The sequence below is a fragment of the Epinephelus fuscoguttatus genome, linkage group LG10 (genome assembly GCF_011397635.1).
Source record: "Epinephelus fuscoguttatus linkage group LG10, E.fuscoguttatus.final_Chr_v1".
Taxonomy (NCBI): Eukaryota; Metazoa; Chordata; class Actinopteri; order Perciformes; family Serranidae; genus Epinephelus; species Epinephelus fuscoguttatus.
Genome location: NC_064761.1, coordinates 10,569,235 through 10,693,068, shown reverse-complemented (window position 1 = coordinate 10,693,068; position 123,834 = coordinate 10,569,235). Strand labels below are relative to the sequence as shown.

Genomic DNA, 123,834 nt, shown 5'->3' with positions numbered 1-123,834 from the left:
AAATAAAGTGCCAGAGTGCATTAAAAAAGCAGCAAATCCCGAGGGAGGATCCCCCTGGACCTCCCTACCAGGCTAAGCTCCCAGTGTTTATGTCATGTTACTTGTATTGCTCTGCTGGTTCAAAATCACGTCCACATCTTGGCAGAACTCCAGAAAAATAGCTGTGTTCAATTTCCAAGGCTGCAGCCCACAAACCTGCTAAATATATTAACTGTCAATGACTTCAGTGTTGTTTTCATATCAGTGAAAATTCAGCCTACCTGGGCTGTTGCCCAGGAGAAGAAACACAGCCTGTGACTTTGGATGGCATGCATAAGCTACGTATAGATAGGAGAGGATGTGCTTGTAATTGTATGACCAGCCTAATGAATACACTCACATAATGTGTTGCCTATAATGTTTACACTGGGCTTGCTTCTGAAAAAATAAAAGCCTTGCCAATGGATTTATGTCTGCTGCTGGGTCTGTCTTGCATTATAAAAAAAGTTTTTGTGCACAGCTTTGACAGTGAAAGAAACAAAAATGAGTGATTTGAGCAGCCAGGAATTCAAACTCTTAACACATGCTTATTTTTTTTCATTCCCCACCCTCATTTCGATCTGTGCCACAAATTCATGACCAAAAATCAACGTCCACGTTCCATAGTCTTTACTTGCATGCCCCATGACACACTGTTGTACATACAATAAAGATTATTAAATATCAAAACTACAACCAGAGCCATTATAAAGTGGAAGTTGGAAATAAATTGACAAAAATAACAAATCTAATGTGGTCTGAAATTATAGCCATTTAGCATTGGCTAGAAACAGTTTAAAGTAAAATCTCTTTGTGTCAACTAATGGAGAACATGAAAATTAATCTACCACACAACATTGGTAAAAAGTTATCTGAGCGAATCAAATGTCAGTTCAGATCATTTGTCTTTGTGTCCTAACTATATCATCCGCATAATAAAAAACAGAAAAAACGTGACATGTTTGAAATCTTGCAAGATAAAGTTGCCACAGATGGTTGTAGTGTGCCACACTCTAATTTCCACACCTACATGATTCCCAGTCGCTGTCATTGTGAGCAAACAAGGTGACAGAGGAGAAGACGACTTGCTGTGAAGCACCGTGGGCAAGAATTCAGCTCAGTGAGGAAGCTGAACATAATATGATGAGTTGATATTCAGAGAGTGACGATGTAAAGGAAACGTCAACCCACTCTGCCACCACCACCCCCTCAGGCCCTTTCAGACTCCAGCTGACTCCTGCTTGATAGCAGTGTCAGCCAATGATTGACATTTGCTAATTTCCTACTTTTGCATGGGCAGTTTAAGGACAGTTAAAGGCTCGAGGCTCCGAGCTGGAGTCCATGTTAATGATAGCTCCTGCTGGGGCAAAGCCAGCCTTAGAACAGTCCGTGTGAGCTCCATCTTCATAATCACGGATCCATGGCTCCACTGAGTGTAATTGAGGGAGCTGATTGGACTGGCAATGACTGAAAACACCTTTTTAGATGTAATTTCGCTTTTTGCAACTTTGCCACTGAAAATACAGCGGGAGGAAAAATATTCTATATTGCACGGAACATAAAAACTTACAACAGTCTAAGAGGAGTAATATGCCTTGTGATTTGCCTCCAATTTCACTGTTTGTGGTGGTTCCCTTTAATTGCTGTAATCAATTTTGCAACTGTATGCTGGTTAATTGGGATTAATTTGTTTTGATAGCACAAACCTCTTTCAGGCTTTGGAGATCTTAATTGTTATTACCACAACAAACCTGACCCATCAATAATGACACAGCAAAAAATTTAGACAGCCATTTAATAACTTTATCTATGAAATATGAAACAAAAAGTCCTGTGGAATTATAGCAAAAACCTTTCTATGATTTCATACTATGTTTACAGGTCCAGTGTGTAAGATTTAGGCGGTTTAGTGGAATCTAGCAGTGCGGATTGCAGATTGCAGCCAACTGAAACTTCTCCTGGTTAGAATTCCTTCAGTGTTCAGGAAGTTTTTACTGGGAGCCAAACTGGTAAAACCACTAAATAAAGCAGTTTCACATTATAAATCAGTATTTTCTCCTACCATGTTTGGCATGTCGTAATCGGCCTGCTTGCCTGGCATCTGCAAACTTAATGTGTGCTCACCATATGTCTGATCCAGACGTTCAGGAGGTTTCTACCATGAGGTGTATTGTCTGCAGAGGTCTCCTCTTCATCAAAACGAATGCACCAAGTGACTGAAACAGGTCAAAGCACGGAATAAAGCAGTTTCAGGTTACAAATCCATGTTTCTTGGGCGTAGTTTGGCGTGACAGCCACGGGCCACTAACCTAGCACCTGCCACCTGCCTCTAATTGCTTGAGGTTTTTACCAGGAGCCACATTATCTGCAGACGTGTTCTCTTCTCCAAAACAAATAGACCCAGTGTTTAAACAGGTGAAACACTGCATAAAGCAGTTTCATGTTTTTTCGATGCTGCTTGTCATGGAGGGCTGCTAACTGGTCCCCAGTAAGAACGGGAGTGGCCCTATCTAGATCCAGTGTTTGGTTTGTCTGTTCTGTGCTACTATGCAAGCATGGCTGTGCAAAATGGCAATATGTAGATGAGGACCTGCTCCCTACATAGACAGCTCATGTGATTATACACTAAAGAAAACATACTAAGGGCCCGCCCCAAACCCCCCCCTTTGCCCTACCCCACGGCCCTACTCCTAGATTTGCACGTTCCCGCAAGGGGTAGGGGTGTCCCAATTCCTTTTTGTGTGTAGGGGTAGGGGGCATAAGGAGGGGTAGTGGGTATGAAACTAGCCCTTCGGAGCGAGGGATTTCAGATGCTGACTTGCCAGCGAGGGGTAGATGTCACCATGGCTACCACCGAGTAAGAGACGGGGAAAAAAGTTCATACATGTATGTATAATTTCACAAATAAACATGGAACTTTTGTAAAAATGTTTTTGAATAACTGTGTATTTGTGTAGAGAACGGTATAACAATTTTTTATTGCTATTCACGATATCTAGATTGGAGTTGCCAGAAAGCTACCCAGAAAGCTAGCCAGCTAGCTAATGTTACCGTCGTCAGGTTGCTTGTTAGCTTGTGTCCAGCGTCTGTCATCTGTCCTGTTCTGCAAAATTGTCGAATTTTTCACATTATGATAACATGCCAGCTAGTATAACTATGCTGCCTCGTAATGTTAGCTGGTAAGCTAGTTAGCTAGCTAGCAGAAGTCCCCTGTCGTACATATCATTACGTCATCTGTCGTTCATCAAATGAAGCATGATGAATACAGCAAACACGATCGGTAGGATGAACTCAACTGGAGACTTCATTGTAGATGCTGGTTGGAAATGTAGATGGCTCACGGCTTCCTGTTTAAAATAGTGACGTAGTGAGTGGTGTCCCAATTCCTAGGGATAGATTTCAACTCCTACCCCTCGTTGCATCATTTCGAGGGCCAAGGGGTAGTGGGCAAGGGCTAGGGGTTGGGCCAAGGGCTAAGGGGTAGTGGACAAGGGGGGGTATTGAGATTGGGCCTTATTATACAGCCTGGTATCATTCCAAAGTTGTTGAATATTTCAGTTTGGGCAGTGTCTTCCACGTCAGACAATGACGTAAGTGGTCCTTTCATGATACACGGTTGGGTACCATCATTGTGTAACAGCGCCTTATGGCATCAGGGAGAATGCTGCTGGACAACAACTTCAATTAAGCAGTCGTCAAGTAGGGTGGGTGGGAGGAATGGTGGATCAACAACCACTGACTGTTCACTTCCTGTATGAACGTGAACCCATCCCTGTTTTATTTCTAAACCTAGCCACTTGTGTGTATTGGCAAAACGTAATCACGTGCGTTTGTTGTTGAAGGAAAAAATGTCAATTTACCATGTTGTAATAATGTAGTACATTTATTTTGAAAGAGACTATATGCAAACTGCACATTTCCTGTGTAAATGGAAGTGTATCTTGAAAAGACACAAAGTGTGTAACAGGCTAAAGATGAATATATAGCGGAATCTGATGAAATTGAAGTGAGAATGTGTTATATTCCATTTATGCCAGTATATCCTCCTAAATCCTACATACTGGACCTCTAAGGTTCACTTAAGTACATAAGACATTGTGGCAGTTTTTTTTTTTTTTTTGTTTTTCCTTTATACATAATGCAGTCTGTCTCAAACACTAATCAAAACATTAAAATCAAAAACCAATGGCTTCCTCAAACACACAAGCTATTTGAAAAGCTTTGGAAAATGTTCAGGTATTAAATTATATGTTGTAAAATAAAGAGCTAAACCTTAACAACCACTGCTGAGGTCCTTTTAATGAAAATCCCTCAAAACCAGTAATAAACCATCGAGTTTAGAACAGACTGTTTCCACATTTCCAGTTCCAATTTGGAGATCCAACCATGCTCTGTTTTTCTATTTTCCTGCCATTACATTCAGACATTGCAAGCTATTTGGTTTCCAATCTTATTCATAGCGAGTAACAGTGGAGGACATCTATCGTAAAGTTGACAGCTGTGGTTGTAACAAGTTGATAATTCACTAGCACCTGTGCTGTTTGCCATACACCCCGCTGCTTCCTGTTGAAAAGAGGATGTTGCAACCACTCTGCTTCCCTGCTGTTTGTTTTCGAGTGCAAAATGAGAGACAGTTACAGGCAATATGCATTCAGTCCAGGAAAGCTAATGTGAAGCAGAAACTTTGCATCCACAATAGTACAAACTGAAAGAACAACAACAAAAACTTATCTGCAAAGTAAAAATTGCTTCTATTTTGTGATGATTGTCCATCCCATTCAGTCAATTGTGTCACAGTTAATGGCCACTACCCAGTCTTATGAATGATGGGCTTGTTTGCAATGGTCTTGGTAATACTTCAAAATAAGTGCGGTTAAAATGTATTCATCAAAATATTTAGCAAGGCTTTGCACTTGTACAACACATGTGATGGAGTCCTTTAACAACTTTTGGGAACCTCTTTTAAAAATATACTGGTAATCACAGAGTAGTGATTTGCCATCAAAAAACTGCATAAAAATAAAACAAACATCCTCACCACATTAGGCTTCAATGAATAGGATCTGACCCACAGGATAAGCTCCAGAAATAAAACTGAGTACATATAACTGATGCAGTTAAAAATCAGGTCTGTTCAGCCTTGAGTGATTGAAGTTGATCTGGTGCTTGAATGAAAATGGGTGGCAAGTCTTAAAAGAGAAGCTGGTAAAAAGTGACTCATTGACATGACAACGACACCAATACTTAGTGCCCTTGAGAAATAAAACTGCTCAGCTGATATGTAATTTAAGGCCTAGAGTGTTTTTTATTTTCTTCTTTTTTTATTAATAAAAAGTTAATGTTTTCTTTTACAATTAAACCAACGACAAACACAGTATCCTGTTTTTTTTAAATAATTTTGTTCATTGAAGATCACATTTTAAAGGATGAAAGAAAGGTTAGCATGTGTCAGTATCACAGAAATAATTTAAAAAATTTTTATATACTTTATTAATCCTAGAGGGGAAATTCAATTTTTTCACACTGTTGTCGATTACACATAGGTCCGAACACACACATGCACAAACAAGACCTATACATGCACTAAGTGGAGAGATGTCAAATCAAATCAAATCAAATCAAATCAACTTTATTTATATGGCACTTTTCATACAACAGTAACACAAAGTGCCTCACAGGTTAAAAACAGCAAAGAACCAAAACAGAAAACAAAAAAGAAAGAGTCAGAGTGGGCTGCCCATGACAGGTGCTCCGAGCGGTTGGGGGGTTCGGTGCCTTGCTTAAGGGCACCTTGGCAGTGCCCAGGAGGTGAACTGGCAGCTCTCCAGCTACCAGTCCACGCTCCATATTTTGGTCTGGACGGTCTTGAACAGACTGCCCTCCGGTTCCCAACCCAAGTCCCTATGGACTGAGCTACTGCTAATACATGGAACTGACACAATCTTTTAACAACACTTTATGTAGTGGTGGGCACAAAATGTGTTGAAATCATGTGCCGGCAACACAAAAAAATGGCAAAGCAAAATCTATTATGAGTGGTCACAATTTCAAACATGGTGCTAAAATGTGTCACTAGCGTGGTTGGTTGAAATGGTTTCATTTAGGGAAAGGGAAAAAACACTTTGTTAGGTTTAGAGAACAAAAAAGAGAAGATTGTCGTTTCATTTAAAATAACTATCCATGGGATGTAAGTGACATAAACCTATGTATTTTTATGTAGTAAGGTAAAGTCTGTCAAGTCTCGTAACTATGTTGACTTTTGGTTTGACTTGGGACACAAACAGTGGTCTTCTTTGACCCCACCACGTCTCCCACCCACCCTATGCAGACTTCTTCGCCTTTTTATACTTAATTCATGTGTCCACCATGGCAGAAGACCCTCACTGACTTTGCAGTGACATGGTTTTCTTGTTGTCAGCACCTAATTTTAACGCATTTCATGCCCACCACCACGTCAATATCTGTTTGAAGACAGTTCTCACTCACAACCTGTCAAATAAGGCTGTTTTGTTAATGATTTCGGCATTAAATACCACCATATGGAGGCACTCTTCATGACATGCACCGGGTGGCCAACACATTCTCACTCCGACCTCGTCACATATTGACATTTGGTCATGGACTTTCTACGTCCACATACGACATGCAATGTACCCTGGGTTTGTTGGTGACGTTCTGAGACACCGTGTCAAGTTCTGCCTGTTACATGCATTGTCCTCTTTCAAAATACACTTCCGTAGTAGATGTTTGTTGGACCCATCCGCCACCGCTCCCAGCAGCCCCAGTCAGACTTTTGCCACCTTAACTTTCGTCCTTGTCCCACCGTGTTTTCCCCTGACGCCGCTGTGCGCCCTTAAACTATAAAGGCAACCAGAAGAACACCTTTTTTCGTGGTTTTCTGATGCCGCAAATCACTGCCCAAGCACCAGATTTCAACAACTTCAGAGTAGGAACGGGCTCGGGTGGCAGCTATTTCTGACAACATCGGCCACAACTCAACTTGTCAAATACTTCCACTTTGACAGCAGATGTTGACATCAGACACTGACGCCCCAAGACATTCTTCGCTGGGGTATGATATACACAGGGCAGCTGCTATTTCTGATGCTACTTGCAACTACTCTGGTATAAAGAGTGAGACAGTGAGCATGAGATAGATGGGAGGGGAGGTGGATGGGTCAAACAATCACTGGATTGTTTTGTAACAACATAGCAACAATATAGTGTGCTAGTATGTGTAGCATACACCACTAGTAACATATGTTACGTGACATGACATTACATTAGTAACTACTGTACTTATTTAAAGCCAAACCATGATGTTTTTTCTCAGCCTAACCATGTGCCTTTATTGCCTAAAGTTACGGAAATACACTCAAAAATTTCATGTCCAAGACCAAAGCAGGGGGCATCATATTTTGATGTTTTGGTCCACTGTCAAAGCAGTGGTATACTTGGGAGGGGAACAGGTTGCCAAGTCTTTACACTCCCGTGACACACCCATACAGGTTTTATATTTACTTGTTTTGGCTGATTAGAGCTCATAGCTTTGTAGGAAGAGCACAAACTGTGCCTGACTGACATCTACCTCCCAGTTATGTTGCTTTCTGTTGTACCCTTTACAGCAGGACAACATCAGTTATATATATTGTTTTCTTTTTGAGCTTTTTAATTTTTTGTTTTGTTTGTTTTTTTTTTAAACCAACCAAGAACAGTTCACCAGTTTACCCCACACCTATATGCCCACAGCATACAAAAATATAACTGACCATACTAACAAAAAACAGAAAGCTCAGGTATGAATGAAAAAAAAAATACAGTTGAAATCAAAAAGTAATTCAGGTGCAAACATGCAATCCATTTAAACCAAAACTTTAACAGGTCCTGTATTTCTCCTAACAATGCAAGAGATGAAGTTTCTTGGAAACAAATGTATTATGATGCATGGATTATAGAGAAAAATAGAGACGACAGGTTTGTTTGTTATGAGCCAGACCTACACAGAATCAGTTATCTGCGATCACAGCACAATGCATGCTGGTAACATCTCTGTCCGACCTGATGTCATGTTGACATTAGCGATGGTATTCTCAGATCAAGGCAGCTGCAGGTTTCAGAGCAATAGTTGCTCTCAACTGACTACAAGACTTCAATACATGATGAAAAATGCCCGGCTTACCCTAAATCTCATTGTCTCACACATTTGCTTTAAAAGGAAATCTTCCTCTTTTTTTTTGTTTAATTGCAATTATTTCAATTTTATTACTTGCGTTTTTGTATTATGAATATTTATTCTACAAATAACTAAAACTTCAGTGATTTACAGCAGTTTAAGCATCCCAGAAAAGCTGAATAAACCCAGTGCAAATACAATAAGAGCTTTACCAGAATTTATTTCTTGTAGATGTTATGAAAAACTTGTGTACCAAGTGTGATGTGAAGACTTTTCTAACATAACCTCTATACAGTTGACTAAACCCAAATGGCCTAATTGTGCCCGACAGATAAATCAAAGAAACTGTGTCCCTAGCTTTTCCTCACCTTTGGTTAATTGTGTTGTTAGCCCAACCAAGAAGCAGTTGTTTTCTTAAAGGTCCATTTAAACCAAAGTAAACATTCCTGTATCACTGGAAAGTTTATTCTGCATAATTGTATAATTATAATCTCCCTACAGACTCTCTAAGTCAGTACCTATAATTTTAATACCAAATATGATTCATTTTTGGAGAAACCTTTCCAAGAAGTAGTTGCAGATCAGTTCCTTTTCTTGAAAAAATAAAATAAAAAAAAAATCCAATCCAAACAAGCACTGTTATTAAAAAATCTCTATCCAAGTGAAATTGCAAAACAGAACTAAAGCGGTGTCAAGGGCATGCAAATAAAGCAGGCAACGGCATAATCGTGACCGTTAAACCAGGCAAAGAAGAAGTGCGTCATAAGTATACCCAGTGGCCCTTTGGTGATTTCCTGGGCAGACTCCCTTGGTGCACCCGTGGCATACTTGGGCACAGGCTGGGATCAGAAAGAAGGCATTATTATCACAACTTCCGCCCCCTTAAATCAAAGCGCTCTCCCTGTCGTGACGCACTGGCAGTTTGAGGAAACTTGTTGTCTTTTGTTTAGAACTCAAACTATGTCCACCACATCGTGTTGCTCAATACAGCCCCACATCCACCCATTATTCTTATTAAAAATGTGGAAGACAACATTTTGGCCAGCTTGATTTGACAAAGATGATACATTTATCCAAGTTTTGTGTGAATACATTTGTATTATTTTGATAACATCCAACTAACTACTTTCTAAATGTTATCTCCAATGTCACTGCATCGTTGCGTCCCACTTTATCTGGTTTTATGTTTTATTCATACCCAACATGAACCTGAGCAAAGGTCTAATCAGCCTGAACCGAAACACCTGTGAGGGCTTCTAACATGACATGCAGTGAGGTTAAACATGCTGCTGTTGTTCTCCACATTAAAAGATCTGATAGAGACTTGATGCAGTGCAACACCTCTGCAACTCATTCACTGCTATGACTTTACATGCATTTCAAAACATGTCTTATGAATATTGTATGCCGGTCCCAAGAGAAAGCTTTTGACATCAGCAAAGCAATCAGGCAATGGCCACTTGTTTACTCACAGCTGCCTGTAAGAAAAAAGAAAAGAAAAGAACAGGCCGCTTTGTATACCCATCAAAATCATTTTTAAATAAATATTTTACCCTGCTGCCTTTCGGGCTCTCTTTGCTCAAACGTGCAGCGTGTGTGAGTGACATTTGCACAGTAAGGCTCGGGTCAAAGACTACTTGCAAATCAATCACTGTGTTTTAATCTGCGTGCAGTACATGATGGCAGGGATTTACCGCACCAGCACAATTAAGACTGTGTCGGCAAAGTCGACAGGTTGTCAATCACACAGAAATATACTAAATTGACTTTCAAATACTTTCCTGTTACTGTCAGGAAACTAATTGCATTGATCTATGGCAAAGCCAAACATCATGGCACTTAAAAACAAACAGAAGGTACTTGGGCTGTGGATGACTGATACAGTGGATATTGATGTGGATATTTTAGGACTGAGGCTTTTCATTTGCCAGTATTTTCTGCTGATGTTCAATATGTCTGAGTATCAGCACTGAAAAAAATAAGTATCCATTGCTTTTGTAGAATTGTGTTCTGGTGAAGGTGGATATCAGTATCTGTGGAACAACATTCAAATTATTAAAGGACAGGAAAGCTCTCCTCTGGAGCTAAGGTTTATGAAACTCAGTAATTCTGTACGGCAGGCTGACTCTATCATTTCAGAGTGGAAACACTTGAAGGAGAAACACTCATGATGACATGAATACATTGTGAAAATTGCAAGTAAAATAACATGTTGAATGTATGTTTTCTCTGAGTTCTTTGTCTCACAAGGCAGAAATCATTTTTGGCATCAATGCATGCAGTACTCTGGAATTAACATCAGGCGGAATATTTTGAAACCTGTTTGCATATTTCACAGTTTTTGGCCACTTCTGTGCAGAACAACTCAGCCCGACAGATTATGGCCTTATTATGGTAAACGTGTGAGCAGAGAGTTTCCTATTTACACATCTAACAGACTCGGACTAAAATTAGCATTCATTTGGAGTTGCATTTTGTCGACTTGATGAGAGTAAGCCAGATTTACCCAACTTTCAGCTCTGGTTTGGTTTTGAATAATGCCTGAGAAAAACTGTCTCTGTCTGGCAACACGTTTCACTTTCCTCACCAGATAGTCTCTAGGTCTAGTCTTTGGTGTTGGGCAGGTAGTGTATGCTGGATTTAACCAAAGTTCTTATCGCCAGGTTGTCAAATACTCATACTTTGTCACACTCTGTCAGCATCTGATCGCCCTTTTGAGTCTGTATGAGCTGTGTCCTTGGTGAAACACATAACATGTACTGTGAAATGGTCACCATTAGGTTCAGACAACAAAACTTCTTGATTAGGTTTCAGGGGGGAAAAAAAACATGGTTTGAGTTAAAATAGGTGCATTTGTTAAAATAAGACAATTATATAATAATTTAATGTAAATACATCATATAGCAGCTAAGTCTAAACTTAAAGCCACTGAGGGGCTGCATAGACATATTACTTACTAATCGACGTGCTCGCCTTAACAAACTGACCGCTGCTCTTGGGTGAAAACAACCTCTTCTTCTTTAATGCATAATTTATTTATCACCATTGTTGTCTTGAATGAAACATGCATCATTCATGAATCTGTGTCCTTAAAGCATTCAAATAGACAAATTTTCACCAATACATAGAGCACCATACACCTCACTCGATGTGACCCGGCAACACCTGTCTCTCAATGAATGGTTCCTACCTATATTGGCAGACACCCATGACAATACAGTGACCCCTACAGGACAAATTAGCAACTCACACACATTTTACACCGTGGATGGCTCTTATATGACAAAAATATGCAATGTGACTAAAATACGTGACATATGTATGTAACTTAAGTAGCATTACTTAAAAATAAGTCAACCTTGACTTATGGTTTCACACAGGACATGGACAGCAGTCCACTAGTGAATTTATACATAACTCACCCATTTATATTTTATCAAGGCTAACACACACACAGCTCTCCCCTGAATAAACATGTAACATATATTCAACATTGTGAAATGGTTCTCATTAGGTTTAGTCAACAAAACGACGTGGTTGACGATTTAATGTAAATATGTGATGTGTGTAAGTACATGACGTATGTATGTAACTAAAGTAGCATTACTTTAAAATAAACCAACACTGACTTTTGGTTTCACACAGGACACAAACAGCAGGCTTATGGCAACCCGGTCTCACTCTGAAGTCGTCAAAAGGACCAGGACAAGAACGAAAGTTAGGGTGGCAAAAGTGCGGGTAGGGCAGGTGGGAGAGGTGGTGGTTGGGTCCAACAAACACCAACTTTCACCCACGAGAGCGGTGTTTGCATTTTGCAAGATTATAAAGCCAAACCCTGTTCTTTTTTTTTTCTAAACTTAACAAATGAAGTTAACTAGTTAACTTAGGTTCGGGAGCAGGGTCACGCCTCAACCACACCTCTAATCACCTGACAAGCCTACATATACCTGACCAACCCATCCAGCCCTGTTTGTCTCAGATGTCTCAACCCGCCCACCCTTTCCCTTTCTCTTCATCATCTCCACTGCTCCTCTCATCCCTTCCAATTCCATCTAGTGCATATCTCTCCCATGTCTCATTCTAGGTACAGTCCGGGGGTCCACAGTCAGCTTGGGTGGAAAACGCTGAGATGGAACCCCCACACTGAGTCTCCTTCTGCCCAGCATCCAGCGTACCCTCCGGACCAGCCTGGCTGACGACATCCTCCATCCATCTTTGCCCCTCCCCTCTATATTCACTCACCATCAACATCATCTCATAACTCAGAACATTGATTAAAACATTTAACCTCATATTGTTGTGGTGTGATCCTTGCTAGTGAACGTGTTTTTGTTGCCTAAACTTAACCGTGTGCATTACATGTTGCAGGAAAGAAAAAAAAAGTCAATTTGTGGTGTTGTACCAATGTAGTGTCTGTTTGAAAGAGACTGTATGTAAACAGTAAATATTTTGTGAAAACGGAAGTGTATTTTGAAAGAAAACAATGCATGTAATAGGCAGAACTTGACACAGCGCCCCAGAACGTCAACAACCAACGCACCCAGGGTACCTTGCATGTCGTACCTGGATGTGGAAAGTCATGACCACATGTCGATATGTGACGAGGTCAGAGTGAGAATGTGTTGCTTCTAGGTGAAAGTCCTGTGTTTTTGTGCCATCCATTCACCCGGAAATCCACAGCGGTCGCACACTTTATACCCCAGTTGCTCTGAGTGTCAAATATTACCCAGAAGGGTTTACACTGGAGTTAGAAAAAAGCCTGGTGCATCTCATACAGACACTAAAGGGAGCCTTGTGCATTGGTATCAGGTGCTGAGGGACGTGACAAAGCATCAAAGTTTGATGTCCTGGGGGTGAGATCAGGCTGGTTTTTCTCCCTGCTGCAGCTGGAGTTGGGGCTTGATGAGAGTGCAGACAGAGTTAAGCATTTATACATATGTGAGATTTACTGTGCTTAAACAATTACTTCATTGATCACTTAAGCTGAAAATAAACCTTCAATTTTGATAAATAATGAAATAACTCAAGTCAAATAAAAATGATATTTACTAATACTGACTTCAGATGCTGTGTGCTGCTATTTCTTTTTATTTATTTACCACTTTCAAACATTTTATATACTTAAATGATATGAATTGAATGTTTAATGAATCAAATAGGCTATTAAAGTACAAATAGGAAATATAGCTAAAAGATTAATTGATGATGAAAATAACTGTTATAAGAATCAGAGTAATGCCATGTGAGCAACACTTTTTGTATTACAAATGATTATTTAATTCATTTCAAAATTATTTTTTATAATTATGTTAATGAGGCTCCAAATTAGCTCAGCCACAGCTGCTGTATTTTTCGCTTAAACAACGTTAACCTGTATGGTTGCTCTTAAATAAGCATAGCAGGTATGAGCATAAAGAGCAATATAGAAAATATTGATTGGTAGAGTTTTGAGCAAATGGAAAGGATGTAATTTGTCAAGTAGTGTGCCAGTAGCATAGAGTTCCCTCTTTCCAAAGCACGAATAGAACACATACAGTGTTGCACATAATCCATATGCACCCCAAAGACCTGGGAGGCTATGATAAAACAAAATTGATTAGGTAAGAGGTGATAAACAGGAGACACAATTAGAGGGAAAGTGAAGTATATCAGCTGATTCATTTGCTCAAATCACATCATACACTGACAACAACACACATGCAGGGATAAAACAAACTGGAAAGATAAAGGGCCTATAGATTTCTGTCCCTTCCTGTGCTGTCCTCCCTCAGCCTCAGGCCTGAGCGATGGCTCTCAGTAACTTATGTGACGCTGAAGTTATCGCCATGATTGATGGAGCCCCAAAGGAATCAATAGCATGCTTGCCTCCGACGGGGAGAAAATGCCTACATATTTCAGAGCCATTAACTGACCACAGTTACCATACTCAGGGCAATGTTTCTCAATTTGACCTGCCTCTTCATATCAGGAGGGAGGTTAGATATAAAAAAATATCAAAAGAATCAGATACAGAATGCAAAGGTGTACGCTTACCACTCCCGCTCTCTGCTAAAAGCGTCGGGGGGCGAGCAGGAGGGCCATCGGCCTGTTCCTCAGGTCAAAGGAGATTTGTTAACAGCGTCTGCTAGATCTCTACAATCTCTTTTTAAGTGAAAGTGTTTACAGGCAGGCTCGATGATTTATGACCTTGCCTCACACAATCCTATACATCGCTCTCCATTTCTGAGATACCACATGTAAAGCAAAGTCAATTAAATGACTTGGTGCCACTGTGTTTTATCAGAAGGGGCAACATTGCAAATTGAGGCACTACCTTGATCAGTCATTTGACCTTTAATTATCTTCCTTCAAAACTGGATTAGATAAAGCTTCGTACCCAATGGAAACATGTTGTTATCTATCCTTTCAATTACCCCGGCCCCTTGATGAAGGGGAGGAGGGATTACATTTGAAAGGTGGGAAAAAAAGGTTTCGAACTTCTTTGTGAGTGAAGGATAAAGTGTGTTATTTTAAGGAGTGACTTTCTCAAAGACGTCATTCATGTTTTGTCTGTAACTGAATTTATTCTGTTTTGTTTTCTAATGTGTCCATGCATGTGTGTTTTAGGCATTTACTCTCAGTCTCTGGATGTTGATACGTAAAATTGTGTATGAAGTTGTAGATATGTGTTTTGTGGGAGTTTTTTTTTTGTTCTTTTTGTTCTTTAATTCGTTATTTTTTAAGAATGAATTTTATTTGTCTTTTATTTTTTGTGTCACATTTAGTTGTTTTGTCAGTTGGATCATCTCTTCTTGTACCACCTGTAATTGGTTTCCTGTGATTGTTGATTGTATGATGTGTTCTGTTAATAAGGCAGAGAGTCCATTGTCCTCTGTGAGGCTGTTTCTATGCTGTGTCTCAGATTGGATACTTCTGCATTTATACTATATTTGAGTGCATAGGTGCCTTTAGACTGAGATTTATGACAAAATGCAGTGTACAATGAGTACTCATAATAGTGCACTCATAGCTGTAAAAAAAAAAACCCTTACCCTAAATGGTCACTATGTTGCGTACATCGCACCACAGTGGATACTGACTTCCATGTCCACATATGACATGCAAGGTACCCTGGGTGCGTTGGTTGTTGATATTCCAGGACGCCATATCAACTTCTGCCTGTTACATGCATTATCTGTTTTCAAAGTAAATGTACAGTTTCCATGCAGTCTCTTTCAAAATAAATGCACTACGTCAATACAGCACTGCAAATTGATGTGTTTTTTTCTTTCAACAACACTCATACGTGGTTGGGTTTAGGAAAAAAGAATAGGGTTTGGCTTTATAATCTTACGGGATGTGAACACCGGCCTCCCAGGTGTAAGATGGTGGTTATTGGACCCATCCACCCCTCCTCCTGCCGGCCCTACTCGGACTTCCACTGCCTTAACTTTCGTTGTTGTCCCGCCACATTTCCTCCTGACGCCATTAGGTGCTGTTAAACAATATCGGTGACTGGCCGCACATCATGCCAATGTGACAGAACAGCTTTTTTTGTTGATGTCTGGCACTGGGAGTCACTGACCAAGCAGCAGTTTACAATGACGTTGGACTTCACTAAGACTGTACTGGTATTGGATATAAGCTATCAGTTTGCTCATTAGGCTAGTATAATAATGATTTCATACCACCAACAATGACGCAAAGGCTAACGTTAGCTTGCAAGCCAGCTAACAGTGGCACAATTTATCATCAGGCGCTGATGTTACATGTGTCGCGGCCAAAGCCATTTCATGCTGATGCATGTTAAATTGTTGTCTTAAAATATTTTAAATATTAGATTTGTGGTCAGATGCTTGACAAGATGTAAAGATTCACAAAATGTGGCAGCTATCATTAAGTTGGTTGATCAGCTGGTGACAGTCACTCATTATCGGCTATAGATATTCACAGATATAGAAACATGCTATAAAAGCATGTTCATTTTTTCATACAATACATAATTACAGAAAAAGTCAAACAAGCAGATGTGGGAAGCATATATTTTGGTGAGGGGTAATCTCTTCATCAGATGCTGGTGCCCGGTTGCAATTCACTGAGCAAAAGAAGAAAAACTGTCAAATCTGGCATCATGATTTCTGGAAAGTGTGCAAGGGCATTGTTTGATTTATCACTACCATGGCAAAATTTGCACACTATATAAGTAAGTACATAGTATACACAGTGTACTACACTTAAGTATACTTACTGAAGTATGTGATTTGAGTCACAGCTGTGCTTTGAGATAAACTCTAAAGTCAGCATACTAACATACTTGCAATGGCATATGAGAACTCTATGCTGCAACATATCCTCACATGGGTTTTGTATGATATCTTTCAAAATAACACGCCTGATGGTTAGATTTGACAGACTTTCGGTTTCACACGGGACAAGAACAGTGGTCTCCTGGGTCAAAATCCTGTGCTGGTTTGACCTTTTCATCATGCCGCCCTTCCTCCCTATGTGGACCATGTCACTTTTTGTGACCTGATTTCCTCTTTTGCTCCTGTCATATGACGGGACAGCCTGCGGCGCATAGGTCATGTCATAACATCCTCCTAGCTCATGATTATGTGGTTTATATATGTGCATTACTCTCCACACGTCTAAGAACAGCCTGTCCAATAAGAACTTTAAATGGTAAATGGACATACATTTGTTTTCCACCTCTGTATTGCTTGGACCAGTCAAAGTGCTTTCACACTACTTGTCTCATTCACCTATTGACACGCCGGTGTGCCAAGGCTACCATACAAGGTGCTACATGCTACTCAGTTTTGGTTTTGTTCTGTTATTTTTGTACATTCAAATGCACTAACAAACTGATGGCATAGCCTTCAGGAGCAAATTACGGTTCAGTATCTTGCCCAAGGATACTTCGACATACAGGCTGGAGGAGCAGGGAATGGAAACACTGATCTTCCAATTAGTGGACAACCTCCTGTACCTCCTGAGCCACAGCTGTCCCCTTTATAACCCACAGAAACACATCAGCACATATGTAAGATTGCATTGTAAATAAAATGATCCAGATTTTTTTTTTTTTTTTAAAGCAATACGGGTACCATTGTAAAATGTAATGTTAAATTACTGAAGCTTACAAATAGTTTCAATGTTATTAAATGCAGTTGTAAATAAACAATAGCCTTAGAAATTATTACAGATAAGATCAGACCATTAGATTACGATTTGAATATGAATATATGAGAAACACCAGAGATTAAGTACAAAAACTGAAATTTCCTGTCAAAAGAATAACTAATTGGATTTCATCAGATAAAATTCAATCAGAGTGTTGAGTGAAAACTATCCACTTGTGTGGAAGCACTAACTTCTTTTCAGATCTGACAGCACATGAAAGCCCCAAGTGCCTTGATACCGAAATTAATCACAACATTTTTGGAAAGCAATGGCTCCGTAAACAAAATTAACAAAGCAGATGAGAGGGGCCAATAAGGGCATGTCCCAGTGACACCAAAGCATTATTGTCACAATAGACATGTACACAGCAGAATATTTCCTCCTTGGCATTGTATGTCATTATGAGGCCCAAGCAGCTGGGGCTCTATTAATTAACTTGGCAGTGGCAGCGTTTGGTTTTTGTTCAGCACCGAGTGCACAAGGGTGTTTTAGGGCTGTTAAATTAGGGTTTGGGAAACAGGGGAATGCTTGCACCAGATTCGGGGAAAATTACAGCCAGTCAAACCACGAGGGAAGAAGCCTCTTCTGGAAGCTCTCTGTAATTTAACATGGCTGTCAATCACTGTTTCTAAAGGGCCCCTCAATCCCTTGTCTGTAGTGGGGATAAAGCAACAACGCCAGGGATTGGCGACAGCTCTGTCTCTCAGTAAATATTCTCCAGAAACCCCAAAAACAGATGTCCAACATTCAAGTTAAATGAATGTTGATGGCCGATAGTTTGTCTTGAAAAGATGCCAGATAGCCATGTTCAGTGTCCCAATGAAAGCACATATCTGCTGTAAGTGGGGAATAGAAATATCCCTAATAAGTTCCAGAAGCAGGCGGATATATTATGAAACTGACTTTGAGTTTGGACTTAACAGTTCACTGGTGCAAAAAAATGCTTCTAGCAATGACCTTTCCTTGTTTTCAGGTTGATGACCATGTATTTTTTGGAATATTCTATTTTAGGTTCTTTGCACTCTGAGGATTTAACTGATAGTCAGTTCATTAAACTGTATGCATGTGAAGGTTACCGAACCTCTCAGCAGCAGTATTAGTGTTTCTATCCAGTACAAGAACTGAGTACTACTGTAATTTTTTAGTGACTTTGACTACAGATTTTGCTTCCTGAAAATCAGCCACTTGATTTATTGAGACACATGCCATCATTATTTGCTCTGGGGTGTGCTAAGGACCTTTGCAATACTTATCACCCCCATTTAAAGTGGCTATAATCAATATTTTTTAATAACAATATATTGGTTGACAATGTGACAGTGCTGTGACAATGTGAGAGGTCTCGCTTGTAGAACCTACAGAGCATTATTATTAAGTTTAGTTGAATATTCAGAATACCAGCAAACAGTGATGTTTTGATTTGCAGTCATGATCTGCTGCTAATCTCTTATTCATAGACACTGACAGTGGTAGCATGCAAGGGCAAGCCAACTTGTCTGTCTGTTCTGTTGCTACCACCTCATTTCAGTTTACTCGAGGAAGAAGAACTTTATTTGTCATTATATGAGCAGGCATACAATCACCACTTTTACCACTTCATTTCCCCTGATTGGCATTTATTGTGACAATCATTAACTCAGCTGCAACAACACTTTAGAGACTAACTGGCTGAAAGCACTCTCAAGGCATTAGAGTGTTGTCAGGCATATGACAATTGAAAAATTAATTATTTTTGTGGACCTAAAAAAACCCCTCATCCTATCAACATATGGTATTTAACATACCAGGACTTGAACCTCAAATCCTTGACCGTAAGAATAAACTACTGTGAGAAACAACCATCAGAGCAAAATATTTAAATGTTCAAAACATTATTAGTTACAGTATGTGATTAAAGGAAGTGGCCACTTTAGAATGAAAATACAGACAGTACTTACTTACCCTCATGCCAAGTCCAGTGTAGTTTTGTAATCCACAAAACTTGTTCGGGATATCGAAGGATAACAGCTACACTTGAAGTGCATGGAACCCACATTTTGAAAATGTTATAAAACTCCGCTAATGCATTCCAAAAACGTCAGAACAGCTCATCCATCGTAATCCAAGTGCCCTGCAATAATCTCCACAGTGTACTGTGAATCTTTGTATGTAGTTGTTATCATCCATTTATTTATTTATTCTGTAGTGTGTGTGTGTGTGTGTGTGTGTGTGTGTGTGTGTGTGTGTGTGTGAAGAGCCAAGTGTGACTGTAATCTGCGTGTTGATGTGAGACGCCAGTACTTTTTTCGTATGCCCAAGATGAATTTCTCTTGAGAGACAATAAAGATCAATTTTAACCTTAATCTCAATCTTAAATGCATTAGCGGCGTTTTATTACATTTTCAAAATGTGGGTTCCATGCACTTCAAGTGTAGCTGTTATTCCAGCTAGCTGTTATCCTCCAGTACCCCGAATGAGTTTTGTGGATTAAAAAACTACACTGGACTTCTTGTTGGCATGAGGGACAGTACCTACTGTCTGTATTTTCATTCTAAAGTGGCCATTTTCTTTAATGCCATCTGAAAAAAATACTATTATTTTAGAATATTACAGTTAGTAATTAGATTTAAACATTGTTTTACCTTAGGAAGAGCAGTAGCCTATTTAGGACTGATGACACAACTCGGTCTCAATCTGAAGTTGTCAAAATCCAGCGCTTGGTTGGTGACTTCCGGCGTCAGACACTGATGAAAAAAGCCATCCCTTCATGTTGGCAATATACACGTTGTTTAATGGCACCTGGCGGCTTTAAGGGAAAATGCGGAAGGGACAACACTGAAAGTTAAGGTGGCAATGGTCCGAGTTGGGCAGATGGGAGGTGAGTTGGATGAGTTCAACAGCCACCAACTTTCAACAGGTAGGTGTTTGCTTCCCATAAGACTGAAAAGCCAAACCCTGATTTTTTTTTTTTTCTAAACTGAACCACATGCTTTCGTTGCCTAAACCCAACCATGTGCATGCGTTGGCTAAATCTAACCATGTGACATTGTTGTTGAAGGTAAAAAAAACATCAATTCACAGTGTTGTACCAATGTAGTGTATTCATTTTAAAAGAGACTGCATGCAAATGATACATTTCCTGTGAAAACGGAAGTATATTTTGAAAACAGACAATGCATGTAACAGACAGAACTTGACACAGTGTTTCAGAACGTCAGCAACCATTGCACCCAGGGTACCTATCACGGCATATCTCTACGTTGAAAGTCTGTGACCCATCATCGATATGTGACAAGGTTGGAGTGAGAATGTGTTTGATGACAGAGCACATGAGAAAATCTGTGTCTGCCTCCTTCAGAATAACTGGCAGATTGCCCACTGCAAAGAAATAAATAATTCCATCTATTATAAATGCATAGTTGGAATGGGATGCTTTTGACTGAGGTCTCCCTGGACCCCATTACATTGGTACGTCTAAGAAGCTGCAATTAAAATAGAAACAGACGACAGTGACATGAAGGTATTAGGAACAAACTGATTGACGATCATGAAAAAATGATAGAATGCATCTGTGAGATATGACAAAAAGTATACTTATGGGATCTGCAGGTACTTGAGTCATAAGGATGAGGGTAAACAATCGCTTAGACACAATTACATACATTTCAATGATAAGGAAATTATCTCTAAAGACAGATAGAAGGAGAAGCTGTCTTTAATTCACTCGAGAGAACTAGCTGACTAGCATCACTTTCATCACATAGCTAGCTCCAGTCTGGCCCACTGGGTGACTTTGCATAACTAATGATGCACTGGTGAAGGTGCCAGGTTTCATGAGTAAGTTGAACAGTGAGTAAGTTACTTCATGTAAAATTCTTCATCAAAGGCTTTTCCACTCTGTTCTCTGAGGGAAAAGAAATACTATACTTACTGTGGTCCTATATATAGACTTAAAACCCTGTTGCTAAGGCACTGACAAAACTTTAAATTTGTAAATGGTTTGTGAGGCAGGGGATAACTTAACCTGCTTCCTCAATAGCTCCCACTTTAGTTTGGTGTGGTGATGCCAGCATTAACACACAGGAGTGGAACTGTATGGAGAAAAGCACATGTAATGACAGTGAGTAGTGGCCTGACTGAGACATACTGTTGAAATTGAACTTCGTGTTCCCAATACATTTCAGGCTGTTCATCATCTGATTTGTTAATGGACGACTGTTTTCAGAATGTACTTGTACTTCTTTACACTAAAAGAAGGGAACAAATTTAGAGGGGGTTATTATGCAATGTTTCTTTTACTGGTCCGGCCCAATGGAGATCAAACTGGGCTGCATGTGGACCGTGAACTAAAATGAGTTTGACACTTCTGGTTTAGATGCTAAATGGTCCTGCAAACACAATGCTGTCTGGCCTTGGCTTGTGTGCTACAAGCTTTGTTTACATTATGCCTGGGTGCTTCTGCTGGCTAAATGCTCACCCGTCTGGCCACTCAGAGGCTTGGAGGCTAAATTATGTAAGACCCTTCATGCTGAATTTTTGAGCAATTAAAAAGACTTCTGACGAAAAAAGGGGAAAAAAGTTAAAACATGCAAATTTCTGCAGATTTAAAAACAGATGTATTCCCTTCCCATGTTGCATCCTGTGCGAAAAACTTCTACAAAGGTGTTTAGTGCATTAAGTCTGCAGATTGTGGTGAATTTACCTCCATCCATTTTCTTTGCCATCTGTGCTCATGCACGGTGAATGTACTTACAGGTGTGTGTTGCAAGGCAATGATCATGCAAATACTGAACAGCTTGAATAGAGAACAGTGCAGGACGTGATATTGGAGAGCATTTTATGGCATGCACAAGCAGAAATACATGACCATTATATGAAACATCAGCGCAAATCTCATTGCATGACAAAGGAAGTCAGAAAAAATCATGGACTGGTAAGAAAAGTTGTCTTATTTAACACACATCAGTGAATGCAATCACATTTACTTAATTTCTAAAAGGACAAGTGCATATCTGCAAAGACATTTAACAAGATAAAAGACTAAAATTAAGCTTTGAAGCACAGAAAAGCCGTATGATCTTTATTTATTTATTTATTTTAATCCGGTGTCCATGAGTGAGTGATAGTCAAATAGGAGTGACTAGCTTTTGCTCTTTGGCCAAAAAAAAAAAAGCAAATCCATTTTGCTAAGCTCCACTGTAATTGAAGTAATTAATTTGGGCAGACAGATATAAGGGTATTATGGTAATGTCTAAAAAAAGAAATCAATTTCACTGCATAACGTTGGAAGCGCTGGTTTTAGTAATACTTCAATGAGGAAAGCCAGGTTTTAGTTATGCTTTTAATTTGTGTGTTTAATCAGGGCTCATAGTCCACAGAAGAAATTAATCAGTTCTATCCATGGTTTTGTGCACACATTGAGATCTGCCTGCTGCTTTTGGATACTTAGAAAATTCCCCTTTCTGGAATAATAAATGTTCCTCATCGCAAAGTGGTAGAACTCAGGGGTAATTCAGCTCGTACTCACACCTAATGTCCAGCAGAGACCCAATCTCACTCAGGCTCTTCCAGAGACAAATCATCTGCACAGCGAGTAATGTGGTACCTGACTCACTGTTTGACAAATTAAAACCCCGCATAAACCATAACTGTTGACTTTGTTACGACTTTACACAGAAACAATAAGTATCTAAGCAGCAGCGGCACATTATGATTATTGATTATTCAAATCAGTACCCATATAAATGTCTTCTTAACTTTCTGTAGCTAGCACATTCACGGCTTCTTCTCCTTTTAGCTTTACTGATGAAATGAAAGCTGGAGGTTTTGACATCTTTAATGACAGAGGAAGATTCAACAGCCGACTGGGCAGACAGTGCACCAGCCAGCTCATCCCTGATAAATTAACTGTGGACAACACAGTGCCAAACCCATCGCTGCTTCGACAGCTTAAGTAGAGGTAGGTGTAATAAATGATTCAGTAGTCCCGAGAAGTAGGGTGTCAATTTGTAATGTCCTCCAAATGCCCAACCACCTCTGCCTACAGCCACAGAGCTTACAGATTTGTCTGAAACCAGCTGTAAATTTAATTTTAATGGTGCGACACCTTTCGCTGAGTCATGCACTTTCCCCCCCATCTCTGCTTTTCCCCCGCTCCTCTCTGCTTTTCCCAACGCTGTCACAAAACAGTCTTTCTCTCCGCCTGGTATTATCTCTGTCAGGAGAGGGCCCATGGATCTATCAGGCCAAGCTGGGAAATACAGATAGTGACAGGGGTAATGTGGACCGGGTCACTTCACATGCCTTAACTTGTCCCTTCTTCCAACACTCAATCCTCTGCAAACCACAGGTTGAGAATTTATCTGTACGACTTCCACTCAGCTTTGTGTCATTTGTTTACTCTCTTCTAGCGGGAGCACAATGTTGGATGAGAAGAATACACAAGGAAAAAAAGACAAGAAAACCATTCAATCTTCCAACACTCCCCAGTCGCAGTAAGAGAACTTTTCATGTAAAGCCCCCTCCCAACCTTAATCATAAAGTGGTGCTGCGATTAGATGCCGTAGATTTATTTTACTTGCCAAATAAAATTCTGATGTAAGTTACGCTCATAGCGGATAAAATCCTTTCTCTCAGGAACTGACTATGCAGAAACATTAGATCATATTCTTCTACCATTTCTTTGGTTGGCCCGAGGCTTTTCTGGGGACCTAAGCAGTACTAAAGCCCAACACCACATTGTTGGTTCTCTCATTTGATTGACATTAATCTGATGATATGTCTTCCAACAGTACAAACACTATAAAGTGCAGATGTCTGGGTAAATAAAATCATTTATGACAGAGCAGGGAATGGTAATGAACAGCTATACTCCCTCTTACATAAGGCTTGGTCATGGCTTCAAACAAAGACAGTCAGCAGTCTTTAAAAGTAGGAAGCCAGTGAGGGATCTTGTCCCACCAAGTTTCAGTGTTATCATTTCAATAAATGGGTGTCATTAGTGGTTATTATAGATATGGGTTAGAGGCTGTACACATGCCAAGTTTTTTGCACCCTCAAATTCATTGTTTTCAATGTAGATATGTGGCAGGCACGCTTAAATGCCAGAGCAACGTCGTTGTAGCGCACACATGTCCCGAGCGCCTTCTTTTACAACACGTTCTCACTCCGACCTCATCACATATTGATGTTTGGTCATGGACTTTCCACGTCTAGATTCGATGTGCAAGGTACCCTGGGTGCATTGGTTCTTGACGTTCTGGGACACTGTGCCAAGTTCTGCCTGTTACATGCATTGTCTTTGTGGCGAGAGGGGTGTTACGGGGTGAAACAATATACGAGTTTTTGGTCAGATTATGCACTAACTATATTGTTGCCAACAACGCCACCTGGGGAGTTTCGCCCCAGGGAGTAGTTTCAAACCAAGTTCACCTTTAAGGCACACAAGTTCGTTTTACTCAAAGGCGAGGAGACACGTTTCCATTCAAAAGAACATATTCTTTATTTTAACAAACAGTTTAAAACACTGAGAACACCATTCACACAGGGACAACTTAACGGGGGAAACTAAATTAAAGCTGAGGCTTACTGGGGTGCGTGGGCTACTGACTGATGCGGAGAATCCCCAACCAAAAATATAAACACCCAGGCACACGTGACAGTCACACACAGCACACACTCAGTGAGGAGACCCAGAACCCAGGGAAGCACAGCACACGAGAAGGGGGGGAACCCCGCCACCAGGTCACCACCACCACCGGACCTCAGCAACTAAAGAGGAACACAGAAGGAAATTAGTGGGGTCACAACAAAATTCAATGAACAGAAAGATCCAAAACTTATATACAAATCAGAAACTACATACAAACTACCAACCACAAATGAAAGAAATAAGACAAATACTGAAAGAATAACCCTCTGCCCAAACAAAATATCAAAACCAAAGAGATTAGATAACAAATTAGGCAAACAGGCAGAGAAACTAAATAACTAATGAGAACAGAAACAAAAGAAATAAACAAATGTGAAGAGGAATCTAACCCCACTATTCAATCACTACATTAAAATTGGTAAATTAATGTGATTAAAAACCTTGGTGCAGGAGCAAACAAAACAGCTAAAACAGAAAGCATAGCACCAAAAGCAACACAAAGCAAGGACGAAGCAGCAAGAAAAGCAGAGCTGCAAACAAAGCAGCGGTCAAAAGCAGCAGTAAGACAAAGCAGAGAAAAAGCACGACGTCGTGCCGACGTCACTCGCGCACTATTGGGCAGCTGACGTCGCTCACACACTGTTAGGCAGCTGGGATCTGAGGACCCGACAAATTTATTATCACCTATACAATTGCGCATGCATACAATTTGGAGTCAAAAGAGGCTACATACCGGTTAGCCGGGTCGGCTGGGTATGACACACACCAGAGTAGAGGGGGAGAATCGCGCAGCTACCGGCATTCACCTACAATCACGCAATTGTTAGCCGCGGTCATGATTAGCTGTTTACAGAGAGGGAGAGAAACTCACCGCAGCAGGCCATCTAGGTGACACACACACACAGGAGTCTCTGAAAGCCCCAAGTCAGCCGCTCTGCAGGACACACAAACATTAGCTCCCTGCCACATGAGCCGAACACAGCAGGTGAGCAGACAAACCGCGTTACCTGTCCAAGCACAAAGGTCCGACCCGGAAGTGACGTCACCGTCAGGAGCAGCGAGAGAGAACTGGCAGGGGGGGAATCGACCCCTTTTATAGGAGGGTGCGCCTCTGGTGGTTGGCTGTGGTGTTGCTAATTAGGCAGGCTCACCCACAGGTCTCTATACTGCCACATCTTCTTTCAAGATACACTTCCATTTTCACAGGACATTTAACGTTTACATACCGTCTCTTTCAAAATAAACACACTAGGTTGGTACAATACCAAGAATATATGTTGTTTTTTCCTTCAACAACAAAAATGCATGGTTGGGAATAGACAACAAAAACACAGTTAGCTTTAGGCAACAAAAGGAAGTGGTTGGGTTTAGGAAAAAAGAACAGCGTTTGGCTTTAGAATTTTAAAGGACACAAACCCTGCTCTTTCGGGTGATTGTTTGACCCATCCAATACCCCTACTGCCTGCCCCACTCAGGCACCTTAACATTCGTCCTTTACCCACTGCGTTTCCCCCTGACGCCGCCAGGCGCTGTTAAACTATAACGGCAACCGGCCGCTTATCATGCCAACGTTAAAGAACGCCTTTTTTTGTTGGTTTCTGATGCCACAAGTCACTACCCAAGCGTTCTGACTTTGATGACTTCAGAGTGAGACTGGGCTTACTTTTCAAGGTGCGACAACTGTGCCCTGACATAAACAGAGCTCAACTTTGGGAACGCAGCTTCGCACACCACATGTCATGTGACGAGTAACAACCAATCACAGCTGGCAAATATCATTCCCTTCTGTAAATATTAGACTATGATAAATACGAAGAAGTTGATGATTTTAGTGCAGTGCTGCCAGAACTTTACATCTGCCCCATGGACAATATTTTTGGCCTAATACACACTAGCAAAGAAACGCTTGGAAGAAGATCAGGTCTGCACTCAGAATTACTGGTAAGTAGACTATGGTGCTGCTCAGATGCAACCTGCCTCCACGCCTTGGAAGTTGGCACAGAGTAGGCACAAGATTAGTGCCCAGTGCCTCACGTTGTCCAGGTGGTTTAAGATGCTCCATGTGTGCGGCCCCTCAGAAGGGTCCTGTCACACAGATTAGTATGTCAAAAAGGCCGTTATCACTAGGGATGAGAGGATAAACCATTATCTTTATCTGCGTCTGTATGTGGAATGGGCAGAGTTTAAGCGGGAGGTAGGTGTGGCTTAAATCGGAAGGGGGGGGGTCCCTATCAGAAGTTATTATTTTGAGCCTGTAATCGATATTGGTTGATGAAAAGTTCCCATATTTATTATTTATTAGAAAAATATTTACAGAACAATCTCATAATTAAGTTTCAGATTGTTTTGATCACAAGAGTAAGACATTGAACACAACAACCAAAATGAGGATTTTCCTTCAGGAGTACAGATTTTACCCCCAGCCCTAGCCCTTATAACCTCAACCTAACCAGATTTTACTCATATGATAATCGCACTTGCAAAAAGTACATTTTCTGTATTGGATACTCATTTGATCCAGCTATCCTGCTCAACAACTACCAGCACATTAAATGGCCATGCTTATTGTTACGCTACAATGGAGGACGTCAGCTGACATGATGTTAGTATAAACAGCAACAATGGCAATGTAGGGAGGTCAAACGGCATGGTAGAAGGACCAAACACAGGACTTTCACCTAGGACACAATAGTTTATGCCCCGTGTGAAGCAAAAAATGAACATTGTTTTAAGAGCATAATGTGTGTCATGTGAGGTATGTCGAAGTATGACTTAGGTCACTGCACATGTCACGTAACATGCTAATTTTAAACCAAACCATGGTGTTTTTTCCAAACCTAACCACATTGTCTTTGCACCTACACCTAACAAAAATAAATTAAAAACCAATCAAAACTGCTTCAGATAGCAGCACTCTGAACATACTAGTCAGTGTAACAGGACCCTTCTGATGCATATCTATAATGCAGGTAGCCACTAATAACACCCATTTAATCAAGCAATAACAATTAAAATAGGTGCTTGTCATTTTCTTTCTGTGGAAATGACTCTTAATGGTTGGACTGGGCATCAAAATGCACAAAGGATGGCTCAGTCTGGGGGGATCACTAATGCCTGGTGAAGCTCCTTGCTTGCATGTGAAAATATATCCTATGTATCAAATGAGACTTGTCTACACCCCAACCCTGTCTTCTGGACATGATTTTCATGTACAATTGTTTTCCACGATTGCTGCCTGGATAATATTCACAAGCATCTGTGTACTGCATCCAAATCATAGAGTTAGTTGTGGTGGGCGTACAAAGCCTAAGACTATGATACCAGGGGCCAGTGTTTGCATCCTGAGGTACTGCTTGTGGTTACATTTAGACAACAACTTTATTTGGGTTTAGAAATAAATAAATCCTTCAATCCTTCTTCCAAGTCACTGCAGACTTTTTCTGTATGAAACCAGGGCTGGGATCTTTCCCAAACCTTACCAAGTGCTGTAAGTGCTTATATGTATAAAAGTTTAATAATGTTTAAGTTTTATTTTTCTAAGGAAAACAAATGACAATACATTTAACAATGTTTCCTCACAATCCTGGCTGAAAAAAAGTAATCCAGGAGGCATTATTTTTCCTACAAAATATGTTTTGCTGATGCATTAGTTGTGTTTCTAGGGAATAGTGTTGGTACACCAGCTCAACATTAATGCCATAGGATACTTTATTCAGTTTTATTGGAAACCCCAAAATTAAACCTTTTACATAGGCTATATTTCTTTATGCATGGGCATTAACAAAATATTTAAATGAATATAAATGTTCTCATTACCTTTAATGCATGCATTATGTAATGTGTGTACTGTGCAGCTGTGCTACAGTGGTAAAATATTTAATTTTGTCTGCTGATAGAGGTCAACCTAATATTTAAAGGACTGAAATTAGGACTGTGGGCTAAAAAATTAATTGGGACATCACTACTTAAAAGGGCCCTGTTATTGCCAGGATATTATTATGAAACGGTATTGCTGAGGGTCATGTTTTTTAGAGCTTTTTGAAAGATGACTCATCTCTTCAGTCAACTGTGTTATGGACTGACGTAGGTTGAAATGTAACAGTTTACTGACGGCAATGAAATACTCCAATACAGCCTGTCCTTTGCTGCTTGTTTTCTCAGACTAGCGGTCAACAATGATATCAAAACACAAAATGACTCACCAGCAGTCTATTCATTATTGTCAATGGAGAAGGAAACCAGGTGCGATTGAGCAGGTAGGGTACAGGCTAGTGAAGACGCACATCAGCTACACAGTGAGTATAGCCTTCTGACTTCCCCTTCAAGCACCGATGTCGATGAAGGGAACTTTCCATTCCATGTCTGGAGACAAATTGTGTGTTTGCTCTTTTCTGTCAGTGCACACACACCACCCCCTACAAGTAATTGTGTTGATATGAGTTCCCTTGTACAGAGACAAGTTCTGACTGTTGTATTGAAAAGAGGAGGCTGTGTATGCTGGGATGGCCATGGGGGAGTTTTCGCTTTCATCAACGAGGTCAGCCTCTCAGCAAGAGCTTGTTGCTGCCTGGTAGTTTATCTGCAATACATCATCGGTGATGGATGGGTAATGGAGAAGCCGTAGCCTTCTCATTCACAGCACTATATCATTTCTGATAAATCTCCAAGCTATCTGTTCATTGGGTTTCAATGATAGGCTTCCTCCATGGCAGCATACTCTAGGTATAAAGGCACAGTGGTCTATCCATATCTGGCCTCTCAATTCCACCTTTTTTTTTTTTTTTTTTTTTTTGCGGGAAGAGAACTGACTGATGTCTGCACTGCTGAAATGTGTAACTACAAAGACAGACACATGCTGTGCTGTATTTTTTTTTACTTTATTTTAATGTTTTAAACATTTATACAAGGCTTGTTAAAAAAGGAATACATTACTGCAACAACAAGAGAGCAGTTGCAGTGGGGATTCGTTGTCAAATGTTTATTACAGCTCTGTTTTGTTGGCCAGTGAACAGCTTAACGGGGTAGTTGTAAGTTCAGTGCCTAACCTAAGGGCACTTTGACTGCAGTTGATGTTCAACTACTTCTTTTCATTCTTAGCCTATCCAGGGATTTGTGCCAACAACTTTTTCTTTTTTCTTTTATGGTCATAAATTTATTTTTCATAAAGAAAATGCAATCTGCATTCCCAGTTACAACTCAAAACTTTACTAAAGCACTCTAAGCCTGCAGTTCTTATGGCATCACATGAGCAGGAAGAATAGCATATTATCTGTATGAGATTGCGAATGTGATATGTGTTTACTCAAGGGTAGACAAAGCAGCTTACCTTCCTCATCCCCCCTCCATAGTTGTTTTATCAATCCTGCGATCCCACTGAATTAGCAGCCACGCTGCTAAGCACTGAAGCTGTCATACTATGATAAATATCTTGAATGAAAACACTGATTACTATCGCAGCATTACTGTTGTTGCTTTCAGCTGAAAACAAGGTTATCTCACCTTTTATAACACAGCCTCTGGTATCATCTTAATTCCTCCTTTCATCAGGGTCATCATTAAGCCTCGCATTGGCTATTACACAAAGTGTTGTTTATGGTATCATAAGTACAACAGAAGGGTGCATCTGGGAACTGGTTATGATATTATGAGAAGTTCTGGTAGATTAAAACATTAACCCTGAGTCCTATTATGTCTTTTTCAGCACCCAGTAAGACGGATTGTCAGTGGGGCTGTTCTCCAGATTTTGCTGCGTTCAACAAAGGGTAAATAACGATGATTGCTGCCCAACTTCTTAAGCAGTCAAGAGGGGAAGGAGCGGAATCTGCTTTGTGATGAGACAAAAAAGTTAAATCTTCCCTCTGACTGAGAAGTTTAAAAGTTCCTTCTGTTCATGAACCTTTTGTCCTGGGCGCAGGGTGATAAGCATACACCATAATAAACAGGGGATGATACTGCTGGCGCTGGCTTATATTCTAATACTGAATCTGTAGTGCAGCAATAGATAGAAGGTAACACAAGATAGCTTGAGGTAATCTGTATGAAGTATGAGGTATATTCATATCCTGCACCAAATAATCCTGGCTGTTTTAAATATAGAAGAGATAACTGCTGGTCTGATGGTATTCTGGGGGAAATGATAGACGGTGAAATGGAGCCAAAATGAATGGGCCCTTAGTTGAACAGGCCTAAATTCATTTCACAGGCCTAGTGGAATGGAGTTATCTGAATCAACTGTCCTCCATGGCTGCCTGAGGGATATTGGAGACGGCTAAGGTCAAATTATAGGGGATGGGGGGGGGGGGGGGGGGGGTTCAGCTTGTGTGTGACTGTGGAGGAATTGCCTTAAGAGTTCGCGGGAGCCTGACTGTCAGGCATTCTGCTCCAGTACAGATCTAATAAGATGGAGAACAAAATGTGGTGGAAAAACGCAAATCCTGTTGTGTGTTAAAGGGAGACTATTTTCTAATGTTATTATGTCTAAAGGACCGGACACACCAAACCTGCATCAAAGAACTAGTGGTCAAGAGTTGTGTCGTCTCATGTTGTCTGTGTTTTGAACAAAAAGTTGTCTGTGTCTTGTCCAAAAGTGGATGGGTCACACACTACAAGTCAGACTAGAGTCAATTAGCACATCAGTCTTCGCCCGCATGAGAGAAAACAACTCTTCATATATTCGCTACTGATTCAAAAAGGGAAACCGGAAGACCAACGAGATGGAATCTTGCCGGCTGTGGCTCAAAGGTAAAGGGGGTCGTCCACCAATCGCAAGATCAGCGATTCAATCCCCAGCTCCTCCAGCTCTTATGTGGAAGTATCCTTGAGCAAGATACTGAACCCCAAATTGCTTCCGATGGCTGTTCCATTGGTGTGTGAGTGTGTTAAACTTTGTATGGCAGCCTCGGCCACCACTATGTGAATGTGTGCGTGAATGGATGAATGTAACTTGTAGTGAAAAAAATGCTTTGAGTGGTCGAATGACTAGAAAGGCACTATACAAGTGCAGGACCATTACAATGAAAAAAAATGGACAGGGGCCAACTAGGGTGACAGACTTACCCACAGCTCGACAGTGACCAACAGCTAACCGTCAGCTTGGTGTCAGGGCCCTGAGTGACAAATGAAGACAACAATTTTTGAAATTGGTCCAGTACTGAGATAGACTGCTCCAGTGCATCCTTAATTATGTGCACCAAAAGTACTTGTTTTTGCCACTGACAGGCTCAGATTGTTATTAGAAGTGTTGACAACATTACACAAAGGATCCCACAGAGAAATAAAGCATCTTTCCTTACCTTTCACTGCTCTTTTTGTTATCTTCAATGAGAACTCTTGTTCGGAAATCTTGCAAAAGTTGACAGGAAAAACAACAGTGGAAACATCAGAGAGAGTTAGAGAAAGGATTGCTGTAATGAGTTTGTTGTGTTGGGAGTACAGAAAGGGTAGCTAAGTGTTATCTAAAAGATTATCAATGTCATGGCTGAATATTTAGCTGATTTCAGGCCCCCAGGAAGTGAAGCACTTTTAAGCCAATGTCCCTAGTGGCTAAACAGTGGAATTACAACTTCTGAGGCTGTCCGGTGGTGACATGGGGCCCAAAAAGACTTTTTTCCCACAGACTTACATTGTGGTAGAGACATCTATAAATCAGTGGATACATTTTTTTGAGTGCCACAACTCCACCAAATGACTCGTTTTACTATCAGAATTTGATCCAGTCAGTCTGATAACATTTTAAAGGTCAAAAAAAGAGTACAGTTAAATTATTCATTCATTTATTCATTCATTCATTTTTGCGGCAGGACAAGGATGAAAGTTAAGGTGGCAAAAGTCCAAGTGGCGAGGGGTGGAGTGGTGGTGGTGGATGGGTCCAACAAAAATTGACTTTCAGCCGAGAGAGTGGGGTTCACGTCCCGTTAGATTCTTAAGCCAAACCATGTTCTCTTTTCCTAAACCTTACCACTTCCTATAGTTGCCTAAACCCAACCATGTGTGTTAATTTGCAGTGTTGTGCTGATGTAGTGCATTTATTTTGAAAGAGACTGTATGTAAATGTTAAATTTCCTGTGAAAATGGAAGTGTATTTTGAAAAAAGTTTTTTGAAAGAAGTTGATACAATGTCTGAAAGTCCGTGACCGAGCGTCAATATGTGACAAGGTCGGAGTGAATATGTGTTGACCTATCCTAGCTGACATTGGGCGAAAGGGGGGGGGTCACCCTGGACAGATTGCCAGATTATTGTTAACATGTAGAGACAGACAACCATTCATGCTTACATTCACACCTAAGGGCAATTTAGAGTCACCAGTTAACCTAATCTGCATGTCTCTGCATGGGTGGAAGCCAGAGAACCCACTCTGACATGGGGAGAAGATGCATACTCCCAACATAGGGGCACCCCCACCCTTGATTCATATCAGGAACCCTCTTTCTTCGAGGCAACAATGCTAACCACTGCACCACCATCCCATTTAAGTAAAGCCTAGTTCACATTACACGATTTTCACTGCGATTTTAACGTCGCAGAGGATCTTGAGAGCCACCTTGGGTCGGAGGTGAGTCAGCAGATAGTCTGGCGTGATGAGTGACCCTTGTCTGTGACTGAGACTGGATATCTGGCATGCCAGAAAACTGGAGAAGTCTGACATGACTGACAAAGAGCATCAGCCAATGAGAGGCAGGATACGTCCCCCGTTAGCATGCAGGAGGACGGAAGAAATGTGAGGAGGACAAGCTGCAGGGTTGTCACTTGCCAGGTCCGCTTATTAGCCACGACTTTGGGCTTGTTTCTAAAGTGGAGTTGCTTATTTGGGCTTGCTCTCTAAACGTCACCTTTGTCTATATATATCCATCGCTTCTTTTGGGCTTGTTTACATAGCCCTGGTTGCTTGTTTCTCTCCCAAGATCTGGCAACACTGACAAGCCGGCAAGCAACAACAACAATGGCGGCATCCACAGGATCACGGGGAACATGTTGTGTTTGGACCCAGGCCTGATTCAACACTGGGAAGAATATCCATGCCTTTACGATGTGTCGTGTCCAAGTTTGGTGACATCACTGCGTTATCTGGGGCTCTGTCGGCAAGGGTTAGGTGGGGAAATCTTACGGTGTTCACAAACAGGTCGTAACGCAATTGGCGAGACAGAAGCACACGTCGCCAGATATGAACACTCAAAAGATTACGATTGTCTCTGCAACGCAAAATCAGGGTGAAAATCGTGTAATGTGAACTAGGCTTTAGTGGAGGGCTGAACTAAACGGTTTTGTCTTCATGCCACTGAGCAACTTTTAGAGGAAAGAACCACTTCTCTTTACACATGCATGGCTGATTTCGACAATGTGAAAAAGATTTCAGATGGAGACTTCTCCTTGAACAGCACTTGGTTACACACACTAACAAACAGCCCAGCTCAGCACAAGTAAGGTCTTTTCTGTTATATTGTCAGATACTTAATAATAATCTGAGCTTGTCAGTTGCAAAATAAGTGCTTTTAATGGATCAAATTGACAGTGCACAATTGCCTATAGGGATTACATTGCAGCCTGTTTTGCTGTTGCAGCTGGAGCGTTTTTTTCTCAATACTGGACCAATTTCAAAAATCGTTGTCTCCATTAGTCATAAAGCCACCAAAAAAAATATATAGGGAAATATGATCTAGGTTAAAAAAAATACTGAAGTTTCCCTTAAAATTCACTATTGTCATAAGTGTAAAACCAAACAAGCATGCAAGCTAAACTAAACAGCTCTCTTCCCTATAAAGATTTTGTCTCTGATTCAGGAATGACTCATCTCTGACATGGACATGAATTTTTTTTTTTTTTTTTTTACAGAATGCTGGCATTAGAAAATGAAGAACGACAGTGAGAAAGGCCAGATGTTACACGTGACAACCCTCTCTCTATTGGAGGAACATTTCCTGCACTCACCCAGACAGTCACAGAGCTAAAATGAATGTGATGCTCTCCAGACACTCCCAGGTCCTCTAATGAGACTGTGCTTAAGGTGTAAATTAGTTACACAGCCTTGCTCATCACAAACGCCCGAGCGGCAAATCCACTGGGTTGCTCCAGTTCCACCAGACATGATGAAGATCCATTTCATGAACATCACTCATTAATATGCTAATGGCGGTCATTAATGGTTGATAGCAAAATTAATGGAATTACGGTACTTAGCGGGTCGTGGCCGAGAAGAAAGGGACACTGTTTCTGACAAAGAGCCATTTGGAGAAAGAAGAAAAAAAATTGTTGGTGAAATGTTGGTTGTAGTGAAGTGTTTTTGTACAACAACATAATCACATTAAGTGGTTGGTAATTATTATGTTTTGTTTAATGTTATGTAAGGAGAGCACTCTTGGTAATGCTTTGCTATACTCTGAATCACTTATCCAATCAAGCATTTAAGTGCTTTTTAATCTAAAAGTTAAACTTTGATGATCCCGGGGGCTCCAAACAGTGTGAGGCTGGTTATTCAGCACCACGGACAGCACCCCATCCACAAGCTTATCATCTGCAACAACAACCACAGGGCTGGATAGGTTTAATATGGATGATAAATGGAATGGGATGGGAACAACGCTGTCGTTTTTCTAAAGTAGCATACAGATGGATGAATACACTTAAGGAAATGGTTAAATTAATGGCATTTTTCTAACAAGTTGTCACTTTTTGCGGCACCGTCCTGATCAGAATTGACAGTTAGGAATATAGAACGGAGTCTGTGTGTCACACCGAATCTGGCACAAATCTCTGCTGGGACGCGACATAAATCAACTTCAGAACCGCGGACAGCCACGGCACAGCACAGCATACTAAATGGACACTGAAATACACGGGGAACTGGGTTAATTAGCACCACACTGAGGCGGCCATGCCTGTAGAATTCCAAGACCTGATTGCTCTCACGGATTAATTTCTGCTGTTTCTGGGTAGACTTCAGTTTCTTTTCTGTAGGTCCAGCAGAATCATGAATTGAAACCCACAGACACCACCCACATGGTACTGTATATAATACAGCACCCAATCCCTGCACATTACTCACATGCCCCAGAGTTTATCAGCATCCACACATGCTTCTGTTGCATGAAAACACTAATTGCAACAACTATAGCATTTTGCAAGGTAATATTTGATATTCAATATGCATTATAACTATTTAAAATTCACTGGCAGCCATCATAGGCTTAAAACCCACTTACTCAGCTGAGTGCCCACATCACTGAGGGATTTAAAATTTCATAACTCAGACAAAAGACAAAAGAAGAAGCCAGTTCAGATCCTACACGCTCTGGGGCTAGTTTTGATCAATGCAATCTGAAATGAAATCAGGTACCTCAGCATACAGTTTAACAGCGCTGATCCCTGTTACTATAATGTGTGCTGTCATAGTCATTATGAAAATGCCAGCATCTATCCACTCACTCAGAGGCTATAGTCTCTGCTGCATGGTGATTTGAGCATCGCTGCCTTTGCAGTGCCACTTAATGACTCATGATTCATGCATAGGCATGCTTCACAAGACAAAACCAAAGAGGATTAGGCATTATGCTCAACACCTTCGCTCTCCTCTTACTAATGTGACAGCTCAGACAGATAATGACTTAAAATGTTGACGTCCTCTCTGGAGGCGTTTTTTTTGGGACCGACCAGCCGAGCAGTTATGGGGATGTTCAATTACTCCCGTTGCCCCCCTTTTATAAATAACTGCGACATTAAAAGAACTATATTAGGGCATAAAGTTAATGACAAGAGTGTCATTCCGCTTAGTGCACAGCAGTGCTTTTCATTTAAAGTGAGAAGGAGAGAGGGGGACTGTTAACAAAACGCTTGTTATCATTCTCGCCACGTCTCCTACCTTAGTCTACACTCCTTTGGCAGCTATTACAGAGGGTTACTTGTGTCTTAAACATGTGACTAAGTGAGAGAGGGGCACAGGGGAGAGCTGAGGCGCCCATGCCTGTTATCTGCTGCTGGGCGCCTACCTACAGTTTCTACAGGATCTCCGCTCCTGCGCTGCTCCACACAGCGATGCGGAGTAGGCGGGTCAAGTAGTGGGGGGAAAACGGCGCTGGGTTGGAATTCATAACGGGATATTCAACCATCTCGGTGGGGGTGGCTGTCCGCGTCCCGGTAGCAGCATTCCGTCGCATCTGTCCGACGCTGGACCCCGCCGGTTTGTGGCGGAAACGAATGCGCAAACGCGTCTTTTTAATCTTCTAATCGACAGCCCCTTTGCGCTCCTTGAGTCTCTCTCCTCCTCCTCCTCCTCTCTCTCCTCCTCTACTCGCCTCTCCTCTTGACTACATCTCCTACTGGATGATTTCATTTTGTAAAGTCATTATCACCAGAAAGGTCAAAGCCTCTGCTTCTAGGAACTGAATTACAGTGGGATAAAGCGACTTTTCACCCCCGGCAGAAAGTCAAAGTTTCTCAGTGGTGTAGAACCGTGCGGCGGATTGGTCCGGAGCAGCCTTCCCCGCCGATTACTTTCACCTCTTTTTCGGATCCCTGAGTGTGTACTTGTGTTTTTGGAGTGCTGTTTTTTTTCTGTCTCTCAGCGGAGTTGCTGTTGAACCCTGACAAACTGAAATGAGTTTACAATATCGGCAGTTGAGAGGCACCGAGATTCAGCAAGAGAATGGGAAATACTGAGTTAAACTTTATCTGCTGTTCCAAACCGCGGTGAGTTCTTGACATTATGCATTTAATTTGTCGGATTTGGATGTGTATAATATGAAGTAGAATTCCTAAACATGTCAACAACCTACCTGTGGATATTTTCTGCCGTTTTTTTGCTGGAAAATAACAACATTCCTGCAGTGTACTTGACCTGGATAGCACTCTAAAAATCTGCTGTGCTGTGACATGTGTGAAATGCTTTCTAAGGGTTGACCACGATGCAAAGATAAACTCCACAAAAACACAGATACACACACACACTCTATCCAGTGTTGCTTTCAGGAAAGCTTACACAATATTGCTTTTCATGCCTTGTCAGTATATACATGAGCACAATCACACTCATCTCCTCCCTTTTTCACTGCCTCCCTCCCACCTAACCCCCTCCCCAACACTGCCACCCTTTATCTGCCTTTCCTGCAAACATCTCTAATCTATATTCCTTAGGGTGTATTGGCATTCTCGCCTGTAGAGGATCAGATCTCTAACACTGATGTGTGCACGGAGAGCACTTTGCCAAGCACCAGCGAGCCAGAAAACCCAGCTCGCTCTCAGCCTGAGAAAGAAAAAAATATATGTGTTATAGAAAAAAAAGTCCCACTGATTTCATAATTATACATTTCTGCCTCAAGCGTCGCCCTCAAAGAAGGCACATGAGTCAGGGCAGCCTTTTGGGATCGTCAGTGGAGGCTCTGATAACGAGCCAAATGCCCTCGAAGAAAACAAATAGCATTTTAAATGCAATCACACCGGCCCAAGGGCAGGCTGGCATAGGTGTTATTTGCAGTATTTTAAATTCAACTTTATATTAAACCAGTATCTTAAAGTGAATAACCCACTCCAGTGACAGAAAGGTAGTTTTGTAGCTGAGCTTTATGATAGAAAAAAAAGAAGAAGAAGAAAGAAACAGTGAATCACCGCTGTAATTCTCATTGCCACTTGCCAGTGTTAGGCAGAGGTGCCAAAGCCTCAGACTTTTTATAGGGCCACAACAGGGCCACTGTTCAGCAGTGTCCTCATCTATCCTCGGAGACTGGTGAACCCGACCGTGTCTAGGCCTGAAAGGCACACTGTCTCCTCCTATGAAAAGAGAGATTTCTCTCCTTGTATCGCTCACCTGCCCCACAAAAAGAACCAAGTAACCAGCTCAACACATTTCAGCATTTTGTCATTGTTGCGTAGTCCAGCCAGGATGCATGTTTGTGTGTCTACTTTTATGCTGGCAAGTGTGCGTATTTGCTTGTTTATGATAAGACCAGCTTCCTGTGATGGGCATATACTTGAGAGGAGACAAATTGGGCTTGAAAAGCACTTTTTACACAGCAAGTGTGACTGAGCAGAGAGCCATCTATAGGCTTCTAGACTAATGCCAACGGGGAGAATTACATGCCTGAGAGGGCTCCTTGTTCTTACAGTTTAGTGTTGGATGCCTGATAGGACTGGATGAGGCATCATTCGTAGGTGTGATGGCTGAGGAGAGAATGGGAGAAGAGGGAGGGAACGAAAGCAAATCCGCCACCCCCCTCCCACAGCCACTGTAAACACACCACAAGGGAATGAAAAGACTCTGTGGAATAAATGCAGTTTCAGTTTGATGCAAAATGCTTCTCCATTTCTTAGCTTTGGGTAAGGGGCGGCTGGGATGGGAGGAAAGCTAACAAGTGTTTGGCTTAATGAATAAGGGCCCTTTCTGTGTGAAATACAGCTCTAGTGTATTTGATTGTAGCACATTTTTGCTGGGAAGCGCGAGTTGGAGGAGGCAGGTAAAAATTAAGCCGGACTTAGAAGATAAGGGGAAGAAAGAGGAAAGAAGAAAGGAAAAGAATTGAGGATGAAAAGAAGAAAATGATTGACTATGCGGGTTTTGGTGGTATTTCAGGGTCAAGTTTTGCCAGGATCTGCTCAATATCCACAGCCCATTATTTTATGATAATGAGCAAACCAACGAGTTTGACTTCAATCTAAAATGACGGAGAGGAGCGGTTGGAGGGAGAGAATGAAAAGTAGGAGAGATGAGAAGGTGAAAATATAGTAAAAGAGGAGAAAATCATAAAAAGTGCGGGGAAAAAAGCCTCATTGAGGGATTTCAGACTGACAAGGGCGTTAAAATAGAATCTCTCAGATTAAGTGCGACTGTGGCATTAAACCAAAATCTCTCTCTGAGGCAACTGGTAATTGAATGTTGAGTCTGAACATATTCTGTAAAAGTGTGTGCACACACACTCACACACACTAATGGACAGACACGAGACCGCTCTCACAGCAAATTCGCAGTCAGTCACAAAAAGTAATGTTCTGAATTTCATACAATGCTTTACAAAGGTGCAGACTTCTGTTCACTTAAATCGGTAAGGGTCAGGCATTTGTAACCACGAACAAAACCATCTAGGAGCATGACAGAAAGCTTTGCTGTGCAAATGCAGTCATATAACTCATCCCTAAAATTAAGCAAATCATTGTCATGTCAAATGGTAGTTAAAGATGGCCTCAAGGGGAGGTTGGGAGGTTGTGTTTTCGACATGAGAGGCTGGGAAACTCAAAAACCTGTGCTTCCCGTCCAGATCATGGTTAGTTATTTTGTGTATTCAAATGTATTATATCCAAACAAAAAATCCAAAAGGTGTAGCTTCAAACATGACGACAGGAACTGCATGTTTTGTACATCTACTAGTCGACCTCTACTTGAGTAAAAACTTGAAACCATATTGCGATAGGATCACATCAGCTGCAGTACAACGTGGCTGATCCAGATCTTAAAGAAGTGTTTCACTGCTAGAAAGATGCTGTGGCATTAACTTTTGCCCAGAAGAAGAAAACCTACAGCTACCAGAATGCACTGTGCCACACCAGACCAACAAATGCTCCCGCTGGTGGGTGACATAATGTAAACTCGCCAATGATGGCTGGTAACAAACCATCTTGCAGTACAACAGTAAGCTAAAACATGTATCTGAAAATATTGGCGGTGAGAAAAATGCGACTCAGTGTATTTGATCAGTGCTGTTTGGTTTGACAATTTGATCTCAGTTTTTGCAGCCTCTGCTTTCACTACACAGGAAACAGGATGGCACCCACTTCCTGTGAAGAACATTTTTGGTGTGAGATAGGCAATGCAGTAACATAATATCTGTTTGATCTGAGTTTGTGGGTCTGTGTCTTGATCTGCTTCTATTTTCTTTGTGTCCACTATGGTGGGCAATTTGAAAATGTGAATGTACAGCCTGTACATGTGTTTTCACAAGGAGGGGAGTGGGGAGATCCAGGCACTTGTTAGATGGAGAGAAGGTCACCATAGTTCATTTACAAATGCTACCCTCATTGTTGTACAAACCAGGTTGGATAGTCAGTGAAGTACTCTTTTAAGACAACTGTGGGCCAGGGGTGTAAAGTGAGGGGGACGGTGGCCCCTTTCTTACTTCCTACCCCCATACGTCTGGCACCCTTGCTTTGACCTCACCCATCCTCTAACTTTGCCTTTATTGTGATTTCAGCTACACACCTGTGAAGTTACATGACTCCATCTTGCCTCAGATACCGTCTAGGTGACAAAATCTGTCCACAGACAGACAAAGAAACACCTGGCAAAGTACTCAAAATGGCATATTTTGTAGTTCCTTCTACAATACGTGTCTCCAGAACCGCATTTTGCCATTATGAAACACACACACACACACACACACACACAAGGTGAAAACAATACAGCCCCCACTGTCGTGTCTGGTAATTATATCTAATTTGCTCCATTTGTGCATATTCAAAAAGCCACTGTAGCTGTACAAGACACCAGCAAAAAAACAAAGAAAGGACTTGGCCAGAGAAAAGAGTGCAAGAGGAAGCTGACATTAATTTAAGAGCAACCTTTGTCCCTGTTTGTACAAGGCCACCAGCAGAAGAGGTCTATTTGTGTTTTACTGTGATTTATAGAAGCCTCTCTCTCTGTATGTTCTCGGCCACTCGGTGATATGCAGCCATATAAAAACCTGCGAGTGAGAACTTTACAGTCTGGGTAGCAATTATTAAGGTGACTTTTTCCCTGTTTGCTTTCAACTTGAGTTTTTATGTACAATACCTTAAAAATGATTTGCTACAACACCCCTGCGCATTAAAAATTGCAAACTTGATTTAAACTTGTTAAAAGCCACACATACACACGTATAGACTGCGAGGGAGACCACCAGCTGAGTAATTGATTGAATCCGCCTGAATAATTAATCTCCCATTGCTGCCACAGCATTCGAGGAGAACATACACACACACACACACACACACACACACACACACACACACTGTGAATGCAGCCTGACAACATCACACACATATTTCCTGTCTGTTCTGGCACAGTTTTATTGATTGTCAGCACTCAGAAATCAAGAATTGTTAAGAATTGATGAGAGGGAGCTGGAACAGACGAGAAGCAGCTTTTTGAATATATCTTCACCCAACGGCTCGTATGATATCTCACAAATTAGTGCTTGATTAGGTCAGATTTAGGAAAAGAATCATGGTTGGGTGTTATCACTTCATACACTTGATGTGTTGTGACGTCTTTACTTTAAATATAGATGTATGGCGTTACGTTAAGTCATTGCATACCTACGTAATGGGATGATAAGTTATATACGGTTTCTACTTTTGGTTTTACACAGACATGAACAGGTGTTTCCTGGGTCAAAATCCTGTGTTTGGGCTTTGCCACTCTTTATACTACATGACCTGACTTCCTCCTTTGTACCCGCCTTATGAGGGAGGACAGCCTGCAGCGCGTCGGTCACATGATTGCAGCCTTCTGGCTCACGATTAAGTGGTTTAATTACAAGTAGTGAATGAGAACAACCTGACGTTTTGATGGTAGGGTGTGAGGTGACTGTTTGCTGCTATCCCTCTTACATAAAGAACTGTAACTTTAAAAAAAAGGAGATTGTGTTTTGCTTGTGATCAGTTTAATGCCTCCTTCAGCCAAATTTCCATCTCGCTTCTGTGAGAGGAAGGATTTGTTGGCCCGGTCTCTTTCCATGCTGGCCTAGAAGACGTCTGCTGTGGAGTTTCTCCGCCTTAATAAGCTACTGTATTGTTTTGTAAATAGGGGTAGAAAGATGAAATCGGATTTCACAAAGACAGTTTCTGATGTGACGTATGCTTATGCTTAAACAGACACACACACTGTAATGAACTGTTTCACTGTGAAGTCCCACAGCATTTGTGGCGGCAACGCTGGCCGGTTTATTGGTTTATCTGCTGTCTGGCTGCCCTGTTGATCAGCTGCTTTCATCTCATGTAGAGAAAACAGACATTGTGAACTGTTTGGAACTGTATCCAACAATAACAACCAAATTTGGAGCAAAAAACTTTTAGCACGTAACTGCGAAGCCTTGTTTATATTTAACATAGTTTTATGAGCTTGCTACTTCATGACTTTCACTAATTTTATGAGAACGGCTTATTAACATGATTTGGATGACAGCTACAGAAAATTACTCCTGTTTGGGATCGCAAAGACTCCAGCTGTAAAACAAGGTTAGATACAATGGATTTTCATATGCTCTATAACTTTGATTGATGTTGGCAGCGCTTTTTTTTATGCAGCACTCTCCCTCCCACGTCCCCCAAGTTCCCAATTAGTCTTTCTGGGCTTGTGTTATCCGAGTTTTATTTTAGCTGCGACCAGCAGCTCTATAGGTCGTTCTGTGGGATGGTCGGTCCACAAAACTTTCCATACCCTTTGGCGGCCACAGTTTTTGTCCTAGGAGGCTAAAATTTGGTATGGGTGTGTGTGCTTGAAGGTGTGTGTGTGTGGCATGTAACTTCTAAGCATATTCATGTAACACGACCAACCGCGATGGAGACACACACACACACACACACACACACACACACACACACACACATACTGTATATACACACCCTTTTGTGACTAATGAGCTGGTTGTCATAGGGAGGCATCACTGGACTGACGAATGTTTGTGAGGTTGTGTGTGTGTGTGAATATATGATCTGTGGAACGTGGTTGCAGCTATTGTGAATTCATAAGAGCTCTGCCTGAAACACGTCACAACACAAGACATGTCAGTATGTAGGATAATATGCAGTACATTTTTTGTCCACGAATGACGTTTGGCAAACAAAGAGAATATATGGTATAACTGCCGATGAATACCTCATATAACACAAGGCACGTTAAATATCATCGTATTTTCTGTAATAACTTTATGACAATTTCTGTATCTCTGCTTATTTTATGAAAAGACACCATCAGCTATCATGTTTGGTTAGGTGTAGGCAGAGAAATGACTTGACTGGTTTACCTCAGTGTCACTGTGCAATAATGTCCTTAGAGGGTTCAAGTCACTTGAACATGGACGAATGTAATTTTAGGCGCTTGTGGAAATGAGTGATGCCATCATTCTACTTGAAGGACAGTCTCTGTATACAAGCCCAGACTGAGGCGAATGGAATGGTTACCACTTCAAAAAAGAAAAATAAATGAATGAATGAATAAGATCAGAAGAAAAGGGGAAAAAATACATTAAGGTAAAAAAAAGGCTGATTTTTTTTTTTTAATATAGCAAACAAAGAGGTATATAGGTTTAAATATCTTTATGCTCAGTGGACTAAATCACTATATCAGCAGCCCATGTAAATAACGCATGTAAGTAAGTTGCTTTGTTGTGTGGCTTCACTAAAACTCATTTACATACAAAGAGGATTATAAGAGATAAAGAATATTGCCGCCAAAATGCAAATCATCATAGTTAAAGTCAGACTTTAAAGTGATAAAAATGAAAATTATTCCCCAAAAATATATATAAGTAAATATAAAAAGATAAAAAAAAAAGAGTTAATGTGCATGAAATTAAAGTTCATAGTGTCCTCTACTTTAAATCCCATTTTAGACTTGAAGACCACAAAATATGTCCTGGATGGTTGAGGCAAAGGCTTTATTTATTTATTTATTCATTTATTTATTTATTTACTTAGTTAGTTTTTATGAGAGCCTTCAAAAGTAAATCCATCAGAACACCTACACAACAAAAATACATGCCCTCACACACCAACACTGTACACACTCTATCATTTGACCTTCCCCATAGCAGCTTAGTGTTGCTGTCCATGTGCTATATCTGTGAGTCTTCATGCCTGATGCTTATATACGCTTGTAGATCTCTACATATCTGTGTTGTGCATGTAAGCGCTTACAGAAGTGACACTTTTTGTCTTTGATGTTTTCTGCCTAGGACACCGCGGGAGCTTATCCTTTGTATTTGTTTGTAAGACAGCCGGATGAGTGCAACTGGCAGTCATATATTATAATTTCACAAAGGCTGCGTTTTACCCGTGGCGCTGGTATGAGAGGTATTGTTGACAGTTGTAGGAGGGAAGATAACTGGGTTAATTAGGGCCAAAAACCTCATTAGTCAGCACGGAGGGGAAGATGTAAAGTTTATCAGTTCCTGTTTCCCTACTTTGAGGATGGTTTTGGGGTTGGCTCGCAGACAAGTTACAAAGTGGATCCTGTTGAAGAAATTCTAATGAAATGTTTTACTCAAACCCCCCACCCATCCTGCAAAACATGTGCCTCCCCTACATGTTCTTATTTTACCATCAGTTCCCTTCAAACGTGTTCATAGTGTGAGATATCACAAAAAGGGACTCGTTTCAATTTGCATACTCGCGGTGCCAACAAAGAGGATCTGCTGCGGTGAGTGTTCCAAACGTGGATATGGACACACACTGCGAGAAACCACACACATGCGTACATCTGCACACAGGCTCAGAGGCTCAGGTAGGTGACCGTTACAGCTCTGGCATCCTACAATAAGCGAGCAGATGTTTAGGGCCTGAATGCTCTGTTTTGTCCTGGTCTCCAATGAAAACGGCTGCTGAAATCCTCAAGAAAGATTAGGCTTGGGAGTTCCCACATCTCATCAAGCTTACTGTATCCTCCGAAATACAAGGTGAGAGTCAAGATCCAACACTGCAGTCAGTAGCCAGGCCTGTAACTCTGGAGGGAACATGCGATTCTGGCAGTAACACAAAGTTACAGGAAGTGCTGCAGCACAGCCTGAAAGATGCATGCTGAAATCTTGTAAGGACAGATAGATCTATTCGTCATGAACACCACATTGGTAGGAATTTTGATGTTCTCTTCCGCAAACTTAATCAACGTATTAACTTAAAGTGGCAAGACTGGCAGTTTAGTTAATTCAGCTGAAGAAATCTGAATCAATCCCATAATGTCAAACAATGTCAGAATAACAGCAATCATTGCTTCTATGGAATTATCTCTAACTGGATCACAAATTTGCACACATTATGTTTTTTCCTTTGGCTACAAATTTACAAGACTTCAACTCAGCTGAGGACCCAACTTTAAAAATGTATTTCTTCTTCTGTTATTTAAATGCTTCCGTCTTGATCGTTCAGGGGAAAAGTGGAAAAACAAAGTTTTGTTGTCATTTCCCACAGTGGTGCCAAACAGCCGGAGGACATGCCAGGCCCACACTGTGTACGTCATACCTTAATGTAACCACCGGCAGGGCTTGTAATGAAAAATGCCTTTGACTCACCGTCTCATCATTTTGTTGACTTTTTCAAACATCATGCCTCAGGGAAGAACACTTCGAGATATGAGTAAGTTATGAGCATGTTTTTCTTTTTGCCTGACTGGTGGTCTTCCAACACGGACTCCTGTTTTTCAATCCGCTTCGATTCCTCGAATGAATTTATTGTGCGATGATGCCCAAATCTGTTTTGTTATCGAGTCATAGCGGGTCGATGGGCAAATAGCTTGTCCTTGGTTAACAGACAGTGTTTTAAATTCCTCTCAGAGAACTTCATCTTTAAATCATTTGACAAGTGTGTGCTATGTGTTTTAAATAAAATGTAAATGGCATGAGAAAAAAACAGGCTGGATACACAGCACTCAGCTATTGATTCGCCGGGCCTTCTGGTCACGTAATGACAAGATATTAAACCTTTGCAGATGACAGGAGTCATCACAGCCGACTTGTTAAGTATTTTTTGCCACTGAGGTATTTGATATTCAGCGGTGCTTACTGAATATGGCCTGTCATTATGACGGGCGGTGGGCGTAAAAATGTTGTAGAGTTTGATCCACTGTTGGCTGTGTCTCACTCGAACGGCCATTTGTTTAACACCCTTCTTTCTCTATCGAACTGCCAGAACATAAAAGACTTCCAAACGGATATTTCCTCCCTGTAGAAACAAACAGGACCTTGTCATAGGTGTCATTTAAAAGATAAATCCCTGTGCTTTGTGTCAACCCAAAGAAAGGTTATTTTGTTTCCTGTGCAAATGTGTTTTTGAAACATACAAAAGAAAAATTGTGCGTCACATGACAAGGCTGAGGTGATTGTGCATGTGGGGAGAACATGCTGACTGTTTATTTCACCAGAGAGCCATTTCTAAACCTTGAGGGCCCCAGAACGGATGTTTTCAGAAGCAGGAAGAAATGCTTCTGACAGCTCATACCTTGATTTTAATTTAACTTAAAATTATGATTACCTCGGTGCTCTGAGAGTACGTCTGGCAGTGTTTTCATAATTTGGAGGGAGATTATGAAAACATTAGGAAACAAAACAGTCACTTAATAGCTAAAACCTACATGGATAATTGGTAGAGGGCTGCATATACTGTATGATGCCACGTCTTGCCTTCTGCTGATATCATTCTTGGCATTTGCCTGTTCAGGGAACGAGTCCGCATCACATTCATGTGTGGGAAATCTATTCCCCCATCATTTGCACTCTGCTCACAATTCCATTGAGAGGACCTCACAGGAACAAACAGAGCTTTCATTTTGTACAGAGGCTCCAAACAGCCCCGGGTTATTGGTGGCCCACGTTGTGCAAAATCATATTTGAGTGGATGCACTGGGTGCCCTGCTACCGCTTGAATTGAAAATTCCTTCTTGTTGCATCGCCCGACATTTGATTTGTTGTTCCTAGATTATGTGCGGGCTTCCTGCCTCAAGGAGGAGCATTTTCTAACATTGTTTGATGAAAAGCGGTGTTTGCATAAGGTTGGAAATGTGACATAATGCCCTTGTAAGTGAAAATGGCATGTATCTGATATCTTCCAGGCAGCTGATAACAAAAGGCTTAGTGGATGGCTTTGTTTGGGGCGATAATGTGATTATAAGGCTGGCGAAGACCTGTCTGAAAACAATGAATGTTTACAGACAAGACTGTCATAGCAAGTGTGTGGAAAGAAGAGAAAAGGAAAAACACGGCGGATGTGAGTCAAAGATGGGTTTTTAGAGGTATTTGAGAATGCAGAGGAGGACGAGAGTGGGTTGTTAGAGGAAGGAGAGACAAAAGGGAAAGGAGACAGAGGGGTGTGAGAGGAAGGGAAAGAGAACAAGTGAGCAACAGGGAACAGAGAGCGTTCTCCTGCATCAGCGTTTTGGACAGCTGCCTGTTGGATGATAGGATTAAAGAGTCTTTTAATATGACCTCTGTGCTCTATTTTGCTATTAACACACCACTCACTCCCCTCTGAGATAGGTCACTCTATACACAACATGCACCGTGTAAAGCAAGGCTGTGTTTCACCTATAATATTTAGTCAAAGAGGAAGCAAAGGGTAGTTTTGGATTCGGCTGCACTTGTAGCGGTTTGGCAGCCAATTTTATAGCAGTGCAGACACATCTTCATACATTTTCATTCGGCAACTTGTTCTCCTACCCGATGATTTAAGATAATTAGACACAATTTTTAGTGTCAGATTTTGTCAAACCACACACACAACTCCACTTTCTGTGCGGCCCTCGGCTGCTGTAGGAACACAGAAAAAAGTGTGATGCTCGAGTTCGAACATAAAGCGTGGCAGAAGATAACAGAAAAGCCGAGAAGACAGCTCTGTCTCGATGCAAATAAACTATTCAACACAGCTGGAATGAGAACAAAAGATTCTAATGGACTTTTTCACATTTTAAGTGCATCAACGACAAAAGAAGAGAGAATTGGAGAAATTTTGCTCCATTTCAGTCATAGGTAACTTCATCCCTGCCACTATTTTACTGTCAGTGTTGCAGTGCTGTGTAGGTTTATACCTGCACTTCATACCATATGTCATGAATCAGGTGTAATGTGTACGATACTGCAGCCTCGCAACTGGAGACATTGACCCGAGTCAGAGTCAAGGAAGGGACATGCATTGAGATTATTGTGACGGAAGTGATTTGGCAGCATGACCATGTTGGATCATCACAGTCTGGACCAATTGGTGTGTTGACAGTTGGGATGTAAAATAATATAATTTGTGATTTTTATTTTTCATTATAATCATGGGCCGTCTGGTCAAGAGTCTGCCCGTTCTTCCCAATAAGATTATGTAAAATGTGAGATTTTTTACAACAGGAATCAGGACCAATGGGACGAAAAGCCTAGAAAATGGAAAAAAAAGAATTGGGGTGCAGTAATTGAGAATTAGGGCTCTAGTTTCCCGGCGCAGGGTGGCACCGGGTGGCACAGGGTGGCGAACCCTGCGCAGAGCTAGTTTCGAGCAGCACAACCCAAGGTGCGCTCAATTTGATAGTTTGGCAGAACGAGGTACGCAGGGGGAGGTGTTGACAGTTTCGTGCCAAAAGGCTTTGCTGAAGATGTGCTAAAAGCTCGCCAGCTGAAACCAGGGCTACTGTCAGCGCAGGTGGAGCGCAGCCGGTGTAAGCCGAAGTTTGGCTGACCGGCGGACAGTGTGCACAGGTCATCAAAACCTCACAGGCAGGTTTCCAGAATATCAGGCACATTAATAATGCAATAAATAGCCACAAAACCACTATTCAATGCAACTATCTGCAATCAATTTGGCCGTCTGACGCTGCTGCTCTCTTCTGCCATGGCGAATTGAGTAAACTCTCATTACGCCTTCACGCGGCGCATTTAAGGGTGAGGAGAGGAGCTCATTTGATTGGTGTGCTGTGTGTAAAACCTACTCCACGCCTTCTCTCCTCCCTCTTTCCTGACTTGCGCAGATAGGAGGGACAGAGGTGGGAAAGAAGAGTAGCTACCCCAGCACGCACAGTGTGCCAAACTTGCAAAATCGGCCTGGCCACACCCAGTTGGCGAAGCGCAGGTGCGCTGCGCCTCCGCCGCGCCCGGTCTGTGAAACTAAAGGCCTTAGTTTTAAATCCGGTTCACCATCTCATCTCATGCAAAACAGTTTTGTTCCTGTGCCCCTTCAGGGCAAAAAAATAGCATGAATTAGCAAGACAAACACTTTAAGATGCACGTCCATGTCTGTTTTGGTACAGGAACAAGTGATTGTCTGTCATTGTGGTATCCTCCTTTCTGCCTGTTGAGAACTAAGAATATATGTGTATGTTGGTGTCAGTGATTTTATTGTCAAACTGATGTTGCACTGATTGGAATTCAAAGCATGACTTGGACTTGACTGTTCTGACACTTGACTTACTCAAGACTTTACACAGGATAGTGCACCCAGAAATGAAAATTCAGCCATTATCTACTCACCCATATGCCGAGGGAGGCTCAGGTGAAGTCCTCACAACACTTTCAGAGAGAGAAGGTAGCAACACAACTCCACCTAATGCAGGCTTAAGGTGCCCAAGACGTCCAAAAACACATAATTGAAACCACAAAATATCTTGGTGGAGTTGTACTGCTACCCCCTCTCCCCTTGGATCTCCACAAGTGATGTGAGGACTCTAAAACTTCACCTGAGCCTCCCTCGCATGAGGGTGAGTAGATAATGGCTGAATTTTCATTTTTGGGTGCACTATCCCTTTAAACTCAGACTTAATAAACAAAAAATGTAGTCCTTGTTATATTAGAGACTCTTTAGTTTTGACCATGTAAAAGCACCATGAGCTTTGAAAGGAGTTTGTGACTTGCACTGTAGTTAGAGGAAGTCCGCTGGTGTGTTTACAGATCTTAGGAAATATTACTGCATATGTGAAGAAAAAGTTGTAGGAAGCCTTTTGTGGCTCCAGCAGGAGCTGCAATCTGATGATCTGATGTGAACTGCCTTCACGTAACATCACTTAAGGCAGTTTATAATTTTTACAGCCCGCTCCTCATCTCTGCTTGAGGCTAGAGGTTTGAGGCTACATTGGCTGTTACCAGCATACCACACCTGAATCTCCTGAATCTCCGACTGAAATGTTGCGGTCAAGTTGCATCAGGATTTGAGACGGAGGAAAAATGTATTAAATGAAAGAGACAACATCTCTGGTCCTGCTGAATTGATTTGGATTCGTTTATTTTTTTTTACTGTGCATTGTGAGTGCGACAGCATTTTAGGAGAGCAATGACAAAATGATGATAATAATAATAATAATAATAAGAATAAGAATAAGAATAATAAGAATAATAATGGTAAATTAAGACTAAACTGAAGAAAAAAATCAGAAGTGGCTGCATGTTTGTTTTCTCCCCAATTTTTTTTTGATTCATGAAAACAGTGAACAGTAAAATCAACACATATTGGCACTGTAATCCCAATATCATGACAGGACACCATAACATAAAGATTGCGTCTATATACACTCACACTGGTGTCAGGCAGGCCGAGTCTGGGCGGCAATGTCAGACTGATATCAATTTCCAAATTGCCACCTCATCACATCCTTTAAAAATTAATCAATTTAAATCCTCCTGCTTTCAATAACAAACCCTTATCTGTGTCTCTTTCTGCGTACGAACCTATGATAGTATTTAGTAACACATTTTAAATCTGTTTCAGCTCTTTCTATCCACCTCCAGCTGTTGTGCGCTCTTCCCATGCTGTCTGCTGTGTTGACTGAGAGTAATGATTTTTGAAACCCACGCACATCTGCACACACCCACACACACGGTCATATGGCTGAGTTAACTTGACAGATTGTCATCAGAATACTGTAATGGGACTCAAACACACCTCCCTCCCCTGCACCCCGACACACACACAGCAAAGGAGTGTGTCACTGCGGGGGAGATGATTGACGGGTCTCGAGATAGTGATGGAGACTAATGTGAGCTTTGGACAACAGTCTGAACAGCAGGTAGTCTGATAAAACACAGCAACAGAGACTTTGTGTTTAAGCAACAAAAGTGTGTCTGCGTCTGTGTGTATATTTCTCCCTTGATTTGCATGTGAGAGCAATTCTTAAAAGTTGCTGTGTTACGGTAAAGCCAGTGTTGAAGTATGGTGAGTACAAGTATAAAAACGGCAGCGCAGCAATTATATGCTGACTTAAAGGATTGAATGCACAATCGAAATCATAACTTTTACCAGTTTAAAAGCATCAGAAAGTCGACGTGAATCATAAAGTGAGCCTGCAACAGAAATGTGTAACATTACTAATCAAGTCTGGAAAACGTTTGTGCTTTTTACCCCCCAAAAAGTTCTTGCTTTGTACAGGAAAATCCCAACTTGCAGGCAGCGGTGACTCATAACTTAAGTGAAATATTTTGTTCTAAAAAAGGAGCTAGTCTATCTCCAAAGGAACATTGATTCAAAGCACATTGCAGTGCATTTAACTCTAAAGTGCTGTGATTTTCTTTTATTTGATGACTTATTTCCCCACCAGCTGCTGAGAAAACCAATTTTAGTTTGGACGAGTGCAGGGTGCAACTAATGACTACTTTTATTGTTGATTAACTTTTCACTGGATTTTTTTTTTTTTTTTTTTTTTTAACATATCAATAAATCCCAGGTCTTAATGTCTAAAATAAGAAAAACGTGTCCATCACAATTTCTGAGAGTCGATTCATTTCCATTTTGTAATTCCAACAGTCTAAATTATTTTCTCTTGCAGTGTAAAATGTTTAATTTTACCAAAGGCTTTTGATCTTGTTTGGATCAGACTGAGTTTACAGTGGAGTATTAAAGTCAACCTTTTATTATCTTTTCATATTGATTAATGTTGCAGCATTCCAAGGCAGGTGTGCGGGGAAGCCTCCCAGCATGCACCAGGGCATCAAACATATTGATTTCTTGCATTGTCACTGGTGTTTTTCTGTTCTACATCGTGCTCTGAGCTACTGTAAGATTTAGAGAGGTGTTCTTCATAATTAATGTGGACCATGAATCCCAGCAGTGTCAGGCCCACCCAAAATTTGTCCATGTCCTTCCTGACCCTTATTAAAGCCCATAGTGAAAGTTTTATTGCTTGTAATGAAACGCGCTGTAGTTAAATCCGGTGAAGTTGAATTAAATGATGGAAACGAGGAAGGAAAGGAGTGAACTTTCATCCGCCTTGGTTGAATTTAACTTGAAAATGTATGTATATCTGTTGTAATACGTTGATTTAGGAACAGATTAGAGTTGAGGTCATTCTAAGGGCATTTTTATCCTGAAGATATATTGTATGTGATAAGGTCATCTGAAAACTACTGTGGTGTGACAGTAATGTTCACAGCTGCAGCTGCAGAAGGGTTTTTTTAATAGCCGTATACTTTTCTCTGCTAACTTTTTGTATTGTAACACTAAAATGATGTAAGGGAGAAATTTAATTCAGCTGCAGTTCTGATATAAGTTCACACAGTGGACAATGTGCTTTATGGAAATCCTATTCATGTTTTTTCTTTAATAGGCAGACTGCATAATTTGGTATGTGTTGTCATGCAGAAAGGCTTTCTCACAGCCAACGCTCAAGATATCTGGCACATGCTGAGACAGAATCATGGTGTGTTTCATGCTGGCAGGCTTGTTGCAGGCATGCTGTGGTCTCCTAGCTGTACGTCACATTTTGCTGCCTTCCAAACCCTCGGGGAGTCACCTGATCAGGTGGTCAGCCGAGATGTGTCGTTTAGCACCGGATAAAAATGATAATTTGTCATGACATGGAGTCTGATTACTTGCATTGTTACTGGTGTTATTCTGCTCTACTACAGTTTCCTCACAGCAACTCTTGACGTAATTAGTTCTTGCCAGTGAATGTGATTGGATCACCAGTGACCTTTTGTTCACAATTGGTGAAGTTTCCCCCAATCTGGGCACTTTGAGCAGTGTGGATCAAAAAAAAGAGTTAGGCTGTCCATGAGTCTGAGGGTTGAGCCCCTGGCTCTCCCTGTCCACATAATGATGTGTCTTTGAACAAGACAGTAAACCCCAGTTTGTCTTGTTCTTAATTAGTAGACCTGTGCTTGCATTGCATGGTGATATGAAAATACAGTACACAATTGAAAAACATAATGTCATACTCCAGAAAGTGTGAATCGTTATCTCAGTGTCTAAAAGTAGAGTCAAGGTTATTCTTTTGTGTGAGGTAACAGCTTCAAGTTTCTTGTTTATTTTAATCAACAAACAAAAAAACCTGCAAGTAAAAACCTTTCATTTAAGAAGCTACAGCAAGTTAATTTCAGACATTTCCTTGAAAAATTAAAGAGACAGTTCATTCCAAAAAATATCAGTCTACATTGTATTAGTATGAGTTGCAGAGTGCTGACGATATCGGCCGTAGAATTATATATATATATTTGTTGGATATATATTTTTTGGCACTTGAAGCACCACAAGCTGAGTGCCATCCAGATCTATTATATTCAAGAGAAGGAGGACATCTCCTGGACGAGAGGCTTGTGCTTGTGTCAGTGCAAGGCGTAAACACTAACGGTGTCCCCCGCGGCTGAGCTGTAACGTTAGCTAGCTCATTTGTGCTAGCATTAGATGCACACTTCCTTCTGCACGGTGACATGGTTGGCAGGTGTAGTTTGGTAGAAAGAAAATAGTACCTACATGAAACTGCTTACAACATGGTCTGTGGATTATTTTGAGTGACTAGGTCATTATTGCTGCTGAGTTTTTCAAATGTAGTTTTTGAGCACCACAAACTGTGCCAGTATGTTGGAGTGAGAAGACATGGCAGGCATATCCTCAGCCAGTATCTCCAACACTTGGCAGCTCACATCAAAATAGTTTAGATTGATAAATATCACTACAGGTAAGAGGAAAAATATTGATTTTTGATTTTGTGGTGAACTGTCCCTTTAAATAAATACTTCATTATCAACAATTATTTTCTCATGTGACATGTCTTTGTGATGAAACCCCTTCAGCCAACTGAAAATTAAAGCATCAGTATCTTCCGACCACACGGAGCTGTCTTCTCTGACAGACGTGGGTGTTTGGATGTTTCCTTATCTGTGTGTTTGTGTTTTTTCCTGTAGGTGTTCCGGGGGCGTTGAGGTGATGCAGGTCCCCCGGTCATCCCAGTGGAGGAGCCAGCTAACGACGAGTGGCTTTGGCTGCTGAACGCCCCCCCACTATCCCCACCCTCATCCCTCCCTCGCTCCCTCCATCTCTGATGGCTCTATGGGGCGTCGTCAGCCTCAGCCTTCACTGCTGGGTGTGTTTACGGTCTGCGGTAACAGCAGCAGCAGCAACAGCCAGCCTCCCCAATGAAAAGCCCGGGGGCCCCCTGGACTGGCTCCTGTCTGATAAAGGGCCTTTCCACCACTCCCCAGAATACATCGACTTTGTGGAGAAGAACAGGCAAGGCTTCTCCACCAGATACAAGATATACAGGTGAGTCACGATGACAGCGGGATGAGGAGGCACTTTACACTGTATTTACTCCTATTATATGCATGACAAATCTCCCAGCAGCCACATCAAACAGTCTCTGTGGTTGTCCTTTGAAAGATCGGCCGTTTGTAAATAAAGGCCACATACATAATATGATTATGTTTATGTGTTTACATAATTAGATTAGTATAACTCACAAAGTCACAGTATTTTGTCCTTAGCCACAGCCTATACTCAGAAGCACTTAAAGCTGTAGTACAAGATTCAGCTCATTTAACATGAGCAAACAGTTCTTTGTTGATTTTAGGCATTATCAGAAACCTCTGTGGTGATGTGAAGATGCAGCCAGCTACTGCTTACATTGGATTCCTCTCTGTATGTTTGTGAGTTAGCATGCTACTCAGACTTTAGCCCTGCATGGGCCTAAAATAATTCCTGACAGAGCTTTGATTCTCTGCTCTAACCTGATTGAGCCCGACCTGACCTGCCGGGTCCAGGCTGTAATTTCTTATTTCTTAAGTTTCCTGCAGACTCTGATGGGGTCAGATTCACACTAATTTCCCCATTCCAATATAAATTAATGAACGCTCAAGTTTCAATTTCACTGTGCTTCACATTCCTGCTCCGTCTCCTCCAACAGAGTGCCCAAGGCCTCTGTGGCTGGTGCTCTGAATAACTGAGAAGAATATTCCAACACTGCTCTGGTGCTCCGAGTGACTATTTACAAACACACCCTGTGTTACAAATGTATGTCGCTGCCCTGAAAAGACTTTAGTTGACTTGACTTGTAAATACATACATGCACACACGCACACACACCTATATATATATATCTATATATATATAGATATATATATATATAGATAGATAGATATTATTTGGTTTTTTTTACAGTGGAAATTTGGGTTTTGAATTGGGCTCAGGTCCAAAACTGCTGCTGTGGTTCGGGCTTTGGTTGGGCTTGGACAGAAATGTATTTATTTTGGGCCCAATAAAAGCTTTAACACCAGCCCTAGCCCGGTCCTGGCCCACGATGTTCAAGCCCTAGCCTATTTTCAGCGCGAGCTTTACCAGGCCCAAGACTAACACCAATGTCACTTTAAGCTCTCTCTGTCGTGTACCCTCTCTGATACACACAAGAACACACACACACTATGAAGAGGTAAATTTATTGTAGGCCTAAAACATCACCATAGTGCAACTGACTATCATACACATTACATTGAAGCACGATGCAGTAAAGAATATAGCCCTCTCAGTTCATTACTTAATCCTGGTACCTGACCTGCTGGACTGTGCGTGAGTGACCTTTTGGATGTGTGGGAGAACATAGAACATTAATTAACATTAAATCCTGGCTGATCCTGTCGGCGTGTCTGAAGATGTAAAGAATCAATGAAGTAATGATGCCATGCCTGTGCATAAATGCGCATAGTGTTTTTCTTAATAGGAGACACACTTATAGTTTCTGCTGTAGTGGGATTGTTTCAGCAGATATAACTGCAATCCACACACCACGAATATACAACCTGATAAACCTCACAACTGCATGTGAATAATACGTGTGTAATGCACATGAAAAAATGCATTTATGTAATGTTTCTATTGGAATCAGTGTCAAAGTATTTCATACAGAGGCCTACGTGTGCTCTGCATGTGTATGAGCATAATGAAAAGAGCGAAGTTGAATGAGCCAGAGTGAGACCCAAGCCCAGCCCAAATTGATTCAGGGTACGGGGGACAGCCAGGGCCCAATGGGCTTGCAATCATGTTTAGAACAAGACAGTAATGCCAGCTGACTAGACACTACTTATTGCTAGCAGGCTGACATAGCAATCACAAACCAATCAGATGTACCGCTATTTAAATTATAAACCTGCAAGTTACACAGCAAAGAAATGAGCCCTATCTATCAAAGGGATAGTTCAACATTTTGGGAAAGACTCCAGACTAATTTGCTTTGTTGCCAAAAGTGAAATGAGAAGATCAATACCTCTCTTGTGTCTGTGCTGTAAATATGAAGCTATAGCCATCACACCATCCAGTTAGCTTCACATAAAGACTGGAAACGCCTGGCCTGGCTCAGCCCAAAGGTAACAAAATACATCTGCCTCCAAAACTTTCTAATTAACAGGCAGTTCTTTTAAGCGGTAATAAAAAATAGCCACACAAACCCCACCTTTTTTTGTGCAAATGAAACAACTTCATATTTACTTCACAAACAGTAGAGTTGCATATTCCCCAAAAGGTCAAATTATCCCCTGAAATCCATTTAGCACAGCCATGACGCAGTTACTGTTCATAACCACAGTTGCCCAAAGGCTGAGGACCTCCAATAGCAATCAAACACAGTCACTGCAATTATGATATGCAATGGTAATACCATTAGCATTACTTTCTTTGTGTATACATGTCTACATCTTACCCTAGAAATCCAGAGTTCTCGCGAGAGCACAATTTGAATTTGTTCAGCGAGTCACTCTGGCAATCAGTAATGATGCTCATTACCCATGCCCTTGGAGCCGAGCTGCACCAATCACATCGGTGTATCTGATATAGGCGGGCCAGAGGCGAGCTAAACAGATGACGACAGCGCTGCGGTGCCGAAGTCCGAAATCAGTCAGTAAACATTGCAAGATGGCTATGGATGAAGACCAGTTGTTTGATACAGCTTTGGCTGCAACAATGACAGAGTTAGACTTGACTTGACAGAAGACAGCGCTCAAATCTTTCCTTTGCAAGAAGGACATTTTTTGCCGTTTTGCCAACCGGATGCGGCAAAAGTCTAATCTACCAGTTAGCTCCACTGGTAGCACTCTTGATATGTATTGTTCTGATTGGTCGTAGTGTTATCCAATTGCATGCAGTGATATTTTCAAATGCATGCTTGGTGCTGCCCCTCGAGTTGGGCCATTTTAATTACCCTAAATCTTTTGGGTCTGGATTTCCAGGCTATCTACATGTTGGTTTGGGGGGGAATTTTCTGTACAGGTTTTTTTTTTTTTTTTTTTTTTACAGTACAGATGAAATGATTCAGCATCAAACCGATGCTGCAGGAGAGAACTGCATGTTTTCACTAATACTGAACATTTCTCATGAGTACAGCAAACCTATTAGCAGTCAGCTGTTGCATATTTTGAGATGTGAAGTAAGAGAAAAATTAGGAGTAGAGAAGTGTTCTTCATAATTAATGTGAAGCATGAACCTCAAGCCCATCCCAACTATGTCCTTACCTGACCCGTATTAAAGGAATCTAGTAAAAATTATACTGCTTGCCATGATATGTGCTGCAGTTAAATCAGGTGAGGTTGAATTAAATGATAAAGATGAGGAAGGGAGGGAATGAACTTTCATCTGCCTTGATTGAACTAACTTGCAAATGTACATCTGTTGTAATATGTTGGTTCAGGAACAGATGAAAGTTGAGGAAAAGGTCATTTCAAGAGTGTTTTACCCTAACAACATTATGTGATAAGGTTATCTAAACACGAGTGTAGTGTGACAGTTGTGATCCCAGCTGCTGCTGCAGAGGGATTTTTATTAGCAGTACATTTGCTTTTCCCTGCTAACTTTTTTATACTCCAACATCAAAATGATGTAAGGGAGAAATTCCTTGCAACTGCATATTTGATATTATTGCTCACTGTGGACAATATGCTTTATGGAAACCCTATTCATGGTTATTTAGTAGGCAGCCGGCATTAGTTAGACTGTGTTGTTATGCAGAAAAGGTTTCTCACAGCCAGTGTTCACAAGATATCTGGCACATGCCTAGACAGAATCATGATGTATTTAATGCAGGCACGTCGCTATCTGCTGGCTGTACATCACATTCTGCCATCCAAACCCTCAGGGAGTCACCCGATCAGGTGGTCAACTGAGATATGTTGATTAGCACCGGAAAAAAATGATGATTTGTCATGACAGCAACACAGTCTGAGGTATCGGCATGCAACCGAATTAGTCGAGATTGTGTCATGAATCATAACCATCGTCATTTAGGAGGACGTTGTCCAGGCTTCTGGAAATAGACGGACAGGGTTCCTGACATCTATGGATCGGTGCAAGGATGCTTTATGGCTTCGGTGATCGGTTGCCGCGTTAGAGCTTTTTAATATTTCCTTCTCTGGCAAAAGGCAGCGATCCGTTGGAGCTGAGCTGCATGGGCGGCAAGATTAATAGTCTTATCATGTGGCCAAGTGATTAGTGAGCTCTTAGTACTTATTACTCTGCATTATCACAGAATCCCCAGAGAGGCTTCTGTCAGCTGCAAGGTTGTGTTTGAGGCTCTCTAGATTACCACAATGCGGCATTGATTAATAGTGATGATATTAAAAGGAAAAACTAACCTAAAAAGTAAATAGCCTGTAAATCTTCCTAAATTGAATTCGCTTGGATTCAGTCCAGTTCGATTTCAGAAAGAAATCTGACGGAGACCGGAGGGATACAGCTGTGGGTGAGCTTCTGTTTTTCTGTTTTTGGCAAATAATAGCTCTCTTCCAGCGCCTGCGTTGGTGGGGTGAAATGTGGTGATGATTTTGGGAGTTCACACCTGGAGCTGGCTCATAAAAAATTCAGCAGGGTTGTTTTATTAAAGAAAGTGGGCCCACTGCAATATTCTCTCAAGGGGGCCAAACTTGATAGCTATGCTCCCGCTGTGTAACAGAAGTCCTTAAATTCCCAAATCAAGCTCTAACCCTCATGTACAAACAAGACGAGGAAGTGATTCTTGGTGGCAGTGATTTCCAACCTCTCTGCCTTTTCATGTAATAGGCAAAGACGTGTACATGACGATCCTCGGAACAGGTTGAAAAATGCGTCTGATAAGGAAACATCAGCCTTTAGTTGAACTGTTCGCAGCTCAGAGTGTTTCACTTGAATAATTCAAGATGATACTTTTTACTTAACAAAATATGCTGAACCTCTCAATGGATCAGTGTTTTAGCAGCTGTGCAGGGCAACCCGAGCCTGAATAAAATAAATAGCAAAGTTATGTGGTTTAGATGAGAACATCTGAATAAAGAGCAAATAAACAAGACTAAGAATATGCCAGCCTAAATGCTGTACAGTTTTTGAAACATGATGCTGCAGACACATCAAATATCATTGTGTACCCAAAAAAAAAGAATTGATGTTTGATACAAATATTGATAAGACAACAAGTTTATTATTCAACTAAAGGACTAGCCCATTGACAGAATGAATGTTCGTACTGTACATTTCTGCATCCACAGACTGTTTACATTTAGCGACTCAGTGATGCCCCCAGAATTTTTTTTATCCGGGTGGCCAGGTAAGGTCACTGAAAATCATGGGTTGGCACATCAAAACCAAAAGCCTTAATTGAATTTCTGGAATTTGATTATGCTGTTGAAGTATTTAGAGTAGTTGAAAACTATGTCAGGCTGGTTGTCCTTTTCCTTGAAACAAACATTCTCAAGTTTAGAGGAGACTTGTGGGTATCCACAGAACTTATTTTAATTCAGATATCTTGGGGTGGGGGTTCAAGGCAACCCTTTCAAAATGGCCCTGTCAGTGGCCAAGCCAAATCCCTAAAGTTTAGGCTAAATTTGAAGCGTACTTAGCCCCCTTCCTGACAAGCTTCGTTACCAACAGTGTTGGACACAATGTATAACTTCGGTTGTCCAGTTTCACAAGACACCGGTATCAAGTACACTAGCTTAAAAAAATAGTGGGTGACAGACTCTGAAGGCCCAGACTCACCAGTGGATGCAGCAATTGTTTAGGGTGCCCATGGGCCCCCATTAGGGGTGCTCAGTTGTGGATATGTTGAAACTTTACATTATACATTTCAATTTTTGGTTTTATGTTGCAACAACGTTGTGGTTATCTTTAAGCCCCAAAACTATGTGGTTAGGGTTAAGAAAGCATCATGTTTTGGCTTGAAATATCCAATTTTGTAATGACAAACAGCACAGCTGGAACTGTGTTTTTTACAAATACGCGGTTTTGTTGCAACAAAAATGGCTAAAACTGTACTGCTTTTGTTGTTGGTCTCCAACAGTGGTGTACTGCTGGATCCACCATCCTCTACACCTCATGATGACAAACTAAGCTCATATACATATTATCCAAATTACTTCACTTTAGGAGCTCTGATGTCATACATATGAAACATACAAATGTAACATAATTGTGGTTTGCTGAAATGTAAAAACAGAGATGATCAGATTTGGTGGCGTTTCACAAAAACTTAAGTTTACACAGAAAGTGCCAACAGATGAGATGAAATAAGCAATGTGATAAAAATAAACACCAGACGAAAAAGTGTCTAAAAGCTTGTACAGTAATAAGATAGAACACGATGATAAAACTGTCTAAAATAAGATGTATCACTGGTTTTAATAAACTCACACTGACTGTGTTCAAGTGTTAAACTTTTAACTGCCACATTTGGAGCCTTCATGGTAGTTGGTATTAAAAAGATTTGTGTGGAATATCACTTTGAGGTCAGATATAAAGCAATCCACTTAGTCTCTTACATGAAAGTTTGAAATGCAATTCACAGTGGAAAAACAAGGTCAGGAGTACAGACGCATGTGTATTCAGATAAATGCTGAACTAGATGGAGGCAATCACTCCAATCAAAACCTCAACAACAAAGTTGCTGAAGCTGCTGTCAAACACAGATATTAAAATCATCAACAATAAATTACTGCTTCATACTCAAACTGAAGGACACTCAATTAAAAGTACTGCAGAAGAGAACTCTCTGGAGTTCAGAAATGAGTAAATTACAGTGTAGATAGTGTCATCAGGCATCAGTGTGCATCAGCACATAATGAATTAAAGCAATGGGACTGTAATAATTATCTGCAATTAGTTTATGCTGTACACCGGAACAAGTCGGACACGCCCACCCTTTGAGTTTAACTTGATCAAAAGGAAGCAGCTTCCTGTTTGATATAAGAGCCACTTCCAGCACAATGAACAGCAGCAGATTTCCTAAACCACAGGGGAGTCTGCAGGTGCTCTGAAGAGGGTTGAGGTGAGTGTTTTAGAGCAGACTCCCTCAGCGGTGCTTCTCAACATCCCACTGCTACATTCTCACTGATGTTCTTTGTCTGGCCTCCTCTCCTGAAATTCCCTCAGAGGTTTTGGCAGCTCCAAGTTGCTCTTTGTGGTAAATAGGCTGGTGAGAGAACGATAATAAATAACAGTTTTCCAGCCTTTAAGACACTTTTTTCTCAGCAGCTGTTTGAAATATCAGAAAAAAATATCAGTCTCTGCACAAGTCATAAGAGACATAACGTTAGACATTTCCCCTCAAATCAGCCACATTAATTTCTCAGTTTTTACTTTAGTTCTCACTTTTATTCAATTTGTCAACGCTGCAGGCAACTGAAGGCAATTTCTCTCTAGTTAAGCTGTCTCGCTGTAGTTTTATTCAATATTAAGCACAAAAGTGTAAAAAGGGGTGATAATTCAACTGTAAATATGGGGAGGCCTCATTGTGGCTTCTTTCTGTTTTAAATCCTCATTTAAGGCTCTTTGCCACATTAAGACCACAGAAAGATGGCAGTCTGTCAGTTGGTCTGATATTTTGGTCCTGACCAAAACATCTCAACAAATATCAGATGGATTGCCATGAAAGTTTCTATAGATATTTATGGTCCTCAGAGGATAAGTCCTGCTGACTTTAGTGATCCCCTGACTTTTCTTTGAGTGTCTCCATGAGGCTTTGGTTTTGAGAATGCCACAATTAACCATTAGCTAAGTCCCGCCTCTCAAATACAGACTGACTAATCATAGCATAGCATCTGCCAGCTCCTGCAAGGATCCGACAGCTACATGGCTGTGCTCCTTAGCCTATCATGCAATTGTTTCAGAAATCCTTCACTTTCAGCCTGGTTTTGTGGATTTCAAGCTAAACGTTGTGCCTGAGGCAGGTGTAATAATGATACTTGTTACCGGGAGAGGTTGGAAGGGAATGATCTCTTCCCCATTCCCAAACCAAAATCAAACACTGAAAAGTATAGGGAATAACTCTGATAATCCCTTAACTTTTCATAGAGTGCCATCATCAGAATTCCTTCAGAATTCAATCTTACTATGTAATGATGAAAACTCTGTCTGTGTGTGTGTCTGTGTGTCTGTTCCACTCTTTACTCCTCACTGACTTGGTCAATCCATGTGAAATTTGGCACAGTGGTAGAGGGTCATGTGAGGATGCGAATGAAGCAATATAACATCAATTGGCCAAAGGGGGGCGCTATAGCAACTGATTGAAATTGCAAACTTTGAATGGTCATATCTCATGCCCCGTATGTCGTAGAGACATGAAACTTTGCACAGAGATGCCTCTCCTCATGAGGAACAAATTTGCCTCAAGAACCCATAACTTCCAGTTATATAAATTTTCTGCCATTTTGAATTTTTTGAAAAATACTTAAAATCGATCTCTTCCTAGGAAGTTTGACCGATCTGCATGAAACTGGGTGAACATAATCTAGGGACCAATATCTAAAGTTCCCTCTTGGCAAAAGCTGGAAAACTTACTAAAACTGAGCTTCTATAAGGCAATGAATATTGCGGAGGGCGTGGCTCATCACATAAAGGTGTATAACATCTCAAGGGTTTCACCGATCACCACGCAACTTTGTAGGGAGGGGACCCCTCCATTATTTACCTGATCAAACAAAATGGGGGCGCTAGAGAGCTAATTTCTTATCTAGACCTAATATCGACTTTTACTAAACTTGGTAGATATGTAGAACAGGATGCCTCAAGTTGACTGGAGAAATTTAACTCTAATTGGCAACTGGGTGGCGCTATAACAACAGAAAAATGCTTAAAAATGGCTCCCCCTGTGGCCCAATGTTTGTTTTGCTCTTCTTAATGGGTTCAGTTGACTATTTAATCTGCAGTTTCCTATGACCTGTATCCCAAACACACACCATGTGAAACTGTACGTGGGCAACTGTGCACTCAATGGGTATGGACTAGTACTCACTAAACCTTCAGCACGTTAACATTGCCATTATGATCATACTACCATGCCGATGTTAGCATGTAGCTCAAAGTGCAATTTCACAGAGCTGCTATTATTGCTGCAGACTCTTGATCTTGCTGACTGAGTGCCATGTGAAAAATCGAAGGACCCTTTAAATTTACATTTTAATTGAGCTGCTTTTGTTCATCAGCCTGTGTGAATATTGTTAGCAGTCAGTGTCACATTTTGACCAAATTTATGCTACAGATTTGTAGGAAACTGTTGTATAAATGGCAGTGTTGCAGCCATTTTAGAATTAGAAAACTAAAACAGCTTTTCTGGCTTTAAAAGAGCTACATTATGTTATAATTATGGAGCCAAAAATAGGTACAAAGACAAAACAAAGTAGCACTTGCTAACACCTCGTTGTCCCAGCAGTTTCTGTGCTGAGTACTACATGTTGTGTTTCTCATAATGAAAAGAACTTACATCAGTAAGTGTCAGTGGTCATTGTTCTGTTGCAACAACAGTAATGCAGACAGATAAAGTTTAAGCCTGCGTTTGTTGTGTATGATCATTTTTGACTGGCCATTTGTGGTTGAGATGCACATTACTTTGTGCAGAAAAGAGGGCAGAGGTGATAAAAAGTGACAACATTATTTTCTGGTCTGCTCCTCCTCATGCGCAGTCCGGATCTCTACTAAATTCTAATAAATGCTCAATGACAGCAGAAGATGGATCACCGGAATCTGTGCTTGGAGTTACAGTGTTTGAGCTACGTCAGCAATGATGGAGTAATGAATTCACACCACGTTAGCCCTCCACTTAATTTCCCCCTTTCTTACCGATTGAATTTCAAAGATTTTTTTTCAACAAGTCGTCTAAAGGAAATGAAAGAGGGTTTGTGTTCTTGTGGTGTGTGTGTTTTAGTGATTCAGTGGAGAGCATACCCAGTGCTTCCAGTGCAAACACAATGTGGGCCTTCCGCCTCAGCCACCTGTCCACAGGAAACATTGCCAAGGGAAAGCAGCCATATTCACCAGGGTGAAGGCAGGAGTGTTGACACGTATTTGGCCGCATTCTGAACATATTGCATTCGGATAATGCATGTGATTATTTTTTTATGGGATAAGATTTCATTATAAACACCATTTAACTGTGGAAAATTCACTATGCTCATTAAATATTATTTAACTGCTTACAGATTAGGCAACATGCCAATAAATAAATGTGGATATAACAAGTATCAGAAGCACAGTCGTGGAATAAGTATTTACATCTTTAAGTAAAAGTACCAATTCACCAATCTAAAAATACTTCAATCTAAAGAATTATAATTAAAAGATCTGTTTTCAAAATCCTATGTATTATTACCAGCGAGATGTATTAAAGTATCAAACGTTAAAGCACTGGCCGTGGAAAAATGATCCTTGAAACATATAACATTATTAGATGCCACTGATAGATTGATGCATAAGCTTCCTGTAGCAGCTGTTGGAGGTGTAGCTCATTTTAACTCCTATATATAATCAGGTATAGTCCAGTGGTTCCCAACCTTGGGGTTGGACCCGGTCCAAAGGGTCACAAGATACATCTGCGGGGGCAGTGAGATGATTAATGGGGTAGGAAATAGGACATTTCTGCTGAACCAATGTATACTTGTATTTTGGACTTTTCTCCAACTGTTGCTTTTTGTGAACTACTGAATAATTTTACCTCTTTGGACCTAATTATAATCATCTGAGAGGGGAAATCAATCTCTGGAAGTGCTAATAACACAGTGACATCTGACTGATCTCAAATAGACAGTGTTTATTCCTAAGGGGTCATAGCCAAAAAGGTTGGCAAACATTTAGTGTTTAAAAATACTTTGTATTATATAAGCCTATGATATGTTTATTGGTAACTAGCTGTGAATTTAATACACTGAGGTAATAAATAGAATATAAGCCTGTCAATCTGATTTGTAGTGGAGTGATAATATAAAGTAACAGTCCAGCTGCCAGAATAAAATGTTGACAGTGTACGTTTCTGCAAACCACAGGCATGCTGCAGTTGTACGTTTCATGCGTATGACATAGTTCAGATTTCATTTTTAAGAGTTGAATTTCCAATCAGAAGGAAGAGGGGATGGTGGAGGACGTGACATTTCGGTGAGAGCTGACCGCAGAAGACCGCCGTTTGAGACCAACAAAAGCATGCTTCTTTTTAACGACAGTTTGGGACATGTCCAGCCATATTTGTAGCAAAAACCAGGTCTTTTAAACAACAGTTTGGGAAATGTCCAGCCATGTTTATAGCAAACAAAGTCTTTGAGTCTTTTTTATGACATCTGGGACAATTTAAGCCGTATTTCTGGCAAAATACCAGGACAAATCCAGCTGTGTTTGTAGCGAACAAACCGGATCTTTTTAACAACAGTTTGGGACATGTCCAGTTGTGTCTGAGCAACCAAACCAGGTGTTTTAAAACAACAATTCAGGACATGTCCAGAGACATTTGTAGCGAACAAGCCGAGTCTTTTTTAACAGCAGTTCCAGACATATTTCCTAATGTTAATAATAGCAAACAAATCGGATCTTTTTAAACAACAGTTTGGGACATGTCCAGCCACGTTTGTAGCGAACAAACCGGGTATTTTTTAACAACAGTTCCAGACAGTTTCAGCAATGTTTGTAGCAAGCACACAGGGTCTTTTTTAAAACTGTTTGGGACATGTCCAGCCTTGTCTGTAGTGACCAAACCAGGAATTGCAAGCCAAAGCAGGATCTTTTCCTAACCCTGACCAAGTGTTTTCACAGGCCTAAAACTAACGGCACATTAACCACAGCATTGTCAAAACATAAAATTGAAAACTGAAACAAAGTGTCAACATATAAACTTGATGTAAAACCTGCAAATGTAACATATCTGTGGTTTTCAGAAACATACAGAGCCAGCACTGTTTCTAGCAATTAGTTGAAAGTGAGATAAAACATAAATGCTCAATTAAAATGTTGCAGCATTTGTACTAATCTAACTTGTTGCTCTCCACCACTGCTGATGCAGCCATGCTGAACCTGCCATGAAAGAAGGTGCTTCTTTGATTTGGGAAAGAATTCAACAGCTCAAACAGCTCGGCTATGATAGCGTCCAAAGTGTTAAACTGATGGAACTGATGTGCTTTGGCAAAAAAAGGAGCAACAAATTTGATAATAATAATGACTGAGCTGGTTGTAGGGAGGATTGCAGCCCCTAAAGTCAACTCCGTGGTGAAAACCATTTCATTTCCTTCTCTCCCTGTAGGACGAACCATTTGGCCTATCGGGGGTTTAAGATAAGACGGGGCTAGCTTATCACAGTCAACGATAACTGAAGAAACGAACGACAGCAGGGATTTGCGAATACTCTTTCTATACCTGTTCTCTGCCCCCCCCCTCCCTTGCACTCCCTCCTTGTGTATTCCTCTTTTTTCCACAGAACGTGCTACGGCTTTGAACTAGTGCTTTCAAGCTGCAAAGCACAACTCAAGAGACACAGTGTCCCATTTGAAGAGGTCATTTATTTGTATGGCATGAAATGAGGTGAAGATTAATAGCTACACTAGATATATCTGAGCAAGAGATTAGTCAAAGGCTTTGTCTGAATACTACAGTGTCAGCAAAAAGGTCAGCGGGCACCACATATCCATTTAACATCATTATGTTTACTTCCCACACTCTGCCTACACTTTCTGCTTAATATTGTGTGAATCAGTGTCTTGGTGTGTGATTATATAACAGAAATTGAAACTGATGTGTGTTGCGGTTCTTTGCCACAAGAGCTTGTTCTGACTTTCATGTGCAGCAGTTTGAATTCTCTGGGAATTACACTGTGTATCACTCAAACATCTGGGTGTTTGAGCTTTCCTCATTACTCCTGGTTTAATGTGATATATACCCTTTCAAAAGGCCACACTCCCTCCATCCATCATCAGCAGCCAAGGTTGCTCAACCCGTTCTGATTACAGCAGTCAAGCTTTTATTTTGGAGAGAGAAAGGTGCTACATTTGACTGATCGAACAATGCACTTCTCATAAATTCACTGAATGTTTATTTTCTTGCCACACAGTGTAATCTGACAAAAATAATGCCTCAGTCAGGACAATTAATCACGTTCATTTCTACGTGACTCCTTTGTGGTTTTGATGTCCATGTACAAAAAAAAAAAAAAAAAAGGTTCTTTTGCTTTGTCTTTTAAAAAGCATAAGGACGTAGCCCTTCAAAAAACTTTTAAAACGAACCGAGCGCGCTCTGAAAAGGCAGACGGCTCTTTGAGGAACATTTTTCCAGTTCCTTTCTTCTCATATAAGCATGATTATGTGAGTAAATTGGGGGCAGTGGCAGGCGGATAGCAAAAAATTGGCACCACACTCCTGTAGTCTCCCCGAGAAATTTCAAAGTAATCACAACCGATCTGTTATAATTACAGCTGTGATATCCGTCCGTGACTTCATAACTGTCTCTTTATACATTCATTGCTATGCAGATTTGTGACAGAGCGAAAGTGCTCGCAAAAAATAAATACAGTCTTGCCCATGGCCTAATATCAGAGTTGTACTTTTTTTTTTTAAACATCAAAGATAGTTATGGTCTTCAAACACTGTCTCCATTTTGTAAACACATATTTAATTAGTCCTAGTTACAGATGCTGAAATGCTAAAACAGGTTACTTCTCTGTAGGTGGGATTTCTTATATGTTTAGCTAATTCCCCTCTGCTTTATGATTTCACATTTTCATCATTAATACCCACACATGAATAAACTGTCTGTATCTTTATTTTTGATATTCTCACTTTCTCTGACTGTTGCTGAGAAAGCGGAAGAGCCCAGCTGTTCTTCTTATTAAATTTTGGAGGTGTATGAGGGATCACTTCCTTTGCCAACAGAAGATTTCATGAAGAACTTATTACTTTCTAGACATACAGAAAAGTAAACTGTTTTTTGAGAGGCAAACAAACAAACAAAAAAAAGCTTTATACCAAACCTCCCTTGGGTTTGAATGTCCTTTATGCCTCCAAAATGAAATGTCAAAGAGATACCTTTTTTAACACCGCAAATACAAGCAACTCTATAAACTTTGTAGGAAAAATACTGTATGGTGCCCTTTCATAGTGAGCCATTTACTAAATAAATAAGTTGATGAGCCGGAAAGTAAAAGATAAAAGATAAAAGACAGCTCACAGATGACATACTGCGTGTGAGCAAAAGTTGTACTGAAAGTGTGAATTTTGACATCGGTATTAATATGGAGTCTCCCTCATTGGCACCTCTTTTCAATTCTTTGAGGTCATGGCCTTTCTCCTCCTGTGTCGCTGGATCACACTGAATTCTGAAACGACGTCAAGAAGGTTCGCATTACGTGCTTAAACTTTTTATTTAATGTCTCCAACAGTCGGTATTAAATTGAGGTAGAGCAGCAAGAATATTAGTGAATTAACCGACCATTTAGATGCTTCTAATGTGGATCTACGGGTAAAGTGTTTTGCTTTCTGCCCTATTGTTACAGTAGTTATCTAATGAAACCTGAAACACATGATCAGCATGTGTAGCGAAGAAGTTATGTCCTTCTCACAATAGCTACAGCTATATTTGCACTAAATAAGCAGCAATTAAAGTTACATCTGAACAAAACACATGATAAATACCTTCATTCTTGTAAAAGGAGTAGGCTACATGGCAGATTGGGCAGATGTATTTCCCTGGCAACATCAGCTAAAGACCTAACAAATGAATAATGAATAATAAAACGAGTGGCAAAACAATCTCACCATAAAAAAAGCCTGAAAATGTAACAGCTGACATCAGATTCTTATCTATATATTATTCACATCTAACTGGTACGTGGAAATACATGGCATCATCATACTTTAGGGCCCTTAAACCCAAAGCAGAGGTACTGATTTGGAATTCTTGAGCTGAATGCTCACTTCTGAGACCATATTTTCTGTAAAGCAAGCTGTTTTGACCTTGCATTTTTGATCTTGTGCTGCCTTAGTCATAAGGAGTTTGGCCGTTGGTTCTTTTATCCAATTTGTTATGACAGCAGGTTAGCAGCGGTCAGAGTACAACTTGTAGCCTCGCCTGCTTGGGGCAAGTGGAAGCACTTTCATCAAAATTAGTTCATCGAATTTTTCTTTGGGAGGTACTGAGCTAAACGACCTGGCATTGCATTGCTGGGTACATGTGCAGGCAACTACTGGCAACGGTGTGTGTGTGTGTGCGTGTGTGCGTGTGTGTGTGTGTGTGTGTGTGTGTGTGTGTGTGTTTGGACGCTTGTGTTCATATACACAAGGTTGGGGTTATCTGTTACTGAGAAACATTGGAAGTAACAAAGGGCAGAGCCTTTACAAGATGGATGTATCAGCTAAAAGGTTTTGTTTAACAGTTTCCATGGTTCTTATTTAGCTCTCCATTAGCCTGTTGTAGGTACAGCAAGTTTTGTTACCATTTCCACTGGTAATATTGGATTTTCAGACATACTAGTGGCATGGCTCTAGGGATGGGGATGTCTGTATTTCAGGTGGTCCAGATTGAAATATCTATTGGACAGATCGCCATGGAGTTAGGTAATTATGATTTGGTGATATCCTGCTTCTTACTGTAGTGCCACCAGCAGGTCAAAGTTTTACCTTATCTTAGGATATTTTTCAATGATGTGATCCAGTTTTTCCCTGAGGCTTCACCATGAGTTGGGTAGTTGTGAATGAAATGTCTTCATGACTGTGGGATGGATTACAGAAGAATTGTAATCACTTTGGTCATCTCTCAACTTTCAACCATCTAGGCCAGAATGTCAGTTTGTAAATAGTTTGGTCAATGTTAATACTTGCAAAACTAGGAACCTTCTCATCAAACTCAGCTGCACTTTGTGTGAAGTGCTAACTGGCAAATACTAGTGTGATAACATATATGAAATAAGCCATATTGTTACCCGTTTTCGGTAGCCCGTTTTTACTGGAATCATGATCATTCAGGTCATATCCCCTGACCAATGGGCTGTCATGACCCTAATCAATTGAGATCAATGCCTAACAGTAACAATCTTTTTACGTGTGTGTAATACATCTGGTGTCTGTGATGGATCACAGTAGTGGCCCTAAACGGGGGATATAAATTGATGCTGTGAGGCGCTCATTTTTTAAACTAGCGCAAGGGTAGTGGCATCTTGTGAACCCAGACAACCAAAGGCACCCATTTGTACCAACCAAGCGGCATAGCTTGAAGGACAGGGGCCAAAATTTGCTCCAGATTTTGGCAGAATTTTGGTAAGATGACCGCTGACATGGCCATTTTCAAAGGGTTCATTCGTACTCTTACCTCAAGATATCTGAATTTAGTAGAGTCCATGAGTACCCACGAGTCCCCTAAAATGGATAAGGCTTGTTCCCGGAAAAGCTTTATTGCTTACAATCAGTTTATGCCTTCAAATTAAAGCCGTACATTTGTCTTTGTAGGAAAAAGGACAACCAGCCCATCTAAAGAACAATAAATCACCACACTTGTATAGATACATAACACGTTAAACAGGATTGTTGTAGAACTCTAAATGTTAACTGCACCAGTATTAGTCTATGCACATCAGATCATGAGTGACAAATAAGAAACCAAAGAAAATCAGAATGCAATTCCTACTCTTCATATTGACATAGTTTTCAACTGGCCTTAAAACGAATAATAGGATCCCTGAAATTCAATTATGGCTTTTTTTTTTTTTTTTCCAGTGACCCCAAATGGCCACCCCTATAAAAAAAATTCTGGCGGAAACATAGACGGATAGGGCAGTGACAGCCTTGGTAAACACACATGTTAAACATCAGCCATGTTGGCATTAGCTTTTCTCCCAAGGCCTAAATACAGCCTCACAGAGCTGCTGGCACAGCTGTAGACTTCTGTAGAATCTCAACTCTTAACATTTTATGTCAGAGCTAACAGCTCATCCTCCAAAAAGAAGTTGGTGATTTAATTTTATCTTTCCTTTTCCCCCTTTGGTGATTAACTTCACACTCATGAGGCTTCTTCAAAGCTTTCCAGTCATTAGTGTCTTGGATCAAAACTAAAATGATAAAATGAGTTACTTTCTGCTATCAGTGTTACGAACAGGGTGCTGACGTACTTTCCAATTCCAGCTGCCATAAATGCAGCGTCATGTTGACCAGAGTGAATAAATAGTGGTTTACCATTTCAGTGTATGTGATCAATCTAGTTCTGAATCAAAATGATAAATAAGGGTGGATATTTTTTTTTCATGTTATCAAACTAAAATACATTATATCGAGATTCAAAAGCAGTGATTCAGCTTGCTTTTCTCGGATGACTGATTTGACTTTGCAGAGCTATTCCGATGAGGGATGCCATGCGCACCTTTCTTCTCTAGACACATTTTTTCCCTAAATTTGTCCTGTTCTGCCAAATGTCAGACAAACAAAACACATGTAAGTCTAATTTCAATTCATAGCATGCTCTCTCTGTTAAGCCGAGTATAAAACTGCAAGTCAAGCAGTGCACAAAAGTATCTGTGAAGGACACTTCACATGGAAATCTCCCACTAAACACCTTGAACCTTTTGGTTGTAGAATAACTTTGTGCATGAGTGAAAGCACTGCCAAGTGCAGTATCAGTTCAAAGAGCTTTCCCTTTGGGAAAATGTTCTACAAAAAAATACTAGAAAGAATGTGTGCACGGTGCCAGGTTGGTCTTTATTGATTGAACATCCGTATCCTTTGGTTCCTTAAGTTTCGCTCCAGTTCAGCTTACCATGCTGCCTTTGACATATCTATTTTTTTTTCCCTTTCTATAATGTATGTGTTAGGTTTTTACATGAAAGAAGAAAGTCACAGCAGCTTAAAAGCTGTAAGAGGGAGATAGGCAGGAAGAAAAACCAGCCTATACAGTATACAAAGCTTTATTAAAATTCTGCTCCCTCCCCGCTGCCAGGAATAGCATCATGTTATCATCCTAAAGCTGTCAAACATGTGATACAATCAAATATGAACATGTCAAGATATATTACAATCAATGATGCATTATGGATTCATATAAACGCAGCATATAAGCTGCACTTATGTGTGAGGTCACACATATTAGTTGTCAGAGGGAAAGACAAGTACATGAAAAGGCAACAAAGGCTGACAGAGTCTTTTGTTCACACTGCTTTCACTTTGGTGACATTCTTGCTCCCACTTTGTTTCTCTCTCATTGCAGAATACATTCTCTATTTGAGCAGTGGGGCTGTTTCTTGTACCACCTTGTACTTTATTCATTTCAATGTATATCTTAGTCATGATGGGCTATTAAGGAAAACATCTGTCAGCTGTTTAGAAGGAGCACATTTCTGTCCCAGGTGACAATCATGGTTTCAAATGAGATCAGTTTTTTTTTTCTTCTGTCTTCTCACTTGCTTTCTCTTTTTTTTCAGTTTCTTTCTTTCTCCATCAATTCACTTTTACTTTAGTTCAGGCTGTGTCTGCATGGTCGAGGGATTCCTTACATTGCAAAAGCACAAAGTGACATAATGAATTAAATTTGCTCCTCTCTTTTTTTTCTGTCTCTCTTCTAGTCATTTATTCTGCTTATGTACTCAGCTTCATGCAAATTATGTACCTACATAATGTCAGTACATAAGAAAGAGAGAAGGTAACATCGCCCCTTACAGGTCCACTTCCTCTACCTTAGAACTGGGCAACCTGATCTGACAGAGAAACATGAAATGACAACGACCTCTTAACATTGCAGTACCTGCTGGTGGCACGTAATCTGTTAAAATTACATGCTGGAACGTTCGCAGTTTTAAACACAAGGTTAACGTTGTGAAACGGTCACAGTTTCATTAGGTTAAAGCACCAAAACTACTTGGTTAGGTTGGGAGTGGATCTACATTCCCAGGGTCCTATGTAGGGCTGTCAAAATTGCTCAAAAATGACGATCAAATATTCCTAAAAATAACTCATAGGTTTTCGCATTATGTCCACAAGAGGGCAAACTAATACAAGGAAACATACTTGTATATGTATTAATGCAAGGAAACATAACTATCCATCCATCCATCCATCCATCTTCTAACCGCTTCATCCTCTTGAGGGTCGCGGGGGGGCTGGAGCCTATCCGAGCTGACATCGGACGAGAGGCAGGGTACACCCTGGACAGGTCGCCAGACTATCGCAGGGCTGACACATAGAGACCTGTTTAGAAATTGGAATAACACCTGACTTCTTTACGACCCCAAGCCCCCTTCTATTTTCCCTTAATTGGTTAGCTTTTATTTTTCAAATAAGTTATTGTCATAACAGTTGTTTCAATTATTGGGCTGTAATTAATTGTGGAACTTTTCTCCTAACAGACAGAGCAATTATATTTAGACAAAGTCCTGTGCCAGTACAATTTCAACACTCTCAGAGTCATGATTTCAGTCCCCTTACATAACCCATGTTGTATTAAGCAAATACAGAGATGGGAAGCATATTTTTCAGAATTCCATTATGTGCTATATAAAGCTGGGGAACATAGGACCCTGGACCCTAGAAATGTTCTTCATTTATTTCTCTGTTTTCTACTTTACATAGGGACATAAGTGCATCACATAATCATGTCGTTACATTAGGTAGTTACGTCACGATGTGTGATGGAGTAATCAATAGGTACACAGGTAAATGAAGTTAAGAAGTGTCAGTGTTGAGTCTTGGTCTCACACTGGATATAAACAGTGGTCCCTTGTTTGACCTGTGCGCCACTCTGACCACCTCCCTATGTGGGCTCTAACTCTTTATACCACCTATGGGGTCCCAACATTAACCACCGCTCAGTGGGGGACATTGCTGAACTTGATTTGTTTGTCCACTACGACAAAGAATCCCTATTGACTTTGCATTGGCATTGTTTCCGTTGTGCCAGCAGGTGATTTTAGCTCAGTATGTGCCACCACCACATAATGCATTGTTATGAGATTGTGGTCATTTCATGTAATTCTGTTAGACCAGGGGGTCAGTTGGTCAGGCTGCACTATGGCTACTGTAATTATTGTTTTCATTATGCATTAATCTGTTGATTATTTTCTGAGTAATTATCAAGCCTTTAGTTTATTCAGTGTTTAGAGTCTGGGAAAATCTAATCACAAATTTCAAGTTCCCAAGGTGATGTTTTTAAATTGCTTGTTAGGTTCAACCAACAGTCCAAACCCAAAGACGTTCATTTTACAATGAATAAATAAATAGAGAGAAAGCAGCAAATCTTCCCATAAAAGAAGCTGGGACCAATGTGAGGCATGTTCGGTGCATAAATTAGTACTTTAAGTAATTATTAAAATGTTCTGCCACCTTTCAGTTATTTCCCCAGTTATCCCAACCACATTCTTAACCAAACTCCACCATTAAGTAAGTGTATACTGACAGTGTTTTTTTGTTTCTGTGTTTGTTTTTTCCCTTTAGGGAGTTTGGGAGATGGAAGGTGAACAACTTGGCAGTGGAAAGAAGAGATTTCTTAGAGTCTTCGTTACCTCTGACTCCTGAGTTCATCAGGAACATTCGACTCTTGGGCCGCAGGCCCACAACCCAGATGATCACTGACAATCTGATAAGGAAGTATGGGACTCACTTCCTGTTGTCAGCTACACTGGGAGGTAAACACAAACAGTAGTTTTACAGACTATATGTTGATTATATTGTTAAGATTTCTCATTTTATCATGGCATACATCAACAACCAGTATTTTGTTGTTGTTTTTTCATTTAGAGTCTTGCATTCTAGCTCTGTGTGTTTGCAATTTCCAATAACAAAGGTGGCACATAAAAAAAAAAAAAAAAATCATAGTAATCCTTGGAACAATGGGTGCTTGATTTCAGACAGGCGTAGACAAAAACAGTCCTCTCATTTTAGTGAGCAACCGTCAATTTTGCTGGATGAAATGTTTACCATTGCTGGCAGATTGTTATCATCTGATTATGTAGCCAGCTAAACAATTAAGATTTATTGTTGATCTGTCTTTCATTGATTTTGTGATGTTTCAACTGACTTGATTGAAAATGACAATCCTGCAATAATGGCTACATAGATGATAACCATACTAACTCAGTACAGCAAGTATGCAAAAAAGGACCAAGGTAAAGACAACATTCTCACCCACTGATGATTCATGTAGACACAGAAATTAAGGAGAAGTACTGTTACTTTGTTCCAGTTTGAGAAAAAAATAGATTTTAGGATTTACTTCTTTCCCAGATGATATAGGCTTTAGTAAAGTATACAGTTTGTGTTGATAAAAGCTTTTAGAGTTTGCTCTCCCGGGCGTTGCATATGGAAAACAGATGGCCATAGCACAATAACTCAGCCACAGTAAGTAACTGAATAACACATCATAGCTAAATAATATGCCACTGGCAACACAGATATCGCTCTGAAGAGATGTATGAATACATGTAAAAGCTTGTGTACTGTAAAACCTCCATTCCCCGTCACAGTCACCCCATTTTTGGTTTTCGGCAGTGTGATGAATGGACAAGCATTAATGGTCCTCTGAGTGAAGAAAAAGAAGGGGGGAAAAACTCATTTAAGATGCCAGAGAGGTCCAGGCGAGTCTTGCAAAGCTGATTTGCTTTTACAGAGCAACACTTGTCAATTATTTTAGACCTGACTCCAGGATTCAAAAAGGTCGCTGTTGTGAGTGGCTGCATATAATGCAACCCTACCAGCTGCCTGAGCTGATGCAGCCCCTCACTCTGGCTCCCAGCCAGCACTTAGTGGTATGAAGAGAGGGGAATGAGGAGTTTGCCTTGGATTGTTGCCAGAGATATGCCTCCATGGTTCTGAATGGATTGCCTCTGTGTTCGGAAACATATGGACTTAATGAAATTAATAAATAGATTGTGATATTAAGAGGGTGCCCTTCAGCAGCTGAGGAAGAAAGGCAGTGGGCAGAGAAATGGCCCTGAAGCATTAACACTGCATTATGATGAGGAATATGATGTGCAGTGTCTTGGGGACTATCAAGCAAAGTGTGTGCCGCGCTGCAGCCCCTAGACTTATGAAGTGCTGATTGCTATGATCCGTGGTGATGGATACAGGGTGACGTGGCTTATCCTAATTGTGGTCAAGTGTCTTTGTGCTTCAGAGGCTCCCGCACAGCTACTCCTGTGCTCTTAACCGCCTTGTATTCAGGGCATGTGTCTCTCCCAGAGTGGAGCAGGTGGCAGGTTTTAAAATTGTTTTAAATTGTAGATTAATTGGAATAAATTCAAAACAAAAGAGGTATCATGAGCCGGCATGAAAAGAGTGCCAGATGCACACACTCAGACCTCATTAACAGAAAATCCAAGTTAAAAGGTCTGATATAGTTGGCACACTTTTAGATTGACAAGTGATTTGCGGGAATGCGGTGCATAAACACCTCAGGGATGAGTGCTCAGCACCAAAGATAGAGACAAACACCAGAAATCACTTAAACACTTAAGATATTACCTCTTTGATTTTATGTCAGAGAAGCGCACCTCAGCTTTCGAGAAGCCATTAATAGATAATGTGCACACCCAGTCCCTTTCCAAAAAGTATGGTCCAATAAGGTTATGTTTCTGTGCAGGAGAAGAGGCCTTGACGATATTTGTGGACAAGAGGAAACTGAGTAAGAAAGCAGAGGTGAGCGATTACTCGGGTAACTCCTCCACTGTGACTCTGGAAGCTCTGCACCAGCTGGCTGCCTCCTACTTCATCGACAGGGAGAGCACTCTGCGTAAGCTGCACCACATCCAGATCGCCTCCACTGCCATCAAGGTAATGCCTCCGTATCGCTATTGTTGAGTTCTTGGGGGTGCACTCACAGCCTAATGTATTGGTTGTCAAAGATTCAATCTTCTTTAATCTTCCATCAGCCTTAAAATCAAGTCAGTATCGTTACATATGACATTAAGCTGTGATGGTAAACAGCTTCAGGACTGGTTGTCTTGGTAGATTACTGTCTCTCCTACTCCTTTAGCAGCCTTTTCTTTGGCCTTCTTTGGCAGCCTTAGCTTGCCTTTGTTCCTTTTTGTCATATTCATACAAAACTAAATGTTTTGCATGCAAATTTTACAAATTAAGTTATATCGCTAAAGCCAAACTATGACCATTTATTTTCTGAAAATCAGATAAATTTGAACATCAAATATCTACAGTGACCACTGGAGACATTTGGCCAAATCACTTTCAAAATAGCGGTCCGTTCACAATGCTCACAGACTTCAAATAAGCAAAGTAGCAAAATTATGTAAAATTTGGATGTAATAAAGCAAAGTATAGATGATCAAATTACACTGGAGTTGGTATTATGAATATTAAAAAAAAAAAAGCTCTCCACAAACAGCGGAAGTATTTTCTTTAACAGCAGAGAGCAAGTGTTTTATTCTAAGAAGCCTGGAATCACAAACATAAGACCTTGTGCTCTTGTCTCTTTTCTATATTTTGTTAAAAAGCAGCAGTCAGGCTTTGATTGTAAACATGAGAATGCACAAAATCACGGTACATTATTTCTGGGTTTAAGGATTTAAGATTTACCTCTCACTGCCAAGAGGAGCTGCTAACATGGGAAGCTGCCCGGAGAAGCTTCTTATGAAACCCATCTTTGAAAGAGAGAAAAGCACAGTTACCATAGCTGGAAGTGGCATGATGTGATATTCTGCCCCATACTAACTACATTTGAACTCTATCAGAAGCATTTAAATATATGGTGCTTTTGGTTTGTAAATAGGACAGTATGAAGAACACCCATGGTACAATAAATGCCCCAAATTTTGTGTTTCACCACAGTCCATCAGTAATTATATGGACATAGTGACAATATATTTTGTCTTTGATAACCAGATTGCAATGCAATTCCCTGCAGGTCATAATAAATATATTAATACAAAAGTTCAAATTATACTTACTTTATTATCATCATTATCATAACTTTTCATTTATTCAATTTATTTAACCCATGTTTAATGAGGCAAGTCCCACTGTCTTTTTTTCAAGGGAGACCTGGTAAAGATAGCAGCATAAGCAAAAACATCAATTACCACAATAAAAAAAAACATAGAAGATATACAGTAACATGTTGAAATATTAAAATACCCATGCACATTAATAAGTGCCACTGTACTTATGAGAGCTTTAAAATCAGACAGAGGGACCATTTCTTGAAGTTTCAAATCTTTTTGAAGGCCATTCCAAGTGAGGGGAGCAGAGCATATAAATGCTTACTTTCCCAGCTCAGTCTGTGCACTGGGAACAGACAGCAAGACTAAATCTTGAAATCTCAGACTATAACTACAGTCAGATCATAACCTCAGTCAATTTTTGAAGGGAGTTGACTGAGCCTACAAAAGGTCAAAGATGGCCAAAAAGCCCTGGAGTAAAGCGTACAGTGATGAGTGAGTGGTTTACAAGTTATTACAAATCTCAGTGCATTATTATATGCAGCATCAAACATGTGCAAGTGCTGTGTAAATATACCCATGTACAACAGATCACCATAACCCAGAGCCATTAAAATGTAGTAGACACCAGTCTTCATCTAGCCTCAAAGGAAAAGCAAGACTTATTTCTGAAATAAAACCTCAACAACAGCCTCAGCCTTCAAAGAAGATTATCAATTTGAGGTTTAAAAGAAATGGAGTTATTAAGGCAAATACGAAGATATTTGTAACACGATACAACTTCTAACTTCTCTCCCTGAGTAAGTCTCCCCAGTAGTAAAATCAGCACTGTTCACAGGCTTCCTCCTAGCATTTGAGAAATGCAAGAAATGCATCACCTTAGTGTTATCAACATTTATGACCAGTTTTAGTTGTGAAAGCTGAATCTGGATAAAATTAAAGACAGCCTGCAATTTAGCCACAGACTCTGTGATGGAGGAACTGGTACAATAATTACCATATCATCTGCATAAAAAAATAATTTGGCACCGTCTAAGGTTTTACCAAGACTATTATTTAAACTGAAAAATAACAGTGGACCTAAGACAGAACCCTGAGGTACACCATTACAAGCGTTTAGCCAGTTAGAGGTGAGCCCATCAAATTGGACATACTGAGACCTTTGTGAGAATTAATTCACATATCAGTCAGATATACCAATACTAGTTAATCTCTGTATCAAAAGATGTTCAACAGAATCAAAACCTTTTCACAGGTCAATAAATAAAGCGACACAACTCTGCTTCTTACATTACATAACAAGAAAGAATGCTACTAAATTAAAAGAAGTATCAGTGAAATGATAAATATCATTAAGGAGTACTGCACTTAATAGATAAAGTGAGTCTTGAAATAGATTGGTATGTTTAAAATTCTGTAATCACTCGGTATACCAGTTAATCTCTATGTGCTGTGCACATACTGTTCATTGGAGAGTATCAATTTTTATTTCAATTTCAAAGTTAAAATTTGTATTGCTTTCAGGTGTAATTTGCACTGTGGTAAACTGCATCTCTAAAAGTCATACATGTTAATGATTTTCTTGCTATGATACAACGATAACAGTGATGAAAATAAAGTGGAAGATGATGGTTTTTATCAGCTTGCTTGTGATGAGATATGATCTCCAGCTACCGTGAGCACATCCGGTCTGGAGGAAGCTTTGTGATGAGCACATATGGTGAGGGGAAGATAAATGAATCTTGTGAAACACAGCTCGCGACAGGTTTCTGCCTCTGGTTGGCACCTTCAGGCAGCATGGGGTTAATAGGGCTACGGAGCGGAGGATGACCCTTCTTTCTGCCTTTTTCATTCCTCGGAACACAGCGGTAGCCAGCTTGTGAAGTGTGGCTTCTGCTGTAGCGGAACATGAATCAGACTCCCTGTACTTATATCAAAGCTCTGTCCTCTCACTACATTGTGTGCAGGGAGGGCTGGGTATTTCTTTTGCAGCTAAGGTGGGCGCATCAGAGGTGCAGAGGCAGATGCTTTTGTCTGTTTCATTTCTTGGGAATTAGGGTTTCTTTCTGTAGCTACAGAGAGGAAGAGAAGAAGAGAGAGTGCGCTTTCATGCTCCAAATGCAGTCATCTGGCGTAACTGACAGGTAGGAAGTGGGAAGAGGCGAGATTCACCTCCATCACTGGTAGGAAGTGAGTCAAAGGAGCGGCACATTCCTCCACACTCGTGCATCATTTCCACGAGGCGTTGACCCACACAGCGGCGGAACTGATACAACTAAGCAGTCCTCTGCATGAATTTAAAATCAAACAAGTTGAAGAATGAATAAGAAAGGGCTGGCAAGGCAAAGACCCCCCTGCTGTCTTCATGCAAAGAGGAAATTGAAGCTCATTTTGGAGAAAAAGCCTGTTACTGTTGTGGTGTGGTGGGGATTGGCTGTGGAAATTTGGACTCTCTTAAAGAAGTCACGGCCCAGAGCAGAGTCTGTGATCAGGTCGGCTTGTTTGTACAATGAGTAATGACTCCAGTTGTTCGAGAGCGTTGGGGATCATTTTTGTTATGATTTGAGAATTTCATGGACTGAATCGATGGTGATATCCCCACCTGACTCAGGCAATATTTGCCAGTCGGTTTGCACACAGTGATGAACAAGGCGACAGGCTTGAACGAGGAAACAGCAGGAGTCTCTGGTTTCATATTTTCGTCTTGTGGGCAGCCTCTCGATTTTATTGTGTTCTCATTATGGCAGAGAAATACATTTTTGTGTTCCCCTGTCAGACTCGATCGATCATTGTTTGGAGTCTTGCATTGTAGATACAGTTGAAACCAGAAGTTTACATACACCATATAAAAAGGCACATAACCTTTTTTTCTCACCATCTAACATTAAATCAGATTAAACTTTTCCTGTTTTTTGGTCAATTAGGATTACCAAAATTATTTCTATTTGCTAAATACCAGAATAATGAGACAGATCATTTTTTAGACAATTTTTTATTACTTTCTTGAGAGTCAGAAGTTTACATACATTTCATTAGTATTTGGTAGCACTGCCTTTAAACTGTATGACTTGGGTCAAACGTTTTGGATATGCTTCCACAAGCTTCTCACAATAGTTTGCAGGAATTTTGGCCCATTCCTCCTGGCAGAACTGGTGTAACTGAACCAAGTTTGTAGGCCGCCTTGCTCGCACATGCCTTTTCAGCTCTGCCCATAAATTTTCAATAGGATTGAGATCAGGGCTTTGTGATGGCCACTCCAAAACATTGACTTTGCTATCCTTAAGCCACTTTCTAACCAGTTTGGCAGTATGCTTAGGGTCATTGTCCATTTGGAAAACCCATTTGCGCCCAAGCTTTAACTTCCTGGCTGATGTCTTGAGATGTTGCTTCAGTATGTCCACATAATGTTCTTTCCTCATGATGCCATCTATTTTGTGAAGTGCACCAGTCCCTCCTGCAGCAAAACAACCCCACAACATGATGCTGCCACCCCCATGTTTCACAGTTGGGATGGTGTTCTTAGGCTTGCAAGCTTCCCCCTTCTTCCTCCAAATGTAACGATTGTCATTATGGCCAAAAAGTTCAATTTTAGTTTCGTCAGACCACAGGACATGTCTCCAGAAATTAAGGTCTTTGTCCCTGTGTGCATTTGCAAACTGTAATCTGGCTTTTTTATGTTTCTTTTGGAGTAATGGCTTCTTCCTGGGAGAGTGGCCTTTCAGCCCATGTCAGTACAGGACTCGTTTCACTGTTGATAATGACACACTCTTACCAGCTTCAGCCAGCATCTTCACAAGGTCTTTTGCTTTTGTTCTTGGGTTGATGTGCACATTTCGGACCAAAGCACGTTCATCTCTGGGACACAGAACCCGTCTCCTTCCTGAGCGGTATGATGGCTGGACATTCCCATGGTGTTGATACTTGCGTATAATTGTTTGAACAGATGAACGTGGCACCTTCAGGCATCTGGAAATTGCACCCAAGGATGAACCAGACTTGTGCAAGTCCACAATTCTCTTCCTGATGTCTTGGCTGATTTCTTTTGATTTTCCCATGATGTTACACAAAGAAGCAGTGTGTTTCAGGTGTGCCTTAAAATACATCCACAGGTGTGCCTCTAATTAACCCACATGTTGTCAATAAACCTATCAGAGGCTTCCAAAGACATGACATCATCATGTGGGCTTTCCCAAATTGTTTAAAGGCATACTAATCTTAGTGTATGTAAACTTCTGACTCTCAAGAAAGTAATAAAAATTGTCTAAAAAATGATCTGTCTCATTATTCTGGTATTTAGCAAATAGAAATAATTTTGGTAATCCTAATTGACCAAAAACAGGAAAAGTTTAGTCTGATTTAATGTTAGACGGTGAGAAAAAAAAGGTCATGTGCCTTTTTATATAGTGTATGTAAACTTCTGGTTTCAACTGTAGATGGTTAAGATGGTCATCTGTGATCACACTCAAACCAAACTATATTTTGTAAGGCATATTTCTGGCAAGGGACACCAAACAGAGGAATAAGAAAGTAGTGTATAACTGCCACAGCAATACACTTAAGACAGAAAAACACTCGCTAAGTGAAGTGTCTACATATTAACACACTCATTAGCTTAAAACCTGAAAGGAAAAAAAAACACAACAAATCCCACAAAGGGACAGTTCATCCCAGAATCCAAAATACATGTTTTTACTCGTACCTGTGGTACTATTTATCAATATAAACTGTTTTGGTGTGAGTTGCCACGTGTTGGAATTTTTGGCTGTAGAGATGTCTGACTTCTCTTCAATTTATTGGAGCTAGATGGCCCTTGGCTTTGGTGTTCAAAAATACATTTGAAAAACCTCAACAATCATGTCTCTTTCCAGAAACCATCACCCGTTTACTCAAGATAATCCACAGACCGTGTAGCGAGCAGTATTATGTAGGAACTACTTTCTACCGAACTGCACTCACCAACTGTATCACTGCATAGAAGGAAATGTGCAATCAAACACCCATTTCCACCAAAGCAGCTCTCATGAACACATTATTTGCCATCTGACCAGCACCAAAGAGCAGAAATTCAGAGTTTGTGGTTAGCTGGCAAGCAAAGGTTAAGATCTAAAGGAAAACAGTTTATTCAGGAGCTGGTAGAGACCAAACCAGAGCTTAAAGGAGAGGATAATATTGGACTTACTCCGACCTAGCAGCAGAATGCAGAGAGGGAGACTGGGCTGCAACCATCCACCCCATAGCAGTCGGATGCAGGGGCTTTCTGGGGAAGTCACCAATCCAGCTTCTCCGAAGTGCCGGAATGTCTGGGACAGGCCTGAAGAAGGCGATCAAGGAGCTGGCAGAGGAGGCGGAGAAGGCGAGTTATTGGTTGTGGTTACGGAGGAAGGATGGGAGTTGGGGCGCAACACCCCAATGAGGGCAGCTGCAGGGGATGGCGGGGAGACGTCCCCATCAAGCCACTGCCCCCCCACCGGGAGACGTACTGGCTAGGGGGCGAAACGTCTATGAACGGTGGTACCAGCTGACGACCCTGCAGCTGCCTCAAAGTGTGCTGGAGGAGGTGCGGCAGGCAGAGATGCCCAGCAGGAAAACCATAACCTGTACACTACAATGACTTATAGTCATCAGGTGGAGTGAACTAGGCTAATGCTAATGTTACATAGACAGTTACATTTACATCCTGAATTTTCTTAAGATAGAAATATGGGAGTCTCCCAGATAATATAATAGGATGAATCAGAGCTGTAGTTACTGTGAATCTTTTGTTGTTGAAATCAAAACATCACATCGTTGTTGCCAAATTCATTGAAGACTGCAACAGAATCTGAAAGAAAGTGTATTGAGGCTGCAGATTATTAGTTGTGGTCCACATAAGTAATTTAAGATCTGTGAGTTTTTCTCATCAATGAGCTTTGTGAAACTTGGTTAACTTCTACAGTATATTTTTATGTATGTATACAAGCTAGTGCCATTGTTGATTATATAACAGAAAATATATTTTCAGAAGTAGTTCTTTAAGTTGTGTGTATTTCAATTCAATTGAGACCTTGATGCCCACTCAGTTGTTGAAGTGCTTCCAGTATCAGTAACCTAACATTGTAAATGTGGTAAATAACTACAAGCACTACCCAAAAATAAATCCACCTGCTCTGCATATTTGTTTTGCTAATGTGTTATCTGTAATCATAGACTGTACAAAAATAATGGACACTGCTGCAGTGACATCACCTTGTAACAATTCCCCTTGTAAAAAATTAACCAAAGGAAAAGTTACAACGTTAATCTAAAGGTTATGGGTGGATCAGGTGCGAGGTGTTTGAGATACGAAAAAAGAGATCAATTAATTTTGCTTTATCACCCAAAACAAACTCAAATTCTCACCCTTGCGGTGTTAAAATATTCAGAATAAACGAAGATTAACGAATGAGTCACAATAGGTTGAGTCAATAATCAAACTTTAGTGAAAGAAAATAAATCATGTCCGCGTCCGGACGGAGATAACACTTAAACAAGAAACGGCGTGGGCGCCGGTTCACCAAACAATTCACAGATAATCAAACACTTTTTCCACATTATCAAAAAACACCCCCTTCACAAAATAACCCGAATTACCACCCCCCCAGCAGTCAATCAAAGTCCCAAAAGCCGGCAAAAAAAGAAAACATGTATGTTAAAGGGGAGTCTGTTGGAGCGTAATGAAGTGCCGCAGTTCACAAAAACAAACAAAGAACCACGCAACCTCACCACTCGTCCCGCTTGGCAGCAAAGTTGTGTCTTGAGGTAATCCACAAGGAACAAAAACAATCCGCTGTATTTGGTTTGATCCTTTAGAGACGGGAAACTCCTCGCACACCTCCAAACGCCGACTGCTCCGTCCTCCCGTAATGCATCACTTCCCCCTTATATCAAGTTTTGGCATCAACATAATAACAATATTTCAGTCCATACCATACCCGTGTACATATAAATGGCATCTGATAAATTCACCATACAGCATTAATAAATGTGACAGCGGAACATGAAAAATTATAAATTTTTTCCGTCACTAAATGCCTTGTGTAAGGTAGAACTAGCCGACCTTTACAACCTCTTGGTTTGTGAAGTCATGTTTTGAAGCCTTGAATTCAGCATTTTGGCTGTGACCATCTTGGAGTTTTGAAGCCAGAAGTGACCATATGTGGAAAAGAGGGTGCCGCTGTAGAGGAGTTGAGGTTGATCTGACTCATAGACTTTGGTGAGCACGCAGCCTGTCACTCAAAGCAGTCGCATCCTTAGATATACGTAACTTTAAGCCTTGACAAAGTGTAAATGGATGAGTTATATAAAAATTAACCTCTTGTACAGTTGTCATGAATGTGAAAATTAGCTATAGAGACCAAAACCGTCTCAGTTTTGGAGCCAACCTCAAGTGGCCATTTGAGGAACTGCAGTTTTTGGTGTTTCTGCATTGGCTTAATTTTTCAGCCCTGGAGGTTATTGCTGCACTACACCACTTATATAAAATGACAGTTTGTCTGCTAGTGTGTCTACTGTCCTCTAGTGGCACGAAATAATTTAATGTGATTCATAAAGTTGGAGTACATCTCAACCTCTCTGGCAGGCTATCTCAAGAACCAGGATCATAAATAGTAAAAATGTATTTTCCAGTATGAGCTAACAGTATAGAATAAAGAATAAAACAGAATTACTCATCCACTGCATGCGGCAATGATCAAAACTTTCTTCTTCCTGTGCTTCTCTTGCTCCCACTGTGCAGTTTGAGTGAGTCAGTGAAATACTTTTAGCACTGGAGCACCTAAACTTGGAGATCACATCATGAAATAAAAATGAAAATATACCAAAGAAAAGCAAAAGTCTTCCACATAACTCCAGCCTTTGCTTCATTCCCTCAAACAACCATGTGCCAAGATACAGGTGGCCAATAATGTCCTATTAAGTATTTTTTAATATAGCAGAATGTATCTACAGTGAATAGCAGATGCTATGCAAAGCGGAAATTGAATGCTCTGCACATCAGTCAATGTTTGCCATATGGCATATCATATGGCATATCAAATAATTCCTTATAAGGATTCAATATGCATGTGGTCTGAAACCCAGGGTTGTATCTCATTTCCTCACATTGATATCAGCATTAAAATCCCTCATGAGGGAAACAAGGGATTTATAATGTGATATGAATATTATTGTCGAAGAATTGCACTCAAATTATCTTCATTTTTCTTTTCTCATTTACAGAGGATATTTATTCTTCCTCTCACAAACCCCTTTCTTCTGGATTAGGCTTTTGATTAAAGAGCCCCATACTGAGTTTTCACTTCCCTGCAGCACTGGCCTCATATAAGTTCCCAAGCCCTTCAGCCCTCTATGATTGTGTTACTGATCGACTGACCCTCATTGTCTTGCCTCATCCATCTGTCACTTTACACCAACTGTCCTCTGACAAGCCTGACCAGGACAAATCGCTGAACAAAATATGGTGTCCCAGAACCACAAAGAGAGAAAAATGAGAATCAGTTAGATGCTCTGCACCGTGTCACAGCAAGAAAAAGGAGAGCGCTGAAATAAGATCTCTTCTTGCAAATGAAGTGAAAAAGGATGCTTTGCTGGAGCTGCTTTGTGGCAAAGGTCAATCGAAAATGTCTTCAATCAGTGACTAGACAAAAAAAGAAGCGTGTAGCATTCTTGCAGATAAATGAGTGCAGCACTCTTACAGCAATTTAGAGGAATCTAAATGAGCTTACCCCAGTTTTCCGTTTCTTTCACATTCACAATTGATTATGTAGAAAGTGCTTTATTTAAACAGAAGAGAGAAAGCCACTTATATTACACAAAGCACATTTTCTGTGGGTCCCGTCACACTAATTTTGTATCTGACATTCAGAAGTACTCTTAAATATATGTATATATATATATATATATATATATATATATATATAAAGTAAAAATATATAACTTAACCATGTTCTAAAATGGATGCTGCCGAACATTTATAAATGAGCTGTTTATTTGTTGTTGCCCAGGTGACAGAGACCCGCACAGGTCCTCTCGGATGCAGTAACTATGACAACCTCGACTCTGTTAGCTCTGTGCTGGTTCAGAGCCCTGAAAATAAAGTCCAGCTGCAAGGTTTGTTTGATTTTTACTACTTTTATTGAGCTTGTCATGATAGGTTTTTACAAATTATTTTGAAAATTATAAGCACAAGGGAAAATAAACATCAGTACAGTTCAGACTTGTAGATGTTATTAAAGGGGCCCTATTATGCCTTTCCTTATATTCTGTCATGTACAGTATATGATGTCACAGTGTTGAATGCTCACATGAAATGTGGCCTAAGTTAAAATATTTAAGTAAATGTATGTAAAAGTAAAACATGTAAGCAGAAACCTCAGCCTTCAGACCCTTCTGAATACCCTGTTTTCAACATTGTTTTCTATTTTCCAGACAAGCTGACATCAGCTGTTTATAGATGCTTTATATGTCAGCAGGCATGCTACTGCAAGTGTTTATGTTACCTAACCTGCACTGCTACATCTAGCAGTACGTTGCAATGTGAGGAAAACATGCTATCTTGCTATCTATTCCTGTTGGAGCATGTCCGGTTGTGAAGGTTTTGGTTTAGAAGCTTTTCTTGGTGATTTTTCATTTTAGAAAGATCATCTATAGTCAGGTACAGTCATACACGAGGCTGCAAGTACACTGCTTCATGTAGCTACATGCTGATGTCAGGGAATCGTGTAAACTTGGTCGCCAGTGTTTTTAGTTTCTCCCCAATTTCAGATCAGGTTCCTGCTGGAACATGTCAGGCTGTGAAGACTTGAGTTTAGAAGCTTTTATTGGTGACTTTGAAGGGTAGAAAGTGCTGCCACAGTCAGTTACAGTCATTTTCTAGCTGTAAGTTCAAGGCTACTTGTGGCTACATGTTAACATAAGGGAATCATGTAATCTGGGTTGCTGATGTTGTTAATTTCTCCCTTCATTCAGATCAGATTCCTGCTTGAACGTGTCTGGCTGTGAAGATTTTGGTTCAGAAACATTTAGTAGTTATTCCTCAAATTAGAAAGTGCTTCTAATTTTTTGCGTTACAGTTATTACTCCTGAGATAGCTTGCGGAGGAGGTCTTAAAGAGACAGGCACTAAAATGGAGAGTTTCAGGCAGAGGATGAATACAGGTGCTCTACCACAGGCAGTGTTTTTTGAACATTTAAACATGTAATTTTTTTCAGTAAAAACCCAAAATAAAATTATGAACCTGAAAATGAGCATATTAGGTCCCCTTTTAGTTATAAGCTCAGCCAGCACTATATTGCCACTGCACTGTCACTCCCCTGTCAAGTTCACAGTTCGATAAAGGCAATAAATCTGGCTTGGTTTTACAGGCTTACAGGTGATCCTTCCAGACTACTTGAGAGAAAGTTTTGTGCAGGCTGCTCTCAGCTACATAGCCTGTAATGGAGAGGGTGAATTTGTCTGCAAGGACAATGACTGCTGGTGCCATTGTGACCCCAAGTTCCCAGAGTGCAACTGTCCCTATATGGACATCCAAGCCATGGAGGAGAGCCTGGAGAGGATCACAGAGACATGGGAGATGCTCTATAAGGAGTTTGAAGAATCTGGTAAGAACGCCCTCTGGATAATGATGGATTTTTACTCCGTTTCATGTTGCATGCCTCATCCTAAATGCAGGAAAATCAACTTTTAGAGTATAAATCATTCATATGAGAGGGAGTGAGGATGAATTCAAGTGTTTTATCTGCACCGTTAAATCAGAGTGAAGTTCCTATATGTATGTTCCTCCCTATTCTGTGATTTATAGGTGAACTATAATAACTGGTTGTGAATCCTGGGTCCTGGAACACTATCTGCATAAAGGAAATTAACAATGCGACAGGACCGGATTAAAAAAAAAAAAATCAACAGCTTTCGGCTCAGGTAGTTTACAATATGTCTAGAGCACATTAATCAGCTATAAAACCCATTTATTGCCAGTCCAGCTTTTCATTTCACCGGGGAAACAGAGTTTAAACGGAAGCTCTTAGCATAATGTTTGGTTATTATTGCTGTGCTCGGTCACCCTGCCTTGGTGATTATTACTCAGGTGAAATCAAAATGGCTGTCTTTTTTCCACTCCTTAGATTTGGCTGAAATATCCCTAAGTGCAATTACTTTCAAAGTTTATGTTTTAATAGCTGGGTGTGAAGTGAGGGCAGGAGCGTGCCCAGAATGCAGACACTCGCAAGAGTCATAAATGTGTCCTTCAGCAAGGGATATCACAGATTTCTAGCTCGCTGCTTTATCAGCAAAGGAAGATGCCAGGAAGAGGTCTAGCCCTTGAAAATCAAAGAGTGATGCCTTCCTACTCCCAGTGCTATTGTTAACCTTGAAGCAAATGGTGACTTAGGGGATAGTGCACCCAAAAATGAAAATTCACCCATTATCTACCCACCCATATGCTGATGGAGCCTCAGGTGAAGTTTTAGAGTCCTCACAACACTGCAGCTCTAACTGCCTCTCTGTGCACCATGTTCATGTGTGCACGCTTGTGCGCGAGACCAGCGAAAGCACGTGAACACACGTGAACGTGGTGCCCATGTCTCACGGTCTCGCGCAAGCGCGCACACGTGAGCTCAGTGTACAGAGAGGCAGTTAGGGCTACAGGCTACAATGAGGCTAAAAACAGAGTTCAAATGACGTTTTTCCAAACAACTTTTTATGTCGGGGCTTCAGGACACTTGGATCAATACGGACGAGCAGTATGGAGATATGTTGTGGATTCAATTATGTGTTTTTGGACGTTTGAATCTTGGGCACCATAAGCCTCCATTAGGTGGAGTTGTGTTGCTAACTCCTCTCCCCTTGGATCTCCGCAAGTGTTGTGAGGACTCTAAAACTTCACCTGAGCCTCCCTCATATGGGTGAGTAGATAATGGCTGAATTTTCATTTTTGGGTGCACTATCCCTTTAACAGGACATAACAGAATCAGAAATCCAAACAGTTACCTTTTGTTTTATTCATTTATTTAGGACTATCTGTAGCTTATTATTACAATACGTGACTGTTGAATTCACACTAAATATAATTCAGTTATGTCATCATATCATATTATCAAAAGTCATCATATTTTTCAAATCAAACATTTTAAACTCAAATAAAATGATCTTATATGTTATCTTAAGTACAGTGTTGCAATGTTATAGGAGAAGAGTGTGTGAAGAAGATTCACCTTTGAAGCTGCAGTGTGTAACTTAAAAATTAACTTTGTGTCATATTTACGGAAACTGTCAGTTTATCCATCTGATTCTTATTCCTAAGTCATCAAATACCTCCCCTTTGTCAGAGATTTTGGTGTCAGACACTGATGCCTAAAGGCACCTTTCCCTGTGGTACGATACGCCGCCAGGTGGCATCAGTCTGCAACACTGTAATATAAGGAGCTGGAAAATTCCTATAGGGAAGGCGGGAGGGAAGATGGATGGGTCCAAAAAACCCAGGACTTGTACCCGGGAGGCTGCTGTTCATTTGCTATGTGAGTGTTGAGCCAAACCGTAATGTTTTTTTTTTTTCGAAACCTAGCCACATGCTTTTGTTGTACAAGGAAATAAAATATAAATATGAGGTTTTTATCTCGGTTTTAAATATTGTGAAAAGACACAATCCATGAAACAAGTGTAAATTGACACAGCTTCCAGAACATCAGCAACAGAAGAACCAGAAGATACCATGCATGTCACAGTCGTCATAGATGTCAAAGTCCACTGACAGAATGGTGATATCTGACGTGTTGGGCCTTAGAACGTGTTGCTATATCCTGAAAGTAGTTTGTAAAAACAAACAAAACGAACATTGTAGTGCACTTAATGACATCTGCCGGAACTCACCATGGCTTAACGAAAGCAACCAGTTAGAGCCAAGAAGTTTCTAATGCAGCTGTCAATCATGTCAATCACTGCTCATGAGTATAAGTCATTCTCTCAAACTAGGCAGCGATGATCAAATATGAATCAAGATTCTGTTACTGTATTGCATACTTCTCAGCTCAAATGTTTTCACAATTTTTTTTAGTGTACTGTTTAGCTGTAAAATGAGAAAGTTCGTGACCTGGCTGCCACATTGAAAACAGTTGAGCCAAAACCAAGCAACGGCCACTGGCCACAGTTGCTCCAGCCAGGGAAATATTATCTAAAATAACTCAAAGTAACTTACTTAGAATAAGCAAAACTATCTGCCAATGGAACAGGAACATTTTACTTGCCAAGATTTTATTTTAAAACAAGTAAAAATATCTAATCTCAAAGAACCAACAGATATCTTTAAACTAGTGCAGCCCTGGAGGGACTAGGAGGAAGAGATGGTGGGTCACAGTTGCAATCGGTCAAGGTAACGTATGATGTAAGACCTGTACAACAGTTCACATGACTCATAGTGTGTTCCCCAGATATGAAAAGCCCACTATCTTTGTTCTGTATTGTTTTTTGTTTGTAAGAATACATGATTGCTGAGCTGTGAGATTAACAATGAAACAGTGGATTCCATTATGTCATTATCTGCTCTTCATTTGTGAAGAGATGAAAAGGATAAGATGCTTAAAATAAGGATATCTGACTGACAACAAAGCGGTTTTGTACTTGTCAGTGCTGATCAAGCAGCTTAATAATTCTGGTAATTTTAGTTTCAAGCTTCAAATTACTCAGACCCAGTGATGAAGACTCAGTAACTAATTAAGGACAAGTGAAATGCTCAAACATGAAAACTGCTCCATATCTTGTCAGATTAAAAAAAGAATATTGACTTGATTTAACATATTTCATCTGCCTTTGATTTCATTTTTTTCAGTGGTAGTACAGATTGTTGCAGTAGTAAGGCTGTATCAGTCGTTCTGAAACAATAATATATCATGGTTGGTTGGTGTTATGACACAGAGTAGACTCTGCCAACATATCATTAATGTTTCAAAGTCCCCATTAAACATTTTGCTATCTGCTTCAAAGTGGACCCTCTCATGACTTTGATCGTCTTTAGTGTCATTTTGGATGCTATTGGTTTCCTTTTTACTGAAAAAGATAAAAATGTTTGAGTTGGTTTTTCAAAGCAACAGCTGCCAGATGCTGGGTCCCAATTCAAGGTACTCCAAAAATCCACATTTCAAGCCCAAATACAACAGGCTGCCAAGGTCTGTCCAATTTCAAAGGCTCCTTGAAATGCATCTGAGAAATACACCATCTTTTGCCTCAAACTGAAGGACACAACTGGTGAATCCTCTGTGGTTTATAGCATCCCACGATGCTCAGTGTGTGCTGGTCAATTATTTTTAATGGGCGCTGAGGGGATCCTTGTCAAGGCAAAAAGTCTGAAAATATCATGTGACCCAGATCGTTCGAAGTCTCAACTCATTAAATACCAGAGCTTGGTCAGTGGCCTGCTGCTACACCCTTTAGTATATGTCATTATTGGATGTTCTGACTGAGCAACTGATGTAGTATAAAGAGGGAGAAAGTCCATGTTGGGTGGGAAGGTCAAACAAACACAGCACTTTCACCTAGGAGACCGCTGTTCGTGTCCTGTGTGAAACCAAATCAACGTTGAGCTATTTTAACGATTTTAATCTAGTATGTCACATGTTATGTAATGTTAGGTAAGTAACAAACATATTGATTTTAACCCAAACCATGATCTTTTCTTTTTTTTAATCCAACCAAATACTTGTGTTCCCTACAATGTAAGCCTACCTTAGAGATATTTGAAAAGAGACTGCATACATGTAATAAGCTGACACCGTACATTTCCTGTAAATACCAAAGTTTATTTTGAAACGAAACTTTGCATATAACAAGCAGAAACTGACAGGCCATCCCTTACAACTCAGTCTTACTCTGAAGTCATCAAAATCTGGTGCTTGGTCAGTGACTTCTGGTGTCAGACAGCGATGAAAAAAGCCTTCCACTCATGTCAGCGTGATACGCAGCCAGTCAGTGCCCGGCAGCATCAGGGGGGTGTCCTGCGAAAGTTAAGACTGTGGCAGTCTTAGTAGGATGGATGAGAGGGGTGGCGGATGGGTCCAACAACCACCGGCTTTCACCCGTGAGGCTGGTGTTCGCTACCCGTGAGATTGTAAAGCCAAACCCTGACTGTTTTTCCTAAACCAAAACCATGTGCATGTGTTTGCAAAACATAATCATGTGTTTGTTGTTGAAGGAAAAAATGATATATATATATATATATATATATATATATATATATATATAGTATCCAAGAACATCTATAAACATACCGTACCTTGCACATTGTATCTCGATGTTCAATGTCCATGGCCAAACGTCAATATGTGACGAAGTCGAAGTGAGAATGTGTTGTCATTGAGCACCCAAATCTAACACTAGAGGCATGCCTTGACAATAAGAGTTTGAACCCGTAGGCCCACTGACCAATAGTGGTTACTTGACATGTTGGGAGTGTGGGTGTTCCTTGACCACACTGTATTTACAAGATATTTCAGGTGGTCATCATTGATTGGTTAATGTATTATATGAAAGCAGGCAGTTGATAAAGGAAGCCAAGCATGACCTTAACATGTATTGTTAGCAGCTGAGAAAATCTGTAATCACAGGAACGAAAAATCTAAGAAAGGGCACATAGATGTGTTACTGTTAGCATGCTACACTTTTGCCAGTTGCTCATCATATATTGCAGTATTATTCTATATAATTTGGTATCATCAATAGAGCAATATTTGTCATGGTATTGCTGTATGCAGTATAGGGGATAAGGGATGCTAACAATCTTCTTGGAAATAATAATGGCAATGCGGTATTGATGACAAAATGATAAGATACCCCCTGTTACATCTCTTATCTGTCGCTGCAGATGAATTCAAGGCATTCTATGCGAGGCTGCCCCAGAGCTACTTCCTGAATGTGTCAAGCATCCAACACTTGTGGTCAATGGACAACTTGTTTCAGTGGCGATATGAGCAGCTGGAGAACAGCATGCGGGTCCTCTCCAGACGAGCCCAGAGAGTAATCTTCAAGCTCTTCAGTCTCAGTAAAAGATGTCACCGACAGCCCCAAGTCCGCCTACCAAGAGAACGGTGAGCACAATTGCTGAAACACACATGTATGCTAACTGTGTATGTCTTATTTGACAAAGCTGCATTATATTTTAGCCAAGGGTACCTTTGATCCTGCTGCAGCCAACATTTTTACAAGGCGATGTCTCTTTGTAATGTCTTTCTCTCTTTGTACATTCTTCCCGTTCTGTTTGATGTATACCTCATGAGGTGCTCGCATTTTTTTTGCCCAAAGCTACTGTACATCGAGTCACAGCCTGCAGTTCACTCTATAGACTAATCCAGGGATGTAGGTGGAAGTAAACAAGCTGCCATTGCTGTGGCGGCACTGCACTTGCAATACCCCTTTTAATATATGTAGAGGATTTCATTTTTATCTCTTTTGTACAGCTTTCACCAAGAAATATGTGCATCCTGCTACATGTTGAAATGCAGTGAAATACCATTAAGATGTGCCAGACATCTACTGTAAATGAGCTTTACCTCTTCAACCACATGTAGGCCAGTTTATATTGATGAAGATATGTCAGCCTACCTGGCTTATTTTGCTTTTATCAGCTGCTCCAACAGTAAAGTTTAACATCAGAGATCCACAAGTCTCCGCTCCATTAAATCTTTATCAGGGTTCATGAAATCTTCATGAAATCATGAAATCTTCATTTCATTTCATTGGACTTCATCTCCATGAAATCCCTCTGAAACCAAATCCTCTGCATTGGCTTCTAGGCCATGAAGCTCACAGTTCCACTTTTACAATTTTGTAACTTTCTTAACTTCAGAGGGTTATCAAAGTCTCTATGGTCAAGGTTAAGTTAAGGGAACTAAAACTTTCAAGTGTAGGAGGTAAATATTGCCCCCAAGGATTAGTGAAATCAGTGTTGGCTGTTGTTAGGAAAATCTGTCTCTTGTGTCAAAGTTTGATATTTATATATATTTTTTTTTTCACTTTGCTCTCCTCTGTGACTTTTGGTGGTGTTAAAAAAAACTTCACACGCCTTCAGCCTTTGCTGCTGAGAGAGGACAGTCATTTTACACATGCCAGCAAGAGGTCACTTGTCAGTAAAAACAAATAGGTTACTTTAAGTGTTTGACCAATGCTGGTGAGGACAGTTTCCAAATTTCAGCTTAGTGTTTTAAGACTGAATAAAATTCACATTTACTCAGGCTACCATTCTCCTTCAGAGGGGCTGATTGCCGTAGGTGATGAATCCAACCATTACTGTCAGTCAGAGAGCGCTCAGATCGACTGAGCTTCCAAAGTAATGCTGGCGATGCTAGAGAGCACAACACATAAATCAACCGGCAGATTAATCTATACAGTGCAATCTGTTCAATGTCCAGTCTTTCCCTTGGTTTCTTTGCCTCTTCTTTCTGTTCTCTGTCTCAGCCCTAATCTGTGTCGTCCTCTCCAGCACATTGCCAAAACACACATTAATCACTGATCTATGCAGCTGATATTCCCACCCACTTGCGAGGAAAAGGAGTGGGAGCGTCATCACCCTCATCCAGGCAGTGTTTATCTATGTTATTACCAGCGCGTCAACTATGAAGCTCTCCGTTTCTCTTCTCTCTTCACAGAAGTCTTCGTACTCAGTGGAAAGAGATTGAGAATGGGATGTTTGTCAGTTTTGCTTGGCAGAGAAACGGAAGCTCTCCAAAAACCCCTCACTCTCCCTTTAACATCCTGTTTGAGGCACTTGAGATAGATGAGAGATATGTGATTGATTTTGCCTCCTGAGGGCTACTTTTTCCTCCGCGCTGACAATTATGAGCGAACGAGTCAGTTGAAGCAGCAGTCAGCTTGGCTTTTATTAGGCGGGTAATGATAAGACTGAACAGCACACTTTGTGCTCAAAACTTTTGCCATTAGGCATAATGATACACATTGTCATTCAAGTGATGTTTTCAGTACTCCGAAAATTCTTGTGCGTAGGTTTCCCAACCAAAAAAAAGGTGGCAGCTTTTTTTCGTGTACGCCAAGTTCTTAAATGCTGCACTGGAGGAGTCCTCTCATCTTTGTTTGACTACGAAGAGTGCAATTAAGATTTGACTCCAAAAATGTTGAATAGCTTTTTAATTAACTTGTCAAGGGATTCAGTAGATCAGACCAATTTCATCTTTGCAGCCTCATGCTGTTCCAATTACATGATTTTGTACAGAGGAAAAATGTCCACAAGGCGTGATTATTGCATATCATGACACTGGTCTTTTCTTCCTCTTCATCATCCATAATTATGACTTTTTCTATTTTTTTGCTTTTGTTTTGGTTGACTAATTGACTGCTTTGCAAATTTCTGTTGGTATACATACAGTATATCTGATAGAAAGTAATTATGAGATAATCGGAAAGGTTCTGGAAAGAGGCACAACTATGGAAAATGACAATTCTAATTATAAATTCAATATTACAATATGATATTAATAATGTAAGCATCTTATTGTGAAACACAGTTTGTGCATACTCTAAATTATGGAAACCCCTGTCTGAATACTGCATAGCCCCTTTAACACATTTGCAGCAAACCTGATATTATCTAGACCCAGAGGAGCTGTCTGTGAGAGCTGTCTTTACCCTGCCAACTCCAGTAAGTCCATGTAATTTCCAATTAAACCCATGTGTGAATAGAGCAGGTAATTGTCCAAAGAATTCTCAGCGAGGGAGTGGACATGTTGATGAGGTTTATATAATGCAACTTGCCCAAAACTGAAAGAAAACAAACATCTGAGGGTGAAGAAGGGTAATTTACATAAAGAAGGTGATGAAAACGTCCAGCTGGAGAGATGAAGGGATTTGATGAAATCGTCAGAACGGCAAGACACTCTGTTCACGACCAAATTACGAACCGGCTACGTGACCACAGTGTAATCCGCGTTACGTCCAGCATCCTGCACACTTTACCCAGGTGCCACCCTTGGCCTAAGCCAAATGGAGTATTTCCAGGAGGTGACAACACTTCAGACATAGGCATCTCCTGTTGTCTGCTGCTGAAAGGGAATCTCTGGACAATGTCTGGACCCGATTCTTCAAACATTGCCTGGAGTTCTTGTGAGAAAACAGCGTATGTGTACTTTTAATCTGTGGCCAGTTGTGGTGATATTTGAGACAATATTGTGTTTCCAACTTTGAGTAGTTTGGGCAACAGACTTTTCCTGTTTCAATATAACAATGCACAGAGCCTGGTCCATAAAGAATGGTTTTCTCAGTCTGAAGTTGAAGAACTTCACTGGCCTATACAGAGCCCTGACCTCAACCCCATCCAACACATTTGGGATGAACAGAAATGTAGACTGTGAGTCAGACCTTATCACACTACTTATCATATCCTATCCCCTTACTAATGCTCTTAGCAAATCCCTGTAGCTAGGTTCCATGCCTGACACCAGAAGAGTACAGACTGTTATAGCAGTAGATTAATGACAGCAGATTGAGAATTACATCTTCGGTTATCACATTTGAGTGCAAAGGTTTTTAGTTGTTGTGTTTTTTGGGTGGAATGTTTTTTGATTTTTGTGTGCGTCCACATACTTTTGGCCAAATGTTGCACTGTTATATTACATCAATCAAACCTTGCATATATATATATATATATATATATATATATATATATATATACAGTACAGGCCAAAAGTTTGGACACACCTTCTCATTCAATGCGTTTTCTTTATTTTCATGACTATTTACATTGTAGATTCTCACTGAAGGCATCAAAACTATGAATGAACACATGTGGAGTTATGTACTTAAAAAAAGGTGAAATAACTGAAAACATGTTTTATATTCTAGTTTCTTCAAAATAGCCACCCTTTGCTCTGATTACTGCTTTGCACACTCTTGGCATTCTCTCCATGAGCTTCAAGAGGTAGTCACCTGAAATGGTTTTCCAACAGTCTTGAAGGAGTTCCCAGAGGTGTTTAGCACTTGTTGGCCCCTTTGCCTTCACTCTGCGGTCCAGCTCACCCCAAACCATCTCAATTGGGTTCAGGTCCGGTGACTGTGGAGGCCAGGTCATCTGCCGCAGCACTCCATCACTCTCCTTCTTGGTCAAATAGCCCTTACACAGCCTGGAGGTGTGTTTGGGGTCATTGTCCTGTTGAAAAATAAATGATCGTCCAACTAAACGCAAACGCAAACGCGGTCCTCATGTGTGCCAGTTTCGTTGTAGTGCTTGATGGTTTTTGCGACTCCACTTGGGGACACATTTAAAGTTTTTGCAATTTTCCGGACTGACTGACCTTCATTTCTTAAAGTAATGATGGCCACTCGTTTTTCTTTAGTTAGCTGATTGGTTCTTGCCATAAAATGAATTTTAACAGTTGTCCAATAGGGCTGTCAGCTGTGTATTAACCTGACTTCTGCACAACACAACTGATGGTCAGAACCCCATTGATAAAGCAAGAAATTCCACTAATTAACCCTGATAAGGCACACCTGTGAAGTGGAAACCATTTCAGGTGACTACCTCTTGAAGCTCATGGAGAGAATGCCAAGAGTGTGCAAAGCAGTAATCAGAGCAAAGGGTGGCTATTTTGAAGAAACTAGAATATAAAACATGTTTTCAGTTATTTCACCTTTTTTTGTTAAGTACATAACTCCACATGTGTTCATTCATAGTTTTGATGCCTTCAGTGAGAATCTACAATGTAAATAGTCATGAAAATAAAGAAAACGCATTGAATGAGAAGGTGTGTCCAAACTTTTGGCCTGTACTGTATATATATATATATATATATATATATATATATATATATATATATTTATTATTTTTTATTTTTTATTTTTTTTTTAAATTTAAAAGTCCACCAACCTCTGGAAAGTACTTTTATATTTTCTAAGTCCCTGAGTTTTCTGTTTATTACAAGAAAAAAAAAAAGAATTTAGAGCTTGACTCAATGAGTAACTCAATCAGAGCTGTTTTTATGCTATTTCCAAAAAACAGCAACTGCATATTTGGCTGATTTCATTTTCCGCTCCCTTAAAGGTAACACAGAAGTTAGTAGACACTTTGATTTACAGCAGCGGTTTGGAGGAAGAGTTGCAGGGAGCAGGAAGGCCGTACATAATCACACCAGGGAACTAACAGTACAGCCGCAGTCTTGACTCTGCGACTGCTTTGCTCTGATGAAGCTGTTGGAGGTGAAATGCCTTGCCCACAGGTAGCGTGTGATGGAAAGGAAGAGCCCTTTCGGTTCATTTCCCATGACTGCTTTTCCCATTAGGGGTTTTGATATTCAAATCAGTGATTTTCTGAACTCAGACTTGCTTCCAACTGCCAAGCACACAATAAAATTGGGATGCAGAGGAAGGATGCCCCAATTGTAATCCAGCAAACATTTTCAGATTAGCATAAAGTTTACCACAATACATCCCCATCAAAGAAAAAGGTTTTCTTTTCTTTTTTTTCTAAAAGGAAAGCCAGCGGTATGTACTGTGCATTTCTTCTCTTCAGCAAGCAAAGAGGATAAGAGGCATAAAGGGATCACAGTCAAGAAAGTGCTACAGACGGGAATCAAACTCTGGCCCACATGGGGGAATTATATGTATGTCTGAGAGTCAGTTACCCTACGGCTGCAGCACACTTCTAATATTTATGTCACAAACTGATCAAAGACAACTTTCTCTCTCTCTCTTTCTCTCTACTGTCTCTCGCTTTCGCTTCTTTTTCAAACGCCGCTGTTTGTGCTCATATTCTTTGCATGTGTATCCTACGCTCATCGGGCACTTCATGACAACAAAAAACTGGCGTACTCCGCAGGAATGTCAGGCCAGCTTGACTCAATAACATGGAGGTATTTCTGCAAACACGTCCATGCAGTTTTGAGATCATTATCCTGTTGGAAATATCCAACTAAAAAAGGTAGACTGTGGATTCACTGGGTAAGCAAGAGTTTGTAGCTGTGAAATTAGAATAAAACTCTGAACTCCAAAGTATGCGTTGAAATAAAACGATTGAAAAGCTGCTGAAATAATGGAATGCAGCTCTAAAAAGCCTCATTCACAGAGGTCTTTTAACCTCACCTAAACCACGCTTGCTTGAATCCACTCTGGCCTGTCTGCATGTCTTGCATTATGCTGATTATGCCTTCTCTTTCTTCTTTTTTTTTTTTTTTAATGAGCAAGCTGTCTGCACACCCAGACAGGTGTCCTGGACCCAATAAACCAGCTCATCTTATAAGCCCTGTTCAATAACCAATCCCTCTCTGCTCCTTCTGTTTTTCTTCCTTCTTGGTGCAGACCTCAGTCATACTGGCTGAGTCACTTGCAGTCTCTCCTGTATTGCTCAGAGAACAACCAGCTTGGTGCATTCTCTGAGGAGCTCCACAGCTGCAGCTGCCGATACGAACACAGCCCCTGTCAGCTGCCGCCGCCCTGCACTGTTGGGGAAGGCTCGGCCTGCGCAGCATGCGCACCAGACAACCACACCCGCTGTGGGAGCTGCAACCCGGGCTTTGCCCTGACGCAGGGGGCCTGCAGGTCCATGGTGGCCGACTCTACAGAGAACTACCTGGGATTTGAGACCGACCTCCAGGATTTGGAGCTGGGCTACCTACTGCAGAGAGCTGACCGCAGGCTCGAGGTATTTTTCTTTTAGCCTTTTGTTTAATCGTGTCAGCCTGACCGAGAGCTGAGCTGTCTTTCACAGTGGTATCCTGGGGAGGAAATACTCACTCATGGGAACTACTTAGCATTACAAAGTCTTGCCCTTCTGGTTACTGAGAAACTTCAGTTTCCCCATGTTTTTCCTGGTATGTGTTGAAACATGTTCTACATCTGAGGCAGCTTAATGGTTTTAAAATAGGGAAGAATATTATAGAAACCCAGTTCAGATTTTGGTAAGGATTTGATCTGTAGAAAATCATATCTGGTGAGCCCGTCATGGCCAAAAATAGATTTGCTTTGTGTTACATTATCAAACTATAGGCACTGTTTGACAAAATATGCCCAGCAGTGATGTATATTATACTGTGCCATTACACAGTTACTTTTTATAAATCAAAATAGGTGAGCTTGAAGGGTCATTTTGTCCTTGGAAACAGCAGCTTGATGTACCTTGCATCTTCATCATCTTTTTTTTTCAAATTTAACCAAGTACTTTTGTTGCCTAACCCTTAAGAAATAAACCTAAATCCTTAGCAAACCTACTTAGTTTAAGTTTCTTTTGAAAAATCACTGTGCATGCAACAAGCAGCAACTGACACATCATCCTTGACTGTCCAAAGTGGATACTAGGGGGATATGTAGAGTGTCATCATAGTTTGACACGTAGCATCACTAGCCAAACATTGAGCACGTTTACATGTGCACAATAATCAGATAACTGGGAATAATCAGGTAACGGTAATAATCCAATTTGACGCATTTACATGCACTTCAATAATCTGATAATCAGAAAAACCTGGTTTACATGATTCAGTCCTTCATTTGGATTTCTCCCCAAGTACATGACATAAAACTCAAACTTCCTGTTACAGTAGGTACTCATATCCTTGAAAAACCTCGAAAAGTATGCAAGTCATATATTTGCAGAATAAAGCACACATCATGCTGACAGCTTATATTCTTACAGTACTGTTTTTATCATTAACAAATACATGTGAGAGCATTTTATGTAAAATCTTTATCTGAAAGGAAACAAAAGCTGTCAGATTAACGTAGTGGAGTAGAAAGTACAATATTTCCCTCTAAAATGTAGTGGAGTGGGAGTATAAAATAGCAAAACCCAAAAGAAACCAGATTAAAGGGTATACATGCACCGAATAATCTGACTATTGGGGAAAAAGCTAGATGTGTTTATCTGATTTCTCATTATCAGATAATGGCTTTTATCTGATAAAGCCTATCGGATTATGTTGTTTACATGACCACTTGAATAATCAGTTAACTCTAGAAATCAGATAATGATCGGTTTATTAGTGTGCATGTAACCGTGCTCATTGGTATTTGATGAGTTGAGACAAGTGGTTCAAGGTGGGAATGCTGCGCCGAAGTTAAGATATTTATTTCAATTAAAGTTGCTCACTGGGCACCAAAACTGAGTTTGTGGTGCTCAGATATTTTTAACAGCTGCTTCTTTAGACATCTGTGGGAGAAACAATGTTTCTGTTTTGACTTGAGCGGCAAGGTACCTTTGTCGTGTGACGTCCCCTTGGCGAAAATGCCAAATTGTATACCTCACAGAATTTATGAGTATTTCACAGCAAATTCTTAAAACTCATACAATTGCAATCTTGCTCTTATGCTGATACACTTTAAATTATCCACTGCCTATTTGTACTTACTGAGTTTGTGAGTGTGGTACTTCTATACTGTTTTCCTGTCTATGTGTCTGATAGGTCCATGCGATCTTCATCAGCAATGACATGCGACTTAACAGCTGGTTTGACCCATCGTGGAGAAAGAGGATGCTGCTGACGCTGAAGAGCAACAAGTACAAGTCCAACATGGTCCATATGCTGCTGGGAGTATCCCTCCAGATCTGCCTTACAAAGAACAGCACCCTGGAGCCTGTCCTTACTCTATATATCAACCCCTTTGGAGGGAGCCACTCAGAGAGCTGGTACATCCCTGTCAATGAGAACAGTTTTCCAGACTGGCAGGCCACCAAGCTGGACCTGCCCTTTGAGTGCTACAACTGGACTCTGACACTGGGAAACAAGTGGAAGACGTTCTTTGAAACCATTCATATCTACCTTCGGAGCAGGATAAAGACTCAGGATGGAGTGAATGACAGCATATATTACGAGCCTTTAGAGATGACAGATCCTGTTCGGAACCTGGGCTACATGAAGATTAACAGCATCCAGGTGTTTGGTTACAGCATGCACTTTGACCCAGAGGCGATTCGTGACTTGATTTTGCAGCTTGACTACCCGTACACCCAAGGCTCCCAGGACACTGCCATGCTTCAACTCTTGGAAATACGAGACCGGGTGAATCGGCTGTCCCCTCCAGGTCAGCAGAGGTTGGACCTGTTTGCCTGTCTTCTGCGGCACCGCCTCAAACTGACTGCCAGCGAGGTGGTTCGCATTCACGCCTCCTTACAGGCCTTCAGCTCACGTCTGCCCAATTCGATGGATTACGAGACCACCAAGCTGTGCAGTTAACAGCTACTGGAAGGAAGATCTGGACTGCACATGGCCTCAAGGAGAACTCCTGGACATAAAAATGGTGCCCATTGTGGTGCAGATGCTTATATTTGTGCTCTGTCTCTATGGATTACCAATCTGTGTGGTAAATCAGGAGACAAACAGCTGTGGACAGCTGAAGAATGTACTCATCCGGTTCTTTTGGTTTCTGTTTTGTGGCAACTACCTTCAGTGCTATATTATAAAGAATGAGGTGGAGGAAACGCACAACAGTTTCACAAGAACAAACTGTTCAACAAAAGAATTCTACAGTAGAAATTCAAATACCGCTACATAAACGTTGAACCATCTTGTTTCAATATGACTCTGCTCATTTATACTGTAAGTACCAATGACCAAATGAATGGACATTTTATGGTAAAAATGGTACAGTCTGTTTGTTTGTAACTTTTATATGTTCCTTTGCTTCAGTGACAGTGCACTTTCATGAAGACCAGAATACAGTGGTGTCAGTAAAGATTTTGTAGATAAATTGATATTAAAACATCATGTTATAACAGAATCCAGCTGTTGGAATGTTTTTCATGGTACTCTAACTCTCTTTTTATTTTAAAATATACTCTTGACAAATTACTGTCCACACAGTCATGTTCAACTTAGTTTTTTCTGCAGTTATGTTCCGCAAAAATTTCTGCTCACTTCACTTAACAGAGTTCACTGAAGGAAATCTGTTCTTAGTCCAAACATCACAAAATGTAAGAGTTGAGGTCTGAATACTCCATTTGCACTAGCAGGTCAAACAAACAAGGTAAAAGGTGCTACATACAGTTTTTTCAGACACCAAGCATTAAACTCCCACCCATCTTGGTAGGGTTACTGTAGAAATGAGACCAAGGCAGATACAGTGAATAGCCTCCAATTTGCTGGTATTGTTTAATCTACTGAAAATTAAGACTGCATTTTCTATGGGCACCATTTGGTTCTATTGCAAGGGGGCATATTTGTTCTTAGTCTTTAAGAACAAACAGCCCTTGTTTATGTTAAACACTGTATGTAATTCAATGATGCAAACTAGTGTGAAATTGGAACTATAACGTTTGAATAGTAAAAGGAAGTTATGTATTATTCACAGTTTTACTCACTTACTTACAAATTTACTCACTAATGCTGTTAAGTCATCAAGTTCTTTCCCTGCAAAAAACTAATACAGGGGTGAACAAAACAAATTGCACAGTGGAACCGGAAACAGTGTATAGGAGCAGAGGTCTACAGTGCAGGACTTGAGTCCAGGTCCCAGAGTTTGGTGAGTGCAGGTTTTAGGCCATATTTAAACGTACAGGAGTTGTAAGTATTTGAGCAACTGTTTTGTTTTGCAAGATCTCTTTCTTTTTACTTTTCCTAGTAACATCCCTCCTACACTAAATGCATCTCAGCCATGTATTCCAGTCTTCTGTGTGATGGAACAGATACATTGCATTTTAACTGGTACATCTGACTACACCAGCTGTGTTGTGGTCCGTGCCTCGCTCACAATGCATAACTGCGACCTAGAGCCTTCTTCAAAACTTTGAACACTTTTTTTTATCAATTACACAAACAGACATGCCTGTGTATTGTGCTGTGAGGTCTGTCAAACATGTCTTGAGTGCCCAGCAGTACTGGGGCTGAACAGATTCAGACACACACGGACAGAGGACAGCAGCTGCTGCTATTGTGCTGCTGACGAGCTGCTTCTGTTGCATGGCCAGTTTAGACAAGGTGATGGGAGCAAATACCAATTAAGCTTAGGCACCACACAGCACTTTCTGTCCAACCCAAGTGCACAGCAGTTCAACAAACCATTGTTAAAGTGTGCCTGCAAGACACTTTGTGTGTGGTTGTATCAGCATGGAGGCACTCTGTGAAGAAGAGGAAGCAAACAAGAGCTTTACTTTGAACATCAGAGGCCTTTTTGTGCCAACAGTGTAGGGTTTTTGTCCTAATATTTGAGCACGACCACATTCTTTTCCTAACCCATAGCCGATTGTTTTAGTTTCCTGACCTCAATGACACACTGACTATATCGATTACTATTACAGTACTACCAAATCTACCAGAATACCAGGTTATGTGCCATGTCCAAAATCTGTCAGTGACTAAGTTGAAAGTTATTCATATCTTGACCACATTGTAGTTGTCATTCACTGATATTTTAGGGATAGCCAATGGCAGAGGGACATTAAGACAAGCCCTTTGTAAACATATATTGCAGTACTGCCAACAACCAGTCAACACTGGCATAATGCTGCCCCAGTGTGTGATTTCCTGGAAGCAATAGAGGCTTGACATGCAACACAACAGTGTCTGTGTTAGAAAGACATCAATTCAGCTCTGTTTCTACCTTTGCTGCAGGCCTTATGGCAGAACAACAATACCCCCCATTCCGTGTTTGTACATTTTATATGGAACAGAGAAGTGAACTAAAGGCGCAACATTCCCACCTTGAACTGGTGGTGAAATATGGGCTACAGTTTGACATCATCGTTAGCTTTAAATCCCCCACCAACACATTGTCCCAACTCGTCAGATATCAATGCTTGGATGGTGGCCCCAGCTGTGAAAATATGATGTGCTAGGTACCATCTTTGTGTCAGTTTTGGACACCAGGGACGGCTTGTCAATGTACGCTAATTACATATATTGTGTCTTTTCAAAATAAATATCTGTTTTCACAAAAAATATACAGTACAGTGTCTGCTTGTTAAATGCATGCAGTCTTTTCCCAAATAAATCTACACTGTAGGTAAAATACTTCTATTTTAGGTTTCCTTCCTCAAGTTAAGACAACAAAAGTACGTGGTTAGGCTTTAAATATGTATGGTTGTAACCAACTTGCTCTTTATGCTAAGGTAGTTGCCTGTAGCATGAAAAACTGCCAACACCCAGTGCGTCTCATACTGCTGCTAAGGGTGCCTCTGTGCATCAGTGTCTGACACCAAGGGCCACTGACCTAGTGTCAGTATTTGATGAGTTGGGAATGAGACTGGGTGGCCCCAAGGCCTGGTGCACAGGTATGTCATCACCTATTCTTGTCAATTCAAAAAGAATGGTGGCATACCAGTTACAACATAGCACTACACTGGGTACACTCTGGCTATGTCATGAAAGAGGCTGGTGTGTTTCAAAGGTCACTGCAATGGTACCAAAACTTTTCAGAAGTTAAAAATGTACAAATTTGGTGGTAGGTGCCACTCTGCAGTTATACCTTCAAAACAATAGTGGGCAGTGGGTTCACTACAACTCACAGGATTCACAGACAAAGCACTTGTCTTTTGCTGGACACATTTTCCCCACAAATACAACATGCTAATGTTTTTAGCACAAGCCTATGGTATTTTACATTGTATAAATTAGCCTAGCAGTTAGCAGAGTTTTCCTGTACTCATATGAAGCCAGGGACAACAGCAACATTTAACAAAGGTAATGTTACAAAATTTGCATCCATTACAGCTCACAGGGTTCACCGACAAAACAACAGACTTATACTAAACACATTGTTAACATTTTTAGCACAAGCCTATGGCATTTTACATTGTGTAAATTAGCCTAGCGACTAGCAGAGATTTCCTCTATTCATAAGAATCAAGGATTAAATTGCTATTATGTGGAGACCTTATAGTCTTCGCAACTTATTGTTTATATGGGAAACAAAAGTGAATAAAAGTTTTATGTCCATTGAGGGAAATGGTTTTCAGCTTATGAAAATAGATAGGAGGTCTGTGTTGCTGCAACGTGTAGTTACATTTTTGGGGATGTGCACGTCAGGCTACAGGGTAGGTTACAGCAGCTATGTGACGACACAGTGGGTATGGGCCAATTCAACGCAGAAGTACAAATAACATTTAAGATATGTAGGTACTGTTTAAAAATGGGCAGCTCTGTTCTGTTTTGGCTTGTCTTCTTAACATTTATTATAGTAAGAGGCCTTGACCGGCCATTGGGAAGTTCTAAATTTTCCCCTTGTTCCATTTGTTAACATCAAATTTTTAAAATCAACATAGTCAAACCTGTATCCTTAACTTCGCCATGTCCGTCGCTAGTCCCCTCCTGCAGCTAAATTTGGGCCATTTCCTAAAGTTGTAGCGTTGACTTATTTGACCATGGAGATGCATTGGCTCTTTGCAGGCTACCAGGCACTCATGGACACCATGTTGGCTACCCTTTCTATGAGACATATAATATTTCACAGTCAGCCCAACAATGATTTCTTAGATACATACTACCCTTATATAATCAGTGTGAATATATAGTGTGAACAGTGTGAACATATTGTATGGATATGGATAGATACTGCTGGTTCTAAGTCTGTGTTTTAACCCTGTTGACAGGTTTTCAGTAATGTCAATTTATTCTAAAAACACAGGCTATTAAGTCAAATTAGGTTTCAGGTGTTCACTACATTAATTAATTTTTGAACACATGAACACGGGAGGAAAACGGATAAATAGTTTAATCATTTTACATATTAGCCTAACACAAACAATATAAATTATCAGATTGTATTTTTTTTTTAATTAATGATTCATTGATCAGCAAACATGTTGTCAGTTTGAATTTGGTGTATCAAATTTGGGCCGCTTGACAGCATATTCCCAGGCAGCTTTTTGTTGCCAGTCAACCCCTGTGTGTCCCCAGACTGATAATGATTTATTGATGTTAAAGAGATACAAGCACATGGATTTTTAGTTCAGCCACTGATCAAACACAGTTGTGTCTCTGAGGGCCAAAGATTCTCTCTGCAGTATTAATGTCAGGTTTCACCTCTAATCTGTTAACATGCAAGTGCCTTAGTGACACCGCAGACCAAAGGGAAGTCAAGCACCTGTGAAGGTTAACAGTCATCACCTCAATTTGTCTGTTCCTCCCATCAACTTGTGTCAAAAGCTACGTTGGACGAGAGCTGTACATGGATGAGTAGTGTTTGATGAGATGTGTGAGTGCTGCAATGTATTACCAAATGTCAGCACGTCTTTTCCTGGATACAGCCGTGTCAATTACGTGGGGGGAATGAATGCTTCACTGCAGCATGAAAAGAGCAGGTCAGGAAGAATGACGACAGGTTGTGTTTTTGAGTCTGTGGTGACTTTGTTTCAACTTTGAGGTCACTAAACGCCCAAAAATGCTCTCTCACAGCTGGTTAGCCAACCCTCTCTGTGCACAGGAGGAGAAGGGATCAGAAAACAGGAAACTACGGGAGTAAAACGCTAATGCATTTTACTCATCTTCACCAAAAAATTAATTAGACATCCGCACAGTCTGAGTAATTAGGGATATGGATGTTGTTTTTCAAAGAAAAATGGAAATGGAGGAATGAAAAATAATTCTGCCCTCCCGACAGAACATGTTCCTCCTCCAGCAAAATAAAAAAAGATCCCAAGGTAGCATACCCATAATTATGATGTTTAACAGCACTCTGCTCAGTGTGCAATTACCAGACTCGGTTCTAAAAACCCGTCCAGCACACACAGCTAACTTTAATACATTACTGTGAGCTTGTAAATAGCTGAATGTTTTATTCTACCAGTATCTCAATGCAGGCTCCCTTATGACAATAGGAGTGGGTGGCAAGAGGCCAGCTTTGATGAGAGTCTCTGACCTTTAGTAGTCTGTCAATCAAAGGTATCAGAAGCAAGAAAAGCCCACCTGATTCACTGCAACCCTGTGATTAAATTATGTTTGTATGTTTTTTGTTTTTTTTTTTTAATGCTGCTTTGAGTGAACCTAAGGGGAAAGTTTACCCAAAGGCAGAATATTTGTACAGATGATGACCTTGGAGAACTTAAATCGATGTTTACAGAAATAAACAACTCTCATTCATAGATAAAAACCAGCAATGCAGGGTGTTTGTTCTGTATCTGTTCGGTATTGCAGCTAAATGCATCTTTCCCATGTTTGTCGAATTCTGTGATCAACCGACGAATGTGCCACCTGAACTCAGAGATCTGTGGAGTTATTTTCCCTGCAGAAGATGTGAAGTGTAGTTTAGTGATGTAAAGAAATGAGGAGCTGCATTTTAATATCTATTCTTTGACAGACTGGAATCCAGAGCAGGTTTGAGGGAGACTCATTACAACAGTCCATCCTTGTGCAGATACAGATGAGGGTCTCTTTTTCAAAAAACCTGTTTGGACATGAATTTTGTGATTCTTGTTATATAAAAATCAGGGGCTGTCTTTGTCACAATCTTGATGCAATTTTAGGTTAAAATGTAGGTCTGAATCCATGGCAACACCAAGATGTATGATTTGGGTTTCACTTTTTATCTTTGACAGAGAGCAAATGTGAGCATTAACTTTGAGGGGTTTTTGTTTTTTGTTTTTGGCACCAAAAACAACTAATTTAGTTTTATCCTTAAAAAGGAACCATCAGATAAGACAGATATTTTCCAAATAAAATGAAGGGCCAACAGGGTGCATCATTATTGGTTCCTTCTGTTTTTTAACAGAGTTAATTGTGTATAAGAACTTTGTTGGACTTTTATCCTTAATCAACCCTGTCTCCTAGAAACTAAACTGTACTACTAATTTGCAATTTTCAGCAAATGTTTTCCTGCAGGAACCTGGATTACATTTTGGTCAGCATAATGAGAAAATATTTGTTGCTGCAAAGTCACAAAATTAATGTACAGTGAAAACCTCTTACAGTGACTGCGTCAGTGCGGCTCAAATAGATCATTATAAGCGGATGATTATTGTACCCATTTTCTTTCCTTTTTCTTTATTTCTCATGCAACTAATTGACATTTGTCTATTTATTGCATGACTATAAAGTAATGGCTGAGCAATTAACTGAATTTAACTGACTGTTTCACAGCACAGTTGCATTTTCAATACACTTCATGACGGCAGCTTCAACTACAAGTGCTTTCCCCATGTGCATTCGTTTAAGGTCACCATCATAAGCTGCCAAGACTGTTTCTCGATGTTTGAGGTGACCACCTAAGGAAGTTTTGCTGCTACATACTGTTCACTCAGTTTTGGCAGTTTGTCAAAAGCTTCAAGGAGATTCCATTTTTTTACTGAGAGACAATTTCTTCCTTACTTTTTCCTGCCATAATTTCAATGTGCACGCAGCACCAGCATCAGGTAGCCAGCTGGAAGCAAACCAGTTACTGCAAATTGCCAGATACAAAGTAAAAAACACGTATAAACTTATATATATATATATATATATATACAGCACTTATATATACATAATACATATATAGTCTACTATATATATATATATGCCTACAATATAGTAAAAAAAAATATATATATATATATATATATATATATATATATATATATATTTGTTTTTTATTTTTTAAACTTTGCATTGTAGTAACTGTAGCGTGAATGATCGTAGCCTTCTTAAATTTCTGTATGCATGTAGTGCATGTAGTGTAATGCATAGTGTATATGTGATATGCACTTACATGCCACCAATTCTTGCCAATGTGATATATCAAGAACACCGTGAGGCAATTTCTTCAAATTTGGCACAGATGTTTGGTTAGAGTCAAGCATGAACTCATTAGAGTTTAGTTGACAAAGGTCAAAGGTCAAGGTCACTGTGACCTTGTCCGTCTTATTTCTATGAACATGATATCTCAAGAAAATGTTGAGGGAATTTCTTCAAATTTGGGACAAATGTCCCCTTAGACTCAGTGATGAATTGATAGGATTTTGGTGGTTAAGTATCAAGGTTACTGTGACCTTGCATTTGTCCCATTTTTTGTGAATGCTGTATCTAAAGAAAACCTTGAGGGAATTTCCTCAGATTTGGCACAAATGTCCTTTTGGACTCAGCCATAAAATGATTTGACTTTGGTGGTCAAAGTTCACTGCGACCTCATAAAAGATGTTTTGGCTGTAACTCAAGAATTCATACACTAATTATGACACATTTTACATAAATGTCTCAATGTAGAATAAAAGGATGAAGAGATGGTATTTTATATTCAAAAGGTCAAAGGTCAGCTTCACTGTGATATCATAATGTTCTGCAAAAACACTTTTCTGGCCACACCCCAACGCTATAACTCAGGAACAGAAGGAGAGACATTTGGTGAGATACTAAATTGGTGACTCTAATCTTGAGTATCCACTTGGAAACTGTGCTGTTCGTATAAATATACTGTGCTGTCAGGTGTATATCAGCCAAGTTTTATAATATGTAGCTTCTTTGCAGCAGCATCCAAGGCATGTTTGAAGCACTGTCAACTGTCATGGCTACATATGAGTCTGGACAGACATGGATGTAAACTCGAACTAAGTGGATCACGGAGGCGTACAACTGCAATGCGGTACGTTTAGTTATTCCATATGTTGTCATATAAGAAAAGACTACTGTGCTACTTACTACTGTAAGAGCTCTACTTGATTAATATAAGCAAATTATTTTAACAACACTTATTTTGTGCCAGGTGATTTAATATGTGAGCAGTTAATTACTGTAACTGTGATCACTCTGTATCTGCAAAATGTTTGCTGATGGCATATTTATATGGTTTTTCATTATCCACTTCTAGCAATTATAAAACTGTATGGTTATATTTCGACACTTCTGAATATTGGTAAAGATTGTAGAATGATGGTCTTTGTTAGGTAAAAAAGCTTTAACCAAAATGCTTCTGTTGCCCAAAACAACCACACACAGAAAAAAAAAAAAAATTGGTACATTTATGCATCGATTTGCTCAGTGCATTACCAGGGCTCCTTTTAACCATGTTAAAAAAAAAAAAGAAAACATCCCATCACTGATTTGGTCAATGCTCTTTCATTGAAAGTCATGCAGTATACACACAGATTGAATGAGTGAAAATGACTAATTTGGTGATACATATATGTGAATTGAAAGGTTTATTTAAAATGCCATGTAAGTACAGGGCGCAGAAGCTGTTCAAAATGTATTTACAGTGAATAGCCCTTCATAATTACAGTTTATGTAAAAACAAAGGGTTGAACTGTGACATGCTGTCCTCTCGGTGCAGCTCATATCTAGCTGAGTCAGGCTGCTTCTGCTCTCACATCTGTCACTTTGTTTCCTGCATTAATTCCTGCTCACATTTGCACAATTATGGATGCTCACACTTATTATGACAACTGGAGGAGATCATTTATCCCTGAGTGGAGATTAGTACTAGGCCTGTTTTGTCATTTGACAGAGTCAGAAAATCAACAAACATATTTGTTTGTGATGATAAAGCCCCCAGTTCACTGCAGAAAAAATACCCCTACTCCAGATCTATACCTCTTGTTATATATTTTCGCAGGGAGCTTGAATGTCAATGTCAGTATGGATGTGTATTGTACTGTAGCAAAGTGTGGGGCTACAGCTTCCATACAGACCAAACTTTTCCTCCCCGGGGACCCGACAGTGGAACGAAACAGAGAACAGGAGGAGGAGGCAAAAGGTAACTGTCGCCTGCCAATAAATCAATACGCTGCTTTATTACTTCAGAGAACAAAAGGCTCTGCACTGAGATCGATTGCACCGCCGAGGAGCCTCCGATAAGAAAAAAATATATATAAATAAATAAAATTCTCCTGGCATTTGGCTGCTCCGTCCCCACGACCAGATCAGCATCAATTTATTACTGATGTGATGGTTTCCGCCTGATGTGTTTTTGTATAAGCACAAATCAATCCTGAGTTTATTAGCCGCTATGATGCATTGTAAAATGACATTACTCAGGGTGCCAGATGAATGCCATTCATTAGAAAGTAAGGCTGCATCGACTGTGGATGTGCAGAGAATATGAGAAAGAGAGACAGACGGTTTGAAAGAAAGTAGTTTGAGTGGTGAGGGTGAACTTGTGTTTAATTGGCTATCATGTTTTTCAGTATTAATTATAGGAGGCTACTGGATGTAGCAATTAAAGTATAATTTATCAGAGAGAAATTATAAAAAAAGATCCTCATTAGAGCATTTAAGATATTCGATAAGCTGGTATATGTTACAAACTTGCACAAATAAAACATTTTATTTTTTTTTGTTACATCCTCACTATTTTTATTGCAAATCTAACTTGCCTGCTTGTTTTGTATTGCAAACATGGTACATACAGAAGAGGGAAATGATATTTATTATTTATGACTATTCAAGCAGGCTGCTTATTAAAAAGAAGTAAGACAAGTAAAAGCCCTGCATTCAACATTTTACTAATAATACATTATTAGAAAATGTACTTAGTATCAAAAGTAGTGTAAAAGTACTATCACTGTATGCATGTAGCTATATGAATACTGCACCTATTTTATATATATTATGTTGTATTTTTGGACAAAAGCAATCTCATTTCAGTGTTGTAGCTGGTTGTGGTGGAGCTAACTTCACTTCTTCTGAGCTTCAAGATAAACCTGCTAATGCATATTGCAAACATGGTAGCAGCAGCAGAGACCACCGAAGCAAATAACCTATTTATGACTTTTCAAGTAGGGTACTTATTAAAAATCAATCATGTACGCTATTTTCAGAAGTTGAGAATGTAGTGCACCCCAAGTTTTTTATTCTGCTCAGTTCTATTTATTCGTTTCTGTTTCAAAAGTAAGCAGAGGCGTCTTAGAAAACACCAGAATAGAGTGTCCTCGTGAGTCAAAGCACACAGGGTGAAGGAAACAGCATCGAATCAACAGCAGCGAGCATGAGAGACTGCCTTGGACACTTTTTCCACTTTCATTATGGAAAAATTATTTCAAACGTCATGCACGATACCATAGTAATAACACTATTCAGATGACCCAACAGAACACATTTGTAAAACGCCTGAATTAAAATGCTGCTCACATGCCATCAAAAGCACAGTGTGAGCTCATTTTAGAACATTTTATTAATGTCAGATTACTACAGTATGTTACATACAGCGCTGCATGCAAGGCATGAATGCTCCATCGACACATCAGACAAAGAAGGCAACATATGCTACTTGCAGTATTTTTTATACATCAATCTTAAACTGGCTCTCAACTTGGCAGGATTACTGTAAAAATGACACTATGGTGGAAACAATGCAGCCTTCATTTTGCTCTTCTGGTATTGTTAAAGCTACTGAAACTAAAGACTTCATTTCTGGGCCCCCCTCTTTAAGAACAAACAGCCCTTGTTTACGTTTAACAACTCAAAGGGGCAAACTAGTGTGAAACTGAAACTTTAAGTAAATATGTGAATAATACACAACTTTCTGTTACTGTTCAAACTGTTATGATTTACGCACTAAAGCTGTAACGTCCATCCCTGCCAAATCTAATACAGCGCTGAATAACACAAATACCACATAATATCCTGTTTGGTAGCCACAAATGTGGCTTGAAATGTCCCAACATGCCGTTAAAAGCACCTGGTTTGGTCACCACAAACACAGCTGGAAATGTCCTGACATCTCTTTAAAAATACTTGTCTTTTGCCACCCACACAGCTAGAAATGCCCCAACAGCTCGGTTTTGTTGCCACAAACATGACATGTCCCAAAGTTTTGTTAAAAAATCTTTGGCTTGATAGCCTCATATGAAGCTGAGAATATCCCGACATCTTGTTTAAAAAATACCCACTTTTGTTGCCACAAACATGGTTAAATATATCCCAACATCTTATTAACAAATACTTGGTTTGTTTGCCACTAATACAGCTGGAAATGCCCCTGATTCTAGTTTAAAAATGCAAAGTTTTATTGCCACAAATGTAACTAGAAATGTCCCAGAATCTCAAAAAAAACAAAACAAAAACAAAAACAAACAAACAGCTGGAAATGTCCTGACATCTTGTTAAAAATATCCAGTTTTGTCACCACAAACACGACTGGAAATGTCTCAGCATCTCGTTAAAAATATGTGGTTTTGTTGCCACAAACACATCTAGAAATGTCTTTGTGTCTCATTAAAAAAACTTGGTTTAGTTGCCACAAACACAGCTGGAAATGACCCAAAGTCTGGTTAAAAAGTACAAGGTTTTGTTACTACAACTGTGGCCACAAATGTCCTGCTATCTGTGTGAAAGTACGTGGTTGGTCGCCAAGGACAAGGCTGGAAATGTTGCAATGTCTAGTTAAAAAATATCTAGTTTTGTTGCTTGTTGATCTTGAACAGTGGTCTACTGCTTGGCAGCCATGTCATGTAGATGTCACACAACTAACCATCCTTTTCCTGATGAAAAACCCAGCTCCTATACATCTAATCTGAACTATATATCTTCAGAAACGTTGATATGATTCCTATGAAAAGTCCTCATATATTATGTCAGTGGTCTGCACAAATGTACAATGCAAACATTTTCTTCTGGTGACTTAGCTGACTGGGAAGCTGCAAGGTAATCTAACACCATGCCGTATTCAAAATAAACCATACTGTACGAGCTTCATCATAATAAATATTGCATAGCTCTCTAATATTAGACATGTAGTGCGTATAATGCTCATGCAGTGCAAAGAAATTACAAGGTCACATATGCAGAGAAATATTGCTGTTCTTTTCTCTGTGTCTGTTACAAGGAGTGGGAATCAACAGAGCGCACATCTGATTAGACTTGATGAACCCTGCTGGATCGAGGAGTAAGTGGAACACCAGGACATTTGCATCGACTCCCCAGAGCCCACATGGCAGTGAATACAGAAAATAAAAATGAGGAGGGGTAGAGGGAGAGAGAAAAAGAGAGGACTTTTTCATCCCGATAAATTATAGATACAGCATTCAATACTCTGGAATAAACTCCAGCAGCTTGTCTGTTTGTTTTCACCGCTGTGCATCAATGCAAGTGATAGTCAATAATCAGACTTCAGTATTAATACGCAGACCCCTCTGGTTGGCAAACATGCATTTAGAGATGAGATGAAAGACACAAGACAAGACACACAAGAATGCGGCCAGGCTTAATGGGATAATTGGATGTGAAGCTGTCATTCCACCTGGTGAGTGACTGTTTGTGAGAAGCGAGCGGCTAGACAGCAACAAAAAAACCAACCTAATCAGCCTGGCCTACTGAGAGCCATTTTATGCTGCAACATCAATTACAAAAGAATTGCTTTAGGGATCCTCTGGCCAGGCTTTCCAATGCATCACTTATTAGACAATCCTTTGCGGTGACATGTACTCATCAGAGGACTGAGGCACCGGTGCTAGACAAGGTCATTTATGAATTATTTGGAATTGTGTCACATTTTAACAAATACGCCACTCCACAGTCAATGTCTGAGTCTGGCTGTGTGTTGGGGGAGTGGAGTGTGAAATCAGCTATTTCTTCTCTGGATAACTGAGGCCATGCAGTGATGCCATGCCTGAATAAAGTACTACTTACCTATTTAATGCTCGTCAAACATCAGACTTAATATGCAGTCATTTAAATTGGGCTCATTATGTAATATTGAAAGTAGGAATACCAACATACCCCTTGTATAAAAGGGGAAATCAGCTGTGAAAAGAGTTTGATGAAAATGACATGCCCATTCATTTTTCAAACTACTAGTAGGTATCTGTCTTAACACGGTAATTACACCATTCCTGGTGTCACAGCTGTTACTGTATGATGGGAATCATTTTGGGTTTTTTTTGTTATAGCAGTGATGGGAGAAATATTCATGTCTTTTACTCAGGCAGAGGTAGGAATACCAGGGCCGATTAACCCGCTAGGAGGCCCTAAGGCAAAAATGAGCTGCAAGCCCATTTTAAGCTCCCACTACTGCGTCTTACCAGTATGAGCAATGCCACAGTGTAGGAAATTCTCAGGTTAAGGTAAAAAGTGCATTTAGTTGTCACAGTATTGGACTATTGCTGATGCAAGTAAGCAGCTTAATACTGCTTGGTTGAAGCTTAACTCACCACAGTGTCTATTTTGTAGTTGTTCTGGGCTTTTAATTGTATCACATGGTCTTCCTCAGCTTTGCACAATTGTTATAGAATTGTTCAAATTACCATTTTATTTGCACTCGTTGACCTCCATTGTTTGAACCTTTCATCTTGCCGCAGTGATGTACAGGTGGACTCCAGGTCCCCATTGCACTGCTGTTGGATTTAGTCACAGATTCAATAAAGCAAACTTCTTCTTACCACACCCAGAAGCAGAGGTGAAACAGGCTTGATAGTTAGAAGAAGAAGACATACTTTATTAATCCCAGAGGGGAAATTCATTTCTTTCACTCTTTTGTCATATACACACAGGCCTGAAATACACACATATGCACCAACAGGACCTACACATGCATTAAATGGAGAGATGTCGGAGTGAGGGCACTGCCCACGAACAGAGGCCCCAAGCAGCTTGGGGTTCAGTGCCTTGCTCACCGGCACCTCTGCAGTGTCCAGGAGGTGAGCTGGCACCTCTCCAGCTACCAGTCCACATTCCACACTTGGTCCGGACAGGGACTTGCATTGGCGACCCTCCGGTTCCCAACCCAAGTCCCTATGGACTGAGCTACTGCTGCCTTAGTGGGGGGGATCTATTGGCAGAAACGAAATATAATATTCATTACTATGATTTTACCATTCGATAATCACATGAAACTAATAATGGTCTAGTTTTGTTAGCTCAGCATGAACCCTTCAAATCTACATAGGGAGCAGGTCCTCTCCCATCAGCCCACCATGTTGCACCACCATGTTTTTACAGTAGCCCAGAACAAATAAACCAACATTCTAGACAAGGCCTTTCATGTTATTACGTTACCTCAAGGCTAATGTAGGTGGCCATAAGCAAGTAGTGAGCTGAAGGGGTATTCAGTCATTTGCAATCTGCAACCTCACCGCTAGATGTCACTAAATCCTACAAAACTGCTCCTTTAAGGATTCCATGTTAGCAAAAATGTTCATATTAAAAATGTATTAGAGAAAGTAAGTAATTTTGCATATGTAATACTGTATTCTTTAAGTTGATCATAGTTTATATGTAAACCGTAATCTGTAAAATAATACAAGTACTGTGCCTTAGCGTTTTAAAGAGCTACAATACACAAGGTGAAGGTTCCCTGTCAAGGGGACTCGTGGTAACAAAACTTTTTACATTCATTATTATCGGAGAAAAAAAAGGCCTAACAAACCTATATTGTAGACTGAATCACTCTGACATCACACTAACAACAGTCACTTCCGCATAGACAACTGGCTGTTGATATCAGATGCAGCGATACGTAAAATCGGAAAACTTTAAAGATATAAAGTTAAACACTGTGATCCAACCTATGGAACGTTTCTGTTGCTTATTTTATGGACTGTGTTGCTTTGCCATTGTCTTTGACAAACCAAATCTAGCACAGACGCTAAGCAGTGTACTGTTGTGAATGAGGGCCTCAGCAAAATTTACTTGAGCCACCAAAAAAAAAAAAAAAAAAAAAATCAATATATTAGGTGGGCCTTTGTTCAGGTAGCTAAATCTTTGCAACTGAGGCAGCGCTTGTTCAACACCGTAAATGAACGTTGTGATTCTGTCTTCTTCTTCCCTGCCATTACTAGAGCATTTTGCTTTTCTTGGCACATTAACGCCACCTGTTGATCAGCAGAATAGTGTATTGACTGTGTATCACATTGCCCGCGTGTTTGCATCCATGTGCATCCTCATAAAAACATAACAGGGGACCCAGTCATAAAAACATTACTCCGTAGCACTAATAGTGGACAAAAACTCCAGCGGGTACCTTTAAAGTACCTAGGTGCTGTACACATACAAGCCTGAAAACCTTTGTTCCAAAGCCTTCCTGTGTAATCTTAAGTACTAAAGCCACTGAATCAAGACAGCAGTGTGTAGTATAGGAAGAAAGGAGGTCCCCTGTCCAAGTTATCATCACGCAGGAGGAAGTGAAGCAGGTGGACTCATATAGGCACCTTTTGGCCCAAATCAATAAAAAACTGAACTGATCTCATGACACTTACGCTCTCTTCAGAAAGGGACAGAACAGGTTGTTCTTCTTGAGGAGACTCGGATCCTTCAGGGTGTGCAACAGGCTTCAGGCTACTCTATAGTCTGTGAGTGGTGTCCTTTGCTGTGGTGTGCTGGGATGGTAGCATCAAGTTAGGCCAGCAGAGACAACAAGCTGGTAAGAAAAGCCAGCTGTGTGGTCGTGCTGGAACTGGACTGTCTGGAGGTTGTGGAAAAGAGTAGGATGATGGGCAAAATCAGAGCCATCCTTGACAACCCCTCTCATCCTCTACATGATAAGCTGTGGCAAGCGGGCAGCTCGTTCAGCCACTGGATCATCCCACCCAGGTGAGAAACTGAGCGCTTCAGGCACTCCTTTGAACCTGCTGCTATCAGACTGTACAACAGTAGTGTGCGAACCATGGACTGTAACACCACTCAGCACACACAGACCCATTTCTCTGCAGTGTCCGGTTCCCTGGAGACACTCAACTCGCCTCTCCCTTTCCATTGTCTCCCTGCTGGACTGATACTATACCTCGCCATACTTGCTATATATTATACTGTATGATACCATTCTATATTTCTGTTCTGTTCAATGTTTTTTTGCTGCACTGTATAACATATTGTTTTCTTACATTAAGTTATACTGTATACTACATTATACTATTGTTGTTGTACATTCAATACAGCATTATACTGTACTGTATATTCTATATCACTACATCTTACCTATCTTGTGCTGCCTTATATCCTTACTACATCATGATGTACCATATTATACTACATTATGTTAACATGTTGACCTGACTCTTGCATTATATTCTATTATATCAGTACAGACAAACAATTACTAACATTACTGAATCTTAATTGAATCATATATTCGTCTGGTGTAAGCTGTTTACATGGACTTGTTGACTCTGTTGCTAAGGATCACACCCCACCAGCACCATTCTTTTTACCATATCATTTTGTCTCCAAATGTTCTTTTATAGTTTCTATTTTTCTCTATTCTTATTTTAGTTGACGTACCACGTATTATTCATTTATGTTAGTCTCTACCTGTCCTTACAGTATACTGCTTCAACAACCGAATTTCCCCGATAAGGATCAATAAAGGTGCATCTTATCTCAATATGATCCCTATGGAGATGTTATTTTGCTTATGACTTATCAAGCGTAATGCCACACATTGATTGTATCTTTATGATATTACAAGATAGCAGTTTTTATCTCTCCTGTGGCTCCGCTGCCCCTCATTTGACACTAGCTTAATTGAAAAAGCCTAGAAATCAATAACATATTCCAAGATCAAATGAGATGATTATATGATTGTATTGAGTTTGTCTGGCCTATTATCATAAATCTTCACTCCATGTAATGATACCAGCCACTATTTGTGTTGAAATGACTGTAATATTATTATTATAAGTCACATCATACGCAAATACATAGATTATGATGATCATGCTTTTTGTGGGGTTTCTTCTTTTTTTGAGAACATTTTAAATGTCATGATTGCTATAAATTGCATTTTAACTTTTTTATGTAAATTACAGTTTGAAATGTACCAAATAGTCATTAAAGCATGTGTGTATGCGTGTGAATGAGCAGCAGTGCTTCTTCTGTAAATAGAAGATGAAAAGAGGTAATCCAATCACTTCAGATGCCAACAGGTCTTTACGTCCTTAAGAGTGATGATTCAACAATAGGCAAGTTCATAAAAAAGCAATACTTGTATGTGTTTGTTATAAAGGCTCCCTTTCCAATAACACGTGTACTCCAAATCAAATCCCGAGCAGCCTGGAGTGCTGGGAAATGATCATTAGGAGCCTCAGTGGCACTTGAAATGTCGCTGTTGACGCACGCAGGATGCTGCTGATCACAACCTCGTGGTGATATGCGTAAGCAATCAGAGAGAAAAGATGTGTACCAAACAGCCGGGATAATTAAGGTTGAACCAACAAACATAATCAACGCCCAATCAGACTGTATTGTGGCAAACAACTCTGCCTGAAGAAGCACGTGTTAATTTTCTGTATCCAAGTGGTTGGTGGTGAGAACTTACATTGCCTGCATTCAAATGACTGTTTTGAACTAAATAAACCTCATATGTAAGTGTTTGGACGTTTAGCAGTTGTGTCCTAAACCCAGTCATTAGTGATGTCCCATTACCACACTACCAGGGCTGGCCCCAGGTCCTAAGGGGGATTTGTTATGGGGGGGGGGTCCCCTCATCTTAACGAGTTTCATTTCACATGGCACTGTATCAACTTGTGTATTGTAAAAATGATTCATTCATTCATTTTCCGTAACCTATCCCAGTACACCATGGACAGCTCGCCAGACTATCGCAGGGCTGACACATAGAGACAGATAACCATTCACGCTCACAGTCACACTTATGGACAATTTAGAGTCACCAATTAACATAACCAACATTTCTTTGGACTGGGGGAGGAAGGCAAAGCACCTGAAAAAAACCCACGCTGACATGGGGAGAACATGCAAATTCCGCACAGAAGGGCTCCCCCATCCTGGATTCGAACTGGGAACCCTTGCTGTGAGGTGACAATGCTAACCATATAATAATCACCTAACGACTACAGTGGGATCTATTAGCAGGAAATTGAGCATACCGTTAGTTCAGGCAGGACACGTTGTCAAGCTCAGCTCACATCCCAGCTACATCAGTTGATCTCAAACAGCCCGATCAACTAATGGAGCAGCTGATTGACGAAAGGGCGTCAGCTGATAGATCACATGATTCCTCTCTATGTAACCACCTGGCAAATCTCATTCAGGGCACCCTAGATAAACTGCTCTGGCCTGCGTACTGTTGCTGCTTCCTCTGCAAACTGCTTGCAACCCGCCTCCAGCCCCATCTCCTCCTTTTCATGTTGTGTCTGACTTAAGTGTCATAAGTGTCATATCTGCTCTCCCTGCCTTAGTCTTTCCTTGTAGGCACATGGAAGGGCAGGAAGATATGCTCTTTCTGCCTCAGGCTTTCCTCCTTTGCGTGTGGAAAGGCAAAGTCGTACTCTCTCTGTCTTAAGGCTTTCCATGCAGCCGTGTGGAATGGCGGAGAGGTGTGCTCTTACCGCCCTAGGCTTTCTGTCTGGAAAAGGCAGAGAGGCCTTAGAACTGAGCCATACAGCCAAACATAACACTGCAAATGAAAATAAAGTTTTCTTTGACTAAAGTGGTCCTGAGTGAACTATCTTTAAATAGACCACAGTAAATACAGCATCTGTCTGTTACCCCCTAAACCCATGAATGGTCCTTCTGAGGGCCTTTTGCTTGATCTGGTTCAAGTTTGATGCAGATTTTACTGTGTTTAAATTAGTTATGGTTATCTCACCTGTTTTCATGAGTCATGTGTCCAAAAATGCACGGATATGACACAACCAAAAAAATATGATGCATAAAGCCAACCATATGGTGAAAAACATATTTTTTACAAATGACGTATAATATTGTCAGGTACATAAAGGAACACTGCATGATTAAAATGTTAATATACAGTTGTCCAAGAAAAGGACAACATTTCTAATAACAGGAACCAAAAGCATAAATTGGTGGATAGTGTGGAACAATAGTTTGGAAAATATCAGCATGCAATTTAGTCTTATTTTAATCAAATGTATTAACTTTTTCTTTAATTGATTAATATTACAGTGACCTTTCAAATTGCAACATTTGAGCTATTCGTCATGAAATGAGTTCAAACATCCACCATGCCGGCACATAATAAGGACACAACATGTGGTCGTTGCAGTATGAAAAGAATGATACCACTGTCCTTAACTGGCCTCCAAATGTTATTTATTT

At 40.4% G+C, this 123,834-nt stretch overlaps 1 protein-coding gene across 1 annotated transcript; it reads left to right on the top strand.

The window, feature by feature from the left end:
• The first annotated feature begins 36,984 nt into the window (after positions 1 to 36,984).
• Positions 36,985 to 104,640, top strand: LOC125895519 (BMP/retinoic acid-inducible neural-specific protein 3-like). The gene is made up of 9 exons (XM_049587423.1): positions 36,985 to 37,662; positions 54,789 to 55,146; positions 75,540 to 75,730; positions 77,683 to 77,873; positions 88,015 to 88,120; positions 89,374 to 89,610; positions 94,857 to 95,079; positions 101,291 to 101,633; positions 103,390 to 104,640. The coding sequence occupies exons 2-9, from the start codon at positions 54,926 to 54,928 to the stop codon at positions 104,158 to 104,160; spliced, it is 2,283 nt and encodes a 760-aa protein (XP_049443380.1). The 5' UTR covers positions 36,985 to 37,662; positions 54,789 to 54,925; the 3' UTR covers positions 104,161 to 104,640.
• The last annotated feature ends 19,194 nt before the right edge of the window (positions 104,641 to 123,834 follow it).

Bases quoted from the DNA above. Each gene is read 5' to 3' on its own strand.
- LOC125895519 (XM_049587423.1), top strand. From the start codon at position 54,926: ATGGCTCTATGGGGCGTCGTCAGCCTCAGCCTTCACTGCTGGGTGTGT. The intron at 77,874-88,014 runs GTAATGCCTCCG...GTTGTTGCCCAG, and splicing joins TCGCCTCCACTGCCATCAAG to GTGACAGAGACCCGCACAGG. The intron at 101,634-103,389 runs GTATTTTTCTTT...TGTGTCTGATAG, and splicing joins GAGCTGACCGCAGGCTCGAG to GTCCATGCGATCTTCATCAG.